General features: G+C 44.7%; 6 protein-coding genes and 1 non-coding gene across 7 annotated transcripts; 3 read left to right on the top strand and 4 right to left on the bottom strand.

Moving 5' to 3' along the window:
* The first annotated feature begins 73618 nt into the window (after positions 1–73618).
* LOC124687861 lies at positions 73619–75015 on the top strand. Its single transcript, XM_047221593.1, has 3 exons — positions 73619–73879; positions 74479–74662; positions 74783–75015. Exons 1-3 carry the CDS (start codon positions 73619–73621, stop codon positions 75013–75015), a joined length of 678 nt encoding a protein of 225 aa, XP_047077549.1.
* A 1362-nt stretch (positions 75016–76377) lies between these two features.
* On the bottom strand, positions 76378–92065 carry LOC124690402. Its single transcript, XM_047223790.1, has 18 exons — positions 91992–92065; positions 91812–91911; positions 91151–91207; positions 91008–91060; positions 90825–90858; positions 90562–90652; positions 89789–89880; positions 89512–89586; positions 88296–88390; positions 86827–86956; positions 86189–86278; positions 78471–78530; positions 77881–77972; positions 77718–77783; positions 77546–77603; positions 77236–77324; positions 76921–77041; positions 76378–76756 (listed from the first exon to the last, which is right to left on the bottom strand). Exons 1-18 carry the CDS (start codon positions 92063–92065, stop codon positions 76700–76702), a joined length of 1434 nt encoding a protein of 477 aa, XP_047079746.1. The 3' UTR covers positions 76378–76699.
* Positions 92066–93606: 1541 nt separating this feature from the next.
* LOC124692737 (60S ribosomal protein L6-like) lies at positions 93607–95341 on the bottom strand. The gene is made up of 4 exons (XM_047226165.1): positions 95114–95341; positions 94891–94997; positions 94019–94200; positions 93607–93915 (listed from the first exon to the last, which is right to left on the bottom strand). Exons 1-4 carry the CDS (start codon positions 95326–95328, stop codon positions 93760–93762), a joined length of 660 nt encoding a protein of 219 aa, XP_047082121.1. The 5' UTR covers positions 95329–95341; the 3' UTR covers positions 93607–93759.
* Positions 95342–95923: 582 nt separating this feature from the next.
* LOC124687860 (ribosome biogenesis protein BRX1 homolog 2-like) lies at positions 95924–98967 on the bottom strand. Its single transcript, XM_047221592.1, has 8 exons — positions 98689–98967; positions 98442–98583; positions 98024–98102; positions 97803–97927; positions 97212–97313; positions 97030–97098; positions 96847–96945; positions 95924–96413 (listed from the first exon to the last, which is right to left on the bottom strand). The coding sequence occupies exons 1-8, from the start codon at positions 98898–98900 to the stop codon at positions 96276–96278; spliced, it is 966 nt and encodes a 321-aa protein (XP_047077548.1). The 5' UTR covers positions 98901–98967; the 3' UTR covers positions 95924–96275.
* Positions 98968–101858: 2891 nt separating this feature from the next.
* On the bottom strand, positions 101859–104321 carry LOC124687859 (G-type lectin S-receptor-like serine/threonine-protein kinase LECRK3). Its single transcript, XM_047221591.1, has 2 exons — positions 103097–104321; positions 101859–102964 (listed from the first exon to the last, which is right to left on the bottom strand). The coding sequence occupies exons 1-2, from the start codon at positions 104319–104321 to the stop codon at positions 101937–101939; spliced, it is 2253 nt and encodes a 750-aa protein (XP_047077547.1). The 3' UTR covers positions 101859–101936.
* A 3197-nt stretch (positions 104322–107518) lies between these two features.
* LOC124693994 lies at positions 107519–107675 on the top strand. Its single transcript, XR_007000424.1, has one exon. It is a non-coding gene; the product is annotated as a U12 minor spliceosomal RNA (small nuclear RNA).
* Positions 107676–124455: 16780 nt separating this feature from the next.
* Positions 124456–129416, top strand: LOC124692736 (cyclin-G-associated kinase-like). The gene is made up of 8 exons (XM_047226164.1): positions 124456–124635; positions 125193–125686; positions 126116–126281; positions 126360–126410; positions 126736–126918; positions 127036–127132; positions 127991–128694; positions 128784–129416. The coding sequence occupies exons 2-8, from the start codon at positions 125223–125225 to the stop codon at positions 129123–129125; spliced, it is 2007 nt and encodes a 668-aa protein (XP_047082120.1). The 5' UTR covers positions 124456–124635; positions 125193–125222; the 3' UTR covers positions 129126–129416.
* The last annotated feature ends 14763 nt before the right edge of the window (positions 129417–144179 follow it).

Raw genomic sequence — 144179 nt, 5'->3', positions numbered from 1 at the left:
TTGTGCTATAAAGGCCGCTATAAGCTCCGCCGTAGACCCTAATGCCCCTCCGCTCAATCAATTGCTCGCTAGCCCTCCATATCTGTCGCCACCACCTCACAGATGTCGCCGGCGTCGAGCAAGACCTCGTCGGAGGAGGCCACCCCAGGGACACAGAGGTAGCCTAGGAGAAGCGCACCAGTGAGAGGATTATCCTGGTAGAAAGAATCGAGAAGGGGGCGGTCTCTATCGGGCGAATTTGAGTGTTCCCTTTCTCGGTACTCGCCGGAAATCATGTCCGTGAGGGCAACTCCGACCATCCCGGGCTTCGTCGAGCAGCCTATCAGCTTCAGGGTGAGTGTGCGCTCCCATAGACCCCTTATTTGTGCATTTTCATCAATCGTAGCCTAGGATTCGAGATCCCGCCGGAGTGCTTCGATACGTCTCCGACGTATCGATAATTTCTTATGTTCCATGCCATATTATTGATGATACCTACATGTTTTATGCACACTTTATGTCATATTCGTGCATTTTCTGGAACTAACCTATTAACAAGATGCCGAAGTGCCATTTGCTGTTTTCTGCTGTTTTTGGTTCTAGAAATCCTAGTAACGAAATATTCTCGGAATTTGACGAAATCAAGACCCAGGGGCCTATTTTGCCACGAACCTTCTAGAAGACCGAAGAGCATACGAAGTGGGGCCACGAGGTGGCGACACCACAAGGCGGCGCGGCCAAGGGGGCCCGCGCCGCCCTATGGTGTGGGCCCCTCGTCGGCCCTCCGACTCGCCCTTCCGCCTACTTAAAGCCTCCGTCGCGAAACCCCCGATGCGAAAAACCACGATACGGAAAACCCTACCGAGACGCCGCCGCCGCCAATCCCATCTCGGGGGATCCCGGAGATCGCCTCCGGCACCCTGCCGGAGAGGGGAATCATCTCCCGGAGGACTCTACACCGCCATGGTCGCCTCCGGAGTGATGAGTGAGTAGTCTACCCCTGGACTATGGGTCCATAGCAGTAGCTAGATGGTTGTCTTCTCCCCATTGTGCTATCATTGTCGGATCTTGTGAGCTGCCTATCATGATCAAGATCATCTATATGTAATTCTATATGTTGCGTTTGTTGGGATCCGATGAATAGAGAATACTTGTTATGTTGATTATCAAAGTTATGCTTATGTGTTGTTTATGATCTTGCATGCTCTCCGTTTCTAGTAGAGGCTCGGCCAAGTTTTTACTTTTAACTCCAAGAGGGAGTACTTATGCTCGATAGTGGGTTCATGCCCGCATTGACACCGGGACGAGTGACGAGAAAGTTCTAAGGTTGTGTTGTGCTCGTTGCCACTAGGGATAAAACATTGATGCTATGTCTAAGGATGTAGTTGTTGATTACATTACGCACCATACTTAATGCAATTGTCTCGTTGCTTTGCAACTTAATACCTGGAGGGGGTTCGGATGATAACCCGAAGGTGGACTTTTTAGGCATAGATGCAGTTGGATGGCGGTCTATGTACTTTGTCGTAATGCCCAATTAAATCTCACTATACTCATCATGATATGTATGTGCATTGTCATGCTCTCTTTATTTGTCAATTGCCCAACCGTAATTTGTTCATCCAACATGTTGTTCGTCTTATGGGAGAGACACCTCTAGTGAACTGTGGACCCCGGTCCAATTCTCTTTACTCGAAATACAATCTCATCGCAATACTTGTTTTTACCGTTTTCTCCGCAAACAATCATCTTCCACACAATACGGTTAATCCTTTGTTACAAGCAAGCTCGGTGAGATTGACAACCTCACTCGTTTCGTTGGGGCAAAGTACTTTGGTTGTGTTGTGCGAGTTCCACGTTGGCGCCGGAATCTCCGGTGTTGCGCCGCACTACATCCCGCCGCCATCAACCTTCAACGTGCTTCTTGGCTCCTCCCGGTTCGATAAACCTTGGTTTCTTCCAGAAAATAAACTTGCCGTCGTGCGCATCATACCTTCCTCTTGGGGTTCCCCAACGAACGTGTGAAATACACGCCATCATGCTCCGCCGCGGGTTGGTCTACCGGTGAAGCTCCGGTGGCCATTTGGAAAAACAAAAACCACCGCTGTACTCAGCGTGTCGAGGGGGACCAGTAGAGCCTAGCCGCGCGTCCTGGGGCGCCAAAAATTGGCGGCGCCGCCGCACGCGGACACGCCGGCGTTTAACCGCCGGTGGGTCAAACGCCCTGGTCAATTTTGACCGGTCGCTGCTCGCGTGGCAGTCCACGTGGACCACTGGCCCACCTGTCTGTGACTATGGGTAGCACTGCCCGGGTAGATTTAGCTTTTCTTGTGTTTTATTTCAAATTAATAATTACCGAAACTTCAAATAAATGTAGAAAATTCATAAAAGCTCGGAAAAATGCAAATAAGATATCAAAATTCTTATAAAAGAAAAATCTATCCAATAAAAATATAAAAAGAAATTTATATTTTTAACTAGAAATTCACTATTTAATACTTATTAAATAAGCCTTTTCTTTAATTCTAAATTGAATTAAAATTCAATAAATAGTAAAACCTTCTAAAACAAATAAAAACCAGTAAGAAAAATAAAGAAAACATTAAAGCTATTTTTCTTTATTTGTTATTTTGTTAAATCTTTATTAGTGGAAATTTAAACCCTAATTAATAATTACCTTAATTATAAATTCTTTAGAAATAATAAAATGCCAAATTCAATATTATTTTTATTCCAAAATTATTAATAACTTCAACTTTAATAATGAAGTTATTAATCCAATAATTATAGGGTAGTTAAGAAACCCTAGTTCCATTATAAATAAAGTGATAACCTCATCATTTCATGTGGTATTCTAAAACCCTAATTCATTAGGAACCCTAGCTCCACTAATCCAATTGAACCTTAATTTGTTTCTAACCTAATCCTAGGATAGAATATGAGATCATGTTACTCAATTATCATAGGGCCATGATTAGCAACTAAAGACATATATATATTCACATAAAATGTAGAACCCTATCACTACCAATTTAGCATTCCATGTATGCAAACCATTAAACCAAGTTGATCAAGTAGGATCAAACCTAATCCCTATCACCAAGGATATAATCCTTTATGAACCTTAATTAGCATCACACCCTTGTGATGAACCATAATAGCAACCATACCCAATATTGTGCATCATATACTATTCACACTAAACTCTACTAGTGTGAGATATTTACGAACCATCCTATTTAGGAGCCAATAATTCCTTACTTAGTGGATCCAGTAGCAAAACCTAGACAACCTCAACCCTAATTAATATACTTCCTATTATTTAAGAAGTATGTTCTTCAAAAGTTATTCTTTTGAAGAAAATAAGGAATCATCACCAACCCTGCTTATAAGGACCTATAAACCCTAGCCAGCTATCATTAGCAAGATAAATCAACCTTGACAACAACCTTGTATAATGAATTGCTTAGGATGCCTAGGCTTATCTTAACCTTACAAGTCCTAGGTGTTGATGATTCCAACTTTGTTGGGATCCATCTAATATTTACTCCAAAGAACTACTCCGAAACCATAGTCAACCATATAAACCCAACCTAATTATCATACTTGTTCTTTATCAAAGAACATGTTCTTCAAAAGTTATTCTTTTGAAGTAGGTGATAATTAATCATTAACCATGCCATATAGTGCTAAAACCAACCACTATTCATTACATGTTAAGATTATACAAATGTTATTGTTATGTGCTATTATTGTTATTATTATTTATTACAAAGACTCGTTGATGATAACAAGCAACCAATTCTGAATAAGAACCTTGTTTGTGAATCACCCTAAAAGTGCAACACATTCTAAACAAATCATTTCAATTCACTAATCCTAAATCATCGGGGTTAGGTCACGCTTAGAGCGATTGCATCTCATACTTATGCATTATTGCATCCTTGCCAATCTTTAAACATCGTCCTTATCGGACGATGATGCTATTTCAGAATTTGGAGTTATTGCGTATCAAGACCTTGCCCGCATAATCTTGCAGTCAAGAAAGGCAAGTTCATCACTTGCTCATGTCATTTGAGTATTTTTATCAAATTACTTGCAAAGTATTATGGTTATCACTATTGCACAAAAATCAAAACCACTACTTTCATAACTATGAATATGACTATGTGGTGGGCAATGGAACCATGGATTGTGTTGATATGGTGGAGGTTCCATTGCACGGGCTTATATCCATCTAGGATTAAACAACAAATGTCGCCAAGTGATTCTTGTGCCGTAATATCCGTGTTAATCATAAGATCCGGAGTGGGACGGAGTAGTCAAAAGTGTTTCCACCTCTCGTTCATCAACGGATGCGCTTTACCGTAGACACTTGTATCCGTCAGTGGCAAGCCGTAGGTCGGGGAAGCCTTAAGTCCCCACGGCATAGTCCGTAGACACTTGTCGCTCGAAGTGCAAGCGGTGGGCTGGGAAGCCTTAAGTCCCCACGGTATTGCGGTCTATGATGGGTTGCAGCCTACCGGCGAAGGAGTTTGGTTAACGAGTCCCAAACTCGTTGTCGTGGTCGGGGTCCATCCTTAAGTGGTATAAGAGGACCGACGGGGACCCAGGGACGGGGCATGCAACAAAGGGTGGGTGTTCGAGGTAGCGGAGGAACATGATTGGCTAGACCTTATACCGGGCCTCACACCGAAGGAAGTGTGGACGAGCTCGCGGCTCGGCTTGGCACCAAGGTTAAGATCTCTTATGGGTAAAGCAACACACCTCTCGCAGAGTGTAAAGAACCGTGACCTCGTCACTCCCCGTTCCGGATATGGAACCGCGAACGCGGCCGGAAAGGAGCTCCATGAAGTTCTAGTAAACCGGTGAAGGCCGACGGACATAGTTCTTCCGAATAAAAGCAACCTTTTAAAGAAATGGTTATGAAAACCTCGCATTGGTATTAGACTTTCCGGTCTAATGTCTGTAGCTAGTGCATTAAACACCTCTTTCCTATAATGAACTTGTTGAGTACGCTCGTACTCATTCCACTCTTAAATCCCCGCTTAGATATGGAGGCATCGAAGGAGGATCTACAAGTGCAACTCAAAGGCCGAGGAGTCAACTACTACTTCACGAGACAGACCCCGTCAGAGGAGCCAAATACCACATCCAACAAGGAGAAAACCTAGTTTAGTCATAGAAGGGAACTAGCTTCCTAAACCTAGCTCCTATTTAGCTAGAGTCTATTCTTAGCCTCTATAGTTAGTGAAGTACTCTACAAATAGAGTTCGTGATAAGACTAGACTACGAGTCGTTCTTCTGGAGTTATCCGTAGCTTTACCTCATTGTAAAGTAGGAGGCTGTGCTGATCTTATGTAATAGAGTCAATGTTGTAATTCTATAGACATACCCTGGACCCGCATATGTTTCTGTTGTACCACTCTGAGCGATATAATACTAGTGGAACGGTGTTTCATTGGTGTTATATCAGACTTGCATACTACACCATGCAGTGGTATGCCGGGTCACCACAGGTGTTTTCTTGTTCTCCGCTCGGGTTCTCCGGGGGAAACCCTAGATCCCTCGCGGGTTCGGGCGTGGGCGGCGCTGTTGCGTCGCTTTGCCTCTTGGGGCCTCGCTTTGGATGTCCACCGGACAAAGGGACTCGTGGTGCGTTTTGGTGGTTTTTCGGCGGAGGCGGGTTCGTCTTCGGCCAGGCGGGGCGCGGCCTCGGGGCCGGCGTGGTAGTGGGAGCGGTGGCTCCGGTCTTTCGCCTCCGCCTGTTGCGTTGAGGTGTGGTGTCGACCTGGCTGGTCGTCGACCCGTGTGGAGCGCAGCCTCGGGGCTGGCGTGTGGTGTCGTGTTGTAACGGTTTTTCGGCCAGTTTTCCTCATAAATGGGCCAACTCTTTTCTCCTATATCAATGAAAGGCAAAGCTTTTGCCTCGTTTCAAAAAAAAAAAAAAAAGAAGCTCAACCACATCTGCAAAGGTATAAAAATATCCACACCTGAATTTCTAGAGGAAATCGACTTCTACCTTGAATTGTTAAAGTGATGAACATGGATGTATTTAGAAGAATCACTTTTTTATGATTAAGATCCTTCCCAGGTATATTACTCCGTAGAATTGATTTTGTCTGACATCAAAAGCGTGCATATGAATTCTTACTGATGCATTTGGTATGTACCTTTTGTGCGTGCACGAGCATTGTTCTGAACTGATGGATTTGTATTCGCAAAAAAGAAAACTGACGAATTTGTGGAACATGCGTGATAACCAAATGTTGGATACCATGGGACCGTGTACACCATCGAGTTATTGATTTCACCTTCACCTTCACCTTCGTCCATGGAATGAGGAGCTGCAATTTTGCAGCGCATCTTTGTGTTGACCAAGTCTGTAGTCCCTCATGTATATTGATTGTGTATGGATGGATAATCTAATGCCCTGTTGATCCCTGGCAGGAGCCGTGTGCGGGAAACACCTCAAGGCTCTCCATGGGCCTCGGCTGCTGATGTTCGATGGCATGCACGCCAATGGAGCCGGACCGGCATGGCTGCATCATCCTGTATTCTTGTTAGACCAGGCAAGGTAATTTGCAGGTGGCTTGGCAATCCCATCCTTGTTCAAAGAATGCGTATTGTTATTCAGTTTGTGAAGTCATTAAAGAGGAAATCATCAAATGGATGAAATATTAACCGACTGTTGTATCAGGTCTACATCTCATGAATTTTTTGGCAAAGAGAAAACTACTGATTATTGGGATTATCTTCAGATATTTGTTGAAGCATGCGTAAAAGTAATCTGATATTGATCTTATGATCTTTGAATTCTCGTTGTGCATGGCCCTCCTCCTCTCCAAATTAACAAGGGAAGACTTGTGTCCCTTCCAAAACTGGCTGGTGGAGGAGATTAGCTTCGTTTGATGCTTTGCCTGTGCCACTTCATTTATTAATAATGATAAGAGGCAGTACTGTTTCAGTATATTGTTGCTTAGTTAGGGTGACCTTAAAGTTTAAACATGCAAAGTGGGGAATACATTAAGGAGGGGAGGAGGGGCATATACTTTATTTGCGTGTACAGTGATGTTCTGAATTTCATGCCAGGTAAGTGTACTTATAAATTATACTGGATTGACGATGACAACATGCAAGGGTTTGATCGCTTGAGTTTATATTATAATTTATAATGTACTAGTGGATGAGATTGAATTACTTAAGTTGACAACTGATTAGTTTCTAGCAAATTGGGATGAACTGTGAGAATATCTTTAAATTTTCATACACTAGATTTTCATATTCATGTGTTGATTTTTAAATGCATGACTTCAAATGATTCGAGCCCGCCTTTTATCGCAAAAATGTTTTGCAAATGGTTGCAGAAGGCTCGTCTAGGATAATTTGTTCACCACCTTGAGATGTTGATGGCCAACATTAAATAGGTACAGTAGAAGGGGATCCCCAGTAGAAGACTGTTCCGACTTTAAAGAACCCATTGGACACAATGTCTTCATGCGGGTGAGATTGGGAAGGACATAGAACAAGAGAGTGTTGTAAGCAGAAGCGGTAAAATAAAGATTGTGATGCATTACGCACTTGAAAAGTCCCAGAATTTTATAAATACATAGCATAGATGTACCAATTGATAATGCGGAGAGGATTGATAAGTAGAAATGAACTCTCATTTATTTGGTGTATAGATCATACTGTCTCTCTAGACGCACCAAAGGGTGTAACTGTGATGACATAAGGCACAACCGAACTGAGGGCATGAGAATACAGACAATTGAATTGATGCTCTAATCAGTTGCAAAGATCTTTAACATCACTTTGAAAGCTATTATGTGAAGCCGCCGTCTTGAGAATGGAGAGCGAGGGAAAACTTAGTCGGCGAAAGATAATTGTTGGGTTGTTCTCTGTGTATATGATGCTGAATTATATGGAATTATATTTTAAGAATAGTAAAAGCATATGATGGCAAATTCTATGGAATTATATTTTAAGAAAAGTGAAATATATTTGTTTCTAGAACATTATGTGACTATTTGGATGTGAATTTTCATGTATACATTATTTATAAGTTCGGATAAAAAAATTTAAGCAGACCGTAGCAACGCACGTGCATTCAACTAGTATCACTAGTAAAAACCAAAATGCGAATATACCACTTAATTTCGGGTTTCCATGCCAAAATATCACAGTGACTAACTGAGACTAAGATTGTCAAAGAAAGACACAAATGCCTTTAGTTTGGCTGTTGTGAACACGTAACTGAAGATGTTGTCTCGCTGTTGCATCTTCAGAGAAATAGACTCGGGTCTTGACACCCCGTGCTTGACATGTCGATGGAGGCAGAGCCGGAGCACCGGAGCAGAGGGAGGGCGCAGGCTTCGTTTTCCTTTCCTTGCAGCGGGGGCAGGCGAGGTTGAGGAATCAGAGGGGGCGAGAGCGAAGACGCTGCGCGGTGCGACGAAGGGGCGGCGCGTGTGGAGCGAGCAGTGAGAGGCGGCCGGTCGGGGCTAGGCATGGCGGAGCGGTGGTAGGGGGGGTGACAGCGATGCGGAGGAGCTAGCCGGCGGGGCACGGTGGAACGGCAGAGAGGGCGGGACATAGCCGGCGCCGCCATGGTTCCTCTGTAGAAGAGGATGAAAGGCTACCGGAGAAAAAAATCCTATAAAGAGTATTGCCTCAACAGTACGGAAGATATAGGTTAGATTTTTTTTTTTGCCCTTTTTCATTTCCTTTACATGAAAACAAGAGCAGTTTTGGCAGTCGTCCGATCAATATTATTTGAATACTCATAGTCTCATAGAAAAATTGACTTCAAATGAAATACTCCTTCCGTCCAGGAAAATTGTATTAGATTTGTCTATATTTATTTATTTTTTTGCGAGAAATCCACCGATCTATTAATAATCATCAACAGTAGTACAAATAATCCAAAACGTAAAGAAAATTACAAATTGGTACTCGAACCACCTAGCGACGATTACAAACACTAGCACGAGCCGAAGGCGCGCCGCTGTCCTCGCCCCTCCATCGCCGGAGTCAGGCAAAGCTTGTCGTAGTAGAGCTTGTTGTAGTAGACAGACGGAAAGTCATGAAAAGCTTATCTATATTTATATGTATCTACTACATACTATAATGTATAGATACATCTAAATTTTGATAAATCCAAGACATAACTTTCATGAGACGAAGGTAGTAGTATGGTTTGGAACAATCCTTTGTATTTTTTTCGCTTGGCCCGTCCATAAAAAATTTCCAACCTCCGCCACTGATTTGATGCTAAAATAAATATATCTACAACTAACCGGAGGGAGTAATAAAAAGTGAATGTTTGACTAAGAAAACTATAGTAGTTTTATTAGTTCTCATTAGTACCAATTTGATACTTTTGGTTTGACAAGTGGTGTTTTGGCTAAGTTAAAAACACCACGATCTCATTAGATTGGTGGTTCTTATGTACTACCTCCCTTCAATAATATAAGCCGTTTTAGCAACATATTTTAGTTTGCTAAAACGGCTTACTTTACTAAACAGATTGGTATCAAGCAATTTGTTTTGTGAGTTCACATTGAAACTCCTTAGCTGCAAAAGTTGGAAGATAACATCTAGAACTGTGAGTGTTGCGGGTGAAATGTTAGAGCGTGCATTATTAGTATGGTGATATATCTACTAGATGGACAGCGCGTTTCGCCGCGCCGCCTGCCTCACGTTCTCAGACGGCTTGCATATGTGATGAAAGATCGATACAGAACAGGACAATGGGGTGACGTGTGTGTTTTTTCTGCTATCGCGGTGGTATATTAGGTTTGGATTGTAGAAGAATATACCACACACTTAGTCCCATATGTTATGGCGCTTCACCACACCCCTGAATGAAATTTTAGCTGTTCAAATAGCATTTTGTCATGTTCAATACCAGACTAAGAGCTGCTACAAATATCTCTTTTTTCAATAAAGAGCTTTATTACATAAAAGGTTTAAGACTATACCCGGCCTACAGTATCTCATGTGTTGCTTGACGAAATTAACACCAAACTAATATTTGTGGTAAAATTAAAGGTCAATATGTTTCACGGACAGATAAGCAGTAATATCTTACACATACAATCTTGCCATCGTTAACAGATATCTCTCAAAAAACTGCAACATGGGAACAACGTACTGAACACTATCCGCATCTATCCCTAAGTAACACCCCGTGCAGCACTCTGCTAGAATGTTACCTGTCATTTTCTGCGGAAAATCGTGGTTATCCTAAAAAATTATAGATGAAACAAGATAAACTGCAAAACGAATACCAACAAAACGTTGGAAAATGGAGAACACAAACACATGACAGGGATATATCAAACCAAGGATGCCGTACATGGGTATAAACAGCTGCTCCAGAGACAATGGTTGGGTTACACCTGTTTCAGATCTGACCAGTGAGAAACTCACATGCAAATAGACACAAAATATTAGTTCACCACTCAATTGTACAGTATTGAGCAAAAAAAGAATTACTTAATTTGTGTAATGGGAGCTGATAATACATAGTATATCGCTTGCACAGGAGGGAATCATACATGATATGAATGCCATTATACTTGCCTGTGAAGAAATATAGGGTTAAACTGATGGTTTCCTTGGCTAGGATCTTGCTAGGTAGTGTTTGGTAGCTTCTAGTACAGATCCTCTACTGGTGCTATCTGTTCATCTATGCTTGTCTATTTGAACTGGAATAGTATCTAGATGGTTTTGGGCTCTAGCTGCTCCATTTCTGCCAGTGATCCTTGGTCAACACCAAGTGATGACAACCCCATGAGCATTTGCTCATCTCATGCCTTGTATCATGCAATAATATGGATTGGATCCACTGGATCCTCTCCAGGTACTTGTTATACCTTGTTCCAGCTCCTAGATGGCTATGCTCAGCTGTTGTTGAGGTGTTGCTTGATGTTTCTGGTTACTTGCACTGCTCCTCCTAGCTCCTGGTGATCTTGCTTAAGTTCTCATCTTCCTAACTGGTTTTGGTTGGTGGATTTTGGATGGATGGATGGTTTCAGTGGTTGGTTTTGCTGTTATTGAGCAAGAACAGGGATGAACTATGCACTATTCATGCTGGTTGCTTGATGAATGTTTATCTGGTCGACTTGTGAATTTGTTTCTATGGTTTCTACCCTTTTATACTGACTGCTGGTTCACCATGGCTGTGACACACAAGCCTGACATGGCTTGGTGACTAAGCCATAGTCTTGGCTTGTTGTTGGATGCACAACAGCTCTGTGAGTTGTGTGTGTCTTTGGTGAAACTTGAGCCCATCATTGGCTCAGGTTTGGTCTGCTAGTGCCTATCTTGATTCTGGCCAAGTTTTGGACATTGCCAAGTGTCCTTGACACTTGGTTTTAACCCCTGCCTAGTTTCTTTCTATTTTGCAGGTTGCAATGTTCAAGATGATCCAAGGACAATTCCTTCCAAGACACTTACTTTAGGTTTTAGCATAGACTCAAATTCTTGTAATCTTCTTTTATTTTGTTTTATTATTCATCCAATTCTTGTAATTATGTTTCATTTATTATTCCATCCATTCATGTATGACAAATATTGTAAAGACAATGTATTATGTGTGTATGATCAATAAACCTTAAGTTTTGCTTATGAGCTTATTTGTAAATGTATCATTTACTTATGAGTTATTTGTGTATGTATAATATGATTTGAAATATAAAGTGATTTAGCATTATGAATTCATAATTCATTTCTATATTGTTTATCTATTATTTCTTTTGTTTGAATTCAAATATGAATTGCCAATTCAAATCATCTCCCAAAATTAACAAGTTACAAAAGAGAGCATGTCAAAATTCTTAACCTCACATTCCCTAACCCTAATTGCAATGAGAGAGAACCTCGATCCCTCTTAGGTTTTTATGCAATAAGGCGCGAAAATTTCCCTCGTTTTGCGATGAAATGCACATCCCATTTCTAAATCTACTATTCGATGTTCCTATGTTCTGGGATATTACATAAGTCAGCAAGAATAGAGTCTCACATGACAAACTGACAATAAACAGATAGGGTACACGCATACCCGCGGGTATGAGGCTATACATGTGCCCTACACATAACATAACTTAACGGGTAGAGTATAGATATTATCCATGGATATAAAAGTGTACACGTATCCTGCCCATGCGGGTATCCGTACCCGCTGGTAAAAAAATTCACCAGCAATTTTTTCTTTCCTTGTTTAAAATTTACTCCACTTTGGTATGCTCTCTAGATGGGGAGTGGTGTTTTGGAACATGGGTGCATATGCTCCCTATATTTTGAAATGCATGTTATGTATATTTTAAATTTTAAAAAAATTGCAATAAAAATTTTGTACGTACATCTTCACATGCTACACGCTCACAAAGTCGTTTCATAAAAAATGGACTTATCATGTGACGTGTGTAAAAAAGACAAAATTCAGTGCTAAAAATAATGTTTTTCACAAGATAAAGTTTCTCCTTTTTACATAGACCACAAAAAATATTTATTTTTCTTGAAACTTAGCGAATGCACATACATTATGGAGATGTACATGTAGAATTTTTTATCCAAATTTTTTAACATTTCGAAATATGTTTTTTTGGTAGAGGGAGCATACGCACCCGGGAGCCGAATTGAATTTCCGCTCTAGATGTCGCTAATGTATTTGTTCAATGCTTCTTAGCATATGTTATTGAATTCATTTATATTTTGACCTGTCGTGGTATTTGACTTCAACCCCTACTTTCCATGCATTTATATTTTGACTATTTAACTTCAACTCCTCCTTGTCAGCCCAAAGAGAGGGATGTTTTATTGCATCCTCTATGTACACCCCGGTACGTACGATCTCCCGCCCTTAACCATGATCTGCCGGAAGGCAAGCATGATGCGCGCAACACATCAAGTGTTCTTGCCGAAGTGTACACAAAAACAAAGCCCCATAAATGTGTTGAATCGCATTTTTTTTAATGAAAACCTCCTATAAATCCAAACATTGAGTGTTCCTGCAAAAAAAATGCAATGTGTTAAAATAAAGAACCCAGTCTACTATTTTTCACGGAGAAAATTGCATCTCTGGTTTGTAGGCGAGTGTATTTGTGAGCCCGGCGTACACTGCAACATACACACATGGCGCCTGGGTGCTGTTCGGAAAAATAAAAAGAGTTGGTTTGGTTGGTTAGTGAGCGAGCCCAAGCTACACGAACTGGCTCCCGTATCGAGACGAAGCCATGAGCATCCACCCTGCACAACACTTGTGCTTGATGCCACGGCGCTCGGCCGTATCCGTGTAAGCCCCAGCGCATCGTATCCGGGCGTTCGGCTGAGGTATTTTACTCCCCAAGCACAGCTACCCCCGGCCAGCTCTCGCAGGCAGCCTGGGGCCAGGGGAACTGCATACGCCGACCTGGTCGGCGCGTGCGGGGTGCCGCACACCCCCAGCGACCAGGTCGGGTAGTTTGGGCCGCGGCCCATTAGCTCAGGTACGTTTTTTTTTTCTTTTTCTCTTTCTTCTGTTTTTTTTCTGTTATTAATATTTTTCTTTTTCAAAATCTAACATTTTTTATGAAATTATTTTTCAAGATTTTTTTCAAAATATGAACATTTTTAAATTCAACAGTTTTAAAATTTGAACGATTTTATATTTTGAATATTTTTCAAAAAATTATATTTTTCAAAATTTGAACATTTTTCACGTTTGAACGGTTTTTTAATTTGAACGGTTTTTTAATTTGAACATTTTTCATGTTTGAACGATTTTTAAATTTGAACGGTTTTTAAATTTGAACATTTTTCATGTTTGAACAATTTTCAAGTTTGAACGATATTTAAATTTGAACGGTTTTTAAATTTGAACATTTTTCATGTTTGAACAATTTTCATGTTTGAACGATTTTTAAATTTGAACGGTTTCAGATTTTGAACGGTTTTTTATATTTGAACATTTTTTAATTTAATTTTTAAAAATATTTCTATTTTTTGAATCTGAAAAATAAAAGTAAAAAAAGGAAACAGAAAAAACGAAAGAAAAACGAAAAAAGAAAACAGAAAAAAGAAAACAGGAAAAAAAAGAAACAGAAAATAAGAAACAAAAAAGAAAAGTAAATTCGAAAAAGGAGGCAGCCCGCACCTAACTGGGCCGGCCCGTACCGCGCGCGGGGGTGTGCGGCGCGCGGTACGCGCCGACCTGGTCGGTGTATAGGGTTTGCCCTGGGGCCAGGCCAGATCCCGCTCTACATCTCATTTCACGTCCTCATCCTGCGCGCGCGCACTCCTCAGCGCCCAAACCGGTGGGCCTGCCACTCCTCGAAGCACCCGCGCACGCAGATTCTCTCTGGGCCGGGCCTTCCTCCTGGGCAGTTTCCGCCAAACCGTGGGCCGCCTGCGCTGCGCTGACGGAAAGAGGGAGACGGGCCATTTCATCTGGCTGACATGGGCTGCAGAGCTCACCACCGCACCAAACCAACTCTTTAGCCCTCCCATAGCTGGAGTCACGAGCGCGCGCTGCCACGCTCGGCTGGTGCGGGGGTCGGGACCTGCGTATTTAAGCTGGTGTAAATGTTGTTCGGTTAGCGAGGTGGGACTAATAATCTCGGTCGAGTCTTCTGCGCGGCTGCGCTGCGCGGGGAGAGAGCGAGGGAATTGGTTGGCTGGGCGTTTTTTCTCCTATGGTGTTGGATTGGATGGGCCTCCGTTACGTGCTCTGCTTACTCGGTTCCAATCAAAACGGCCACATCCTGTTTAAGCCTGGAACTGAATTAGGGTGACTTCTTTTGGGCTTGTGATTCTGCATAAGCCTGCTTCTAGATTTTGGTGGGGGGAAACTGCTGTGGACAGAAACTATTAGGAGACTTCTTTTGGGCTTGTGCTATTTAGCTTATTTGCTGCCCTAAATTGTTAAATGTCTGGTTATGCCCTTAGATCCGGGGCAGGGCGGAGGAGCTCGAGGACGAGCCGGAGGATGCGCGGTGCGGGGTGGCGGCGGTGGGGGACTCGCGGCGCGAGGTTCGGCGTTGGCGGCAGGGGGCTCGGCCACGGGCGGCGGCGGCGAGCTCGAGGGCGAGCTGGAGCACGAGCTCGAGCACGAGCCGGGGACAGCACGAGCAGTAGGTGAGCAGCGGCGGGGAGGGCGGGATCCGGCAGTCCCCGCCAGGATCTGGCGTCGGCGGCGGCGGGAGGAGGGGCTCGGCCGCGGGCGGCGGCGAGCTCGAGGGCGAGCTGGAGCGCCAGCTCGAGCACGAGCCGGGGACAGAGCAGAGCAGTAGGTGAGCAGCGGTGGGGAGGGCGGGATCCGGCCGTCCCCACCGGGATCCGAGCGTCGACGGCGGTGGGAGGGGGCTCAGCCACGGCGGCGGCGAGCTCGAGGGCGGTGGGAGGGGCTCGGCCACGGGAGAGTTCGTTTTGTTTTCTCTCCCGGCTCGCCTCGGCGGTGGCATTTTCGTGTAAACACCGCAAACAACATGACCATTTGAAGGAAACGACTTGGGCCGTAGCGAGAAGCTCGGGAAACTGGTCGATACCAGTTTCTCTCCACTGAATGTAACTGGGCTTCCGGGGGAGATTCTCGGTGGGGAGAAGCTTGAGACTTCTTTTGGGCTTCTGCTGTGGGGAACCTATAAGCCTGTCCAGAAGCCCAAAAGAAGTCACCCTTACATGAGGCTTTGCTTAATAGGAATGTCCATGTAAAAAATATATGAGTTGGAGTTTGACATAGACCATCTTAGCATCCGATGCGATCTAAATTCCCAAGTGATTTAGTTGAAACATATGAAAATGTGTCTCAAACACATCTATTTTCTGTTAACAACATCCTACTGGTTATTTTTTATAAACACACACGGTCATTTCGAAACACGGGGAGCTACACAATATTTCATGAGCCTTGCTCCAGTACAACCCCTCCCCAAAGCTCAACCAAGCCCAACTGGCTGTCCATGCTCATATCCAAACCAAATCCAAAACCTAGTAGGCATATGTATAAGCATACCATCGCGCCGCAAGGCAGTCCGGCGCAGGCACGGCGAGGCAGTCCGGCGACGCAAAACCGTTCGACGCGAGCAACGCAAGGCAATCTAGCGAGGGTGCGGCAAGGCAGTTCGGAGCCGCAAGATAGCCCGACACGAGCACCGAAAGGCAGTTCCGTGCCGCAAGACAATCTGGTGCATGCACCGCAGGACCTTCTGTCTAGTATATATTGTTCCCAATGCACCGAACAGTCCATCCGAATTGCCCTGGACTACCTGGCTGTTCATCACCCGTCGTCTAGCCTACACGCCGCCCCAACCCCTGCCGGTATGCACCTACGAGGCATTACCGAGGCTCGTGTTGGCCAGCGCCGCTAATTAATGATATTAATTTTATATTTTGCATGTTAATAATTTTTGGTTAAATTTAGTCAAACTTGACGTAGTTTGACTTTCTAAAAATAATATAAGCCTTAATCTTTAGGATGGAGGTTGTATTCAATAAAAAAATTAGGGCATTTTATTTTATTATTTTTCAAAATATCACATAAATTCTATGTGAGCATGTAAATCTTTTGGCCCAGCTGATCCTTCCGCCAAGATCAGTGTGGTGACCCGGCATACCACTGCATGGTGTAGTATGCAAGTCTGATATAACACCAATGAAACACCGTTCCACTAGTATTATATCGCTCAGAGTGGTACAACAGAAATATATGCGGGTCCAAGGCATGTCTATAGAATTACAACACTGACTCTTTACAAAAGATCCACACAGCCTCCTACTTTACAATGAGGTAAAACTGCAACTAAACTCCAGAAGAACGACTCGTAGTCTAATCCTCACGAACTCTATTTGTAGAGTATTTAACTAGCTATAAAGGCTAAGAATAGATTCTAGCTAAATAGGCGCTAGGTTTAGGAAGTTAGTTCCCTTCTATGGCTAATCTAGGTTTTCTCCTTGTTGGATGTGGTATTTGACTCTTCTGACAGGGTCCTATCCCTTGAAGTAGTTGTTGACTCCTCGGCCTTCGAGTTGTATTGTAGATCCTCCTTCGATGCCTCCGTATCTAAGCAGGGGATTTAAGAGTGGGATGAGTACGAGCGAGCGTACTCAACAAGTTCATTATAGGAAAGAGGTGTTTAATGCACTAGCTACAGCATTAGACCAGAAAGTCTAATACCAATGCAGGTTTTCATAACCATTTCTTCAAAAAGTTGCTTTTATTTAGAAGAACTATGTCCGTCAGCCTTCACCGGTTTACTAGAACTTCATGGAGCTCCTTTCCGAGCAGCGTGTCGCTAGCTCCATATCCCGAACAGGGAGTGACAGAGTCACGACTATTACACTCTGCAGAGGTGTGTTGCTTTACCCATAAGAGATCTTATCCTTGGTGCCAACCAGGTGTACATTCCTGTCCACACTTCCTATGGTGTGAGGACCGGTATAAGGTCTAGCCAATCATGTTCCTCCGCTACCTCGAACACCCACCCTTTGTTGCAAACTCCGACCCTGGGTCCACGCCGGTCCCATTATTCCCATAGATTTCAGGGTGGACCCCGATGATACGTCTCCAACGTATCGATAATTTCTTGTGTTCCATGCCACATTATTGATGTTATCTACATGTTATATGCACACTTTATGTCATATTCGTGCATTTTCTGGAACTAACCTATTAACAAGATGCCGAAGTGCCGCTCTCGTTTTCTGCTGTTTTTGGTTTCGAAATCCTAGTAACGAAATATTCTCGAATCGGACGAAATCAACGCCCAGAGTTCCTATTTTACCCGAAGCCTCCGTAACACACGAGAACCGCCAGAGAAGAGGCACATGGCCACCACACCATACCTCGGCGCGGCCTAGGGGGCCCGCGCCCCCTAGGGTTTGGCCAGCCCTTCGACCCCTCGGCGCCGCCTCTTCGCCTATATAAAGCCCCCGGATCGAAAACCCGATACCAATTGACGAAACTCGAGAAAGACTCCGAGGCGCCGCCACCGTCGCGAAACTCCAATCCGGGGACAGAACTCCGTTCCGGCACCCCGCCGGAGCGGGGAAGTGCCCCCGAAGGCTTCTCCATCGACACCGCTGCCATCTCCATCGACACCGCTGCCATCTCCACCGCCATCTTCATCACCGCCGCTGCTCCCATGAGGAGGGAGTAGTTCCCCATCGAGGCTCTGGGCTGTACCGGTAGCTATGTGGTTAATCTCTCTTCCATGTACTTAAATACAATGATCTCATGAGCTGCTTTACATGATTGAGATCCATATGAGTTTTGTATCACAATTCATCTATGTGCTACTCTAGTGATGTTATTAAAGTAGTTCTATTCCTCCTGCACGTGTGTAAAGGTGACAGTGCGTGCACCGTGTTAGTACTTGGTTTATGCTATGATTATGATCTCTTGTAGATTATGAAGTTAACTATTGCTATGATATATTGATGTGATCTATTCCTCCTACATATGCATGAAGGTGACAGTGTGCATGCTATGCTAGTACTTGGTTTAGTAGCGTTGATCTATCTTACACTAAAGGTTACTTAAACATGAGCATTATTGTGGAGCTTGTTAACTCCGGCATTGAGGGTTCGTGTAATCCTACGCAATATGTTCATCATCCAACAAAAGTGTAGAGTATGCATTTATCTATTCTGTTATGTGATCAATGTTGAGAGTGTCCACTAGTGAAAGTGTAATCCCTAGGCCTTGTTCCTAAATACCGCTGAGTTACTATCGCTTGTTTATCGTTTTATCGCGTTACTACTGCCGCAATACCACCACCATCAACTACACGCCAAACACTTTTCTCGGCACCATTGCTACTCGCTCATACTTATTTATACCACCTGTATTTCACTATCTCTTCGCCGAACTAGTGCACCTATTTGGTGTGTTGGGGACACAAGAGACTTCTTGCTTTGTGGTTGCAGTGTTGCATGAGAGGGATATCTTTGACCTCTTCCTCCCTGAGTTCGATAAACCTTGGGTATCCACTTAAGGGAAACTTGCCGCTGTTCTACAAACCTCTCGCTCTTGGAGGCCCAACACCGTCTACAGGAAAGGAGGGGGAACGTAGACATCAAGCACTTTTCCGGCGCCGTTGCCGGGGAGGAAAGGTAAAAGGCTCTCATACTACGGTCCCGTGTAAAGTATTTTTCTGGCGCCGTTGTGTGTGTGCTCGAAGCTATTTCCTTTAGATCCCGCAATTGCATCTTGTTGTTTCTTGTTTACACTAGTTTGGCATAATGTACAAGAGTGAGCTTCTTATTCTATTTCCTGATTTAAAACATGGATTGTTTGATGCGAAAATTAAAAAACCTATGAAATCTTCTTTGCATGCGGGTAGTAATATTAGTATGAACGCTTTGAACACCATTGTTGACAATGATATAGAAAGTTCTAAGCTTGGGGAAGCTGGTTTTCATGATATTTTTAGTCCCCCAAGCATTGAGGAGAAAATTTTCTTTGATGATACTTTGCCTCCTATTTCGGATGATGATAATGATAATGGTCTTTTGGTGCCACTTACTGCTGAGAGTAAATTTTGTTGTGATTATACTATACCTCCTACACTTGATGAGAATAATAATGATAGCTACTTTGTTGAATTTGCTCCCACTACAACTAATAAAATTGATTATGCTTATGTGGAGAGTAATAATTTTATGCATGAGACTCATGGTAAGAATGCTTTATGTGATGGTTATATTGTTGAGTTTGCTCATGATGCTACTGAAAGTTATTATGAGAGAGGAAAATATGGTTGTAGAAATTTTCATGTTACTAAAATGCCTCTCTATGTGCTGAAATTTTTGAAGCTACACTTGTTTTATCTTCCTATGCTTGTTACTTTGCTCTTCATGAACTTGTTTATTTACAAGATTCCTATGCATAGGAAGCATGTTAGACTTAAATGTGTTTTGAATTTGCCTCTTGATGCTCTCTTTTGCTTCACATACTATCTCTTGCGAGTGCATCATTAAAACTCGCTGAGCCCATCTTAATGGCTAAAAAGAAAGAACTTCTTGGGAGATAACCCATGTGTTATTTTGCTACAGTACTTTGTTTTATATTTGTGTATTGGAAGTTGTTTACTACTGTAGCAACCTCTCCTTATCTTAGTTTTAAGTTTTGTTGTGCCAAGTTAAGCCGTTGATAGAAAAGTAAGTACTAGATTTGGATTACTGCGCAGTTCCAGATTTCTTTGCTGTCACGACTCTGAGCCCACTGCCCTGCAGGAAGCTCAGAAAATTATGCAAATTTACGTGCATGATCCTCAGATATGTACGCAACTTTCATTCAATTTGAGCATTTTCATTTGAGCAAGTCTGGTGGCCTAATAAAATCCATCTTTACGGACTGTTCTGTTTTGACAGATTCTGCCTTTTATTTCGCATTGCCTCTTTTGCTATGTTGGATGAATTTCTTTGATCCATTAATGTCCAGTAGCTTTATGCAATGTCCAGAAGTGTTAAGAATGATTGTGTCACCTCTGAACATGTTAATTTTTATTGTCCACTAACCCTCTAATGAGTTGTTTCGAGTTTGGTGTGGAGGAAGTTTTCAAGGGTCAAGAGAGGAGGATGATATACTATGATCAAGGAGAGTGAAAGCTCTAAGCTTGGGGATGCACCCGGTGGTTCACCCCTGCATATATCAAGAAGACTCAAGCGTTTAAGCTTGGGGATGCCCAAGGCATCCCCTTCTTCATCGACAACATTATCAGGTTCCTCCCCGAAACTATATTTTTATTCCATCACATCTTATGTGCTTTTTCTTGGAGCGTCTGTTTGTTTGCTTTTGTTTTTGTTTGTGTTTGAATAAATTGGATTACATCATGCTTGTGTTGGGGAGAGACACGCTCCGCTGGTTCAAATGAACACATGTGTTCTTAGCTCATAATATTCATGGCGAAGTTTCCTCTTCGTTAAATTGTTATATGGTTGGAATTGGAAAATGATACATGTAGTAATTGCTATAATGTCTTGGGTAATGTGATACTTGGCAATTGTTGTGCTCATGTTTAAGCTCTTGCATCATATACTTTGCACCTATTAGTGAAGAATACATAGAGCATGCTAAAATTTGGTTTGCATATTTGGTTTCTCTAAGGTCTAGATAATTTCTAGTATTGAGTTTGAACAACAAGGAAGACGGTGTAGAGTCTTATAATGTTTTCAATATGTCTTTTATGTGAGTTTTGCTGCACCGGTTCATCCTTGTGTTTGTTTCAAATAAGCCTTGCTAGCCTAAACCTTGTATCGAGAGGGAATACTTCTCATGCATCCAAATACTTGAGCCAACACTATGCCATTTGTGTCCACCATACCTACCTACTACATGGTATTTCTCCGCCATTCCAAAGTAAATTGCTTGAGTGCTACCTTTAAACAATTCAAAATTTATTACCTCTTATTTGTGTCAATGTTTTATAGCTCATGAGGAAGTATGTGGTGTTTATCTTTCAATCTTGTTGGGCAACTTTCACCAATGGACTAGTGGCTTCATCCGCTTATCCAATAATTTTGCAAAAAGAGCTGGCAATGGGATTCCCAGTCCCAAATTAATTAACCAAAAATAGACACTCCTCCATGGTATGTGATTGTTGGACGGCACCCGAAGGATTCGGTTAGCCATGGCTTGTGTAAGCAAAGGTTGGGAGGAGTGTCATCATAATAAAACTAAAATAAAAGGGCACTCCTTCATGGTATGAGATTGTTGGCAGTGCACCCGAGGATTCGGTTAGCCATGGTTTGTGAAAGAAAGGTTGGAAGGAGTGCCATCCAAAAATAAAATAAAATGGGAGCCGCTCTTTGAAGGTTTGTCTGGCAAGGGGGTTAGAGTACCCGCTACCATTCGTTGACAACAACATACACCTCTCAAAACTTTACTTTTATGCTCTCTTTATGTTTTCAAAATAAAAGCTCTAGCACAAATATAGCAATCGATGCTTCTCCTCTATGGAGGACCATTCTTTTACTTTCATTGTTGAGTCAGTTCACCTATTTCTCTCCATCTCAAGAAGCAAACACTTGTGTGAACTGTGCATTGACTCTTACATATTTGCATATTGCATTTGTTATATTGCTTTGCATTGACAATTATCCATGAGATATACATGTTATAAGTTGAAAGCAACCGCTGAAACTTCATCTTCTTTTGTGTTGCTTCAATACCTTTACTTTGAATTATTGCTTTATGAGTTAACTCTTATGCAAGACTTATTGATGCTTGTCTTGAAGTGCTATTCATGAAAAGTCTTTGCTTTATGATTCACTTGTTTACTCATGTCATACACATTGTTTTGATCGCTGCATTCTCTACATATGCTTTACAAATAGTATGATCAAGTTTATGATGGCATGTCACTCCGTAAATTATCTTTGTTATCGTTTTACCCGCTCGGGACGAGCGTAACTAAGCTTAGGGATGCCGATACGTCTCCAACGTATCGATAATTTCTTGTGTTCCATGCCACATTATTGATGTTATCTACATGTTATATGCACACTTTATGTCATATTCGTGCATTTTCCGGAACTAACCTATTAACAAGATGCCGAAGTGCCAGCTCTCGTTTTCTCGCTGTTTTTGGTTTCGTAAATCCTAGTAACGAAATATTCTCGGAATCGGACGAAATCAACGCCCAGGTTCCTATTTTACCCGGAAGCCTCCAGAACACACGAGAACCGCCAGAGAAGAGGCACAGGGCCACCACACCATACCCTGGCGCGGCCTAGGGGGGGCCCGCGCCCCCCTAGGGTTTGGCCAGCCCTTCGACCCCCTGGCGCCGCCTCTTCGCCTATATAAAGCCCCTGGATCAGAAAACCCGATACCAATTGACGAAACTCGAGAAAGACTCCGGGGCGCCGCCACCGTCGCGAAACTCCAATCCGGGGGACAGAACTCGTTCCGGCACCCCGCCGGAGCGGGGAAGTGCCCCCGAAGGCTTCTCCATCGACACCGCTGCCATCTCCATCGACACCGCTGCCATCTCCACCGCCATCTTCATCACCGCTGCTGCTCCCATGAGGAGGGAGTAGTTCCCCATCGAGGCTCGGGGCTGTACCGGTAGCTATGTGGTTAATCTCTCTTCCATGTACTTAAATACAATGATCTCATGAGCTGCTTTACATGATTGAGATCCATATGAGTTTTGTATCACAATTCATCTATGTGCTACTCTAGTGATGTTATTAAAGTAGTTCTATTCCTCCCCGCACGTGTGTAAAGGTGACAAGTGCGTGCACCGTGTTAGTACTTGGTTTATGCTATGATTATGATCTCTTGTAGATTATGAAGTTAACTATTGCTATGATATATTGATGTGATCTATTCCTCCTACATATGCATGAAGGTGACAAGTGTGCATGCTATGCTAGTACTTGGTTTAGTAGCGTTGATCTATCTTACACTAAAGGTTACTTAAACATGAGCATTATTGTGGAGCTTGTTAACTCCGGCATTGAGGGTTCGTGTAATCCTACGCAATATGTTCATCATCCAACAAAAGTGTAGAGTATGCATTTATCTATTCTGTTATGTGATCAATGTTGAGAGTGTCCACTAGTGAAAGTGTAATCCCTAGGCCTTGTTCCTAAATACCGCTGAGTTACTACTGCTTGTTTACTCGTTTCTATCGCGTTACTATCGCCGCAATACCACCACCATCAACTACACGCCAAACACTTTTCCGGCACCATTGCTACTGCTCATACTTATTTATACCACCTCGTATTTCACTATCTCTTCGCCGAACTAGTGCACCTATTTGGTGTGTTGGGGACACAAGAGACTTCTTGCTTTGTGGTTGCAGTGGTTGCATGAGAGGGATATCTTTGACCTCTTCCTCCCTGAGTTCGATAAACCTTGGGTATCCACTTAAGGGAAACTTGCTGCTGTTCTACAAACCTCTGCTCTTGGAGGCCCAACACTGTCTACAGGAAAGGAGGGGGAACGTAGACATCACCCGACCACGACGTCAATGCAGGGCTCTACCATACATTCCTACGCCGGCAGCTGCAACCCATCATAGACCGCAATACCGTGGGGACTTAGGACTCCCCAGCCTCACCGCTTGCTCCTCGGGCGACAAGTGTACTACGGTCTCTACCGTGGGGACTTAGGGCTCCCCAGCCTCACCGCTTGCCCCCTTGGATTACAAGTGTACTACAGTAAAGCGCATCCGTTGATGAACGAGAGGTGGAAACACTTTTGACTACTCCGTCCCACTCCGGATCTTATGGTTAACACGGGTATTACGGCACAAGAATCACTGGACGACATTTGTTGTTTAATCCTAGATGGATATAAACCCTTGCAATGGAACCTCCACCATATCAACACAATCCATGGTTCCATTGCGCACCACATAGTCATATTCATAGTTATGAAAATAGTGGTTTTGGTTTTTATGCAATAGTGATATTCATAGTACTTTGCAAGTAATTTGATAAAGATACTCAAATGACATGAGCAAGCGATGAACCTGCCTTTCTTGACTGCAAGATTATGCAGGCAAGGTCTTCGATACGCAGTAACTCCAAATTCTGAAATAGCATCATCGTCTGGTAAGGACGATGTTTAAATGAACTGGCAAAGATGCTATAATGCATAGTATGAGATGCAATCGTCCCGAGCGTAACCTAATCCCGATGATTTAGGATTGATGAGTTGTAAAGATTTCTTTAGGGTGTGTTGCACTTTTAGAATGGTTCTCAAACAAGGTTATTATTAGGGTTGGGTTATATTAGTATCATAAGCAAGTGATATAATGCATCATAACAATCATACATACAAAGAATTGTAGTGGAATAATATGTAAAGAACAGTGGTAGATTTTAAGTTCTACAAGACATGATTGATGATTACTTATATTATACTTCAAAAGAATAACTTTTGAAGAACATGTTAATTAAGAAATAATAAGTGTTTCAAGTAAGAACTATTGGCTTCTATGGTTTGCTTGATATTAACTTCAAAAGAGTAACTTTTGAAGAACATAAAGAAGAAGATCTACAACATATAGGAGCTATGTGCTTCTAGGGTTTATTATTGGATTCATTTTGTTCACTAATAGGGACTAGTTGGTTCTTTAAGTTGAATGGGTCTATATGCAGCAAGTATTGACATGTTTATTACTATGGTTGATTATAGGTGATCATATTAAAGGATGGTTATCAAAGTGGTTCCATGAGTTAACCATTAGGGTTTACTATACCTTTCCATTTGTTTCACTAGATAAACAATAATGGGTTTCTAAGCTAGGTGGTTCATTACCCCAAGTAGAGTTTAGTTGAGTAGGAGCATGTAAAGTGAATTACTATACAATGTTAGTATGGTGGTTGATCACTATGGTTCTTGACGGGGTTAAGGTTGAGGATATGCAACTAACAAGTTAATTAGAGTTCACTAACAGGTTCAATTGAGTCTTCTAAGTAGTATTAGAGGAATCTTACATAGTTGAGTTCATAAACATCTAAGGCTTGCAAGATTTGGTTAAGCATTAGCACCATGAGGTGATACTAGTTGGTCATATAAAGTTTATTCAAAAATGAAGACATGAAATGATGACCTTATTGGCAAAAGGAACTTGTATAATTCTAATAAGGCATGGACATGTATTTCATTTATATTGTAGAGTTTATGAGTAGCATACAAGCATGATTTTTATTGGTTTTTATTAAAGATTCTAAAATTAGTTGTTTAGGATAAGACAATTACTATCAATGTCCTGTTAGAGTTTAGGGTTTTTAAATAATAATTGCAATAAGGGTATATCTTTTAATTCTTTTCTAGGTTTTGGAATTATATGTTGAAGTAATGATTAATTAGGGTTTTCATGACTTTAGATATGATTTTAATCTCCTAACATTATTGATTTTAGAAAATAAGGGTACATCACTTTATATCATATTTAGGTTTAAGGAATTTATTTTTAATGTTCTAACTACTCTAAAATATTCAAAAATATATAACCAGGTATTATAAATAAATTATAATGCATTTATGCTAACTCTATTTTTTTATGTTTTTTTAATTTAAAATCAAATAGTAAGTTTTATTTATTAACCCATGTTTGAACCATAATAGAAATATTTTTTTTTCGAGATCATAATCAAATAATTGTACACTTTATATATGCAAAATTAGATTAGTGGATAATTTTATATAAAGTGTGAACATTAACTCTACACAAGTGTACTCCAATAAAACTAGATATGTGTATGCACTACTTTTATACACACGTCAAGATATTAATGGGCTAGTTAATTTGAGTATAGCTAATGGGTCAAGAGCACACACGTATTTTCAACAAACTGATCGGTTTGGCCCAGACCAAGAGTGTATTCACGAAGACGACACCACACACGCGACCCAGCCCTTCACGCTCACGGACCTCTCCCTATCGATCCCCATCTCACGCCTGCACGCGACCCTCTCCTGGCTCGCTCGATGCTCCTCCGGTGTCGCTCCGGCCAGCCGCCGGCCGATTACGGTGCCAGCGCTCAGCAACGGGGCCTCGCCGTCCTCTCCTCTTTCTCCTGCACTAATTCCCCTTCACCGCAACGCCCCGGCTCACCATGCTCGCCCCCAAGGCTCCGCCGTGTCGCCTCTCTCTCCCGGCCGCGCCGGCCGTCTCCGGCGCCTCGCGAGGTATGGATTGGCTCCGCCTTGACATGATCTACGGTATCCCCCTGCTCGATTTGATTATCGTGGCCTCTCTTGTCCGCCCCTAACCTGGAACCCTAGCGGTCGCTGATCGGTTTTGCCGTCGCCGGCTAACCCCAGCGCCACCGCTGATCGCCGTTGCTATCCGGTGAGGCTTCACCTTCACCCGCCACCTCGACGCCTTCCTGCGCTCACTCCACTTTACCTCCTCCACAGAACCCCTCATAGGTGCCATCCTCTCCACACCCCCGCTTGCACCCCTGGGGCAAGACCTAGCTGCAGTTGGCATGGTCGCCTCCGGCCGCTACCGTCTCCGGCGCCTCTGGCTATCTCTCCTTGATGAACTGGACCTCCTCTCTGAGCGCCACGAGCTCCAGCTCGACTCTGCTATGCCCGGCTGCTCTGCTTCCTCAAGTGGTGGTGTCCTGGTGGTGTGTGTTGGGGATGAGGTGCTCATGGTGATGCTGTAATGTGGCTGTGAGCTGTGGTGCTCGACACCGATGGACGGCGCTGCAAACGCAACCTCGGCATCGACTACCACTTTTCCGCTACGGCACTGTGAGCTAAACCTCTCATCTCTGTTCATGGTTATAGTGTTTGGCTGCATCCTTACTACTGCTCCATTTGTGCTACTGGTGGTATATATGCGTATATAGTGGGGCTAAATAAATTATGTCCATGTAGTGGAGGCAAGGATTATTATTTCCTGTGAGGTGTGGCTTGATCTGGCAATTCTTTGATCCATATATACACTGCCTTGTGCTATGGTTGATGCCTCCATTTGGATAATTTGCTTATCCATGACATGATGGTTTGTTGACTGGCTGAACCTGGAAAGTTCAGTCACTGAAATACTCTAGTCAGTTATCTATACTTTATCTTAATGGACTTAGACCTGCAAGATGTAACTACCCTTTCTTGCAGTTACATGGTTTACTTGATGCGTTAAATACTACTACTACTTTGTTTCTACTTGGTTGGTCTGGAATCTATTTTCTGGACCCCAAGTAATTTCCTGGAGTGGTTATGTATTACTAGTTGCTTATAGAACTGGAGAGTAAGTGTACTGGACACTGGACAGTAACTCCTAGACCCTAAGTAACTTCATAAATTAAATTGATTAGTAACTGGATGCTCTACCAGTTGATATCTATCTGTGATGCCCCTGTTTGGATGAGTGATTCATCCAGGCATATGCACTGATGGTGTCGCTTTTACTGAAAGGATGCATTATTTACTTGATGCTTGACTTGGCAATTTACTTGATGGCTTAATTGGATGCTTCACATGCTTAAATTATACTTATGTTCCTCTGGTTGTAACATGAGTCTTGGGGCCTTGCTGCTGGATCCAAAGGATCTAAGGATCCACTGATCATTTATAAGTTTGGGAATATCAATTAGTTGCATGTGGTTGTGCAAAGTAAGTGTGCTACCAGATTCGTCGACTTTATTACTTGGTGGCTTTTACTCAGGGATCTTGTTGCCCTCACAGATGGTCTCTCTCTTAATGGCTATTACTTGATAAGAACAAATCTTATGTTTGATATCTTGGCTTAGCCTGTGATGCAAAGGCCGAGGCAAAAATATTGTATAAGAACAGATACTAAGAGATGGCTTCCAAATTCTCTATGACGATTCAGCATAGCACTTCTATGCCATCTGAGAGAAATAATTCCTCCTGATCCTCCTAGACCAGATCTAGTTGCAGGGTGGTTGGATTTATTTACTTTGCATGTTACCCTTTTATTTTCCCTGAGATGCAAAGGCTAAGAACACATGCTTTTATTAAGTCAATGGATCAACCTGCTGTTTGTAGAGATCTTGGCCTTCTGGACTGTTGATTGATCTTCTTCTTGTGGAATTCCTGCTCCTCCTAGCTTCTCCATGTGCTTCCTCATATTCTGGTTCATGAGATCTTGCAGCTTTGGCTTGATCTTGGTGATGACCCACTTCTTCCTTGTTTGTTTCTTGTTGATTATCTGATATTTTGGATGGATGAAGAACAGAGGATGTTCTTGGTAGTTCTTGGGTTGGTTGATGGGTTGGATAGAAGTGTGGTGCTTACGGCAGCTACCACAAGCATGCTTTTATACTCTGCTCCCCTTGCTACTTGTGATCGACAGCACATACATGCAAACATGTGTGTGTGCTGCTTGCTTGTATGGTACAAGTCCCAACCAGGTGCATCCCCTCTTGTGGATATGCATGGTTGAGAAAAGATCTTCCTTTTCCATTTCTCTTTATTTTTTTATATAGCCACTTGGCATTACTTCTATCTTGTGTTTTCTTTGTTTGTTTTGCAGGTGCTCAAGCTAAACAAGAAATGAAGATCTCCAACATTTAGTTTAGGATCTGTTTTACTTTTCTTATTCATGTAATTGTATTTTCTATTATTTACTTAGTTAGTATTGTAATACATGTTGAATATTGTAAGGATAATGTAAATGTTTGTTTTTATTAATAAAGCTCAAGTTTCCTTATTGAGCTCTATTGTAATAATGTTTTAAGTTATCTATCTATTTTGAATTATCAATGTGTTAACTTTTACATATTATATTTCAAATTTTAGTTTGGAATTCAAATTCAATTCATTTACTATTTGAATTCATATCATCTATATTTGATTTGAATTCAAATTTGTTCTCCCCAAAACACATGCATTCGTAGAGGTCATGTCAAAATTTGTCGCACTCGCATCGATGACTAACTCAATTCCACTGATGCAAAAGAAACCTCGATCCCTTTGACAGTTTTAAATAAACGCGCGAAAATTCTCCGGATTTTCTATGCATGAATGCAATGCACACTCCGGTGTTCTCTTTTTTTTTAGCCTCTAAACCTGGGATATTACAATCAGCCTCCATTTAAGTGAAGAAATCTGGGTGTTCCATCCATGCAATGAAAAATATCCTCACACGACCCATTTTGTTCCATATGCATCTACCATCTCTCGCAAACAAATTTTCCCGTGTTGCATTAAAATCGTGAAAAAGTATTGTAACATTTTGAACATACCCATGTATCCCTAAAAAATTAGGCTGCAACAAAGTGTAGAAAGACATAATCGGCTGGAACAAAAAAGAAAACAACAAATGAATCCAACATATGTGGTCATATAAGCGAACCTGCACGTAGGATTGATAATCTGCGACTATATTAAATTACCCGATAATTTTAAAAAATTCGACGGCCTGCAAGATCCAGAGGACTGGCTAGTCGATTATCTCGAGACGGTGAAGCTGATAGGAGGAACCAGAGCAACAGCCATGCAGAGCATCCAAGTACATCTGAGTGGAGCCGCAAGATCGTGGATAAAGAAGCTTCCCCCAGGTTCCATCGACAGCTGGGACAGTTTTGAGGATGTGTTCGTCAAGAACTTCCGATCTACCTGCAAAAAACCTGCGTCGTTAGAAGAGTTGAGATCGTGTCGACAAAAGCATGATGAGTCAATGAGAAAGTATATCCAAAGGTGGAATATCATTAAAAACTCGGCAGAGAACATATCTGACGAGAGAGCGATAGATGCGTTCGTAGCAGGAATTCGACGAGGAGACTTTGTCGAGGATTTGGGGAGAACTAACCCAAAAACAGTATCAGCATTGATGGAGATAGCAAACAGGTGGGCAGATGGAGAGGATGTTGTTCACAATAAACGGCACAGGTCGCCTGAAGAGGACCGCAATCGAAATTTCCAAAATAGGCGACGATTTTCTCGACAGTACTCGAGTTACGACGCTCCTGGTCAAATCTCGGCTGGTTTTCGAGCAAGCGCTGGAGGAAGCAATAGAGATGACTATCAAAGGAGTAGCGAGCAGCGAGGCAACAACAGAGATGATTCTCGAAATAATAAGCCAAATAATGGGCCAATGTTCCAGAGACCTTTCGTGTCCCCTGAGGACATGATGAACGGGCCGTGTCAGCTGCACTTTTATCTCGACAGCAATGGGAAGACAGTTAGGACACCTGCAGAAGGACTGTCAAAATTTTCAGGCAATGCTAAGGTCCACCGAGAGGCTGGCATCGACTCTGAATTACAAAAAACCACTTGTTTTCTGCTTGAACTAAATCATTTTTTATACTTAATTAGCTGAAGCTGGAGTATTGATGTTGCAGAACCGTTTTGCACCGGAGATCAAGGAACACTTCTTTTATGCTTCTAAAGCTGCTTCTAGGTGCCAAAGTGGAGAAACCAAATTTTCAAAACAACTGTCTGGCTTAACTTGGGCTTATTTTCATCGCGAAGTCAACTCCTAGTGCAATTCTAGAAACTGGTGGAGAGTAGTTTCCCGAGCTTCTGCCTAAGAGAACCGGAGCGGTACCTTAACTTGAACTTCAATTTACTACATTTTACAGCAGATTGCCCCTCCACATTAGAAAACAGTTGAAAAGAAGAAGAAAAAAAGGATCGAAGCGGTCTGCCTCATCGAACCACCCCTTCATCGGAAAAATAGGAATGTCCATGTAAAAACTATATGAGTTGGAGTTTGACATAGACCATCTTAGCATCCGATGCGATCTATTATTCCCAAGTGATTTAGTTGGAATATAGGGAGATGTGTCTCAATCACATCTTTGTTCTGTTAACAACATCCTACTGGTTATTTCTTATAAACACACCCAGTCATTTCGAAACATGAGAAACTACACAATATTCTCATGAGGCTTGCTCCACTACAACTCCCTCCCCAAAATTCGACCCCTCCCCAAAACTCAACCAAACCCAACCGAGCTGTCCAGGCTCATATCCAAACCAAATCCAAAACCTAGTAGGCATATGTATAAGCATACCATCGCACCGCAAGGCAGTCCGGCGCAGGCACGTCGAGGCAGTCCGGCAACGCAAAACTGTTCGACGCGAGCAACGCAAGGCAGTCCGGCGCGGGTGCGGCAAGGCAGTCCGGAGCCGCAAGATAGCCCGGCACGAGCACCACAATGCAGTTCCGTGCCGCAAGACAATCTGGTGCATGCACCGCAAGACATTCTATCTAGTATATATTGTTCCCAATGCACCGAACAGTCCATGCGAATTGCCCTGGACTACCTGGTTGTTCATCGCGCCGCCGTCTAGCCTGCACGCCGCCCCAACTCCTGCCGGCATGCATCTACGAGGCATTGCCGAGGCTCGTGTTGGCCAAAGAGTCGCCGTCGATGAGCCGCATGCGTACTTACTCGTATTCATACATATGCCACATATTCGTACAATTTAGTTGCGCCATAAGAGTTTTATACATGCTATATATATGTATTAATAGCGAAGGGTATCAAGCAGTCTCAGTCATCCTTTTTATTTAAGTTTGCTTTGAGTTTGAAAGAAGAGGTTGTACCGGAGCAAACTCCATTTCTCAATTCTTAGCCACGAAGCAGTGTATGATCATTGTATCTCTATATGATGTTTTATATAAAAAAAAGTATAGTCGTCGTATCATATTTTAGTAGTGTTAATTAACATTGTGCCAAATTCACGTATTTCAATCAACAAAGCTGGTGAAGCGTTTCAACCACTAGTAGAAAAAATAGGCCTTTCGTCGGGCCCCTTTAGTCCCGGCCGTGTCTGGCCGGGACTAAAGGCCTGGCCACGTCGCCTCGAATCCACCCAAGCGTACGACACCCATTGATTCCGGTTCGTTAGGAACCATTTATCCCGGTTTGTATCCCAAACCGGGATTAAAGGGTTTTGCGGCCCGTTACGTCTGCGGTACCCCTTTAGTCTCGGCTGGTGACGCGAGTCGGGACTTAAAGTCAAACGGTTCATTCCCACGGAAGCCGAGCGTTGCGTCGCCATTACTAGCGTCGAAATCGAGCGTCACGCGCTGCACGGCCACGGAAATCTGGGTCGCCGGCGCCGGTGGCCAGCCACGGGAATTGATCACCCGGTGGCTGGCCTGTTCATATTCATCTTCCTTACCTTTATATGTTCATCTCCTCCACACCATTGCCACACACATTCTTCACATCTCCATCATTCTCTACCAAAAACCTCTCTCTCCATCGATGTTCTGGTCCCAATGGAGCACCTCGCGCACGACCCGGCTCCTCGATCTCGGATACACCACTTCATGGCCGAAGGGATGTCTTTCAAGATCACGGTTATTCTCCGCGCATCAAGGGTGGAGAAGTGGATCCGTGCCGTCAAGAGGGACTATCTCGACGCCGCACCAATCAATTACGTCGGCTTGGATTGCGAGTTCACCAACCCTCGCTAGGGTGATCAGGCGCGCCGCCATCCTTCAACTCTCGGTGGCGACCGAGAATTTGGTATTCCAGATTTGTTGGGCTGATGAAGTGCCACAAGTTCTCAAGGAGTTCTTGGAGGGCGAGACCATCAGATTCTACGGTGCGGCTATCGGCAAGGATGTGGAAATGCTGAGTCCCTACAGTATTGATATTACTTCTGCGTTCGACCTCTTGAAGATACTCCAGAACCCCACCAAAAATCCCATTCCGAGTCTATATGATCTGGCAAATTCTATCATTGTTACAATCTTGAGAAGAAGAAGAGGAAGAAGTACAAGAAGAAGGACGCCACGGAAGAAAATGTAGATGGACTGATTTTTAGGTGGGTCAATGTTCCATTGAGCTACGAGCAAGTGCGCTATGCCGCTCTAGACGCTCACCTGAGTTTCGAGATGTCTAGGAGTTATTGGGAGCTAGTTGGCTACAATAGCCATGTTGATCTTCTGAATATTTAAAGAACTATGTGTATGATTTTTTCTTCAATCTATATCGAACTATGTCTATGAACTGTGTGTCTTTCTATAAATCGTCTTATATATTTGTATGAACTATGTGTTTTTCTATAAATTGACTTCTATATTTGTATGGACTGTGTGTGTTTCTATATTAGTATGAACTATGAATCTTTCAATATATCGAACCTTGCGCACCCCAATAAGGTGGGAAGCTAGTGAAAGGGAATTTCTCTCCCTAAGTGAGTTTTTGTATTTGATAACAAAATTATGAGTTTTTAACCGTTGTATTAGTGTTTTTGGTGAAATTCATATCAAACACAAGACGGTCAGAATGCTCGTTGACAAAGTAAGGCCAATGACTCCATTATTTGTCCAATTGCGGTATACAGATTTAAAGATATTAATTATTTGGACATATTATATGAATAATGCAATTATTATTTGATACTAATAATAAAATTAAGAAAAATATAATTATTTCATATTCAAATTCCTCATATTTTTCTAATAATAAAGCATATATTATTTGTCCAATTGCGGTTTACAGATTTAAAGATATTAATTATTTGGACATATTATATGAATAATGAAATTATTATTTGAAAATAATAATAATAATGAATAAAAACATAATTATTTCATATTCAAATTCCTCACATTTTTATAATAATAATGCGTATATTATTTCTCCAATTGCGGTTTACATATTTAAAGATATTAATTATTTGGCATATTATATGAATAATGCAATTATTATTTGATAATAATAATAATAAATGAATAAAAACATAATTATTTAATATTCAAATTCCTCACATTTTTCAAATAATAATGCATATATTATTTGTCCAATTGCAGTTTAAAGATTTGAAGATATTAATTATTTGGCCATTTTATATGAATAATGCAATTATTAATTGATAATAATAATAAAATAAATAAAAACATAATTATTTCATATTCAAATTCCTCACATTTTTCTGATAATAATGCATATATTATTCGTCCAATTGCGGTTTACAGATTTAAAGATATTTATTATTTGTCCATATTATATGAATAATACAATTATTATTTGATAATAAATTTTTTATTTCATATTCAAATTCCTCACATTTTCTAATAATAATGCATATATTATTTATCTAATTGCGGTTTACAGATTTAAATATATTAATTATTTGACCATATTATATGAATAATGCATATATTATTTGATAATAATAATAAAAAATGAATAAAAACATAATTATTTCATATTCATATTCCTCACATTTTTCTAGTAATAATGATGGGGTCTAAGGTCACGTGGGTTGCCCGATCTCACGAATTGACCGAGGGAAAGGCGAGGGAGAGGAAGAACAGGAAGAACACGACGAAGAACGCGATGAACACACGCAAACGCACACCAACCCGATACAATTCCGGTTTACTCCCGATAGCCCGAACCACTATCCCGATAGAATCTTGAGAGAGAAAGGCACGAGGTAGAATCCCCGAGAGAAAGACTGGTATACGATTGGTAGAATCACACGAGTGAGAGACCGGTGGTAGAATCACAAGTGTGAGAAACTAATCACAAGTTCCAGTTCCTTGGTTGATGTTTCCCTCTCCTCGACGTTGCGGCGGTGCCCCCCGCCTCCCGTGTGGATGGCTGGGCGGCGGCGGCCAGAACTGATCTGCGCTGCGCCCCCTCCCCCCGCCTCCCGTCGGCGGCACACCGGTGGTGGCTGGTGGTGGGTGGCGTCCAGGTCCTTGATCTGCGCCATCCCCCCCCCCCCCCCACTTCTCGCCGGTGCGTGGTGATCTTGGGTTTCTCCCGCGGCACGAGGTCGCCCGGGGCAGCAGCCTTGGGTTCGATGGTGGAGGCGGCCTTCTTCTTCGCCGGAGATGGTCGGCCTGCAGATGGTGGTGGTGGGTCTTTCGATCTGTCACCGCGTTTCGGCGGCAAGGTGGAGAGGCATGGAAGCCGGTGTCGGCTGATGTCGCCGGTGGGGGTTGGCGTTAGGTTGCAGCGGTGCCTAGGGCGTGTGCGGTGTCTCCGGACAACGCAACTCGCAAAGGTCGTCGACACCATGGAGTTTGCTGCAGGGGTGGCGGCGGGCTACAGGGGTGGGCGTTGCTGGGAGCGGCGGAAGGGATTGCAACAAGCGGCGGGGCGGGAGTTGCTACGAGTACTGGAAGAGTTGCTGCGAGCGGAGGTCGGTCGTGCTACAAGGCACGGCCGGCGTTGGTCACTTGGGTGGTTGGACTTGCTACATGGGGCACAGTGGCTGGGCGGCGTTGCTACAAATGGCGACCTGCGCTGCTACAATGTCATGGTGGCATTGCTGCAAGCCGCCGCCGGACTTGCTACATGGGACATGGCGGCCAGGCGGCGTTGCTACAAAGGGCAGCCTGCGTTGCTACAATGTCATGGCGGCGGCGTTGCTGCAAGCCGCCGCCGGAGTTGCTACAAAGGACAGCATGCGCTGCTGCTATGGCGCGAGGGCGTCGCTGCCAGCGAAAACTGGCATTGCTACAAAGGCTCATCGGGGCTACTGCAAAGGCGCATCGAGGCTGCTACACTGGCGCATCGAGGCTGCTACAATGGCGCATCGGGGATGCTACAATCACCCACCATGTTGGCGGAGGAGCGATACCGCCGTGCACGGATGGGGGAGGCAGAGCGGTGACGAGGGTTGCTGCATCGGTGGGGCCATGATGGGTTCTCCGGCGACGCCGCGATGGCTTCTTCGGTGAATCTGACGGCGCCACAGAGGATGTACCATTGGCATCCGTGTTGTGCGGGAGGCAGGGGTCATGGGACGAAGACACTGTCAAATCCACTTCGTGGGTGTGTTTTTTCTTTCTATTTTGCTTTGCGGGAAATGTTGACCCTAGAGGTGAGAGGTGGATGGTTATGATTGCCTCCATCGTACGGCTGCCCACCCGGGGATCGAACAATTTGATCCCTAGGGGACACTCAACACGCCCCTTTATTTATTCCCCCGAGGCCTCTCCGATCTAGGATTTCGGTGTTTCCGATCGGAATTTTTCCTCAGCAGCGCCATCCCGGTGATTTCTTCCCCAGTATTCAACTTCCTGGTGCAGCGAACATGGATGCGGTTGCTGAGGGAAGGAGCCCCATGATCGCTAGGCGCTAGGGGTACCTACGACATCCCACTCGCCTGATTCATGCGCGCATAGGACAGGGCCGTGGACCCAGCTCAGGCCTCCCAGGAAGAATGCCACAGACAGGGCTTGGTTGAGGAGTTTTGCTATCAATCGATGCTTGTCCGCCCAACGTTGGAGAACGAGAATAGATGGCCTCGGGTGTTTCGGACAGGCGACGAGCAATAGCCAGTAGGCACAACATGCAGCTTGAAAGCCAATCTACGGCGTGTTTGGTTACCTGGCCTCACCTTGGCTCGAATCAGGCTAGAAATTTTCGGCCCGTATGGTTGCCTGGAAGGCCTTCGCATTGTGACCAAACCGCTTCTCAAAGCACCCTCGGGTTAGGCCTAGAACAACGCCTAAATCGGCAGTTTCTAGCCGGCCTGCCCTATTGCCGTGACTCCTTTGCTGGACAGATGCAACAATTGCACGTGCTTGATAACCCACAAGTATAGGGGATCGCAGCAGTCTTCGCGGGTAGTAAAACCCAATTTATTGATTCGACACAAGGGGAGACAAAGAATACTTGAAAGCCTTAACAGCGGAGTTGTCAATTCAGCTGCACTCGAAAACAGACTTGCTCGCAAGAGTTTATCGATAGTAATGCAGCTTTATAGCGATAGCAGTAGTGAAATAATAGCGAGCAGAGTAACAAAGACAGCAGTAGTGATTATAGTAAACGAGCAGGATTAAAATACTGTAGGCACGGGGACGGATAACGGGCGTTGCATGGATGAGAGAAACTCATGTAACAATCAAGCGGGGCATTTGCGAGATAATAATAAAACGATGTCTAAGTACAAAGCAATCAATAGGCATGTGTTCCAATTATAGTCGTACGTGCTCGCAATGAGAAACTTGCACAACATCTTTTGTCCTACCAGCACGGTGGCAACCGGGCCTCAAGGGAATCTATTGGATATTAAGGTACTCCTTTTAATAGAGTACCGGAGCAAAGCATTAACACTCCGTGAACACATGTGAACCTCACATCACTACCAGCCCCTCCGGTTGTCCCGATTTCTGTCACTTCGGGGCCATTGGTTCCGGACAGCGACATGTGTATACAACTTGCAGGTAAGACCATAAACAATGAATATCATGATGAAATAATAACATGTTCAGATCTGAGATCATGGCACTCGGGCCCTAGTGACAAGCATTAAGCATAACAAGTTGCAACAATATCATCAAAGTACCAATTACGGACACTAGGTGACATAGGCATCCCCAATGGGCCTGCCGAAGATAGTACCCGGGGTTTACTGAAGGCCCACTACTCGAAGAATAAGAAGATTCGGAAGCCCAAGATATTGTTAAGAAAAGCTAGAGTTGTAATAGGAAGTAATATTTGTAATCTTGCGGGAGGAGTTAGAAACCTACCCGGACTCGTAACCTCGTACAATACGAATCCCTCGGCACCACCTCCTATATAAGGGGGGGTCGAGGGACAAAGAGATCATCGAATCATTGTTTCTCAAACCCTAGTTTCATAATCGTCGAGAACTTTTCGGCTGAAACCTTCGAGATCTACTTGCCCTCTACTTCCAACTAAACCCTAGTCTACAACTCGTAGGCATTGATAAGTTAATACCTTGTCAATTGGCGCCGTCTGTGGGAATTAGAGGCGTCAAGGATCCGATCTCGATGGCACGTTCAAGATCGTCGACTTCATCAACCGCAAACAACGCAATGGATCGAGGTAAACAGATCGCAACCGGTCTTGTCGATTTTGTTCCTCACCCACCCTCCCGTTTGGATGCATATGCACATCTGGAGGAGCCTATGGAGGTGACGTTCGGAAGGTTTCACTTTCGCGTCGAAAAAGAAGGATCGTATCGTGTCGAAATTCCGATTTCATCGGGATCGTCGGCGGTCGATTCCGATTTTTCAAGTTATACATCGTCAACCGAATCAGGAGAGGAAGAAACTTCGTCGTCACGCTTCATCAGCACTAGGGCAAGAGAAAAACTCGCCAAGATCTTCGCCGACATGTCGTTTGAGTCATCTCGCGGACTCCTATATAAGCGATGGCTCAAGCAAGTGTCGACAGCTACAGCCTTCATCGACAAATCTACTACAATGGGCAAGGTCTTCACCAGTCTAAATGATGGTGTCACCAAACCCAACATAGATCTGAATACAAAGCATCATCAGATTTATGTTATCGGAGAGCCAAGCCGTGACCAGGAGGAAACATCTGAGGCTTTCGACGATTTGGGAAATCCATACGTTGATCCCTCTAATCTGCGACAAGGTCTAGGCAAGAAATACGTCGGCCCCGAGCCTCGCGATAGAGTTCAGCTTCCGCAGCAGCATGGGATAGAGCCGCAAGAGCTATGGATGGCTCGTAACCAATGGCTACAACAGCCACGCCAGCAGAGTTGCAAGCATATCAATATAGGCTCGCACGAGCTGCAAGGGAATTGCAAAAACAGACATAAGCTTTAAATAGAAGAAAGGAGGCAGCCTCCGCGTCAAGCAGGCGAAGGGCAGAGTTAAGTCGACAATCTGGAACCTCGGGAGATAGCCACAGAGAAGCTCGGAACAGAGCAAGGTCAAGATTGCAACACATACCCGAAGGAGAAAGAGAGTACCTGGTTCAAAATCTCGACATGTCTTTTATGTCGATAGACACAAGAGGGAATATTATCCCCAAGACACCAGAAGCTGGGTATATGGCGACACAAGCCTTTATCCTTGCATCTAGGCCACCTCCAGGAGATCCAAGGGAGGCATTGTACAACATGGCAAGGGCGGGAGCCGAAGCCATGGGAACGGCGTTTGCATCAACACCGCCGTAAGGAGCAAGCAAGGCAAAATAGTCCACGACCTGCGGCAGCAGCAGCAAGCAAATGTCGAAGGAACAAGTGGAGCAAGAGACACGGCAGCACAAGCAAGGGTAGACAGAGCACGGCAAAGCGTAAGGGAACATCGGTATTCCCCGAATTAAACGACGAGGATATGTGCGGTTTGCCGTGCTTCACAAGGAGAGTACGAAAACTCGAGTCCCTTCGGGATTTAAGTTGCCCGATAATTTCAAGAAATTCGACGGCCTGCAAGATCCGGAGGATTGGCTAGTTGATTACCTCGAGACGGTGAAGTTAACTCGGAGGGACCAGGGCAACAGCCATGCAAAGCATCCAAGTGCATTTAAGTGGAGCCGCACGATCTTGGATCAAAAGCTTCCTCCAGTGGTCTATCGACAGCTGGGATAGCTTTGAGGACATATTCGTCAAGAATTTCCGGTCCACCCGCAAGAAACCCGCGTCTCTAGAGGAGTTACGGCGTGTCGACGAAGCCGGACGAGCCAATGAGAAAATATATCCAAAGGTGGAACATCATCAAAAACTCGGTAGAAAATATATCTGACGAGAGGGCAATAGATGCATTCGTCGCAGGGATCAGGCGTGGAGATTTTGTCGAAGATTTGGGAAGAACCAATCCAAAGACAGTATCTGCATTAATGGAAATAGCAAACAGATGGGCAGATGGAGAAGATGTTGTCCACAACAAACGGCATAGGTCGCCAGAGGAGGACCGCGGTCGAAATTATCAACCAAGGCGACGATTTCCTCGGCAGTACTCGAGTTATGATGCTCCAGGACAAATCTCGGCTGGTTTCCGAGCAAGTGCAGGAGGAAACAACAGAGATGATTACCAGAGAAGTAATGAGCAACGAGGCGACAATAGAGATGAATCTCGACACAATAGGCAAAATAGCGGGCCAAGGTTCCGGAGGCCTTTTATGTCCCCCGAAGAAATGATGAACGGGCCGTGTCAGATGCATTTTTTCCTCGACAAAGAACGGAAAAAGACAGTCGGGACATCTCGCGAAGGATTGTCGAAATTTCCAGTGCAATGCCGAGATATGCAGGGCATGCTAACGCTCGAGCAGCCGCAAAGAAATCCTCGAGAACCCGAAGTGAGGTTCACCTGCCACCTCCTCCCGCGATAACATATGACAATCGACATCGCCTAAGAATAGCGGCGGCGCCCGCACCACCACCTTACGTTGATCCCAACTCTAATGGAGCGGTCTCGATGATTCGAAGGGAAGGCCATCCAATAGAACTCGTAAAGTAATCTCGCGACAGGTGTTCATGGCAGAGAAAATGCCTCCACCAACAAGCTTGAGTACCTTAATTGGTCGTGGCAAGACATTGGCTTCACTATAGCAGCATCATCCGCAGCAAGTTCCTCGACCAGTGGCGGTCCAGCACTCATACTACCAGCGGTCATCGCAGGATTTGACGTGTCTCGCGTGTTTATAGATGGTGGCAGCAGCCTAAACCTTATGTACGCAGATACATTAAGGAAGATGAACATATCCCTAGCAAACTTGAAACCAACAGACACGAGATTCCACGGCATCACACCAGAGAAGCCAAGCTATCCGTTGGGGAAGATTAATCTCGACGTTCAGTTTGGGACCCGAGAAAATTACGTAATCGAGAAATTGGAGTTTGAAGTCGTAGATTTCCCGTCACAATACCACGCTCCGTTGGGACGACCAGCATATGCTAGATTTATGGCGGTACCACATTACACGTACCTATTGTGGAGGATGCCCGGACCTAAGGGACCAATCACAATCAAAGGAAGCTTCGCCCTAGCCGATAAATGTGACAAGGATTTTCATCGACCGTCGAAACTTTCGGGATGCAAGCTGAGTATTTGGCATCAAGGCTCATGACCGACTACGACGTGCTGCCGTACGTTGGAAGGCCAAATAAAGAATCAACTTTCAACACTGAGAAAAATTCTAAGGAGGTGCAGATTCACCCGACGGATCCAAAAAAGACGACATCCATCGCAAATGACATGGACCTCGCATAGGAAAGCGCGCTCGTCGAGTTCCTCCGTGAGAACTGGAAAATCTTCGCATGGTGTCCAGCCGACATGCCAGGAGTACCCGAGGAACTTGCCGAGCACCACCTAAACTTGGATCCACTAGCGAGACCAATCAAACAACCTTTGCGACGTTTTTCGGAACCAAACCGCAAAGCTATGCTCGTCGAAATCGATCGACTAAGAGAAGCTGGTTTTATCAAAGAGCTGCATACAGAGGCCACATGGGTAGCAAATCCAAGTGTTGGTGCCGAAGAAAAACACTAAAGTCCTTCGCATGTGCGTCGATTTTACGTGTCTCAATAAACATTGTCCAAAGGATCACTTTCCCTCCCGAGGATCGACCAAATTATCGACTCCACGGCAGGATGCGAACGTCTTTCCTTCCTCGGACGCATATTCTGGTTATAACCAGATTAGATTAAAAGAAGAAGATGAAGTAAAAACAGCGTTCATCACACCTTACGGAGTGTTTTGCTACAAAACAATGCCTTTTGGTTTGAAAAACGCGGGAGCAACGTATCGAGGATGATGCGTAGTGTTTGGCAACACAGATTGGAAAAAATGTGCAAGTTTACATTGATGATGTAGTCATAACGTCAAAAAAGGGGACGACGCTGATCGAAGATCTCAAGGAAACTTTTGATAACCTCGACAGATTCTGCCTCAAGCTGAACCCGACGAAGTGCTCTTTTGGCGTCCCAGCAGGAGAACTTCTTGGGTTCCTAGTTTCAGCAAGAGGGATTGAAGCAAATCCCGACAAAATACAAGCCATCGTAACGATGAGGAAGCCAACCAAGTTAAAAGAAATACAGCAATTAACTGGGCGAGTCGCAGCTTTGAGCAGATTCGTCGCCAGGCTGGGAGAAAAAGCACTACCGTTCTACGCCTTGATAAAGCAAGGGGAGAAATTCCAGTGGAACGAAGAAGCTGATAGAGCTTTCGACGATCTGAAACGCACAATTTCGACACCACCAGTCCTGGTGGCGCCGAAGGAAAAGGAACCTCTCCTGTTGTACATCGCAGCCACACCCCAGGTGGTTAGCACGGTGCTAGTTGTCGAAAGAGAAGAAGAAGGAAAACTCCATGGAGTGCAAAGGCCGGTATATTTCATTAGTGAAGTTTTATCGCCTTCCAAACAGCGGTACCCGCAAGTACTAGAAACTAGCATATGGAGTGATTACAACAAGCAAGAAAGTTGCGCCACTATTTTTCGGCACACCCGATAATAGTAGTCAATGAAGCACCTCTCTCAAATATACTGAACAATCCAGAAGCTACAGGGCGTGTCTCCCTTTGGGGAATAGAACTTCCCCTCGGGACATCACGTATGAAAAAAGAAAGGCAATCAAGTCGCAAGTTTTGCCAGACTTCATCGCAGAATGGATGGAGCTGCAAAACACGGGACCCCCGTATTTGTCGAGAACTTGGACCATGAACTTCGACGGATCCAAGAGAGTAGAAGGAGCTGGCGCAGGAGTGATACTTATATCACCTGAAGGCGACAAGTTAAAATATGTCCTACGGATGACGTTCCCAAACGCATCCAACAATGAAGCAGAATACGAAGCCCTTATACACGGGATGAAGATGGCGAAAGCTTGCGGTGCAACTCGACTAAAAATCTTTGGCGACTCACAATTGGTGGCTCAGCAAGTTATGAACCAATGTGATGCAGTCAATGATAGCATGATAGCATACAAGGAGGTGTACAATGAGCTTGAGAAGCTGTTTGATGGATGCGAGGTAAATCATATCAGTAGACTGAGCAATGATGAAGCCGACGTCCTCGCAAACATCGGGTCACAGTGCCTTCCAATCCCGCCAGGCGTATTTTGGGAAGAAATAGCGGAGAGATCAACGAAGCCGAAGAAGATGCAGAAAAAAGCAAAAGAAGAAAAAACTTCGGCGTCTTTCAAAGAAACCGTGGAGGACGAAGAGGACCAAGAACTTGTGATGATGATAGAAGTCCCTTGGATGCAAGCGTACATATCGTATATCCTCGGGAAGGAAATACCCGACGATCCAGCTTGCAGCAAGGCGAGTTATTCGACGATCCAAAGCTTTCACAAGTGGTCAAAGGGGAGTTATATAAGCGAAGTATTTCAGGCGTCTTGCAAAGGTGTGTCACACCCGAAGAAGGAAGAATAATCCTAAAGGATGTGCATGAAGGAATATGTGGTCACCACGCAAGCAGTCGAGCTATTGCAGCCAAGGTTTTTCGGGCAGGATTCTACTGGTTGACAAGCAATCGAGGACGCAAAAGAGATAGTACGAACTTGCGACGCGTGCCGGAGATTTGCCGCAAAACCGCACTCTCCGGCGGCAGAACTAATGCCAATACCATTGTCGTGGCCCTTTGCCCAATGGGGACTCGACATGGTAGGCAAGTTGCACAAAGCTTCGCCAGGAGGATACGAGTACCTGTTGGTTGTTGTCGACAAATTCACCAAGTGGGTAGAAGCGAAGCCAATAAATTCACCAGATGCAGCATCAACAATAAAGTTCGTGAAGGGCATCGTTTTTCGATTTGGAGTACCTCACAACATCGTCACATATAATGGCAGCAACTTTACGTCGAAGGAGTTCAAGGCGTACTGTGCAGAAGTAGGCATCAAATTGCACTTCGCGTCGGTTGCACATCCCCAAACTAATGGTCAAGTTGAGAAAGCCAATGGTATCATCTCGCAATGGCATTAAAAAACGTCCGCTAGGACCGCTTGAAAAGGCTCGACACACCCGGCCGAAGAATTGCCAAGTGTTTTGTGGAGCATCCGGACAACACCAAACACGGCGACACAAGAAACCCCGTTCTTCCTCGTCCACGGAGCCGAAGCCGTACTACCAATTGAAATAGAGCACGATTCTCCAAGAGTAACAGAGTATGACGAAGAAACATCACGAAAAGTTCGGGAGGATGATATGGATGCACTCGATGAAGCTCGAGATGAAGTACTATCACGAGTTACCAAGTACCAGCAAGACCTGAAGAACTACCACAGTCGACGATTGCGGCCGAGATCTTTCCAGGTCGGCGATTTGGTCCTACGGCTCAACCAGCAAAGTACAGAGAAGCTCGAGTCACCATGGTTGGGACCTTACGTCGTCACGGAAGTCATCGACGGAGGAGCGTACAGGATCAAGGACAAGAAGACAGGGGTTCCCGAGAAAAATCCCTGGAACGTGGCGCAGCTCAGGCGGTTCTACGCTTAGAGTCAAAATATAGTCCTCCTTTGTAAAAATACAATGTACCGAAACGCCCGCGAGTTTTCGTACGCACTCTTTTCCTTTTCGGGGCACCGAGTGGGGCCGGAAAGGTTTTTAATGAGGCGGGCTCGCGGTGCTGCAATATAATAAAGATAGTGGAGATATACTTCTCATTTTTCGACACGCTCGGGGGCTCAATGCCTTCAAGTTACTAAATATATACAATATAGATAAACTAGACTTACCGAAATATTTCGCTTTGGTACAAGAATACCTCGCCAAATAGAACATCGGAAGCTAACAACTATAAATATAGTGCACTCGTCAAAATGTTATTGCTTTGGTCTGACAACCTCGCAACAAAAATATAGAACGTCACCACCAAGACACTCGGGGGCCGTGCCCATTGATAGCAAAATATATACACCTTCTCGCGATAAGAGAAAAATCTTCGGGATAACAAAACAAGTATACGCTCCAGCCAAAGGCTCTGGGGCTCGACGATCAAAAATAGAAACAATACATACTTACGTAATTGACAGCTTTACAAGATAGATCATGTTTACAAGGACGTATCAATGGCGAAACTACAGCAAGAAAAAGGAAATAACCCTCAATGGATACCTAGCACATGGTCGATGGTTATTCGTTCATTGGAAGGACGAGTACTATGCTCGGCATAGCTACCCTTCACGAAGAATTCAGCGTCCATCCGAAGAAGTTCATCCATCATATCTTCGGCTACGGGAGTCACCGGATCATCAATCTTGCCCACGTTTCTCTTTTTCTTCGACATTTTAGCCGTGCACGTGGGAACAATTTGATCCAAGGGCAATTTTGGGTGGCAAATTTTTATCATCATCATAGCAAATCTTGCGCCAGCAGAAAGTTGAGCCCGCACAAAGCCATGGATTCGAGGAGCATCTCGAAACTTTTCCATTAATGCAGGAAGAGTTTCTGGCATTTTGTTGCGAGGGAACATGGTTCCATAAACTAAAAACAAAGTCTTCGTACAGAAGTCAAGGAAATCACGGACCTGACCCGCGCGATCTTGGAATCTGACAATTTGGCGGGTACGCTCAGGAGTGACCCAAAAGTTAGAACCATGTTGTGCAGCCAGTCTGAGCAAAACATTGGTTCGAGTTTCAACACGTTGATCCTCGGCAGCAGTATCCAAAAATGAGCCTAGTACAGCAAACAAACTGTCAAGGAAGGAAGAATAGCAGCAATAATATACAGCATGGTTATAAATAGGAAATATACCTGTCATGTCCAGGCTGGCGTCAGCCATTAGCTGAAGCATATAATTTTCTCGAGAGGAAGCTTCGGTAGCCTCAGCAACAGCAACATCCTTTGCAGCAATGGCTTCTTTTGCCTGTTGAAGAGCAATGTTCTCTCTCTCGATGCCCGTCGAGATTGTTCCATCATCACAAGAGTTTGTTTTTTCATAGATTGGAGTTGTTGGCGCAATTCTTGCAAATCTTGCGACAAATGTTGTCCCAACGAATCGTCGACAAAGTTATCATTGACTAGTGTTTTCTTCGAGAAGGAAGAAGCGGGAGAAGTATCGGCAGAATGGGGATCAGCAGAGTAGTTATCAAATATCAACTGGAAAAGAAAATTCAAATATCAAAGGATTGCACAAGATAGAATTCCATTGCTCTTCAAGAAATTTACATGGATATTACAGAAGGAGTTCTTCAAAAGTACTAAGGTAATTGTCGCCAAAACTCATATGGCGACAACAGCTAAAGAAACAGGAAAAATAAAAAGAAGGGGCATTCAACTAGACCTCCGGCTTTGATGAGCTAGGAGTCGAAGATGGCTTGATCCCGAGATAGGACAGGATTTTCTTCGTGTTGGGTTTTGCCGCCTTGATCAATGATCGCCACTTTGTCCGTTCTATCTCGCTCCGTGTCGCCTACTTTTGCCCAGCCGACAGTTTGTTGGCTATCGCCGACCAAGGCAACAAGTGCTTTCAACAAGCAACCTTCATGTTCTCCTGGCGCATCTTCAGTCCAAGATCTTCTCGGTGGATTAAAACACTTGGCAAGAGCAAGGAAAGTCGCGGGTTCCTCTTTCTTCGGGAAGAAATAGGGGAAGAGTCGCGACAACCCGGATTTAGCTTGATCAATGCCCTCGCGTGCTTCCGTTCCATGAAACTCAAGGAATGAAATGGCATCAAGAAGAGGATCGTTGTCGGGGTCTTCAAGTTCAAATTCTTGAGATGTTTTACCTGTCAAGATAAAAACTTCTTGGTCAACAAACGAGTGAAAGAAAGAAAGTCGAAAGGATGTGAAGTGGTTCAGATACTTACTGACAAAGCGACGGTTTTGCGACCTTACGCGCTTAATGATCGCTTCCTCGCGAGCAGATTGTGCGGTTATATGCTCGCTCAGCGAAGTTTCGGCATCGTGAAGTCTCTTCCTAAGATCTTCGACACCAAGCAAGATCGGCCTTGGCCTTGTCGGCCTCTCGTTTTAGCTTGGATAGCATCTCGATTCGGCCTTCTTACGAGCCTCTTCACTTTGCTTTAATTTTTGAGCAAGTATATTGGCACGTTCGTTGACCTCTCGTCGCTTTTTCTCGCCAAGAAAGTTAATTTTAGTTAAAAAACATCGACAACAAAGGAATAAGAAGGCAAGGGCAAAAAGAAGCAAGCAAGGCATTACCTTCGACCTTACTCGCATATTCACGATACCCAATGAATTGGGCACCGATACGAATGAGCTCTTTGATCATAGGCTATCAAACAAGGATAAAGAAAGAAAATGTCGGTATGGGAAAAATATGATGGCATAAGGAAGCAAACAGAGGAAATATAGACAGTGACAAGAAAATTAAGAACTCACATCGTCCGAGAGAGGGTTAGCGGAGTTACTCAATTGGAGAGTAGGCTCCGGGATTGTTTCAACCCTTGCCCTTTTCGGTGAAGGGACAAGGGGGCTCGAAGGAGGAGTAGAAGCGCCGACGTTTTGTTGAGGAGGCGAGGATTCTTCTCCTTCAACCGGCGTCTCCGAAACAACTAGAGTATGTGACGTACTCGTTCGAGCAGCCACATCAAAAGCTGGTACTTCTTCCTCATCATCATCGCGATTAAATGCCGGCAAGCATAAAAAGCAAGATAGAGAAAAATCTTCGAGTAAAAAATAAAAATAAAAAAGAGGTGACTTACGAACTGATGAGGGCCTCAAGGTATGGATCATAAGCTGCTTTCTGATGTGAAGGAACAGCTTCTTCGGCTTTCGAGGTGCCGGAGTCTTCGACATCATTCCTTTTCCTTTTGTTCTTTGGAGAAACAGCAGGAGGAGGAGATTGTGCCGACGCAGTACCTTCAGAGGCAGCTTCCTTTTCAACGCATCCCGCATATTTTCGAGAATCCGTGGGTTCATTCACAAAAGAGGGGGCATCTTGGTTGTCGTCGTTGACAACGGCCCTTTCCTCGACTTCTCCACCCTCAGGAAGGGGAGGAAGCGAGATAAGATTTGGATGGTTCTATATAAAAACAGGGGAAGATGTCAAAAAAAGGAGTTATAAAAAAAATAGCAAGGCAATAACAAGTCAATCGACAAAGTTTACCTTGGGAAGCGCATTGCTAGCGCTGTACGGTTTTACACGACAAGAAGAAGGGACAGAATCTTTTTTGCTGAGAGAAGAGATTTTTCGGACAAGCTTTTCTAAATCCTTGACCTCCAAATCCACTGACAACCGATCCACGTCTTCGTCGCCAGCATACTTCCAGAGAGGGTTTTTGCGAGCCTGAAGAGGCCGCACTCGGTCCTAAGAAAATACGCTCGTAATTTGGATACCCGACAACTCTTTGCCGCGAGTATTTTGCAACTCATGGATGCGAGTCATCGTGGCCTCTCGTCGAAGTTTTTTCTTCCTCGGTAGCCTCTCGCATCCCAGAACGGCGGCGAAGGATTTTCTCGGCACCATCGAAAGGAGGGATGTTGTCTTCAAGCACATCCATGGTTCTCCTCCCGAATATACAACCACTTCTTGCGCCACCCTTGAACTGAGTCGTGGAGTTTGACGTCGAAGTAATCGACCGTGGGGCGAACGAAATAACAACGCCGCCTATATTATAGGCGATGTTGGGAGAGCCATTGCGGCGACAAAAGAAAATGCGCTTCCATAGCGCCCAGCTAGGCCGAACGCCAAGGAAGGCCTCGCAGAGGGTGATGAAAATGGAGATATGGAGGATAGAGTTGGGCGTGAGATGGTGAAGTTGAAGACCATAAACAAAAAGCAATCCACGGAGGAAAGGATGAATAGGGGCGGAAAGACCACGAATGAGATGGTCGACGAAGCTTACCCGATACCCCATTGGAGGAGTTGGGTAGCTTTCTTCACTAGGGAAGCACAGGGCCTTGGGTTTCTTGTTAATCCCCAGCTTCTTCAAGAGATTGATGTCCTGGGTGGAAATTTTGGACCTTTCCCACTCCGCGCTTCCCAGATCCGCGGCGGCCATTGATGATTCAGGCGTGCTGTGCCTGGTCAACCGACGCGGTGGCATTAACAATGGCGTAGGAATGCAGCTTGGAGAAGATAATCTTAAGGAATTGAGGGGCGCAGGAGGAGGTTTTGCAGAGGAGAGCAGGAGAACGGCGCGAGCGGAAGTGCTCGAGGAAGAAGAAGGAGATCTTATATAGAGGTGCGGTGAAGCGGCGGACCGTTGGATGGAAAAAGTGTGCGGCAGATGATAACCACGTGGAAACAAGGGTAAAAAAGTATTTTAACACTGGAGAAGTTACGGTACGTGCGCCAGGAAAAGCGGAGGACGTGTGTCCCCCACCTATACGACGTGTCAAGATAATGGATAAATTGGGCCCGCAAGGCAGCGGGAGAAAACTTCTCGCGGTTTTTGGACTTACAATCGTGGCTATCGTCAGCAATAACGTCACCTTGGCAGAGAGAAAAATTCGACTCAACAGCTGCATCAAAAGGCGACATGCAAAAATATTGGAGAGCCTTTGATCAAATACAAGTTTTTGGTCAAGTGCTCAGGGGCTACTTTGGAAAAATGAAAAGATCAAGAAAGAAAAAATAGAAATGGCGTGAGCCTATGATCAAATACAAATATTTGTTCATAGCCTCGGGGGCTACTCCCATCGGGAGCGCTGTTCGCGCACCCGAGAAATTATAAAACTTCGGGAGAGAAAGAAAATATAGCGGCATAAAGCGTGGAGCCTACAACCAAGCACAAGTCCTTGGCTGTAGCCTCGGGGCTACTCCCATCGGGAACGCTGTTCGCGTGCCCGATAAAATTATAAAAAAGAAAGACAGTAATGAAAAGAAGAAAGATAGAAGAGCAAAAGAGTATATTTCGAGTTATAAATAACTCGCATATACTCCCATCGGGAGAGCAATATAAGTCATCTTTGACTCGATAAAATGTGCCATTCCATCAGCCGAATAAGCACTCGACAATATATTCTCATAACGCCGAAGTTGCGATCAATTTCTGAATGCCGCAAAACTTTGCGAAGGTAAGACCCCAGATCCATTCTGTGAGGCGTGGCGCCGTCTCTCGACGTCGATTTTCTACTTTTATCCGTATCAACGGATACGAAGAAAAATCCTAACGGACGCGTTAGGTACCCGATAAATATGATCGGGACTCGACGGAATGGTAAGACCTTAAGCGGCACTCCGTCGAAGTTTACACCAGTATCCCGAAATCATGTCCAGGGACGTGATTTTGAAGTAGGTTTTTGCGGATTGCCACTAGAGCAGCTTAACTAGTACCCGATCCGTCGGATGAACTAGCCCCAACTACCATTATCCCTGTACAATATAGAAATTTATATGAAGAAATATAGAAAAGTTTAAGTTGTCGAGTAAAAATAAACAATGGAGATTTTCCCCGACTCTACGATTCAAGCAAAATCTCGGGGCTACCGACATAGGCATCCCCAATGGGCCCGCCGAAGATAGTACCCGAGGTTTATCGAAGGCCCACTACTCGAAGAATAAGAAGATTCGGAAGCCCAAGATATTGTTAAGGAAAGCTAGAGTTGTAATAGGAAGTAATATTTGTAATCTTGCGGGAGGAGTTAGAAACCTACCCGGACTCCGTAACTCCGTACAATACGAATCCCTCGGCACCACCTCCTATATAAGGGGGGTCGAGGGACAAAGAGATCATCGAATCATTGTTTCTCAAACCCTAGTTTCATAATCGTCGAGTACTTTTCGGCTGAAACCTTCGAGATCTACTTGCCCTCTACTTCCAACTAAACCCTAGTCTACAACTCGTAGGCATTGATAAGTTAATACCTTGTAACTAGGCACTATGCCCTAACAATATTACACTATTACATGACCAATCTCATCCAATCCCTACCATCCCCTTCAGCCTACAGCGGGGGAATTACTCACACATGGATGGGGGAAACATGGCTGGTCGATGGAGAGGCGTCGGTGGTGATGATGGCGATGATCTCCTCCAATTCCCCGTCCCGGCGGAGTGCCGAACGCGAGACTTCTGGCTCCCGAGACGGAGTTTCGCGATGTGGAGGCGTTCTGGAGGGTTTCTGGCGACTTCGACTTCTCCCCGTGCGTTTTTAGGTCGAAGGCGATAAGTAGTCCGAAGGAGGGCGCCGGAGGCCGGCCGAGGGGGCCACACGCTAGGGCCGCGCGCCCCCCTCCTGGGCCGCGCCGCCCTAGGGTGTGGGGCCCTCGGGCCTCCACCTGACTTGCCCTTCTGGCTCCGTGAGTTTTCCGGGAAAATAGGGCCTTCTCGCATAAATTCCGAGGTTTTTCCCGAAAGTTGGATTTCTGCACAAAAACGAGACACTAGAACAGCTTCCGCTCGAAAACAGCGTTAGTCCGTGTTAGTTGCATCCAAAATACACAAATTAGAGGCAAAACAATAGCAAAAGTGTTCGGGAAAGTAGATACGTTTTGGACGTATCAACTCCCCCAAGCTTAGCTTATTGCTTGTCCTCAAGCAATTCAGTTAACAACTGAGCGATAAAAGAACTTTCACGAACACATTTGTTCATATGATGTAAATATTCTCATGCTATGGCTAACACTTAGGCAGTTCATAATAGGATATATGCAAATAAAATCATCCAATAGCTATGTCAATCATGGAAAGGTACCAACAATCAATAATAAGCATCATGAATCATGTATATAAGCAGGATTGCAATGTTCATAAAAGAGTATGATAGAGCGGTATCTCGCTTGCCCATATTTGATCAGCAAAACATAAATGCTCAGGCACCTCTGAAGTTCATAGAAAGACTAGAAATAGTGATTGTCAAAGATAAAAGCATCAAAGTTACACTACAATCAATTATATCTTGAGACAAGCATATTATACTAAGAATGATAGTTGTGCTCTCAAGAAAGTGCTCAAAGAAAGGATGGAGACACAACATAAAAGTAAAAGATTGACCCTTCGCAGAGGGAAGCAGGGATTAACATGCGCTAGAGCTTTTCATTTTTAAAACGGGAGTAAAATTGTTTTGAGAGGTGTTTGTTGTTGTCAACGAATGGTAATGGGTACACCAACTACCTCGCCAACCGGACTTCCAAGAGCGGCTCCCATGAAGGACGTTATCTCTACCAACGAAGGTAGATCATCCCTCTTCTCTTTTGTTTACACACGTATTTTAGTTTTATTATGGGTGACACTCCCCCCAACCTTTGCTTACACAAGCCATGGCTAACCGAATCCTCGGGTGCCTTCCATCAATCACATACCATGGAGGAGTGTCTATTTGCAAAATTAAGTTGCTTACCGATGAATCGGAGCAAAACATGTGAAGAGAATTATTAGTGAAAGTTGATTAATTGGGGCCGGGAACCCCATTGCCAGCTCTTTTTGCAAAATTATTGGATAAGCGGATGTGCCACTAGTCCATATGAAAGTCCGTCAAGAGTAAATGACAAGGTTGAAAGTTAAACACCACATACTTCCTCATGAGCTATGAAACATTAACACAAATTGAGAAGCATTTTGAAGGTTTAAAGGTAGCGCATGAGAATTTACTTGGAATGGTTTGAAATGCCATGCATAGGTATTTATGGTGGACACTCGGAATAACTTGGTTTTCATGTGTTTGGAAGCACGAGCAGCGTTCCCGCTCAGCACAAGTGAAGGCTAGCAAAAGACTAGGGAGCAACAAATCAAGAGAGCAAGAATCGTCATAATCATGCTTGCGGCAAAATAAATTAACCGAGGCATAAAAGTGATACCGAACTCCGAAGCAATATAAATCATCGAGGCTTAATTGACTTTTGTTCAGCCATATGCATGCGTGAGCATGTGCCAAGTTAATTCAAACGAATTATTCGGAGGAGGATACCACAATATCATACCTATCTATGAATAAAACAATGCAAGCAAACATCCATGACATGCTACTCATATTAATAAATTGGAGCTAAACATGAGAGATCATGAACTACTAGACTTTCTTAAATGACATATACCTCACATGAACCAACTAAGCATGCTCACATGGATGAGTATATGTACAAAAATGAAAACAAATAGAGTTCATACCAGACCTCTCACCACAATCAGATCGTCGTATATCGTCATTATTGCCTTTTCACTTGTGTAGCTTGGATAATATGAAATGAAAACCACGCTCCAGCCACCGAAGACCATTGAACTCATAAAGAAATTTACAAAACCAAAGAAGAACAGCAAATATTTTTGGTGTTTTCGAATTTGGAAACAAGAATAAAAAGAAGCAAGCAAACAAACAAAGCACAATCTTTTTGGGTTTTCTTATAGCAAACTAGCAATAGCAAATAAAGCAAGACAAATGCAAGAAACCAAAGTAAACAAGTGGTGAAGAGAAACAACAGAAATATTTTTGGTCTTTTTGTGTTTTAGGAAAGAAACAAAACAAGAATAAGAAAGTGAAAACTAAAAGAAACACAGAAAAGCAAGATGGCAGAAATCTGCCAAAACTTGACAGCAGTACAGTAATCGATTTTAAAGAAATTCTTAAACTGCTCAGATCGAAAAGTGTTCAACTAATGAAAGTTAGATAACAACCTGGGGAACATGCACAAAAATTGGCAGCTCAAAATAAGGTTCTGGATGTGCGCACGAATTTTTTTAGTAACAGTCCAGAATCTGTTTTCAGGCAGCACTTCCCCAAATATCATCTCCCTCTCATTAGAAAGCCACTCAAAGAAACTAAACAAGTATATACAAGTATACAGCAACCATAATATGCAAAGAATGAGTGATGCCGGTATACCCCCCAAGCTTAGGCTTTTGGCCTAAGTGGAGATCAACCCCAGCGAGGGTCTGGGTTCCACGCCGGTGGATCATACATGGCGTAGTCATAATAAGGTACCGATGCAGAAGAAAAGCGTGGAGGCTCCTCATGCCCAACTTGTTGATGCGAAGAACTTGCTGCATATGATGACGAGTCGAGGTGTTCCTCGACCTTATCCGTGTTGTCCCTTACACGATGGCCATCTCCCTTTATGTATGCATTCAGTTCACCTTCCGTGACTGACCAATCCTCCCTGGAATCAAGGTTAAACAGAGCAGGTGCAGGCAATCCTACTAATTTTTCAGTTTTCTTAGTTAATCTCCAAGCTTTCTTGTAAAATGTTATTATGTAAGACAAGGTTGCTCAAATTAGACGAATCGAAACAAATTCATGCTTAATCATGGAGACTATGTCAAGTTTCTCTATGGGGAGCTGAATATCAAGATGGTGAGGTTCTACACCATGCATAGCTAATAAGCGAGAGGCGATGAGACCTCCACAAATTCCTCCCTTCTCACGGTTAGTAGCAAGTCTCGTTGGCTATCAAAGCACCCAAGTTATAAGTCCCATTACCTTGTAATGCAAGCAGCTAGAAAGGCTAGATCCCGGATAGATATTTTACTTCCATTCCTTCTTGCTAGAACGCACTTGGTGATGAAATAAGCAAAGTAACGAATAGCCGGGAGATGAATGCTACCGATTTTACCACCATCCTCTGAGAAGCTTCTTCCATGACAAATCATCTTGAAGAGGTCCAAGAACTCTTGCGGCGATCCCCTTATCTTCTCGCATGATCCCCATTGCGGTACTTTGATTGTTGCACAAAAATCATTGAATGGCAAGTTGACAGTTTTATTATAAATTTTGTATTGGACCATGGGGTTAGATCGTGACCAACTGAATTTAAAATCCTGTACTACTGACATAGTCAGTTTTGCATATTGGCATGGTTCACCATCAACAAAATCATCCAACCCTGCACGAGAAATCAGACTTCGAACATCTTGCAAGATTCCTGCACTACTCATAAAATCCACGCACGGGTAGTAAGCGGGGTATACTCCTTCTTCGCGGCGAACTCTCATGACCTGTTGCACCTCCAATTCTTGTTGGTTGAGTTGGTGCCTACTCCCTTCCATTTTCTGAAATTTTTCAACAAACAATATAAAATTTGATTTGGTGACATATAATCGAGGGAAACTACCATAGGAACTTGCTAGAGTACTAATCATGCATCAAAACTAGTTTCTACCGCTTAGAACAAGCATGCAAGCTCACTAAACATGTTACCTACAGCAGGAAAATATTCAAGATATACTCAACCAAACAAAATTCTACTTGGATGGTTGGAGGAGTCACATACCGAAGAGCAAATGTGCCAAATTTCAGACAGAAATCTGGGCTGAGCAAAGAGATCGAGAAATCTGGAGTTCTTGAGCAAAAACACGAGTGAGAGGAAGCCGGTGTCGATTTTTTCGGGAGAGAGAAGAGTGTGGGAGGAAGAGATGCTGAAGTGGGGCAAAGGGGGGCCCACACACCAGGGTGGCGCGCCCGTCTTGCTGGCCGCGCCAGCCTGTGGGGTGCCACCCTGGGGTGCCCCACTGGTCATCCCCAGGTGCTCCCAGGTGCATTTTCGAAAAATAGGACCAACGGTATAATTTTTGTGAATTTTTGAAAACTTTGAAAAATGCACATTTCTGGGTATTAAATTTATTATTACTGGCCAGGAATTTTTTTGAAATATCTAATTAACTAAGGAACTTTGCAAAATAAAAGTGCTACAGCAAGTAGGATAAGTGGAGGAAGAAAGAAATGTTGTTTACTTCCTCTATGCATATAAAAAGTATTTGTTAACAAGGTTGATCAAGTCTTGTCACCAAATAAATTTTACATAGCATATGAAGAAATAAACCTCAAATCAATCATGTTACCTTGTATTGTATTGATATGGATCCAATCACAAGAGTTTGATATTCTTCTTTAGGCTCATATATAGGACAATCAATAGTTCCAACTTTGATAGTTCTCACATTAGAAATAGTATTAACTCCACATGCTTTTTCAATCCTCTTGGGGAAATAGACGGTGTGCTCCCTATCATCAACATTGAAAGTAACCTTTCCTTTATTGCAATCAATAACAGCCCCTGCGGTGTTAAGAAAAGGTCTCCCAAGAATAATAGACATATTATCATCTTCGTGCATTTCCAACACAACAAAATCAGTTAATATCAAGCAGCTTATTAGTAACTTGAACAGGAACATCCTCACATATACCAACAGGAATAGCAGTAGATTTATCAGCCATTTGCAAAGATATATCAAGTAGGTATCAAATTATCTAAGTAAAGTCTCTTATAAAGAGAAAAAGGCATAACACTAACACCGGCTCCCAAGTCACATAGAGCAGCTTTTAACATAATTATTCTTAATAGAACAAGGAATAGTAGGTATACCGGGTCGCCCAACTTCATTGGAACTTTGCCATTGAAAGAGTAATTAGCAAGCATAGTGGAAATTTCCTCATTGGGGATTTTCCTTTTGTTAGTAACAATATCTTTCATATACTTTGAATGAGGAGGCAATTTAATAGCATCGATCAAAGGGATTTGCAAGAATAAAGGTTTCATCCAATCACAAAATTTATTATAGTGTTCTTCTTCCTTTGATTTTAGTTTCTTAGCAGGAAAAGGCATTTGCTTTTGCACCCAAGGTTCCCTTTCATTACCATGTTTCTTAGCAATAAAATCTTCTTTAGTATACTTTTTATTTTTATCTTGCTTTTCAGGTTCATCTTCAACCTCTTCTTTATCAGAAGCATCATTCTTATCATTATCTTTATTATTATCATGTTCATTACCACTTTCAGTTTCAACATCAGAAATAGAAATACTATTAGGATAATTAACAGGTTCAGAGGATTCTACAACATTTTTATGTTTCTTTTTCTTTTTCTTAGAAGGAGCTCTAGATTCAATGCGTTGAGAATCTTGTTCAATTATTTTGGGATGCCCTTCAGGATATAGAGGATCCTGGGTTGAGACACCACCTCTAGTTGTTACTTCATAAGCATGTTTCTCTTTAGAATTATTTTGTAATAAGTCATTTTGCACTTTAGTGAGTTGATCAATTTGAGTTTGAACCATTTGAAAATGTTTAACAAGCATCTTAACATCATTGGAGGTTCTCTCCACAATATCATGCAAATTGCTAATAGCTTGAGAATTTTCCATTTGATGATTCTCTACTCTCATATTAAAATTTTCTTGCTTAACAATATAATTATCAAACTCATCTAAGCATTGCGCAGGAGGTTTTGAATACGGAATATCTTCCCTAGTAAAGCGCTGAAGGGAGTTTACCTCAATCATGGATGAAGGGGGAATTATCTCACATATATCTTCTATGGGAGGTAGATTCTTCACATCTTCGCATTTAATACCTTTCTCCTTGAGAGACTTCTTGGCTTCCCTCATATCTTCATCATTCAATTTAATTAAACCCCTCTTCTTCAATATTGGCGTTGGAATTGGTTCAGGCGTAGTCCAATCATCATGATTCCGGCCTATTTTAGCCAATAATTCTTTAGCTTCGTCTGGAGTTCTTTTCCTGAAAACACAACCAGCACAACTATCCAGGTATGCCCTAGACTCAATGGTTAGTCCACTATAAAATATATCAAGTAGATCATTCTTTTCTAAATCATGTCCAGGTCGAGCTCGATAAGAGAACAAAATCTTGCCCAAGCCTCGGGCAATTTCTCTTCATCTCCCCGGTCAAATCTATAAATTTTCTCGTAAAGCAACATGTTGAGCACTAGCAGGAAAGTATTTTCGAAAGAAAACATCACGCAAATCAGTTGGACTTTTAATAGAACCAGGAGGCAAATTATTATACCAAGTTTTAGCATCATCCTTTAATGAGAAAGGAAAAAATTTAGCGACAAAATAAGTACGCATCTTGACATCATCGGAAAACAAGCTACTCATAGAAGAAAGTTCAATCATGTGTTCTACAGACACTTTCTTTTTCAAGTACCACAAAAGGGTGCTTTCTCTACAATAGCTATATGAGATAGATCAAGAGAAAAATCATAATCTTTATCCTTAATGCATATAGGAGATGTGGCAAATTTAGGATCGGGAGATAACTTATGTCTAACAAGATATTGTGTGAGAAACTTTTTAATTTTTCTTGCATCAGCAGTAGCATTGCATCTATTAATAAAATCATCATTAAGCTCCACATAATCTTCATCAGGATCATCACTAGAATAATCAAGTTCAGGTGAATTAACAGGTGTAGTAACATCAGGAGTTTCAGTATTTTCAATTTGTCTAGACCTAGCAATTGTAGCATCTAGAAAAGATCCCAATGAACCACTATCATCAAGCACAACAGAAGCATCATCAATATTATAAGAATTTTCAGATTCAGCAGAAGTACCAGCAAGTGAAGCATGTGGTGGTGAAACAAGTTTATCAATCACAGATGGTGAATCAAGAGCAGCAGAGGTACTCAGAGTTGTACCTTTTCTTGTAGTGGATGGTAATATATCGACTTTAGGATCGCGAGTTTTACCCATGATGGAGAATTTGCAGCGAACAATATCAATCCAAGTGAACTTCCAAATAAAGCTATGCTCCCCGGCAACGGCGCCAGAAAACGGTCTTGATAACCCACAAGTATAGGGGATCGCAGCAGTCTTCGCGGGTAGTAAAACCCCCAATTTATTGATTCGACACAAGGGGAGACAAAGAATACTTGAAAGCCTTAACAGCGGAGTTGTCAATTCAGCTGCACCTGGAAACAGACTTGCTCGCAAGAGTTTATCGATAGTAACAGCTTTATAGCAAGTAGCGTAGTGAAATAACAAAGACAGAAGTAACAAAGACAAGCAGAAGTGATTATAGTAAACAAGCAGGATTAAAATACCGTAGGCACGGGGACGGATAACGGGCGTTGCATGGATGAGAGAAACTCATGTAACAATCAAGCAGGGAATTTGCGGATAATAATAAAACGGTGTCTAAGTACAAAGCAATCAATAGGCATGTGTTCCAATTATAGTCGTACGTGCTCGCAATGAGAAACTTGCACAACATCTTTTGTCCTACCAGACCGGTGGCAGCCGGGCCTCAAGGGAATCTATCGGATATTAAGGTACTCCTTTTAATAGAGTACCGGAGCAAAGCATTAACACTCCGTGAACACATGTGATCCTCACATCACTACCATCCCCTCCGGTTGTCCCGATTTCGTCACTTCGGGGCCATTGGTTCCGGACAGCGACATGTGTATACAACTTGCGAGTAAGACCATAAACAATGAATATCATGATGAAATAATAACATGTTCAGATCTGAGATCATGGCACTCGGGCCCTAGTTACAAGCATTAAGCATAACAAGTTGCAACAATATCATCAAAGTACCAATTACGGACACTAGACACTATGCCCTAACAATCTTACACTATTACATGACCAATCTCATCCAATCCCTACCATCCCCTTCAGCCTACATCGGGGGAATTACTCACACATGGATGGGGGAAACATGGTTGGTCGATGGAGAGGCGTCGGTGATGATGATGGCGATGATCTCCTCCAATTCCCCATCCCGGCGGAGTGCCAGAACGGAGACTTCTGGCTCCCGAGACGGAGTTTCGCGATGTGGCGGCGTTCTGGAGGGTTTCTGGCGACTTCGACTTCTCCCCGTGCGTTTTTAGGTCGAAGGCGATAAGTAGTCCGAAGGAGGGCGTCGGAGGCTGGCCGAGGGGGCCACACGCTAGGGCCGTGCGCCCCCCTCCTGGGCCGCGCCGCCCTAGGGTGTGGGGCCCTCGGGCCTCCACCCGACTTGCCCTTCGGCTCCGTGAGTTTTCCGGGAAAATAGGGCCTTCGCATAAATTCCGAGGTTTTTCCCGAAAGTTGGATTTCGCACAAAAACGAGACACCGTAATCAGCTTCGCTGAAAACAGCGTTAGTCCGTGTTAGTTGCATCCAAAATACACAAATTAGAGGCAAAACAATAGCAAAAGTGTTCGGGAAAGTAGATACGTTTTGGACGTATCAGTGCTCTTGCTAAGCTCACTTTTCCTTACACTACTCCACACACCCTCTCTTCAAATCAACACAAACATAGTTGGAATCAAAATAATTTGTAATGAAAAAGATGTGTGTCGAAGATATGAATCAATTCTGATAATCGGTTTCGAGTTTCGTCAGTCGTAACTCATTAATTTCGTGTATGAAGTTTTAAGCAAATTTTGTCAAATTCGTCGCACACGCTCAACCGTTTGAAACTTCCTTTGAGGAGTGGGTTCACCTCACCATTCCGTATGACTTTCATGTTGACAGGTTTTTGTTTCGGTGTACATACACGGATAGATAAATGACTCGCTAGTATAGTGTAATGTGTAAGTATGTGTGAATATAGTTTGGAGTATTCTTGCTCAACTTCTCGCTTGCCATTTTCATGGATGGCGACGTGGTGATGATATGTGAGAAGTGAGAGATTATAATCCATGGTGGTGGCGGCATGGTGATGTTCGTTTTGGTGGTCGGCGACGCGGTGATGCTTGTGACCGGCGTGACCGGCGGTGTCATGGTGGTATTCAGCTTCGTCATCGGTGACATGATGATGCTTGTGACGGGCATCAACGGCGGTGTCATGGTGGTCTTCGTCTTCGTGGTCGGCGAAGTGACCGGCAGTGCCATGGGGTTCTTCGTCTTTGTGGTCGACGACATGGTGATGCTTGTGACAGGTGTGAACAATGGTGTCATGGTGGTATTCGTCTTCGTGGTCGGCGACGTAGTGATGCTTGTGACCGGCTTGACTAATGGTGTCATGTTGGTGTTCGTCTTCGTGGTTGGCGACGTGGTGATGCTTGTGACCGGTGTGAACGACGGTGCCATGGTGGTGTCTAGCTTCATGATCGCCGACGTGCCGAAGCTTGTGAACGGCGTGACCGGTGGTGTCATGGTGGTGTTCAGCTTCGTGGTTGGCGACGTGGTGATGCTTGTAACTGGCGTGAACGGCGGTGCCATGGTGGTGGTTGGCTTCGTGGTCCTGATCTTGTGATGGGTGAGGTAAGGTTACCATGTTGCCATATAGGTGAGGCTAGAAAAAGCATGCAACCGACCAAACAATGAGACCTATCTTCTCTTTCCAATGTAGAAAATGGCTTCGGAAGCAACCAAACAACGTGTAGTTTTTGGCCCAATGAGCCTTTTCAAACAGGCCTTCTCCATAGAGCCTGTCCGCATGGCAAAGCGAAAATAAGCCTAGTAAACCAAACTCCCCTGATGTCTACGCACACTCCTATTCCTTTAGACAGTGTTGGTCCTCCAAGAGCAGAGGTTTATAGAACATCAGCAAGTTTTCCTTAAGTGAATCACCCAAGGTTTATCGAACTCAGGGAGGTAGAGGTCAAAGATATCCCTCTCAAGCAACCCTGCAATTAAGATGCAAAAGTATCTTGTGTCCCCAACACACCCGATACATTTGTCAAATGTATAGGTGCATAATACGTCTCAAACGTATCTATAATTTCTTATGTTCCATGCTACTTTTATGATGATACTCACATGTTTTATACACACTTTATGTCATTATTATGCATTTTCCGGCACTAACCTATTGACGAGATGCCAAAGAGCCAGTTGCTGTTTTCTGTTGTTTTTGGTTTCAGAAATCCTACAAAGGAAATATTCTCGGAATTGGACGAAATCAACGCCCAGGGTCTTATTTTTCCACGAAGCTTCCAGAAGACCGAAAGGGTTACGAAGTGGGGCGACGAGGCGCCGCCACCATAGGGCCGCGCGGCCCCCGCCGCCCTATGGTGTGGGCCCCTCGTCAGCCCTCCGACTCTGCCCTTCCGCCTACTTATAGCCTTCGTCGCGAAAACCCCAGTACCGAGAGCCACGATACGGAAAACCTTCCAGAGACGCCGCCGCCGCCAATCCCATCTCGAGGGATTCAGGAGATCGCCTCCGGCACCCTGCCGAGAGGGGAATCATCTCCCGGAGGACTCTTCATCGCCATGATCGCCTCCGGATTGATGTGTGAGTAGTTCACCCCTGGACTATGGGTCCATAGCAGTAGCTAGATGGTTGTCTTCTCCTCTTGTGCTATCATGTTAGATCTTGTGAGCTGCCTATCATGATCAAGATCGTCTATTTGTAATGCTACATGTTGTGTTTGTTTGGATCCGATGAATATGGAATACTATGTCAAGTTGATTATCAATCTATCATATATGTTGTTTATGTTCTTGCATGCTCTCCGTTGCTAGTAGAGGCTCTGGCCAAGTTGATACTTGTGACTCCAAGAGGGAGTATTTATGCTCGATAGTGGGTTCATGCCTCCATTGAATCTGGGACAGTGACAGAAAGTTCTAAGGTTGTGGATGTGTTGTTGTCACTAGGGATAAAACATCAATGCTTTGTCTAAGGATATTTGTGTTGATTACATTACGCACCATACTTAATGCAATTGTCTATTGTTTTCAACTTAATACTGGAAGGGGTTCAGACGATAACCTGAAGGTGGACTTTTTAGGCATAGATGCATGCTGGATAGCGGTCTATGTACTTTGTCGTAATGCCCTGATTAAATCTCATAGTAGTCATCGTGATATGTATGTGCATTGTTATGCCCTCTCTATTTGTCCATTGCCCAACTGTAATTTGTTCACCCAACATGCTATTTATCTTATGGGAGAGACACCACTAGTGAACTGTGGACCCCGGTCCATTCTTTACATCTGAAATACAATCTATCGCAAACTCTGTTCTTTATCGTTCTTCGCAAACAAACATCATCTTCCACACTATACATTTAATCCTTTGTTTATAGCAAGCCGGTGAGATTGACAACCTCACCGTTACGTTGGGGCAAAGTACTTTGATTGTGTTGTGCAGGTTCCACGTTGGCGCCGGAATCCCTGGTGTTGCGCCGCACTACACTCCGCCACCAACAACCTTCACGTGTTCCTTAACTCCTACTGGTTCGATAACCTTGGTTTCTTACTGAGGGAAAACTTGCTACTGTACGCATCACACCTTCCTCTTGGGGTTCCCAACGGACGTGTGTCTTACACGCCATCAAGCACTTTTTCTGGCGCCGTTGCCGGGGAGATCAAGACACGCTGCAAGGGGAGTCTCCCACATCCAATCTCTTTACTTTGTTTTTGTCTTGCTTTACTTTATTTTATTTACTGCTTTGTTTGCTTTCTATATCAAAAACACACAAAAAATAGTTACTAGCTTTACTTTATTTACTGTCTTGATCTCTATATTAAAAACACAAAAAATTAGTTACTTGCATTTACTTTATTTAGTTTGCTTTATTTACTACTGTTAAAATGAATACTGCTGAGAATACTAAGTTGTGTGACTTCACTAGTACAAATAATAATGATTTCCTATGCACACCTATTGCTCCACTCGCTACTACGACGAGAATTTTATGAAATTAAACCTGCTTTACTAAATCTTGTTATGAGAGAGCAATTTTCCGGTGTTAGTTCGATGATGATGCTGCCCATCTTAATAATTTTGTTGAACTTTGTGAAATGCAAAAGTATAAGGATGTAGATGGTGACATTATAAAATTGAAATTGTTTCCTTTCTCCTTAAGAGGAAGAGCTAAAGATTGGTTGCTATCTTTGCCTAAGAATGGTATTGATTCATGGACTAAATGTAAGGATGCTTTCATTGGTAGATATTATCCTCCCGCTAAAATTATATCTTTGAGAAGTAGCATAATGAATTTTAAGCAATTGGATAATGAGCATGTTGCCCAAGCATGGGAAAGAATGAAATCTTTGGTAAAGAATTGCCTTACCCATGGACTGACTACTTGGATGAGCATCCAAACCTTCTATGCAGGATTGAATTTTTCTTCGCGGAACCTATTGGATTCAGCTGCTGGAGGTACTTTTATGTCCATCACCTTAGGCGCGGCAACAAAGCTCCTTGATGATATGATGATAAATTACTCTGAATGGCACACGGAAAGAGCTCCACAAGGTAAGAAGGTAAATTCTGTTGAAGAAACCTCCTCCTTGAGTGATAAGATTGATGCTATTATGTCTATGCTTGTGAATGGTAGATCTAATGTTGATCCTAATAATGTTCCTTTAGCTTCATTGGTTGCTCAAGAAGAGCATTGATACGCGTAAAGCACACGCCCGTTGGGAACCCCAAGTGGAAGGTGTGATGCGTACAGCAACAAGTTTCCCTCAGTAAGAAACCAAGGTTTATCGAACCAGTAGGAGTCAAGGATCACGTGAAGGTCGTTGGTGACGGAGTGTAGTGCGGCGAAACACCAGGGATTCCGGCGCCAACGTGGAACCTGCACAACACAATCAAAGTACTTTGCCCCAACGTAACAGTGAGGTTGTCAATCTCACCGGCTTGCTGTAAACAAATGATTGGATGTATAGTGTGGAAGATGATGTTTGTTTGCGAAGAACAGTAAAGAACAGAGTTTGCAGTAGATTGTATTTCAGATGTAAAGAATGGACCGGGGTCCACAGTTCACTAGTGGTGTCTCTCCCATAAGATAAATGACATGTTGGGTGAATAAATTACAGTTGGGCAATTGACAAATAAAGAAGGCATAACAATGCACATACATATATCACGATGACTACTATGAGATTTAATCAGGGCATTACGACAAAGTACATAGACCGCTATCCAGCATGCATCTATGCCTAAAAAGTCCACCTTCAGGTTATCATCCGAACCCCTTCCAGTATTAAGTTGCAAACAACGAGACAATTGCATTAAGTATGGTGCGTAGTGTAATCAACACAAATATCCTTAGACAAAGCATTGATGTTTTATCCCTAGTGGCAACAGACACATCCACAACCTTAGAACTTTTCATCACTGTCCCAGCATTCAATGGAGTCATGAACCCACTATCGAGCATAAATACTCCCTCTTGGAGTCACAAGTATCAACTTGGCCGAGCCTCTACTAGCAACGGAGAGCATGCAAGAACATAAACAACACATATATGATAGATTGATAATCAACTTGACATAGTATTCAATATTCATCGGATCCCAACAAACACAACATGTAGCATTACAAATAGATGATCTTGATCATGATAGGCAGCTCACAAGATCTAACATGATAGCACAATGAGGAGAAGACAACTATCTAGCTACTGCTATGGACCCATAGTCCAGGGTTGAACTACTCACACATCAATCCGGAGGCGATCATGGTGATGAAGAGTCCTCCGGAGATGATTCCCCTCTCCGGCAGGGTGCCGGAGGCGATCTCCTGAATCCCCCGAGATGGGATTGGTGGCGGCGGCGTCTCTGGAAGGTTTTCCGTATCGTGGCTCTCGGTACTGGGGTTTTCACGACGAAGGCTTTAAGTAGGCGGAAGGGTAGCGTCGGTGGAGGCACGAAGCCCCACACCATAGGGCGGCGCGGGCCCACTGTTGGCCACGCGACCCTGTGGTCTGGGCGCCTCGTCGCCCCACTTCGTATCCCTTTCGGTCTTCTGGAAGCTTCGTGGAAAAATAAGACCCTGGGCATTGATTTCGTCCAATTCCGAGAATATTTCCTTTGTAGGATTTCGAAACAAAAACAGCAGAAAACAACAACTGGCTCTTCGGCATCTCGTCAATAGGTTAGTGCCGTAAAATGCATAATAATGACATAAAGTGTGTATAAAACATGTGAGTATCATCATAAAATTAGCATGGAACATAAGAAATTATTGAGACGTTTGAGACGTATCAAGCATGTTGATGTGAACTTCATTAAAAGTAATAATTTCAACAACAATGCTTATAGGAATAATTCTGGTAACAACTATATGCCATATCCTTCTAATAATGGTAATGGTTATGGTAATTCTTACAACAATAATAGGAGTGTACCCCCTGGTCTTGAAGCCATGCTTAAAGAATTAATTAGTACACAAACTGCTTTTAACAAATCTGTTGAAGAAAAGCTTGATAAAATTGATATTCTTGCTTCTAAGGTTGATAGTCTTGCCTCTGATGTTGATCTTTTAAAACTGAAAGTTATGCCTAATGAAGATAAAGATATTAAGTCATTTGCTACAGCAAACGCCATCCAAGTTCGAATTAATAAAAATATTAGATTGATGGCTGAATTGCATGCTAGGTGGGAAAGAGAAGAAAAACTAACTAAAGAGAATAATGTAGCTAAAGTTTGGACTATTACCACCACTAGTAATGATGATGCTTCACATGTTGCTACACCCCCTACTATCAATGGTAAAATAATTGGTGTTGGCAATGTTTCTACTCCTAGTGCAAAGCGTGCAAAATTGCCTGAAACTACTGAAACTGCTAAAACTCGTTGAAACCGTTTGTGATAAAACTGCTGAAATTTTTCAAAATATTGGGGACAATGATCCCATTGCTATAGATCATAATGGTTTAGATTTTGATGATTGTCACATCTCTGAAGTTATAAAGTTCTTACAAAAACTTGCTAGAAGTCCCAATGCTAGTGCTATAAATTTGGCCTTTACAAAACATATTACAAATGCTCTCATAAAAGCTAGAGAAGATAAATTAAAACTTGAAACTTCTATTCCTAGGAAGTTGGAAGATGGTTGGGAGCCCATCATTAAGATGAAGGTCAATGATTTTGATTGTAATGCTTTATGTGATCTTGGTGCAAGTATTTCTGTTATGCCTAAGAAAATCTATGATACGCTTGACTTGCCAACATTGAAAAATTGTTATTTGGATGTTAATCTTGCTGATAATGCTATAAAGAAACCTTTGGGGAGGATCGATAATTTTCGCATTATGGTTAACAATAACCTTGTCCCCGTTGATTTTGTTGTCTTGGATATTGAATGCAATGCATTTTGTCCCATTATATTGGGAAGACCTTTTCTTCGAACTGTTGGTGCTATTATTGATATGAAGGAAGGTAATATTAAGTATCAATTTCCTCTCAAGAAAGGTATGGAACACTTCCCTAGAAAGAGAATGAATTTACCTTATGATTCTATTATTAGAACAAATTATGATGTTAATGCTTCATCTCTCGATAATACTTGATTCACACTTTCTGCGCCTAGCTGAAAGGCGTTAAAGAAAAGCGCTTATGGGAGACAACCCATTATTTTACTTCTACACTTTTGTTTTATATTTGAGTCCTGGAAGTTGTTACTACTGTAGCAACCTCTCCTTATATTTATTTTATTGCATTGTTGTGCCAAGTAAAGTCTTTGATAGTAAAGTCAATACTGGATTTGGATTACTGCGCAGAAACAGATTTCTTACTGTCACGAAATTGAGCAGCCCCTTCTGTAGGTAACTCAGAAAAATCTGCCAATTTACGTGCGTGATCCTCAGATATGTACGCAACTTTCATTAAATTTGAGCTTTTCCATCTGAGCAAGTTAAGTGCCCCAGAAAAATTCGTCTTTACGGACTGTTCTGTTTTGACAGATTCTGCCTTTTATTTCGCATTGCCTGTTTTGCTATGTTTGATGGATTTCTTTGTTCCATTAACTTTCAGTGGCTTTGTGCAATGTCCAGAAGTGTTAGGAATGATTATGTCACCTCTGAATATATGAATTTTCAATTATGCACTAACCCTCTAATGAGTTTGTTTTGAGTTTGGTGTGGAGGAAGTTTTCAAGGGTCAAGAGAGGAGGATGATACAATATGATCAAGAAGAGTGAAAAGTCTAAGCTTGGGGATGCCCCCGTGGTTCATCCCTGCATATTTTAAGAAGACTCAAGCATCTAAGCTTGGGGATGCCCAAGGCATCCCTTCTTCATCGACAACTTATCAGGTCATCTCTAGTGAAACTATATTTTTATTCCGTCACATCTTATGTGCTTTACTTGGAGCGTCTGTTTGTTTTTGTTTTTGTTTGAATAAAATCGGATCCTAGCATTCCTTGTTTGGGAGAGAGACACGCTCCGCTGTTGCATATGAACACATGTGTTCTTAGCTTTACTTTTAATGTTCATGGCGAAGGTTGAAACTACATCGTTCATTGTTATATGGTTGGAAACAGAAAATGCTTCATGTGGTAATTGGTATAATGTCTTGAATAATTTGATACTTGGCAATTGTTGTGCTCATACAGATCATGTTTAAACTCTTGCATCATGTACTTTGTACCCATTAATGAAGAACTACATAGAGCTTGTTAAAATTTGGTTTGCATGATTGGTCTCTCTAGAGTCTAGATATTTTCTGGTTAAGGTGTTTGAACAACAAGGAAAACAGTGTAGAGTCTTATAATGCTTGCAATATGTTCTTATGTAAGTTTTGTTGTACCGGTTTATACTTGAGTTTGCTTCAAACAACCTTGCTAGCCTAAGCCTTGTATTGAGAGGAATTCTTCTCGTGCATCCAAATCCTTGAGCCAAAAACTATGCCATTTGTGTCCACCATACCTACCTACTACATGGTATTTCTCTGCCATTCCAAAGTAAATTACTTGAGTGCTACCTTTAAAATTCTATTCTTTGTCTTTGCAATATATAGCTCATGGGAAATAGCCTTAAAAACTATTGTGGTAAAGAATATGTAGCTTATGTGTCTTATTTCTTATAAGTTGCTTGTTGAGCGGTAACCATGTTTCTGGGGACGCCACCAACTATTACACCTTTGTTGAATATCATGTGAGATGTTATGCATGTTCGTCTTGTCTGAAGCAAGGGTGATTTATCATGATCAAATGGTTTGAGTATGCATATTGTTAGAGAAGAACATTGGGCCGCTAACTAAAGCCATGATCCATGGTGAAAGTTTCAGTTTGGACAACAATCCTCAATCTCTTATGAGAATATTATCCGTTGTTGAATGCTTATGCATTAAAGAGGAGTCCATTATCTGTTGTCTATGTTGTCCCGGTATGGATGTCCTAAGTTGAGATCTATCAAAAACGAGAAATCAAATGCGATCTATCTCCTTGGACCTTTGTACAGGCGGCATAGAGGTACCCCTTTGTGACACTTGGTTGAAACATATGTTATGCAATTATAATCCATGTAAATCCAAGCTAATTAGGACAAGGTGCGAGCACTATTGGTAATCTATGCATGAGACTTGCAACTTATAGGATGTCTTATACATAACACATATGATTTATTACTACCGATGACAAAATTGTTTCTATGTTTTCAAAATGAAAAGCTCTAGCACAAAAATAGTAATCCATGCTTCCCTCTGCGAAGGGCCTTTCTTCTACTTTATTGTTGAGTCAGTTTACCTATTCTTTCTATCTTAGAAGCAAACACTTCTGTGAACTGTGTGCATTGATTCTTACATGTTTACCTATTGCACTTGTTATATTACTTTGTGTTGACAATTATCCATGAGATAAACATGTTGAAGTTGAAAGCAACTCCTGAAACTTATATCTTCCTTTGTGTTGCTTCAAAGATTTTTAGTTTGAATTTATTGCTTTATGAGTAAACTCTTATGCAAGTCTTATTGATGCTTGTCTTGAAAGTATTATTCATGAAAAGTCTTTGCTATATGATTCAGCTTGTTTATTCATTGTCTTTACCATTGCTTCGAATCGCTGCATTCATCTCATATGCTTTACAATAGTATTGATCAAGATTATGATAGCATGTCACTTCAGAAATTATCCTTGTTATCGTTTACCTACTCGAGGGCGAGTAGGAACTAAGCTTAGGGATGCTTGATACGTCTCAAACGTATCTATAATTTCTTATGTTCCATGCTACTTTTATGATGATACTCACATGTTTTATACACACTTTATGTCATTATTATGCATTTTCCGGCACTAACCTATTGACGAGATGCCGAAGAGCCAGTTGATGTTTTTTGCTGTTTTTGGTTTCAGAAATCCTACAAAAGAAATATTCTCGGAATTGGACGAAATCAACGCCCAGGGTCTTATTTTTCCACGAAGCTTCCAGAAGACCGAAAGGGTTACGAAGTGGGGCGACGAGGCGCCGCCACCATAGGGCCGGGTGGGGCCCGCGCCCCCCTATGGTGTGGGCCCCTCGTCAGCCCTCCGACTCTGCCCTTCCGCCTACTTATAGCCTTCGTCGCGAAAACCCCAGTACCGAGAGCCACGATACGGAAAACCTTCCAGAGACGCCGTCGCCGCCAATCCCATCTCGGGGATTCAGGAGATCGCCTCCGGCACCCTGCCGGAGAGGGGAATCATCTCCCGGAGGACTCTTCATCGCCATGATCGCCTCCGGATTGATGTGTGAGTAGTTCACCCCTGGACTATGGGTCCATAGCAGTAGCTAGATGGTTGTCTTCTCCTCTTGTGCTATCATGTTAGATCTTGTGAGCTGCCTATCATGATCAAGATCGTCTATTTGTAATGCTACATGTTGTGTTTGTTGGGATCCGATGAATATGGAATACTATGTCAAGTTGATTATCAATCTATCATATATGTTGTTTATGTTCTTGCATGCTCTCCGTTGCTAGTAGAGGCTCGGCCAAGTTGATACTTGTGACTCCAAGAGGGAGTATTTATGCTCGATAGTGGGTTCATGCCTCCATTGAATCTGGGACAGTGACAGAAAGTTCTAAGGTTGTGGATGTGCTGTTGCCACTAGGGATAAAACATCAATGCTTTGTCTAAGGATATTTGTGTTGATTACATTACGCACCATACTTAATGCAATTGTCTGTTGTTTGCAACTTAATACTGGAAGGGGTCGGATGATAACCTGAAGGTGGACTTTTTAGGCATAGATGCATGCTGGATAGCGGTCTATGTACTTTGTCGTAATGCCCCGATTAAATCTCATAGTAGTCATCGTGATATGTATGTGCATTGTTATGCCCTCTCTATTTGTCAATTGCCCAACCGTAATTTGTTCACCCAACATGCTATTTATCTTATGGGAGAGACACCACTAGTGAACTGTGGACCCCGGTCCATTCTTTACATCTGAAATACAATCTCATCGCAAACTCGTTCTTTACCTGTTCTTCGCAAACAAACATCATCTTCCACACTATACATTTAATCCTTTGTTTACAGCAAGCCGGTGAGATTGACAACCTCACTCGTTACGTTGGGGCAAAGTACTTTGATTGTGTTGTGCAGGTTCCACGTTGGCGCCGGAATCCCCGGTGTTGCGCCGCACTACACTCCGTCACCAACAACCTTCACGTGTTCCTTGACTCCTACTGGTTCGATAACCTTGGTTTCTTACTGAGGGAAAACTTGCTGCTGTACGCATCACACCTTCCTCTTGGGGTTCCTAACGGACGTGTGTCTTACACGCCATCAGTGCACTAGTTCGGCGAAGAGATAGTAAAACACAGGTGGTATGGATGAATATGAGCGATAATATAAATATGCAACAAGTAAACATGCAGTAAAACAGTAAACGAATGGTGCCAGAAAAGATCTTCGTTGGCACTAAGGAGTGTGATGTAATATTTGGAAACAAGGCCCAGGGATCATACTTTCACCAGTGGCACTCTCAACAATGCAATCATAATTAGATATAAATATAAGCACTTCATCATGCTACTACGAAACACTTTCTTGTTGGATAAAGAACACAAACTCATCGTGCATGGGCTATAAAAGCACACCTCAAGATGCAGCCCCAAATACCATGAACACGCCACGCTGTCACTTTGAGTATTCATAGGAGGAACTAACATTACACAATTCATAAGGGATCCACACACGGTACATACCGCGATCACGCTGACCCCAAAGTTCATATGATAAAACACTAGAGTAGCGCAACAACATCTAGATTACAAAGCCCACGATCACATAAAAGATCATATCACGAGAGAGAGAGAGAGAGAAACCACATAGCTACCGGTACGATCCCTCAGCCCCGGGGGTGAACTACTCCCTCCTCATCATAGGAGGCAGTGATGGCGATGAAGATGGCGGTGGAGTCGATGGAGAAGGTACCGGGGGCAATTCCCCGTGCCGGCAGGGTGCCGAAACAGAGACTTCTGTCCCCCGGATTAGGGTTTCGGACGGCGACGGAGCTTCGGGACTTTTCGTGTGCGGAGACTGATATTCCCGTAACTTTTAGGTCAGAGGGGATCTTATAGGCAAAGAGGCGACGCGAGGCGGTGCTCGAGGGGGAATACATGGGGCACGCGCGGCCAGGGTCCAGGTCGCGCCTGGCCCATGCATAGACACCCTGTGGCTCTCCCGGCACTCCCCTTCTGGCTCCCGGAGTCTTCTGGTGAATAAGAATTTTGGTGAATTTCCCAGATTTTTCTGAGCACTTTCATTTTTAGACTATTTCTGCAATAAACAGACATAATAAACAGAAACTGGCACTGTGGCACTTGTTAATAGGTTAGTCCAAATAATGACATAATATGATACAAAGTGCCTATAAAACATGTTGGAATTGGTGCAAAACAAGCATGGAGCATCAAAAATTATAGATACGTTTGCAACATATCATCCCCTATATGGAGATAGGAATTGTGCAGCATGCGATTACATCATTGCTAACGTCACCACTGAGCAAATTGATCTATCTTTGTGTTTGCTTTGTCCGAACCAAGAATTGGTAAGCGCTTTTCTTTATGTCATACACAGCTACTTACCAGATTTTAGGTACTCGATAGAAAAATCAATTAAACAAACCCTATAGTTTAAATACATTTCACATGTGGCAGTCAAAAACTCTATTTTTTATCAAGCGGGTGCCTCACCCCGCACCAACATGTATCCTTCTTCATGGTGGCGTCTAGGCAATGGGGTGACCGGTGTCGGTATGCTACAACAACATGGTACTCACCAAGTTGCTAGAGTACGCCACTGATTGTAGACAACGACGAAAGGGTGAAGTAAAGGTAGGGTTATGTCGGTCGATCGATTTTGGTGTGAAATATTCTACGCGGTAACTACCACAAGAAACAAGGGATGATAAAATAAATATTAACCCATAGTAATGCACGGCATATTTCCTAGTCAATTCAATAAAAAAAAAAGACCAGAACAATCAACGGTCGAATTTTATGAACCGTACACTAGGTCCATTGACAACTCTCCCCGTTTTGGGCACGGCATTTGAAAACACAATCAGATCGCGCTCCTCATCCCCCTCCCCCCCCGTTAGATAGATAGCCAGTAGCCACCTTCAATACTCCCGAAAACCAGAGCCACCTTCAAGCCCAAACCCTAGGAATCAATCAGGGCTCGGTTAGGGCTGTACCTTAGGGAAGTGGCCATCGCGAGGTTCGAATCGGCAGGAATCGAGGAACAGCCGATCAAATCGTGAGCAGTTTTGCAGTTTCTTGGGGGTTGTGTTCTTATCGTTTCCCGAGCGATTTCTTGATGCGTTTATGTTGTCTCCGTCCTCGCAGATCTGCGGAAGGGTGAGAATTGGCGTGAGATTCGGAGCGGCAGGAATCTGAGGTGAGCAGTTTTGGTTGCCTCCCGCCCGCCCCAGATGGCATTCTTGCTTTTTCCGGATCCGTTTCTTGGGCCCTTTTGGTTGCGAATCTTTGGGAGTTAAGAGGATTTCAGTTGGATACAGCCTAGAATGGGCGGGGGAATAGCCGCGTCTTTGTGTTTCGAGTCCATTTCTTGATGTTACGGCTGATTTTCTTGGGTTCTCATCCCGTTGAGGCGTTTTTGCAGGTATCTTGGGGCCGTAGCAGGGAGTACAAGAATCGCAACTAGAGACGAGTGTACTAGGATTTTGCTGCAGGACTCGTCACAAGAAAGAAGAACAGGAGAGCGCAGAACAACTGCAAGGTAAAAAAAAAAAAAGTGATTTCTAGGACTACGTATCCATCTTCGATGAAGTTCTTGGGTTATGCTGACCTGCCATAACTTTATCGCAGCCAAGATGGCCGAAGTGAGGATGGCCAGCAGGACGACTGTAGCAGATCGCTCTAGTGGTGGATTCTTTATCAGGAGGCTGGTCTCTCCCGGAGCTGTGGTGGAGAACGGCGGCGTCAAGCCGCTGGCTCGACGGGATCCATTGCCGTCTAGCAACAAGGAGAACGTGCCGCCAGCATGGGCAGCGTGGACTGCCCCGAAGAGGAGGAGCGCTCTGCCCGAGTGGTACCCGAGGACTCCACTCCGCGACATCACATCAGTCATCAAGGTGATAACCATTTCCTCATTTGGGTCTGTTCCTTCATGAACCATGACAGTTTTGCATTACATGATCTATGTGAATTTTACCTGTACCTTGTTGTCTGTACAGATAACCTTACTAGCAGCAATTTTAGAAGAACCTTGATGCTCACTGTCGGCAATGTGTTTGTGTGTCAAGTTTTACTCCCATGTTCAGTCATCTACCTATAACCCTATTTTTGAGATCTCAATGGTTAATTGTGTGCAACAGAAAATCTAGAATTTACAACAAATATTGCTTCAGTACTTCCCTTGTATGCTACAGAAAAGGCATGCAACATTTCTCTGAAATAGGTAATTGTGTGCAGTTAGCTGTTCATGCCTTTTATTCCTGCTCATAGTACTGTTTAAGTGTTGAACATGAGCTTGTTCCACTATAGGTGAAAAACTGAAAATGCAGTTTCTCCCTTGTTTTTTCGTGTCTAATCTCATTCCTCTAGATATGCTTCCATTGCCATATTTTGCTATACTGACAAGAACTAGATTTTTGTGCGTAATTTACTAATTTCATGCATCTAGTTATGTTTTCATGGCAATCTGGTGCAATACTAACTGAACGTTCTGCAGGCTGTTGAGTGGAAAAATCGCCTGCGAGATGCTGCGGCTCGGCAGCTCCAGTGGGATGAAGACTCCACCTCGCAGTCTGGTGATGCAGCACAAACAGACCAGGGTTTTCAGCAAAGCGCACCACCAACAGATGAGACTCTGGCTGTCGTCGCCTCTGGCCCTGCTGCACAAACAGCGCAGTCTGGTGATGCAGCACAAACAGACCAGGATTTTCAGCAAAGCGCACCACCAACAGATGAGACTCTGGCTGTCGTCGCCTCTGGCCCTACTGCCTCGGCTGAAGCTGTTGCAACGACATCGTCAGCAGCCTGCTTGGCCGAGGGCACGCTTGGGGTATCTGATGGCTGCTCCTTGCAGACTCCATCCAGACCGTGTGACCCCCCGGCTCCCGCTTGTGTCGTGGAGCAGCAGCTGGCCAACTCCATAGAACAGATTGAGAAGATGGTGCGCCGGAACCTGAAGCGAGTTGAGCCCAAGGCTGCTCGGCCTTCCAAGACCCCGGCTGTGCAGAGGCGCACCCTGATGTCTATGCGCTGAGCTGCAGGTTCCCTCTTGTCTGCTGCTTTCTTAGCGGCCAGTCCTAACCAGAGGCTGCGCATCTCTCGTCGGTAGTACTCGGTTTTCGCTTTGGTGTTGTGTTCATGGTTCTCTGCTTGAGGACCTGGGGGTATGGGTTCATGGTTCTCTGCTTGAGGGCCTGGGATTATTGGGAGGTTACTGGCTCTCTGCTTGAGGGCGTATGTAGGATTAGCTGTTAGCTACTGCTTTAAGATTTGGCTGTGTGTGTTTTCTCATTCAGTTGAACTTGTTCTTGCGTGTAATTCGATGTTCAATACTGTATTTGGCACATGAACCACTGTTGCAGTGCCTCCTTGTTTGTGAAATTAGCTATTCCTCTGTACTACAAAATGTTTTGGATATTTCAATGTAGACTACGTATGAATTGAAATGAGTGACAGACACACTGAAAGTAGACTGAAATGTATCTAGATACATACAATTCAGAAAAAACAAGAACATCTTATAATTCGGAATGGAGAGAGTAATAAATAGGAGTAAGACTGGTCTAAAAATAGTTTGTAGCTGCATTGTGGGGTAACATAACATCTTGTTGGTTCTAGACATGCCTGCCTTCTTAGATTTCTTCTAGTTGTGTAACTTGTGGATCGAGGTTATTGGCTTTATTCTAGATTCTGAGCAGATATCAGCATTAGTTTATGGTTGTCATGTTGGAGATTTACGGCTTTACATGAATTCTATAGATTGAGTGGTTTGTCCCAGTTTTGCATGCTATGGACGTTCTGTTCTTCAGAATGTGTTGCAGGGCAACAGCGATTTGCTGTTTGGGAGTTGTAGTCAACTGCAGAACTTATATTGCTGCAAATAGTCTTGATGGAATTGTCAATGCACTTGAACAACATGATCTTGCAGCACTCTACAACAGGCATGTTTGAAGCATCAAACAATGTCTGGTGATCTCACATTTGTTGGAGATTCTACTTCCATCAACCACCCTCCATTTCAAGCCGTCTTCTAACTTCTCAAATTTCCTTTGTTTTTCTTTTGGGCCAAAGTACCTTACCAGGGAACAGTGCTTGCAGTGTCCAGTGTCCCTTCAGAACAAGACCAGGAACAGAAACCCCGCTGGATGATGATGCCTGCGCAACTCAGCATGCTGAAATCTCGATACCATCTTAAAGCATTGTAATAAACAAGGTTCATGCACAGAACACAAATTACCAATATCAAACAGCTCATGTACAGGACACCAATTACTGATAGCAAACAGCTCACGTACAGAACACTATATACCATAAACCCCAAACACGGACAACACTTTCTGATTACTACCAGGTCAAGAATAACAAAGGAAAAAATGATAATTACAATGAACCCATTCCCTGGAAGCATGCCTTGCACAGGTCTACACTTTGAAAATCAAGTACAACAACGTCATTGCACTCGTATGGATGTCAGCAATGACGATGTCCGTCTGTATAAGAAGGGTATTGGCCGCATGGTGAATCTTTTCATGGGCTGAAGAACTTCCCAGATAGACCGACCTGCCAGCCAAAGTCAAAGCTTGTATGGCCCCATCAAAGGTCCTCATGCTGCAGATCTTTCTTACGTGCAGGACGGCCATGAGCTAATAAGCAGCATATGAATGCTGCAATCGGGGGTATTGCTTGTGCTTGGAGGAAGCTCCTGATGCGCCTTGGCACTACTCTGGATCTCTGATGATCTCATGCTTTTGTGATACCATAAGCAATGACGAGAACTGCAGACAATAGTGACTAGTTATATCTTTTTGCCACCTGACTCGAATTTGATTTGTAAATCTGACGATTTTCAGTTCTACACGCAAGGTAAGAACCAAAGCCATTCGGCATATACATAAGTATCGAGTATGGCTCGTCACTTGGATCAGATAAGCAAACGGACCTCAGTACCAGCAATTATGTTATGACTGAGTGGATGGGCTGCACATGAAAGCACGCCTTCAGATAAAGGAATAAACTTGTTTTCTGCAGGTTGGTTTTCTTCGAAGCCTTTTGTTTCCTCACTGAAACATAGAATAGCAAGAGTTTATTTCCAAGGGACCTTTTAAGAAAACGATGCGACAGAAAATGTTAATCAATGAATTGCTGAAACTGTGGAACTTCTCCACATATGTTCCCAGAAACAACTAAGAAGATCAGAATGTCATGTTAGTTGGTTGTGAGAAAACCAGGAGAAAAGAGAGGAAAGACAGCTCACTTGTAGTCCACATGGCATGCAGAGCTTGTATGTGGATGAAAATCAAGTACATACATTCCATTATTGGAGGAAGATCCAACTGCATAAATCTGTACAATTTAACCATATGACATGCATCAAATTCCTTGCTGTTATTCACTATATTTTATGACAAGAATTATAAAAATAGAAAGTATGGCAAACATGGTATGCAGGACCATCTTATAGCATTCGTGAACATTTATTCACCTCAACCTGATTTCTTAAGGGTACAATTTTAAGAAAATCCTTCATGTGCTAAGATCAAAGGTGCCCTAAAATATTTTCTTACTGAAGATGTTGACAGCCAGGTCGCTTTCCGCTTATGCAACACAGAGTCCACACCCTCCCTAATATAGGAAATAGCAGAGAACCACAAAACAATTTGGTCATATTTGCAATGTTTAATAAGATTTTTTTGTAATGTGATCCAAGTTTGAAGAAATCCGTAGATCAACACTTACAACCAAGAAGGAGGAGGGCAGTGCAGATGGCTCACACTGAGGGTGTTAACATTGAGGACTCCAGACCTAACAATGGATGCAGATGGAAGAGTATTGAGATCTGGCACAAGTAACCCCTTACTTCTTATTATTAGATAATGGCAGTGAAATCTGAGATATTTACCAGCCATCATCAAGATGGAAGGCCAACTGGTATGAGCAACTAGGGTTAAAATCTATAGACAGAATTTCACTTGAAACAATGTTTGATTGTTCCTGAAAATAGTAGACAAGGTGAAAAAAATGTTAAAATAAGTTATGTGAACATAATAGTGCCTTCACCACAGATGATATCCTCTGGAGCTGATTCCTAGTTTTACTTTATGTGCCTTATATCAGAACAAGAAAAGAAACTCCCATTTATTTTTATATATCGTTTAATCAAACATGTAATTATGCATTTCAAACATAAAAGGATGCATATAATACTGTTTGGTGTCTAAAAAATAGATATGTTGGTTCAGTGGACTAGACTAATTTTTTTAATATGAGTCACCATATGCCGATATTCGTATAATAATTCTAACAATTTGGATGCTTCCACTGTTCCCCAGTCGAACAAGTTGATAGTTCATGTGGACGGCTTTGACCTAGAATCATGTCATTAATACTGTGTGTATGTGAGGCGTCAATATGGGTCACAAGAATGGGAAGAGATACATGAGCTTTCTTTAGCATAAATGCCAATTATATAAGTATTTATCTTTCCCATACCTTCAGCGATGCAATTTTGCCCAACAACGTTGATATCTTCACTGATGATAATGGTTGAACCTGGAAAAAAGTTTTATCAACCTAGGACCAAGGCAACAAAAAAACTACTACTAGTGTTGCCAAGACAGCTATGACATTGCTGAGTAAGAAGTGTCTACTACTTTCTCTGTCATATAAAAGGCACTAGCATTGTCAGGGTGTTATCACCAGAATTTGACCGAGTCAGAGGTGGGCCGTGATCAAGATGGGCTTGAAGAATATATATAGAAGAAATACGTGAATCGGCCTTACATGCAAAGTTTGGGCTAGTTTGCCCTTGTGTCTGTAACATATTAGATTACGTGTCGGTTAGGAGTTGGAGTTTTACCCGTGCACGGTTAGGTGCACGCCTGAATTAGAAAGTCCCTTGGACTATAAATATGTATCTAGGGTTTATGAAATAAACAACAACCAACGTTCAACACAATCAATCTCGGCGCATCGCCAACTCCTTCGTCTCGAGGGTTTCTCCTGGTAAGCACCATGCTGCCTAGATCGCATCTTGCGATCTAGGCAGCATAAGCTTATTACGTTGTTCATGCGTTGCTCGTGCTGAAGCCTTTTTGATGGCGAGCAACGTAGTTATCTTAGATGTGTTAGGGTTTGCATTGTTCTTCGTATCATATGCTGTCGTAGTGCAACCCTTATACATCTAGCCGCCCTTACACCTATCTTAGGTGTAGGGGCGGCACCCCGCTTGATCATTGTTTAGTAGATCCGATCCGTTACGGTTGCTCCTTGTTCTTCAAGGATTAGTTTAATATCCGCAATAGTTAGGCCTTACAAAGGGTTGGAGGATCCAGCGGCGTGTAGGGTGTAGTTTGCTAGCCCTAGACAGGATGTTCCGGGATCAACCTCGTGTTGGTTTTTAGGCCCTGTCTAGGATCGGCTTACGATCACCGTACGCGAGCACGAGGCCCAATCGTGAGTAGGATGATCCGATTATGCGGTGAAAACCCTAAATCGTCGTAGATCGCTTTAGCTTTATCTTGATCAAGCAGGACCACCATATATTCGTACACCTCGTATGAATCATGGGTTCACAGGACAACCTGAGAGCCGATCGAGGCTCGTATTTAACGTTTACGTGTATGCCATGCAGGAAACTAAGCGATGCATCATCCAACACCTTCCTGACCAGGTATAGGTCAGGTGGCACGCCCTTGCGACAGCATCGGACGTGTGACCGGAAGGCTTTGCGGGCCGTCGCTCCGAGGGACCGGGGCCAGCCGCAGCCCTAGTTGTTCCCGGCTCTACGGTGTTGCCGCCGCTGCCCGCCGGTGGGTTTCTGACCGCAACACATTCTGGCACACCCGGTGGGACAATCTTCGACATCCACCGCATCGCCATCTACATCCGAGATGGCGGAAAGCACTCCGGTCAAGTACGAGGATCTGCCTGACGAGCTCAAGAAGAAGCATGACGAGATTAAGGCGGTCCTCGAAGCCGACCTCATCGGCTCTTTCCACCGAACCCGCTCCCACGGCGTCAGGTGGAAGGGGTTCTCACCTGAAGGCGCGCTCGATGGAGTGGACCTGTCCGCCCCGTCAGAAGAACGCACCGAGTCGCTGCGTCGAGAGATCAACTTCATGGTGGCTCATTCGCCGCACCGCCACTCGAGAGCCTCGGTGAACACTTTGGAGCGTGTCGCTCGCGCGTGATCCAGGAAATCATGAGCCATCAATTTTCTCCGTCGGGACCAGCTCGGGGACTTACAAAGGAGAAATACCATTCCGAGTCCCGTCCACCGCTGCCGTTCGCGTTGGCAGCACCGGAAGTGCCGAACTCATCGGCATACGTCGTCTACAAGATTGGTGGTGACCCTAGTGACTACCAATTCCTACCCGAGGCGCCCAAGGAGATCCCGCACGGATACACGTGCGCATACGTACTGGCATCGCAGCACTCGGGCACTCTCGAACCAGGCCGCAACGAGCAGGGCCTCCGGAACAGCGAGGAGGGACGTCGGGAGCAGATCTTGAGAAGCAAACGTGGTTAGCTAAGTACGCCACTCCGACAAACCTCCGCAGCCCAGCTCCCGCAGCTTGGCTCGGAACCGGAAAAGCAAGCATGGCCGGCTAAGTATGCCACCCCGGCGAATCTTCGTGGTTCGACACCTTCAGCCATCACCGCGGATCAGATTTGTACAATTCTGAAAGATCAGTTCGGCATGATGTCGAAAAGGAAGACGTTCGGCTATACCAAGCCGTACCCCAACGAGTACGACTTGATCCCGCTACCACCCAAATATCGGCTCCCGGACTTCACAAAGTTTAGTGGATCAGATGGTTCCAGCTCCATCGAGCATGTGAGCCGATATTTGGCACAGCTGGGCACGATCTCAGCATCAGACGAGCTGCGTGTGAGGTTCTTCGCACGATCCCTCACAGGATCGGCTTTCGGGTGGTACACATCGCCGCCACCGAACTCAATCCGGACTTGGAAGCGGTTGGAAGAGCAGTTCCATGAGCAGTATCACTCGGAGGCTTCCGAGGCTGGCATTGCCGATCTAGCACAAGTACGACGAAGCGCGGGAAACAGTGTCGAATACATCCAGCGCTTCAGGACCATTAGGAACCGATGCTATTCGGTTCACGTAAGTGAAAAAGAAGCGATCGAGTTGGCGGTGGTGGGTCTCTCATCATCGATCAAGGACGTGGCCTCCCAAGCGGACTACCCTTCATTGGCGCACATGGTGCGAAGTTGTCGGCATATGAACAGCCGCCACCCGGATGTTTACCAGGACAAATTCAAGCGTGCGGTGGTCCCGGTTGAGGCGTACGAGGATGAAGGTGCTGCGGGAGATCAAGAGGTAGCGGTGGCTGAATGGACTCGGCGGCGGGCCCCGTGTCCCGCAAGTGGGTTAAGCCACAAGGCCCTCCAAAAGGGTTCGACTTCGACGTGACCAAAACCGAGCAGATTTTCGATCTCTTACTCACGGAGAAGCATATAAAGGTACCCGAAGGCCACAAGATCCCTACGGTCCAGGAGCTGAACGGAAAGCCATACCGCAAGTGGCATAACACGTTCACCCACACCACTAACGACCGCAGGGTGTGGCGTCGGCAGATCCAAATGGCGATAGAAAAAGGACGGCTAATTTTCAACCGATACGCCATGAAGGTCGACACACACCCTTCCCCGCCGTTAATATGGTGGAGTGTGCTTACCATGGAGGGTGCCAGCCAGATTTCTCGTGCAATATCAACATGGTGGGACCTGGGCACCACTCTGGTAAGGACGGAGATGAGGGCAGCTGCTCTCATAGCAAAGACACAGAGGAAGCCGCTCCACGCGATCGGCTCCGCCACGACGGCAAGCGCTACGTCACGAGGGGAGAAGTGAAGAACATAAGATATCGGCGACCTCTCTCTGATCACCTCCTCAACAAGTATGTGAGTCAGTATGACCAACGCCGACGATACAACGACGATGATGAAAAAGATCGTCGGGCTAGGGACGACAGGAGACGTCGTCGGCATGATCACGACGAGGAACGATACGAGCGCCACGCCAAGGAAAAGTCGAGGGAGCAAGACGACGAGGATAGGCACTGGGACTGCCCCTTCTTCAGACACTGCTGAGATTCAGGAATGAGCCGATTGCCAACAATCGGCAACTGCCCAGAATGCAAACAAAAGAAGAAGGATGCAGCTAACGTGTCCGTGTTCAAGCGTCTAGGGCCTCTCCCGCCTCGGAACAAGCATGCTGAGTCCGCTCGGGTGGAAGATCTCGAGGAACTAGAGGACGATGATGAAGAAGACAAGTATCATCGGCCCGTGTGGTGCCCCGATGGGCTCAGCCGTTCCCGAAGCGAAGGGTTCAGCGTCTACGTGGGTTGGAAGAAGCCGAAAGATTATACCTGCACACGTTGAGGAAGGCACGGCCCGATCCGGCCGCCAAAATTCAGCGAACCCTCGGACGAAGAAGGTCGGCCACAAAGAAAGGAGTGGCGCCCAGACAAAAGAAAGCCGATGATGAGACATCGGCTGGCACAAACATGGTCTCCATCCTTCCAACGGAGTTTAGTGCTCCAGGATTGGGCGACTGCGAGCGCATCGACGTGACAAAGAACGGGGTTAGGTTGGTTTCATCCACCGGCCTGACCGTGTAATAAAAACAGCGTCTATGGACAAACATGGCGATGCCGATCCAGGAGATCGGCCCCAAGGATTTATGGAGGAACATTGCAAAACCTTCATCGAGCAAGCAACGTGGAGGCCGATTCCAGCAATCGGCCAAAATTATCCTCACCATCCATTCTGCCTGGGTTCAACATTTGATCCAGCAGGGAATGCCTAAAGAGCCGATACCATCAATTCTCTTGACAGAATCGGCTCGGGGGGCACCTAGGTGGATAAACACGAGGATATGAAGCAGGAGTATCTTGCAAACACCCAGCAGCCCAAGATATTCTTTGATGATGGGTATTGAAGTATGGGGGTCGATACATAAATCGGCCGTAAAAAATTCAAAAAATTTTAAGCACAGCCGATGCGCAGACATCGAGTTAAGGATATCGTGTCGGTTAGGAGCAGCCTGGACGTGCAGATCAGGTTAAGGATGGGTGACCCGATCTGACCTGCAAGGCGCGAGAAGTGGACTGAAGAAGCTTGGGGGGCAGCTCACCCTGAAGGTTCTCTCGTTCGGGGAGCCGATTTTGTTGAAATCGGCCGGCTCGCGTTATGACTTGAGGCCAATGGCGGCACATTGGGCTGACTCACTACCTTTCCCGCCTTGACTGAGGCTCGGGGGGCAGCTTGCCCTGAAGGACCCTTTGCTATAAGGAGCCGATTTTGTTGAAATCGGTTAGCTCTACATCTCAGCTTTTGAGGAATAGTTGCTGCGGAAAAAACGGAGCAGGATCCTGTCCTGCAGAAGTATCATCTCCAGCCTCTGGGTTGAGTTAGCAATGGTCTCAGGGAGCCCCTGAAAGCAAAGGGGGTTTGGAAGAGAAGGGTCTGGCAGGGTTCGCAGGTTACCGATGCGTTGCCATCGGCTTATCGAGCGGTGATCAAATTAGCAATCGGCCAAATCAGTACGAAAAAAAATCGGCGAAATCAAGTTAAGGGAAATTCTTCATTAATATTGGGATTTCTTACAATGAAGAGCCGACTGCTCAAAGAAGAAAGGAAGAACAAAAGAAGAGCCGATTGCTCGGGGGTTACTAATCCTACGTTGCTAATCCTCGCTAGCGTCATCGTCGGCATCGGAGTTGCCGCCGGCGCTACCTCCGGAGGCTTCCTCGTCGCTGCTGCCCCAACCTTCGGCCGGAGCCTCCTCTTCCTCGTCATCATCATCATCCTCGCTGTCCGCCCAAGTGCGGAAGCGCTTCGTCGGCGGGTACCCAGCGGAAGAGGAGGAATCATCCTCCTCCTCCTCCTCTTCTCCCCGCCTCGTCGTCATCTTCGTCCTCGCTGTCCGCCCACATGCGGGAGCGCTTCTTCGGCGGGAGTTTGGCGAGGGGGGAGGCCTTGGCCTTCGTTACTTCTCCTTCTTTCTTCTCCTTGTCGGAGGAGATGGGGTTCGCCCCGGAGTGGAGGTCGTCCTCATTCTTGTTCTTCGGCGACGGTTGGAGGGGGAGGCCTGAGGCGGAGGAGGAAGAGGAAGACATGGCTGCAGGGGAAAAGGGTTTTTTGGCGCTGGTGGACAGAACAGAGCAAGAGGATGGAGTGGTGAACCGTTTGGCACAGATAAATAAAGGGAGTGTAGTGGAGATTTAATGCCATGACGGTTCTCGAGGACGTTATGCCGAAATTGTCAATTCGTGCAGAGAAGCCCAGGAGGCGAGGCGAAATGATGGAAGATTCCGCGGCAGTTCCGCTCCGCCACGACATGACCCGACGAAAGAAAGCGTAATGATTTTGGAAATGTCATTTCCAAAACCAGAGGGGCATGTGTTATCACCGAATTTGACCGAGTCGAGGTGGGCCGTGATCAAGATGGGCTTGAAGAATATATATAGAAGAAATACGTGAATCGGCCTTACATGCAAAGTTTGGGCTAGTTTGCCCTTGTGTCCGTAACATATTAGATTACGTGTCGGTTAGGAGTTGGAGTTTTACCCGTGCACGGTTAGGTGCACGCTCGAATTAGAAAGTCCCTTGGACTATAAATATGTATCTAGGGTTTATGAAATAAACAACAACCAACGTTCAACACAATCAATCTCGGCGCATCGCCAACTCCTTCGTCTCGAGGGTTTCTCCCGGTAAGCACCATGCTGCCTAGATCGCATCTTGCGATCTAGGCAGCATAAGCTTATTACGTTGTTCATGCGTTGCTCGTGTCGAAGCCTTTTTGATGGCGAGCAACGTAGTTATCTTAGATGTGTTAGGGTTTGCATTGTTCTTCGTATCATATGCTCGTCGTAGTGCAACCCTTATACATCTAGCCGCCCTTACACCTATCTTAGGTGTAGGGCGGCACCCCGCTTGATCATTGTTTAGTAGATCCGATCCGTTACGGTTGCTCCTTGTTCTTCAAGGATTAGTTTAATATCCGCAATAGTTAGGCCTTACAAAGGGTTGGAGGATCCAGCGGCGTGTAGGGTGTAGTTTGCTAGCCCTAGACAGGATGTTCCGGGATCAACCTCGTGTTGGTTTTTAGGCCCTGTCTAGGATCGGCTTACGATCACCGTACGCGAGCGCGAGGCCCAATCGTGAGTAGGATGATCCGATTATGCGGTGAAAACCCTAAATCGTCGTAGATCGCTTTAGCTTTATCTTGATCAAGCAGGACCACCATATATTCGTACACCTCGTATGAATCATGGGTGGATCGGCTCTTTGAGCCGATTCACAGGACAACCTGAGAGCCGATCGAGACTCGTATTTAACGTTTACATGTATGCCATGCAGGAAACTAAGCGAGGCATCATCCAACACCTTCCCGACCGGGTATAGGTCAGGTGGCACGCCCTTGCGACAAGCATCGGACGTGTGACCAGAAGGCTTTGCGGGCCGTCGCTCTGAGGGACTGGGGCCAGCCGCAGCCCTAGTTGTTCCCGGCTCTACGGTGTTGCCAGTCGCTGCCCGCCGGTGGGTTTCTGACCGCAACACAGGGGTCATGGCATGAAATACAAAATTAATATCAAATCAGATAGAGTATCCCTCTCAAGTGCACTTCATAGCTGTACACTACCTATTTCCAACTTCCTCATCTATTTAACATGATATCTTGACAAAAGTGGTTTCAGCAATTTTGGGTTCTTTAGCATATTTTAAGTATTAATAAGTTCCAGATTAAGTCCCACAGTTATGATTTATCACTAAGATTCCATACTTCCCTGGATGAGGCTCATGTATCCTTACTCTGAGAATTTGTTCATTTTTTATTTTCTTGCCACCTGGAAACCAGTTATCCCAGTTTACAAGTATATAAAGATGGAAGGATAAAAGCAACTTATGGGATATCATTTGAAAATATTTTAGTAAAAAGTGTGTATTTAGTCAGAGAGAACTATCTTGCACTACTTGTAAACTAGCTGACTAGCTCTACCAGACAGTGCATGTGAAAAACTGTAGAAATTCGTTGGTACAGCATATATAAAGTTCAGAAACAGAGGTTTTTTTTAATTATTCTCGAAACACTGAAATCGTCATGTGGAATCAAGTTGCTTGACCTTGGATCAAATGAAAAGAAGCAGAACTAGCAAGATATTTATCTGCTGAATATACCTCATTATGGCTTTGAAAAGCAGTGGAAGCTCTCCCTCCACGGGTATCCCAAGCATGAATAGTGCCATTTCTAGTTGCACCAAACACTGTCTGAAAAGATAAACAATAAGTCCCTATAGGTGAGTGGTGCAATGTTTATGGCTAGAATAAACCAATCGCTGAAGTTAAGATAAAGTGTAAATCAGATGAATTATTAAAGTTAACAGAAAATGTAAGCTGCATCAATAGAAAAAATTACTAGATTGTCCTCTTATGTAACATTAAGTTCGGATGAGCACAAGACCATGTTTTTATTGATCATACAGTAGTTGCACCTAGACAGGATATTACAGTTAAGTAATACAAACAACAAATCATCAGACTAAGTACAGTACAACATAATCGATGGTATTTAAAAAGCAAGACAGTCTGAAATATAGGTTGGTGACTTGGTGTATAAGAGGATAGCATCAACAATGCTAAAGAACTATTGTTCTAGAACATCATGTTCTTACCCTGACAATTAGGAGAGATACATATAGCATCAACAATGCTAAAGAACTATTGTTCTAGAACATCATGTTCTTACCCTGACAATTAGGAGAGATACATACTGGTTTTTATAGAACAACAAATACATAACATGAGAATCAGCATACCCGATTATCCATATTTAGCTTGACACTGGTAAACTGAGATTCAGGGAGTGCTGTAAGCTCAATACAGTGTGTCTTACTTAGCCGCCTATCCCACATGTAGACTGCACCATCAAGCCCAGATGCAAATAGCCTAGATATGGAGAACTGATAAGTGCAAAGTTTATGCATAATTACCAGAAATATAAGTCTCATTAAGAATATCAGTATCTGGTGCATGTATACATAGCTTATGCCTCCTAAAATACCAATATTGGTAAGGTGGTAGAAATGCTATCAGCGCGCTTTGTAATTAACACTGATAACCTGCCTTCACCTGGTGAATCAACATCCACCATGAACTTCACAGTTATACCAAACGTACTACGTACTCTGTTCTAGAAACACATCTCACCTCATCCTGACAAGTAAGATGTCTATCATCGGGTAGTACCTACAGCTGGAGCACCTAGCGCCCTTGCACTATGGCAGTATGTACAGCTATGGGGCAGGCTAAGGGAGTTCCAGCTTTCGGCGGAACAAGACAGGATGACCTGGATATGGACGACGGATGGCCAGTACACCTCACATTCTTGCTATGAGGCCCATTTCCAGGGGGCGATCACCTCAGCATCTTGGGAGCTAAACTGGAGATCATGGGCGCCTCCGAGGGTGAAATTCTTTATCTGGCTGGCCTGCCTTGACAGGTGTTGGACGGGTGAGAGGCTGGCGCGTCGTGGCCTACCACATGCGCCCAGATCTCTGTGATCAGTCTGAGGAGACCATGATGCATCTACTCACCGGATGCCCATTCTCCAGGACGGTCTGGTACGAGGTCCTCTCGTGGATCCGATCCACCTCGGGGCCTCCTTCGGAGGGCGACTTCACGGAGTGGTGGTCGCTGGTGGTGCGGACGGCCCCCCGCCAGCTGCGCAAAGGTACTTCGTTGATAATCATGCTCACGGCGTGGTGGATCTGGAAACATCGGAATGCTGCGATCTTCGACAACGCACAGCCTTCGGTGCCTTCCTTGTTCAACGACATCAGGACCGAGGCGCGGCAATGGGCAGACGCGGGAGCCCGGGGTGTCCGCCAACTCCTCCCCTAGACTAGGGTCTCTCTTTTCTTGGGTCGAGTTGTAGCGCGGGGTGTTTGTCCCTCTTTTGGGCATGTACATGTAACCTTCTTTATCTATCAATGCATCGAAATGCAAGTCTTTTGCGTTTTCGCGAAAAAGATGTCTATCATCGGGTTAATAACAAATATTAGCACGGCTCCATTTCTTTAGCTTCACAACTTTATTATTTATTAAGTCTTTCTTTAAGACAATACATAGGGTCCAACAATACTTTCCACAAAAGAAGACAAAAGAACATGCTATACAGTCAGTTGTCTATATTAAGCTTCACATCAATTACAAAATAGAAATGTTTTATGATAGGCGTTCTCTCAAATGACATGATGGTGTGAATAAGTACAAAACTGTCACATACCGTGACTTATCATCTGACGTGAAAGCTAGATCAGTCAAACCCTTCCGGGATTCAGAGCAGAGAGCGTGAAATTTGGTCTTCCCTTTCTGTAGAACCTAAAATACAGTAACAAAAAAATCAGAAGGGTCGTGAGGGGTTGTGTAACAATAATAGGAGCGACGTAATAATGGACCTCGAGCTACTATAATAATTTTCCTTTCTGGTGATATCGATGAGGATGTTTGCCACAGAATCAAGGCAGGATGGATGAAGTGGCAACAAGCATCTGGCATTCTATGTGACAACAAGGTCCCACAAAAGCTAAAAGGTAAGTTCTATAGGATAGCAATCAGACCAGCGATGCTATATGGAGCAGAATGTTGGCCCACTAAAAGACAGCACATCCAACAAATGAGTGGCGGAGATGCGCATGATGTGTGGCCATACAAGAAAGGGTCGGATTAGAAATTTGGTAATACGTGATAGGCTACAAGTGGCACTGACCAACGAGAAGCTAGTCCAACACCGACTAAGGTGGTTTGGTCATAACCAACAGGGGCCTCCAGAAACACCAGTGGAATTCTAAATAGTATGGAAAATAGGAGGGGCATAGGATGACCAAAGTTGACATGGGCGGAGGCGGTAAAAAGAGACTTGAGGGATTGTAATGTCCCTAGAGATTTGACTTTTAATAGGACTGCATGGAAATATGTGATCCATGTGTGAATCTTAGTTTACATGTTCTTTTTTTCTCTCCTTGTTTTTGTTTCCATAGGATTTCATAGCCAGCCTACCCCAACTTGCTTGGGAAAAAGGCTTTGATGTTGATGTTGTTGTTGTTGAATGGACTAAGGTGCATCTGGAAGTACATTTTTCTTCAAATATCATCTGGAAACCTTTTCTTTAGCATTGCGTAACTTCGCTTTCTAAACATAGGTGTAGCTGTTAGCGGTTATGATATTTGAACTGTACCTAGCAAACTGGGGGGAAAACGTGCATACTGTGCTACGCAACATAAGCTCATCCCATGGCCATATGTTGTGCCGTTTGGCAGAAACAAAACAGGGAAAGTAACACCAGATATGTATTTTAATGGCATGATTATTTAGGAATTGAAGAAGGAAAGAATATGATCTTTGGAATTCAGATGTAATTCAACATGGAGAAAATATATTTAAAGTATCCGTGAGTAAAATGTGAAGCATTTGTAAGGAACAGTGAAAAAAATGGTACTTACTTCAGTAGGAACAGAAGAGACATAACCGATATCAAATAGTGAAACTTTGTCACTTTGGCTAGATGAGCAAACAATCTGCATCAGGAATGCTTAAAGCTCAATAATAAAGTTAGATACAAAACATATGAAGTCAAAAGCACTTCATTCAATTCATAAAATAAACCAAATTCTAGTCCCTAACTGCCAGGTACACTTAGGAGTTAGCATTCCTCGTCAATGTGCCAAATTCACTGACCTAAAATAAAGTGAAAATGTAAAATTCAATGCTGATACCGACCTCATCTTGATTTCCTGGATTCCATCTGACAGCACACAGGGGCAATTGGTTTGATATATGGAGCACATAGTTTGATGAGTCATCTGGCAAACCTATCAATGAAACAGTAAAATGCAGCAGGATTATGACAATGACCTGAGATAGTAAATGATGAATAGATCGTTTGGTGTCCACTTCTCCTTATCTCGGAGTATGTCGAATATTTTGAAAGGTAGTTTTCAAAGTTATCTGGTTTAGAAATTACAAATATACCAGTATGTTTCATTTCAACCTTTTTGGTTCGCTAATATGGATATAAAAATTCTAACTGGATATTAGAATGGCTAACACGGCCATTTTAATCCAAAGAAGACACAGAGGTACATCCACAATATTGGAATCCTTAATCTGGCATCAAAATCACATGCACATGGCCCTATTTCTCTACAAAAACATCAGGGTTTCAAAACTATACCATCATTCTTAGGGAAGTTATTGATGCATATTTAATAGCGAGAACTTCCAAATGCCTGATATATCTTAAAGCAAAGTTCCCCAAGATCGCAATTGGTACAGTGTAGGACCATATATTCCTGTTGGACTCCAAATCCTGATCCTATGCAGAACCCAGATCTTATGATCCACTAACAAAGATCTTAAGGTGTTATCCAACAATTATTCTATGATCCACATCCTACCAACACAGGGATCGAACATAATCCTGAGAATATTTTTTCAGATGCATCTGCTTTCAGCATTTTTCTAGAAAAGTGAGTCGGGTAAGCTTAACTTACTACATGATGGGCCATACAAGGAGCAGTATAGAGTCTCAAAGTCATGTACTGTTAAACACCCTGAGAGTGTCACTGATGCAAGATATACTCCCTGCGCAATAAAAACACAAGGAAGATCCTTAAATATTTTATGTATCACAGTCTGACTAAAAATCAGCAAGGAATCAATAGACTTTGGTTATATTTATTAATTCCGTTGATACACCTCTGGTAGCGATACTAAACTTACAAATAATGAGTGTTCTCATACATTTCAATACTACCTTTTTATCAAATTCCATTGCTGAAACTCCCTCCCTGCCCAAATACAATAAACAAGTTTATTATTAGCTTGTCTAATAAGGACATGTTACTACAATGTGTGCAATGGAACTGTAGATAAAAGTAGTGATTCTGCATTGAAAATTTGAAATACTCCAACAAAAACATAAAAGATAAATACTTACCTCGCTGGATGGTAACACCCAGCAAAATTTGAAGCATTAATCATACGATTCACCTAAAAGGAGCAGCAGCGTAAACAGATTAGCCACATAATACACATGGCCCAGCACTACAAAATATAAATCAGCGTACTTATCAGCATTACATATGTCTGACACCGTTGCTCGCCATGCGTGTAGTACTTGTGTTCGAAGGTCCTAGTCTTCTCAGGATTAAAAAAATAACAGTTTGCAAAATTATTTCAAATATATAAATAGAATAAAATTGCTTCACTTGAATAAAAATACTTTGTAAGTAACATAGGCAGTTAGGCACTGCTAAAATTCCTCCATTTTTCTGGTATAGAGTTCCAAATTTAATACTCCCTCCGTCCCAAAATAAGTTGCTCAAGTTTTTCTAGATACGGTTGTATCTAGACATGTTTTTAGTGTGTAGAACTGTAGATACATCCGTAAATAGCATAAACTACAAAACATAAATAGGATTGTGCAAATTTTTTGGCACAAAAGAGATGATCTATCTGACCTAGCCCTCAACAATAATTCCCCCATTTCCAGTGAGATGATCTGAACTGTTTAAGTTTCTTCCCATTGAGCTACTCTAATATTGCCTTACCACTGGATTCCCTGAGAATGTGATAAATTAGCCATTCTACGGTTCTGAAGATTTCATAGCCTATTCTCGGACACCTACTTAGTCAGCCTATTCTCGGACACCTACTTAGTCATAAGTCATTCCAGTCGGGAACAGAGCAACCCAGCAAAAACCGGAAAAAAAAGCATCAAATGTTTCGAAAATTCTACAACCTCAGAGTAGGAATCAAGGAGACGGCGCAATTCCCTGTGCCGGAACCTGGCGTCGATGCGCCCGTCCAGCTCAACTGCGATGCGGCTCCACCGGTGCCACCTACGGACCAGAAGGCAGGTGAGAACAGAGAGGAGGTGGAACAGTGGGGGAGGGGGGAGATGTAGTCCGAGGCGTAGCACCTCCGAGGCGGCGGTGGTGGCGCTTCAGGGTCCTCGCCGGCACAAGGTGGCGCCGCCACGAGGAACTTGTCCATGGCCGCCTGGTTAGGGTTCGAGTTCGACGGAATTTTCCCGCCAAAATGAAAGAGGGGGGGCGTGAAAAGAAGAGTCCTCGAAACCGCGGGCTTTCTCGCGTCGTCGTCTCCGGTCTCTTGCCTCAGATTGCATCCTTCCGTTTCAATCCATACTATTCCTTCGGTCTCCCTCTAAAAATTTGTTTAAATTTAGATGTATCAAAATAATTCAAATTTTGATAAACCTTTGATATGTTTCATGGGACGGAGAGTATTTAAAGTTCTAACTTCACCAAAATTCTATATTTTACATATCTATCTATTAAAACTTTAGTGTATTAGCATGTGTTTGTTACACACATTCCCCTTTAGTGAAAATTCTACAGGAATATTTTCTCTAATTAGTTTCGAACACGGTTTTACCTCATTCGAACATTTTTCATGTCATGTTAGATAGGACAACAGGTTGGATCAACGTGCTGATACAACGATAATATGTGAATACTATAGGAGGACACCATCGACGATCATCTATCATATCCAACCTTCTCTTCTCCATCCATTCCATTCACCACCATCCTCTTCATATCCTCCATTTAGGAGAATGTCACATATCTATTGACACGGGTTTGACTCCTTGTCTGGCTAACATGCTTGTTTTGTATCCTTCGAACACATGTGTAAAAAAATATATCATCCCCAATGAAACTTCGCTTTCTCCATAGGTGGGTTCAATCTTCTCAAGTGTTTTTGTGTTTGTCGAATTGGGTGGGAAACCTGATCTATACCTAGAGTTCTTAATAAAAGCTATGTTTTTAATAATTATGTTAGGGCAAAGTTATCTTGTTTTTGAACTCTGTATTAATGAAGATGTCATCAATAAATGATTTTCGACCCTTCAACGATTAGATCCCCTTCCTGACCTAAACGGCGGTCTTAGAAAAATTAAAATTCTGTAGGTATGAGCCTTAGAATCTTCTTCAATAGATAGATTTTGGATATATTATTTTCTCATAGCTATCGCGACTGCTACGTATTCCATAATGGTGGGGTAATGTGGTAGCCATTTCTCATCTTCGTTATTATATTTTCAGCTGATTTCAGAAAAGTAGATTATTATATCATAGAAATATAAAAGGTTTGAAGATCTCGAGATTTGACTTTACTTTAATTGTTGGTATTGGTTGTCAAAAAAAGAAAATCTGTTCAGAAGTATACAAGAACTGAATAAAAGAAAATGTGTAAAGGTTGTATTTATCGTCAAAACATCATCTGTTCGAAAGTATACAAAAACTGAATAAAAGAAAGTGTGTACTGACGTCGTGGTTGGCCTTGTATTCATCCCACTCTGATCGGTGAATTTGCAAGACTGGAGAGTAAGTTACTACTTGGGACTCGGGGAGAACCCCTACAGCTCATTTTTGTTTTATGTTAACCTATGTTTGGCAAGCTGTCCTCAACAAAATCTTGCGTACTCACCTTCAGAACCATCAGCATATGATGAGATGAATCGACTATGAAAACAAATTACAGCACAATAATGACTTTACGCATTGAGCAAATGTCACAACGAAGCACCAAGGCTGGAATTGATTCTCTTAAATCTTCTCATAATATTTGACAGTCACTTCAACAGATATAGGAAGTTAACTAAGAGGGTACAAAGTTCAGAAACAAGCTAGGCAAAACACTTCCCAAACTCAGGAACTTGTAGCTTAGAAGGACATCTCATGGGGCTTGTCACCGTCCCTGAGGGAGAACCGGGCACTAAGATAGTTCTTAAGCTCTGGGACAGCCTCGATAGCCTTGATCAGCTCGGCATCGATGGCCTTCTGGTCATCCTTCTTGAAGTCAGGCAGGTTCTTTGTTGCCTGTAGGTTTAACAGATAAAAGATAGAATTAGGTATTAGAATAAGTAAAGTATCATAGCAAAGACTGAAACCAGAATCAAATGGAGATTGTTCATGGATGTACCTCCTTCTCTGTCTCAAACAGCTCCCCCTCGGTCTTCTTGGCCCGGGTCTTCTTCTCCCTCGCAAAGTATTTGTCATCAAACTTATCAACCTTAACACCAGAGATGTCAACCTTTGTGGATGTGGCAATGACATAGGTCTGGTTGACACGGCGAACTGGCACGCCGTTGATCTTGAAAGGACCTGAAGAAATCAACATAGTTGGTTATTAGACATGCTACATTGTAGGATCATGAAACAGAGAAGTAACTCAAGCGCACAACTAGTTGCAGTCTGAATTGGCCATATAAAATCCAGTTCCCCATATCAATGCCTACTAGGCAATCATGCAATTAGATAATTTTCTCGTTATCAATTCCCAGACAGCAGGTCAGTTCATATATAACCTAACTCAAATAGAAGAGGGCCCCTGAATTTACATCAAAACTTGTCCAGTACAAAAAGTCAATGGCAGCACAATATTACGTAAGATTGCCTGATGTCCACGAATAACATATATGCCAACGGATGCTGATACAAGTACCGCAATCCCAAAAGAAATAATGCAAAAAACTACATAAGGTATTTCATTTGCATTTCATTGTAGTTCCTAAGTCAGCTTTCTAAGCACACTTGCCAGTACAGCGCCAATGCAAGGGAAGAAGCAAACAAACAAAACCAAACGTTAGTAACAGGGTCGATCTAACAACAAGCTAGACTGATGTGGGTAACCAAAACAAGCGAGATCGTCTACCATGCAAATAATTACTTTACTTTGGATAGCTAACCTAGAACGTAGTCCAGTAATCAGAAACGCATACAGCTACCGTACTGGGCTAAAATACAAGGTTATCAAGGAAAGGAACTGTGGTGCAGAAGGCAGCAGCGACTTACCAGTGATGAGGAGCAGGCCGGACTTGAGCTGCTTGAGGAACACCACGCGCTTCCCCATGTACCTCCCAGCGAGCAGGATGAGCACCGTCCCGGGCGTGATGGTAGACCTGCGACAAACCAAATCGATCTCAGCGTAAAGGTTCCGCACAACGGGATCGAGAGAGAGAGAGAGAGAGAGAGAGAGAGAGAGAGAGAGAGACGGGCGGCGGGCAGGGCGACGCACCTGAGCTTGGTGGGCTTCGGCTTGCGGGTGCTGACGGTGCGCGGCTTGACGTCGTCGGCGGGGTAGAACTTGGGCTCGGCGGCGGCGGCGGGCTTGTCGGCCTTGGGGAAGGCTCCGCCGTTCTTGGCCTTGATGGCCCAGAGGCCGCGGCGGTGGTAGGTGTTGGACCGCGACGCGCGCTTGATGCCCAGCGCCATCTTCGACGACGGAGCCATTGGGGGATCCCTTGGGTGGAGGCGGCGGCGGCGGCGGCGGCGGCGCTGCGGCTCGGGGAGGGAGGGTGGAGGAAGAAGAATGGACGGGCGTGCGTGGTCGCAGGTTTATATGTGTGCGGCTGCGCGGAGGTGGAAACCCTAGTTGGTTTCTGGACTGTGTTGCTGGGCTTGCTGTAGAGGCCTAAACGGCCCGTTTGTGTCATAGTGCCTTGCGTAGTTTCTGGCCCATTATAAGAGCAAAAACGACATGGTGCTTCTCAGACTTCGTGCGTTTGTTCGTCACTTGCTCTCTATAAAAGCAGATTCAAGTTCGATTGTTTTTATGCTTCGTTTACGCAAAATTATTAGTTCAACTCAGATCAATTAGCATTCCTGGTAATAGCTGTTCCGCTCCACCTCTCGTATTGACTTAACATTGTCTCCCTCCCAATTCATCAATCCTACCCGTGTTCCTATTGTAAATTTAACCAAGATACATATTGCAAAACATACATCATTAGGATGTTCATATGCTCTTTCAATGATATAACTTTACTGTTCTACAATTTATGTTGTTTTGGTCAAACTAATAATCTAGGGATACACACAGATCCTATAAACCGGTACTTAAGTAACAACCTGTGACACCTGCAATCATTTTGTATCAAAGCTTTCACAATTGCTTTGCGATTACAATATCAGAGAAGAAAAGACACGTGAACAAACAGGCGAAAAACACAGACAGCTAGCGGAATGGAGTCAAACACACTTGAGGACACAAAAAAAAAGGCGATGCAGGTACTCGTAACATCAAATTCTGGTTGTTTATGTAAATAATAGCAAGCACATGCTTTGTCATACAAGAACTACATCAGAACGGTACCCAAAATTCACTGCTTGATGATAGCCAGCGCGAGTAGTACAATCCTTTGTTCGACGAGTCCATCGGCTCAATCGTTGCGTCTGCACTAGTCTTCCCCTTTCCAAATATCAGCAAACTCATCGGGTTCCAGGTGGTGCACCTTCTCATGCTCCCTCCGCCTCACCTTGGCCTTCACCTTGTGGGCATACTTCCCTGCCTTCTTCCGCTTCTCTAGTGCCCGGATCTGGTGAAATAAATAATCGTTAAAATAGGACCTATGAGTGTAGATGGAAGACATATAGATTGAACATGTCAGGAACTGCCTTGTGACAACTGAATCAAATACAGAATAGCACTGGAATCCTGGTGAGCATACTATAAAACTAAACTGTATTTGTAAGCATGCAGATCAAACATTATGAGTTAGCCAAAACAAGGAGAACGGAGTGGTGGAATAATGTGCAAGGAGTGTTTTATTCGAACACTACAAGGAATATCTGAAAGAGTGATAATTGTCAGCATGCCTTGCCATTGTAGAACACTTCATAAATTCCCCCCAAAAGAATACTAGCATACTCCAAATATTGAATATCCAGTTGACTTTCTAAGAGTTGACTGTTTCTAATCACGCAAAATTCACCATACTATAAACATTCATCAACAGGTGAAAGCAATACCTGATTGGGAGACACGTAGAACGGGTTCTCGTACAATGTGGGGCCACCAAAACTACCGCCAAATATTTTGATCGGATTCAAACAGAACCTGGGGCCAACCTACACAGAGCAATTCAATTAAAATTTTGGTTAGCAACCACGAGGTATGTACACTGTCCAGATATAAGCTCACTGAACTTTTACCTCAACAAGTGTCATTTTATCCAGGCCTCCTTTATCAACTTTGTCAATCTCATTGTGGGGAACAGAAATCTGCAAGTATTATCATTTGCTAAAATTCAGATGATGGCATGATGCTAATAACTTAATTGGTTCAGAAAGTGAAAGCTAATGAGAACCAAAATCCAAACAGAGCAATACATCACCTGGTAATTTCTGAACCAAATGTGGTCATCCACAATGGAGAAGACAAACACATGATCATGAAAAGGTTTTGCCTTTCGATGATCTTTTGGAGTAGCGAAAATCTGCAAGTGCAGCAATGTGCAACGAGTTAGCTCTGAAGTTCTTTGAATAAAAGAAGAGCATGTCTGAATATAATTAATTTGAGCATATAGAACTAATTTCAAACACAATAGTACCACATCACTGTTAATGATCTGAAGACATCATAAACACAGCTCTATTTTCGCAGCCACAGGACGCAATTGAAATACAAATATACTTTTACCGTACTTGTTTGTCCACAACTTGCATGCAAATATACACATCAGAGCAAATAAGCACATGCTAATCTAATACTACAGTAGCACACTTCAGTGTTATAAATATGACTTTATGATAAACACTAGTCATAAAATCAAGTGTGATCTCTTTTGACACCAAGTTAGAACAAAGGGTAAATAAGAAAAAAAATGATTTTTTGCAAAAAATAAGAACACAGGTCAATATCAGATTATGCAAATGGTTGATAACACATGCACGGAATAATGTAACATGTCAAACTATCCACGTACTTGAGTTATCATTTCCTTCAAGAGCTTCCAGTGAGGCTGCTGGTCAAAATTTGAAGAAAACGTAAGCAGAGGGCGTGACCCTTTCAGATGGTTGCCAGTGAGCTTCAGTTCCTCCATAGTGTGAACTGCACGTAAATGTTATGGGACGGTTGGGGATTAGTAGACGATGAAGCATCATGTAAAGCAACTGGATAGCTCCTACTATTGGTTTGAGAGTATACCAGCGTTGACTAGAAACTTGACTGATGGCCCTGCGGGAGACTTGACCATCCACAGGTAAAGATCTTTCTGCTTTCTGCACTGCAATACACATGTAGAAGATGCCTCAGTATAGGAATTTGGAACTCTGCTTAATTCTGGAGCGTTGTCACAACACGTTTTTAAGATGCTGAAACATACTGTGTGGTTTACAAAGCTCAGTAAAGGTTCATGCCATAGTAGCAATACTAACTAATGCAAAGTTAAAGCTAAAGTTTAAAGGTCATTTAGCACCAGACAAGACTAACTTATTCAATTTAAACGCAGTATGACCATTCGTATTATGTCGTTCGCCTATCACCTTAGTCAACCTTCAACATAAATCATACTTATTCATCAAGCAAGCCACGCACCAAACGGAGTATACATGTGTAATAATACCTCGAAGAAGAGGCAGCTGGAGCAGCTCCTGAGCTCGACGAGCTCGTTGAGCTGGCCGCCCTTGCTCTGCTTGGACTCGACCTTGCTGTCCTTCTTGGCGTGCGGCAGCAGCGACACCACGTTCTGCATCAGATGCCGGTACCTAGGCGCGCACCAAGTCCAGAACCCAACATCAGATGCCCGTACATACAAACATCGGTCCAACCAAAGCCGAAGGAGCTCGGAGCGGAGAGGGCGGCGCGCTCACCTGTAGATGATGCGGCGGGAGCAGGTAACGAGCACCTTCTCCTTGTTCCGGAACGGCGCACCGTCCTTGGAAGCAGGCTCGGCGGCGGCGGAGTCCGGCTTGTCCTTGAACCCGAAGAGCGTGCGCGCCGGCCGCTCCGGCGCAGAGTCGTCGGGCTTCTCTACGGCGGCGGCGGCGGGAGCATCGGAGCTGCGCTTCCTCTTCTTCGCCATGGCCGGACGGAGCTGTTGCGGTGGCGGCGGCGGTGGGTGGACGCTTGTGGGTCTTTGCGGAGGAAGGGAAGAAGGAGAGGGTTTAACCGTCTAGGGTCTTGTTGTGTCCGGTCCAGTGCTTATTAGGGCTCGTGTTTTCACGTCGAAATGGGCCGACGTACCGGCCCAGGTGATGCTAATGGGCTTAAACAAGTTGGGAGGAAAGTAGGAAGGGTGCGCCTCTGGGCTCTCTGACGGCAACGGTGGTGCGCTCCGGCAGTCGGGCCGCGGCGGCGCAGAGTCAGGCCGCAGCGGCAGTGCTGCCCTCCACAGCCGCCGTTGTCCGGCGCATTCCCTCCCTCACCGTCCCCTCCCTCCGCTGCTCCGGTCGCAGATCGATGAAGGTGCGGAGAGCGCTGGAGGCGGCACTTCGAGGAGAAGGCCCAAGGGGTCGGTAACTCCAGGAGGTTTGAGTAATTACTGGAGTAGTATAGATCGCTTCTGCGATGATTTGTGTTCGTTGTATTTTGCATGAGTTGCGAGCATTCCTGGTTGGTTGGAGTCCTCTCTTGTCCGGCATATCCACTTCAATACTTACTGTATCAACACTAATTAGCCGGCCCTGTAGTATGGAGTCCATACTTTATGTATCAATCAGTGTCACAATTACAACTCTGCATCGAAATCCTAATGGTTGCTAACCTAATGAAAAATGCGACCAACCCAGACACTAGCACCCGTTGGCATTTTTATAGAAGAAAACTCCTGAGCACCCGCCGAACCCAAGGTTCGAACCTGGGTGGGCAGAGTGCGCTCCCGCACGCCTAGCCACCAGACCGACGGTCTGTTCTCGTTGCTAACCTAATGACTAACACACATTGTGACTTGAGCATAACCTGGCCAAAAATTACCCCCCATGAAATGGTATATTGGTATTTTCTAAATAAGTTGACACCTCTACTCCTCTAGCTTTTCAGCCATAAATGCGTAAAAAAAATATAAATCTTGCCCACTGGTTGCCACACACTACTTTTCAGTGTTTTCTTGCAGCCTCCAGTTTCATCCTTCAATGCTAGGCAATATACCAAAAATTCTCACCGATTCACAAATCACAATGTAATACATCCATGTCTTAACTCTGGTACTGGACCTAAAATGATGGTACATGAAGATTGCAAAAAAAAAACTACCGTTATTTTCGGAACTTATAACATATGCATACATTTCTCTTATGTAGTAGTACTTTCCTACTTCCACTCACGACATTTGGAGGAATCGTCACTGATATTTACTATTTTCTGTAGCAATATATGTCCAGCATACTCTTATTTTAAACCGCAACTTGCATATAAAAACGCGCTCTTCTACTGGAGTGAACTGATGTAGGAAGATGGGTCAGGGGGTGTGGGGATCGTGACGGATCCATCAAGCATCTGTGTCACTTTCAGCATGGTAGGCCGCATTGTCGGCTCCTCCTGGAGACACCACAGTGCCACGGCGACGAAGCGTTCCACCTTGCTTATGTTGAAGATTGCCTCGTCATCGCCCTTCACTAACAAGTCAAGCCGCCCACTTCTGTAGCAGTCGTTTGCCCAGTATGTCAGTATTGCTTGTTCCTCATCTGCTATCTCTAGCTCCACATTCCGCCTGCAACTCACAATCTCCAGCAAGATCACCCCAAAACTGTAAATGTCCACCTTGGATGTGATCCCTATGTTTTTGAACCACTCGGGTGCGACGTACCCTCGAGTGCCTCTGATGCCCGTGTTCGTCTGTGTCTGATTTTTCCTGAGCAACTTTGCTAGGCCAAAGTCTGAGATCTTTGCCACGAGATTCTCATCAAGAAGGATGTTTTGGGGCTTTATGTCACAATGGATTATTTGACTGTTGCATTCCTCATGCAAGTAGAGCAGGCCTCTTGCCACCCCAAGTGCGACTTGAACGCGGAGATTCCAGGTTGGCCTTGTACCACAGAAAAGGAATCCATTAAGTGAGCCATTGGTCATCAACTCATACACTAGAAGCCTCTCTCTTCCTGCAACGCAGAAACCGAGCAACCGCACCAAGTTTCTGTGGAAGGTCCTTCCGATTGTTTGGACCTCAATGGCAAACTCCTTCTCAGTCTCTGCGAGCATCTTATCAATCCTCTTGACTGCAATGCCAGTCCCAAACTCATCTTGCAACTGGCCCTTGTATACGATACCGGATGCACCACTGCCCAGCTCTTCACGAAATCCATCTGTCGCCTGCTCAATCTCCTTGTATGTGAATGCTCTAAGAGGCAATGCCTCATAATTTATTGATTGTACCTGAGTTGACTTCTTTCGGCTAATAACGCGGTAAGATCCAAAACACATAACGGAGATGAGGAAAACAATAACCAGGACAGATCCTCCAAGGAGTAGTGAACTTCCCAGTATCCAATACCTGCTCTCTTTCTTCCATGTATTCGAGTTACTGCTCAACTGGGACCCAGGAGTACTAGTCCTGGGAACTTTGAGAAAAACTGATCCCACTATGGCACCGGACATTCCGTTGGAAATCCTAATGGTTGCTAACCTAATGACTAACACACATTGTGACTTGAGCATAACCTGGCCAAAAATTACCCTCCATGAAATGGTATATTGGTATTTTCTAAATAAAGTTGACACCTCTAGCTTTTCAGCCATAAATGCGTAAAAAATATATAAATCTTGCCCACTGGTTGCCACACACTACTTTTCAGTGTTTTCTTGCAGCCTCCAGTTTCATCCTTTAATTCTAGGAAATATACCAAAAATTCACACTGATTCACAAATCACAATGTAATAGTACATTCGTGCCTTAACTCTGGTACTGGACCTAAAATGATGGTACATGAAGATTGCAGAAAACCTACCGCTAATTTCGGAACTTGTAACATAGGCATACATTTCTCTTATTATGTAGTAGTACTTTCCTACTTCCACTCACGACATTTGAAGGATCATCACTGATATTTACTATTTTCCGTAGCAATATATGTCCAGTATACTCTTATTTTAAACCGCAACTTGCATATAAAAACAGGCTCTTCTACTGGAGTGAGCTGATGAACGAAGATGGGTCAGGGGGAGTGGGGATTGTGACGGATCCATCGAGCATCTGTGTCACTTTCAGCATGGTAGGCCGCATTGTCGGCTCCTCCTGGAGACACCACAATGCCACGGCGACGAAGCGTTCCACCTTGTTTATGTTGAAGATTGCCTCGTCGTCGCCCTTCACTAACAAGTCAAGCCGCCCACTTCTGTAGCAGTCGTTTGCCCAATATGTCAGTACTGCTTGTTCCTCATCTGCTATCTCTAGCTCCACATTCCGTCTGCAACTCACAATCTCCAGCAAGATCACCCCAAAACTGTAAATGTCCACCTTGGATGTGATCCCTATGTTTTTGAACCACTCGGGTGCGACGTACCCTCGAGTTCCTCTGATGCCCGTGTTCGTCTGTGTCTGATTTTTCCTGAGCAACTTTGCTAGGCCAAAGTCTGAGATCTTTGCCACGAGATTCTCATCAAGAAGGATGTTTTGGGGCTTTATGTCACAATGGATTATTTGACTGTTGCATTCCTCATGCAAGTAGAGCAGGCCTCTTGCCACCCCAAGTGCGACTTGAACGCGGAGATTCCAGGTTGGCCTTGTACCACAGAAAAGGAATCCATTAAGTGAGCCATTGGTCATCAACTCATACACTAGAAGCCTCTCTCTTCCTGCAACGCAGAAACCGAGCAACCGCACCAAGTTTCTGTGGAAGGTCCTTCCGATTGTTTGGACCTCAATGGCAAACTCCTTCTCAGTCTCTGCGAGCATCTTATCAATCCTCTTGACTGCAATGCCAGTCCCAAACTCATCTTGCAACTGGCCCTTGTATACGATACCAGATGCACCACTGCCCAGCTCTTCACGAAATCCATCTGTCGCCTGCTCAATCTCCTTGTATGTGAATGCTCTAAGAGGCAACGCCTCATAATTTATTGATTGTACCTGAGTTGACTTCTTTCGGCTAATAACGCGGTAAGATCCAAAACACATAACGGAGATGAGGAAAACAATAACCAGGACAGATCCTCCAAGGAGTAGTGAACTTCCCAGTATCCAATACCTTCTCTCTTTCTTCCATGTATTCGAGTTACTGCTCAACTGGGACCCAGGAGTACTAGTCCTGGGAACTTTGAGAAAAACTGATCCCACTATGGCACCGGACATTCCATTGGACAAGGGGCTCCTCTTTTTCCAACAAGTACTGTTATAGTGCACCGCAGCGACACAAAAGCAATCAGTTAAGCAAAGTTTTTGGCAATAATCCTCACCAATGGGGTTGTACCGCTCATAGTCGCCAAAAGGCCAATTGATATTGATCATTGGAAGTAGGCTGAATTGTTGCATAGATTCAGTATCATCCAAGTCACAGCTATGTGGAGCGAATTCTGGCTTGCAACCTTTGTACTTCCTCTCATTATCGATGAATGAGTAGTTCGGTGGGCACTCACATTCCACACTCTTGTTTGGGTTGAAGCTGCAGTAGCTGTTGAACCCACAGACACCACTTCCAATCTCTGCCGAGATAACCTTGCAGAAATTCTGTGGGAGATAGTCCATAACTCTCCACTCCGTGTTCAATACACTGGTCTGTGCTGCCTTCCTGGGGTACACATATTGCCGGAACACGCCATCTGCGTCAAGTGTGGCACGTTTGTAGTAGTCTGCCGGTGAGTCCAGATTTTCTGACGTAATTTTGATTGGTTGGCCAGAATTTAAAGTGTAGTAGACGGTGCCAGTTGTGTTGAACACAAGGCTTGAACCATTTCCACCTGTGTGAGAATCCCAATATGGAGGATCATAGTGGGAACTGGAGGAAACAGCCAAGGTGTAAAACCTTAGGTTGCCATCAAGCTCTACGCTAAGAACAAACCTTCCATCCGAGTAGTCGTTGTCCATCAGCCGACTGTGTAGAACTGCCCCTTTAGGCAGCACCTGGGAGGGGAGGATGGTGTCAGTTGGGGATGCAAAGCTCTCCCATTTGATGGAGCCATCTTTGCCAAACAGCACGAAATTGCCGGTGTCGAGCATGCTGGCATGGTCGACGTTGGTCACCCTGGGATTCCATATCAATTCACCGGCAGGGTCCTGGAGCGAAAGCACGCCACCAGGTGTGAGCTGCAGCTGGGAGCCAGCTGGTACTGTTGTGTTGGTGTGCTCGTACCAAACAACAGTTTTGGTGGCGATCTTGTTAAACCAGATGGCGAGGAGGTAGACAGCGGGGTTGCTCTCGAGGGAGCGGAAGCCAAACGCGAATTCACCGGAGGATGAAATCCACGAGGTGTTTAGGCCTTGAGGTGTCAGCGTGGACCCTAATGTGATGTTTTCGGATGCTTGAGCATGGAAGGGAGCTTGGATCAAGAGGAAGAGGAGTAGCAGCGCCATTGTTGTTCGCTGAGTTCTTTGCTTCTGCTAATGGTTTTATGTGCATCCACTGACCTTACAAGTCTCTTTAGGGTGATGTCCCAGGAAATTAAACCTGGTGTTGAACAGTTCAGGCCGGCAGTTTTATGTTAAACGTTGCTTGCACATGACATCAACGGGTTCATCAGGAAGGTTCTGCTTGAGCCCGGAGGGCCACCATGCCAGGTTTCGATTCGTTACCGCTGCTCGACGTGGGTCCTTTGAAGACGAAGGTCATTTACTTCTGTGATGCACATGGATGACCTTGACCAGCATGATGGACTTTCTTAACACTGACGTTTGCCGGCGGTAAGACTCGGTAACACTAGTTTATGCCGTGCTTGGTCTTTTCTCCGCCTTGCTGGTGTTTTCAGTAGTCAGTCTACCTGCTCGTGTGGTTTCCTCGTACATGCTTGTTCTATTCGATTCAATTAAAGTAAAGCACTAGGCTTGAATTTTGTGCTCAATGACAGTCACATTTTTCATTCTTTTTTGTTTGTGTGCAGTTTACCGGAATCTTGGTGGAAGATCTCTCCCTGTGTCAGATTGTGCTTCTTTGTCGTGGCGGGATTTGTGGTCTCCTGTGAAGATTTCATACGCTTACTAGCTTTCTTCAGGACTAACCGGCCAAATCAAAACGTTAATCTTATTCTGGGCAGGGACGGTTGTTCAATACGAGGATATGAGATGTGAAAAGAATGGAACCACACGTTTTACTATGTCGTGGTGGGACGTGTGCTCTCCTTTGAAAATGATGGTTGCTTACTCGCTTTTTTTCAAGGGCCAACCGGCCAAGTCAAGACGTCAATCTTGTTCTGGACCGAGCAGTAGTTTAATACTACCTCTGACCATAAATAGATGTCGAAAGTTTGTTTAAATTTAAATGTATCTAGACACTCTTTAGTGTTTAGTGCGGAGATACATCCGAATTTAGACAAATTTTTAACATCTTTTTATAAACGGGGGAGTATGAGAATACTAGGTTGAAAAGATGGATGCGACTATGTGAGTGATTCATTCGATGAAAGGAATTAGCCCGCCTTGAATCCTGTTTGGAAAATATGGATTTTTGTCCAGTCTATGTCGGATAAAACTGGATGATACTTCGAACATATTGAGCTTGTGTCGAGTTTTGTGTTGAAGCTAGGTCATTTCTGAACTTTTTTTTTTTTTGCGAAAAGGCCTAGGGCTATTATCTGAAACCAACCCTTCTACTATGACAAGTTTTGCCTGACTCCGATGGAGTGGCGAGGACGGCGGCGAGTCTTCGGCTCGCGCTAGTGTCTGTAGTCGTCGCTAGTCCAATGACCTATCCGTAATTTTATTACTTTTTATTCTCTATGTACCGTTGTTGATGATTATTATTAATAGATCGGTGGAATTTTCGCAAAAAAAAAAAACCCTTAGAAGAACAACATCCGTACAAGAAAATGAAATTTGAGGCAAATATTTTATAGATCGGTATTGTCTTCCTTCTGCATCCTCAATGCCATGTCGTAGGCAAAGCTCGTTGCCTCCTATGGACTTCCGGCGTACCGGAGGAACACGAGCATGTAGAAGCAGTGATTAGAGAAGTAGGCGATGTAGACCAGAAGATGCCAGCAAAGCGATCTGGAAATATCGCATGCCAAGAGAATCCCAACCTCGGCAAGTGCCCCGACGAAATCTGGTTGAGCTCCATTAGAGGGATAGAAACTTGAGAACAAATATATGTTGTGACATCATCCCCTTTGCAAGACACCGTCGCCGCAAACAAATGCTAATCATGCTAGACTTAATTCCTGACGATTGACACCGTCCACCAACTCATCGGCGCCAATCCGAGGAAGGACATATACATTGTACAGTCGAGGGGCCATTATTCTCATCACCCCCAATGCCCCAACTTCAGTGGCGAGTCCAGACCATTTTATTAGGGTGGGCAGACCTTACTTGGGATGGGCTTTTTCCTTTTTTTCGCTATTTTCTATATAAGATATATGGTATGAGCCAAATCTTAGAGAGGGTCAGCCCGCCCCACCCTTCCACCTTGCTAGCTCCGCCACTGCCCAACTTCACCGGTGACAAAGAACTCGGTTACCAGGGACGGAGATGGGGCCATGGCCATCCCCATGCTGATTTTTGTTTGTGTGAAAATACCCCACATACTATATGTGCAGTTGATCTCCAAATTAACCCAAATTAGTTGTATGGCCCCTTCCATTTATATAAAGTTCATATGGCCCTCCTTGTACGAAATTCCTGGCTCCTCCGTGCCTCTTGGAGTGTCGGTAACCCTACGGAACATGGAACGGACACATAGATCCCCACCCCTCCCGTTGCGTAGTGGCTAGGGGAACCCGCGGCGACACCGGCTGGTCGAGGGGAAGATGGGTCGCCTCCCGTTCGCCTGAGCATAGAAAACACTTCTTGTATGCCTGAGATTGCTCGAGACTGCCATCGTCAAGTAGGGGTGTTAGGGCACGTACAATGGGGTGATGTCAGCCTTCCCTTACGCTTGCCACGTCAGATTTTTGCTTAGTTGGAGGAGAGAGAATGAAGGGAGAGAAGGTTGTCTTCCCTTAGCTAAGGGATGATCTCTTATGAAATAAGAGAAGGCTATTTTCCCCATTGTACGACTTGTCTTCCCTTAGTCACATAATTTCCTACTAAAAATAATTAATTATAATTTATTGCAAGGGATGACAATAAGAGATAATGCATTGTACCGATTATATTTATCATCCTCTCGTGATGACATGAACTGCTAAGAGAAGACGTGCCTTCCTTACCATTGTACATGCCCTTAAACCCGTCCAAAACCATCATGCAGGAGCTAGTTCATTTTCTTATGGAATCTCAGCCAAAGTACAGGTTACACACACGAGCCACGCGTGGTTTTTGTTATTGAGCGGAATTCATTGCTCTTCTATGTTAGGGATCAAAAGCGGCCTAATGAATATGGCGGCCCAGGTAATTGCCGGATCGTAGCATTCAGCACAAGTGCACAGCCCAGCAGCAAAGCAGCGATCGCATGGACCTTTTGGCCCACATGGAGGACGAGCACTTGAGCCGGAAGAAGAACGAAACGACGGGAATGGGTGTGTGACCAGGGATGGAATAATCCCACCTCGCGGAGCGGATGGGAAGCGCGAAGCACTGGGCACTACATATACGTGGGCAGGGGCTAGCTTTGAAACTTGCCTTAAACTAATGAGTAAGGAAAACAAAGCGGTTCGGTGAGAGCCGATCGCGGTGCGGGGGCAAAACCCGCACGGCTATTTTTGCAGGGGGAAGAGGCTGGCGCGGGTACTGACACTGCTTACTTTGCAGGACTTGCCTGTGCGGGCCTCCCTACCCACCAAAACAATAACAAAAAATATTTTAGCTGTTTGGACATGTTTCTCGGTTATTATATACTGACGTATCTTGATGTATTTTAGTGTGTGTCTGTTCACTTATTTTGGTTAGTATATTAAAATTATAAATTCGTTTATAATTCGAAGCAAAGGGAGTGTGATTCTTCATTATGGACCATCTAAAGGGAGTATGATTCTTGTCAATATGGACCTAGCACCAACATTTACATTTACATCCCTATTTCACTTAACATATCTCCAAAGACCCTACACGGTTTTCTGATTGTGTCGGTGTGAATGACTTAACGGGAAAGTATTGTCACTCCCTCTATCTTAAAAGAAGACAAAACTAACATGGTAACGGCCTCTCTAAGCGAGGACTATGGTGCTACCCCACTATTCAAAGTAGATCTCATGAGCATATGCCAAAAAAAACATACATAAATGTAAAAAAATTGAAAATTGTGTAACCAATTTAAATGTTTGGTGGTCCTAAGAGTCTTCGTAGTAGCAAATATTTTCCATAGGGTTTCTATTGGACTTTCGCTCTATTCTTAGGGATTATATTAGACAGGTGGGTTGGCCGGTAAGAGTAATCGGTTATATCAAGAGTTGGGTTGTCTTGTGTTTCAAATCCAAAGGCATCATCATTGGGTGTTTTTTGTTGGATTCAATACACGTAGTCTTTGCTATTGATCTCCACTATTTTGCACTTTGTGTGTGTGTTAACCGTGTTTTCTCATGCATGCCTCTCCTCTTGTTTGTCAACTCGTGGCCGTGAAGATGGGAACATAAATCGTATCACCGTGATGTTCGCCCTTTTTTGCATCATCACTGACTCCTTTTCTTGCACCGTATATGATAGTTTTCATGTTGTCATTTCTCTCATATATGCCCACAACCCCTCTTTATAAAACGCCCTCGCCATGGTCTTAGAGCCTATCGGTGGCATGGTTGGATTAATGAATAGCGATGTTTAGATTTTTTTTTTGTCAAGTATAGATGTGTGTTCTTTTTGTGGATCAATGGTTGCATTACCATGTTCCCTTGTCGGCAGAGACATCGACAATCTCCAATTCTCACCACGTGTCATGCATAGATTGTCAAGATGCTACTTTGCGTCATCGGTGTTGTTGTAAACACACATCAAGAGAACAGAGGGTGCCTTGAACAAAGCGATTGTTAAGTAGTATTGATGAGTAGGGAATGTGTATGCCAACATTATGATTTTTTTAATAGTTTCAAACGCCTCGTTCGAAGATGCCCTACTCCTACGCTTAGAAACTTGAAGCATGGTGGCCAGGGCATGGAACTTGGGTCGTTGGAGACTTTCCAAGGATGAAGCCAAGCTCCTTACTCGATGTAGGTATGAGTCACACAAAACTTAAACTAGAGCCGAGTCTTGGGGCTCTAACTCTCCCCCTTCTTAAATTAAGTTGGACATGAATGATCCTCCACCAAACAAGGGGTTCTTGACAAATGACCAAGTCTACCTTCAATGGTGGTAGATGGAAAGGGTACACAGGTAAAACTTGGTCCATAATCCTAGAGGGATCTTCGTCTTTGACTTCCTCGTTTATCCTTATTGTCTTATTTGACCTGTTGACCAAACCGATTTGCTCTTCTAGTCGAGGAAATATAAGATTTGTTCGTTAGTTGAGGATGTGGTATTTCTTTCAAGGGAGGAAGAATGTGAAATTATCTCGCCTTATGTAAGAGTGGAATAAAAAAAGGGTGAATTATGAATTTATCTAGTAGGAGATGATAGCCTTCTCCCTTTGGCCATTGAATTCTGTCACCTAGATTTTTTGCTTTAATTTTCTTGATATTTTTCCATGTGGACTCCATGTAGGCTTTGATGGTACTCCATATAAACATTATTCACTCCGAGAACGACATGTGGTGGTGTTAGTGGCCATGGCACAACAAGGTGATATGTGTCGGTGCGGCACTCATGGTCGGCATGCTACAATCCATGTAGAGCATAAATGACACTCCGTGGCATGCTTTATCACTCCCAAAACACACTTGCATCATCCATGATTGCATTCATAATATAATCGGGAGGTTCTTCTTGCCACATAGTGAATTGTGGTCCCTCCCTAGGGAAATGACTTATTGTCTTTCCTAGAGCAATGACTAAATAAGACATGAGCAAAACTATGAGACTGAAAAGAGCATTCCTTATAAATTGCCGCCGCCTGGCCAACAAAGTTTTCACCGTTCTTCAACACCTCGATGACTACCATGCAATCCACTTGCACCATGATACGATTCCAACTAGTAGAGTTCCCGCCATTCTTCATCCCTCGGCGCATGACCTCCATAGAAGCAACATCCTCAACATAGAGGAGAGTGGAGTTGTTGCTTGCAATAAGCATACCATTGACATCAATTGTCTGCTAATGCTCATATGTCTCGAAAGGGTTTATGTGCAGTTTTTATTTTGGTATGTGTGTCCTCTTTTATGTAGTAAGGAATGATTTTAATTAAGCTTGTTATTTTGTTTCGAACCAGGTGTCTTCCATAATTCCTTCTCCCGTGTTCGATTAGAGGATTTAGTTTATTCGCCTCCTATTGTTAGCGGCCTTAGGAAAAAGCATGTGTTACCGTCTCCCTTCTTAAGCGGCCATATGGTTGAGTGTACATGTGTTGACTGCCAAAACCCACCGGCGGGCAGCGGCCTTGTCAACACTGTAGAGCCGGGGGGAGCCTAGAGCTGCGGCTGGCTGAGACCCCTCCGAGCGACGGCCCGCAATGCTCTTCTGGTCACACGCGGCGTTGCGAAGTGCAAGGGCGTGCCACCTGACCTATACCTGGTCGGGAAGGTGATGAGATTGCCTCGCTTAGTTTCTGCAGGGGCATACATGTAAACGTTAAATACGAGCCTCGATCGGCTCTCGGGTTATCCTGTGAATCGGCTCAAAGAGCCGATCCACCCATGATCCGTACGGGGTGTACGAATACTTGGTGGTCCTGCTTGATCAAGATGAAGCTAATGAGATCTACGACGATTTAGGGTTTTCACCACATAATCGGATCATCCTACTCCGAGTTGGGCCGGATGGCCACGCACGGTGCTCGTAAGCCGATCCTAAACAAGGCCAAAAAACCAACATGATGTTGATCCTAGGAACATCCCGTTTAGGACTTGCGAACGCCACCCTACGTGCCACAGGATCCTCCCCCTTTGTAAGGCCAAACTATTGCGGATATTAAACTAATCCTTGTAGAACAAGGAGCAATCGTAACGGATCAGATCTACTAAATAATGATCAAGCGGGGTGCCGCCCCCACACCTGAGATAGGCGTGAGGACGGCTAGATATGCAAGGGTTGCACTACGTAAGCATGCTTAAACGAAGAACAATGCTAACCCTAACACATCTAATGATAACTACGTTGCTCGCCATCAAAAGCGCTTCGGTACGAGCAACGCATGAACAACGTGGGGCTTGTGCTGCCTAGATCGCAAGATGCGATCTAGGCAGCATGTCGCTTACCTGATAGAAACCCTCGAGACGAAGGAGTTGGCGATGCGCCGAGATTGGTTTGTTTTTGGGGTTGAACGTGAGTTGTTGTTTATTCCATAAACCCTAGGTACATATTTATAGTCCAGGGGACTCTCTAATGTGGGCGTGCACTAAACCGTGCACGAGTAAGATTCTATCCCTAAACTAAGATGCGATCTAATATATTACAGATATCCGGGCAATTAAGCCCAACTTGGTATAAAAGGCCGATCCACGCACTCCTTCTATATATATATTTCTTCAAACCATCTTGATCGCGGCCCACCTCTGACTTGGTCAAATTCTGGTGATAACACATGCCCCCCTGGTTTTGGAAATGACATTTCCAAAATCATTACGCTTTCTTTCGTCGGGTCATGTCATGGCAGAGCAGAGCTGCCGCAGAATCCGCATCATGATGCCTTGCCCCTTCCACTTCTCCACGTGGCCGTAAAATTTTCCTGTTGGGCAACACCTCCTCGGAAGCTGCCGTGGCATTGAATCTCTCCCATATCCCCTTTATTTAACCGTTCTAAACAATTTGCGTCCCCTTCGTCCTTCTCGCATCGGCACCAAAAACCCTCGGTGCCGCCATGTCTTCTTCCTCTTCCTCCAGAGTTTTCCTACGGGTCCAACTCCTCCCGCGAGACGCCGCCGAGAATTCGTGCCCCGGAAGAGCGGGACGAGGAGAGCCATGCCTCCTCCATTTGGTCCGAGGACGACAAGTCCTTGACCAGCGGGGACGAAGATCTCCAATTCCTTGCCGATGGGGAGCCGGAGCCCAAAAGCGAGGACGACCAGTTCTCCCGGGACGGCTGCCCCACCTCCGAAGAAGAGGGAGAAGAAGACGACGACGACGACGACTCCCTCGAGGGCTACCCGCCGGCCGAAGCGCCTCCGCATGTGGTGGGACGACGACGGCAGTGACGACGAAGACGGGGATGAAGCCCCGTGGAGGGCTACGGGAGTAGCGACGAGGAGCCCATCGGCAGCAGTGCCGATGAGAGCTCGGAGGATGACGATGAGGGCAATGACGGCCCGTAGATAGGACCTCTGTCATAGGGTCAGTAGTGGTAGATGGGGCAATGTATCCCCTCGTATTTCCTTTTGAGAACAATTCAGTTCTTTATGTAAGAAATCCCGCTTATCAATGAAGAATTGTTCCCCACTTTGATTTTGCCGATTTCTTCTGAGTTTGATTGAGCCGATTTGCCTCTTCTACTGACCTTGCCGATTTGCCCACTTTGCCAATGTGTGATGAGCCGATAACAACGCACCGGCCCTTCAACAGAGCGATCTACCAGGCCTGTTGCCCCCCGAGTCTCAGCCGATGTAAAACGAGACGAGGAATACGCGCATGAGCTGTGTAGACCTGGGCCCGATTGTGTGCGGGAAATTCCTTATGTAGCGTCAGCCGATTTGAACACAAATCGGCCTCTCCGAGCGGAAAGCCTTCAAGGTGAGCTGCCCCCGAGTTCTTACTCGAGGCGAGAATGTGCTCTTTCTTCCTCCGACAGCCGATAATCTTCCATTCCAGTTGTACTAACCCCACGTGATTGGATAATCCTCGCACAACCAGAGTCGATGGCTACGCATCGGCTGTTTCTTGATTCTTGACATGCTGCTCCTGACATTGTCCTTGAAGAAATTTCCCTTGAGTCGATGGCCCTGCATCGGCTGTGTTCGAAAACTTTCGAATTTTCATTTTTTCTTTTTTTTTTTCTTTTGTTTTTACGGCCGACCTGTGCATCGGCCCCCATATTCCAATAACCATCAACAAAAGATGAGATGCTTCTGTTGTATACCCTCATATTTCCATATACTCGGGTGCCCCCCGAGCCGATTCCGTCAAGACAATTGATGGTATCGGCTCCGTATGGATAACATGTTGAACCCGAGGCAGAGAGGTAGGTGAGGATAATTTTGGCCGATTGCTCGGAATCGGCCTCCACGTTGCTTGTTCGTTGAAGGTTTTGTAAGTTCCCTTCGTAAATTTTTTGGGGCCGATCACAAGGATCGGCCTCTCCTGGTTTGCCCATTGGTTTGATCTTGCTACTTGGTCAGGCTGGATGAAACCAACCCAACCTCTGACTTGATGCGCCTGCTGTCGTCCACCTTGTGTGCTCCGTAGAGTCGTGGAGCGCTACATCCTGTCGGCAAGACGAGTACCATGTTTGTGCCAGCCGATGTTTCATCATCGGCTTTCCTCTGTTTAGGGCGCCACTCCATTTTCCGTGGACGACCCTCTTCACCCAGGGTTCGCTGAACCTTTGCAGCCAGATCGGGCCGTGCCTTTCTTAGCGTATGCAGGTACAACCTTTCGGCTTCCTCCAGGCCGCGCAATCGCTGAACCCTGCGCTTCTGGGAACGGCTGAGTCCGTCAGGACACCACCTTGGCCGGTGGTACCTGTCTTCTTCCACTTCTCCCTCGTCTCCTGAATCTTCAAGATCTGCCCAACGAGGTGACTCAGCGCATTTGCTTTGTGGTGGGAGAGGCCCTAAGCGCTCGAACACAGACACGTTGGCTGCCTCCTTCTTTTTCGATTGCATTCGGGCAATTGCCGATTGTGGGCAATCGGCTCATTCCTGAATCCCAGCGAGTAGTACGAAGAAGGGGCAGTCCCAATGCTCGGCGTTGTCGTCTTGCTCCCTTGATGCTTCCGTGGCATAGCGCTCATGCTCCTCCTCATCGTGATCCCGCCGACGATATCTTCCGGCTTCTCTAGCCAAACGATCTTCTCTATCACTCGTAATAGGGTCGCCGGCGTTGACCATGCTGATTAACATATTTGTTGAGGAGGTGATCAGAGAGGGGTCGCTGATATCTTATATTCTTCACCTCTCCCTCTGTGACATAGCGCTTGCCATCATGACGGAGCCGATCGCATGGAACGGCCTCATCTATATCCTTGCTGTGAGAGCAGCTGCCCTCATCTCCATCTTTGCCAGAGTGGTTTCTAGGCCCTACCATGTTGATGCTGAACGAGGGGCCTGGCTGGCAACCTTCAGGGTAGGTGATTCCTACCATGTTAACGGCGGGGAAGGGTTGGGTGTCGACCTTCATGGCGTACTGGTTGAAAATTAGCCGCCCCTTCTCTATCGCCGCTTGGATGTGCTGACGCCACACCCGGCAGTCGTTGGTGGCATGGGAAAGCGAGTTGTGGAATTTGCGGTACGGCTTTCCGTTTAGCTCTTTCGCCGTGGGGAACTTGAGACCTTCGGGAACCGTCAAGCTGTTTCTCCTTGAGCGAGGAGGTCGAAGATTTGTTCGATCTTGGTCACGTCAAAATCAAATCCCCCGGGCGGCCCCGGTGGCTTTACCCATTTGCGAGGCCACGGGGTTCCTCCTCGAGTCCACTCAGCCACTTGCTATCTCTTGGCCTCCCGCGGGCACTTCATCCTCCTCCGTATCGACCATGACTACTGCACGCTTGAACTTGTCTTGGTACAGGTCGGGGTGGCGCTCGTTCATATGCCGATAGTTTCCGAACCATGTGCGCCGGTGAGGGATAATCTGCTTGGGAGGCCATGTCCTTGAGCTGTGTTGCAAGGCCTGCTATTGCCAACTCGACTGCTTCCTTTTCAGTTATACGAACCGAATAACATCGGTTCCTAAGATTCCTGAAGCGCTGGATGTATTCTGTCACCGTTTCCCCGCGCTTCTGACGTAATTGTGCTAGATCGGCAATGCCAGACTCGGAAGCTTCGAATGGTATTGCATATGGAACTCGTTCTTCCAATTGCTTCCAAGACCGGATGGAGTTCGCTGGTAGAGAGGTGTACCATCCAAAAGCCGATCCCGTGAGGGATCGTGAAAAGAGCCTCACGCGTAGCTGATCCGACACCGAAGCCGGTCCTAGTTGAGCCAAATATCGGCCGACGTGCTCGATGGAGCTGGAGCCATCCGATCCACCGAATTTGGAGAAGTCGGGGAGCCGATATTTTGGTGGCAGCGGGATCATCTCGTAATCGTCGTGGTACGGCTTGGAATAGCCGACCGCCCTTCTTTTCGGCATCATGCCGAACTGGTCTCTCGGTATGGTACCGATCTGATCCGCCGTGCTGGCCGTAGGAGTTGCACTGCGAAGATTCGCCGGGGTGGCGTACTTGGCCTGCCACGTTTGCTTTTCCGGCTCCGAGCCAGCTGCGGGAGCTGGGCTCGGGAGTTTCGTCGGTGTGGCGTATTTAGTTAGCCACGTCTCGCTCGCCGCCGACGTTCCTCCTGTCTTCGCCGGAGCCCCCGATGTTGTGGCCTGGTTTGTGAGTGCCCAGTCACCACAATCCGGCACATACATGCATGCGTACCCATGAGGGATCTCCTTAGGCGCCTCCATTAAGAACTGGTAGTCACCGGGGTCGCCACCAATTCCGTAAACGAGGAATGCCGGTGTAGTCGGCACTTCAGCGAGTGCTGCCAACGCAAATGGCAGCGGTGGACGGGACCTGGAATGGCAATTCTCCTTGATGCGTCCCGAGAGCTGGTCCCGACGGCGAGTGCCGGTGGCTCATGATCTCTCGGATCACGCGCGGAGCGACACGCTCCAGCACGTTAACCAAGTTCTCGAGTGGCGGTGTAGCGAGTGAGCCACCGGGTAGTTGATCTCCTCGCCGCGGACCCCCGGTGCGCTCCTCCGACGGGGAAGAAAGGTCTACCCCATCGAGTGCACCTTCGGCGAGAACCCCTTCCATCCGATGCCACCGAACGGGTTCTCCGAAAAGAGCCGATGAGGTCGGCTTCGAGGGTAGCCTTGATCTCGTTGTATTGCTTCTTGAGGTCGTCGGGCGGATCCTCGTAGGTGACCGGCGTGCCGTCCGCCATCTCGGATGTAGATGGCGATGTGGTTGGTGCAGACGATTGTCGCACGGGGCGTGGCAGAATGTGTTGACTGCCAAAACGCACCGGCGGGCAGCGGCCTTGTCAACACCTGTAGAGCCGGGGAGCCTAGAGCTGCGGCTGGCTGAGACCCCTCCGAGCGACGGCCCGCAATGCTCTTCCGGTCACACGCGGCGTTGCGAAGTGCAAGGGCGTGCCACCTGACCTATACACGGTCGGGAAGGTGATGAGATTGCCTCGCTTAGTTTCCTGCGGGGCATACATGTAAACGTTAAATACGAGCCTCGATCGGCTCTCGGGTTATCCTGTGAATCGGCTCAAAGAGCCGATCCACCCATGATCCGTACGGGGTGTACGAATACTTGGTGGTCCTGCTTGATCAAGATGAAGCTAATGAGATCTACGACGATTTAGGGTTTTCACCACATAATCGGATCATCCTACTCCGGGTTGGGCCGGATGGCCACGCACGGTGCTCGTAAGCCGATCCTAAACAAGGCCAAAAAACCAACATGATGTTGATCCTAGGAACATCCCGTTTAGGACTTGCGAACGCCACCCTACGTGCCACAGGATCCTCCCCCTTTGTAAGGCCAAACTATTGCGAGATATTAAACTAATCCTTGTAGAACAAGGAGCAATCGTAACGGATCAGATCTACTAAATAATGATCAAGCGGGGTGCCGCCCCCACACCTGAGATAGGCGTGAGGACGGCTAGATATGCAAGGGTTGCACTACGTAAGCATGCTTAAACGAAGAACAATGCTAACCCTAACACATCTAATGATAACTACGTTGCTCGCCATCAAAAGCGCTTCGATACGAGCAACGCATGAACAACGTGGGGCTTGTGCTGCCTAGATCGCAAGATGCGATCTAGGCAGCATGTCGCTACCCGATAGAAACCCTCGAGACGAAGGAGTTGGCGATGCGCCGAGATTGGTTTGTTTTTGGGGTTGAACGTGAGTTGTTGTTTATTCCATAAACCCTAGGTACATATTTATAGTCCAGGGGACTCTCTAATGTGGGCGTGCACTAAACCGTGCACGAGTAAGATTCTATCCCTAAACTAAGATGCGATCTAATATATTACAGATATCCGGGCAATTAAGCCCAACTTGGTATAAAAGGCCGATCCACGCACTCCTTCTATATATATATTTCTTCAAACCATCTTGATCGCGGCCCACCTCTGACTTGGTCAAATTCTGGTGATAACAACATGCGCAAAGCCAGATGTACCCCTTATATCTAACAAAACGTGGTGGCGTGCTCTCCTCCCTCCTGTTGCGGGACCTCAGTCCTAGCGTGGCGTTTGGCCCTAGATGTTGTCGCGCTGAGCGGAGCTCGGAAACCGGGGTGGCGGCTCGGAACCTTTTGTTGGTGTTGTGGCAGCTGAAAAAAATCTAACAAAAACCAATAATAAGACATAGTAGGAAAAAAAACAGAAAAAAATAGCCATTCCTCCTCCAATCCAAGATAAAAATCCAAATCTGTTTTGGAACCACGCTCGCACAGGCGGAGAGCCCACCTCTCCTCCATCACCACCACCGCAACACGTCGCGGCTTTCTTTCCTTCCTCCCTCTCTCTCCACCAGCCACCAGCCATCAGCCATCACAGGAACGCAGAGATACCTTCCTCCCCCCAAGAAAGGTCGAGATCGTGCTCTGAACCTGACGCCGACGGCGAACCTCACCTCACCTCACCTCACGGACGCCGCATCCGATCTGAGAGCCGCGCCTCCCCCTCCCCCTCGCCGGAATCTGATCCCGCACCTTTCCTCACCTATCCTGTGTTGAAATATTGGGCCCACTTTAGTGGCCCAAATTAGATTTCAGTTTTTCCTATAAATCTCAAAGCCCACATAGTGGCAGCCTTGTGAGTTTGAGCCCAAGTTGGTGGCAGCTCACTAGGGAGTGGCAAGAGGTGGGAAGTTTAGTCCCACATGGAAAGTTGGGAGGAAGTTAGACCACCTTATAAGGTGGGTTGTTCCACCACTAGTAAGTGAGTGAGAATAGGAGTGCTACACGCGCGCTCCTCCTCCTCCTCGCTCGCTCGTCTCGTCTCGACTCGACACGACACGTCACGACGCGCGCCGCGCTCGTGGTGAGTGGATTGAGCCTCGAGCCGAGACTTTCCTTACTTTTTGCAGCTCGGGAAAACGAACGGAGTCCTAGACGGACGCGTCGCGGTTAGTCGGTTCGGGTCGCTCCCGGATCGTGGGCTATCCGTAACCGACTCAAAACGTTCGTGCGACGTGGGCGTGGCCCACGTTGCCTAGGGTTTCCCGAGCCTATATAATCTTCTGCCCGGCTACCGCGTAAACACATCCAATACACGAGTTAGGGTTTCCACCTCTCTGCGCTTGCGCCGCCATCGTAGCCTACTCCATCCCGCGCGCCGACGTGCATCGGCGAACGGGAGAGCAGGTCTCCGGAACCGCTCGTCCTTGCGATCCTGTACGGGAGAGGGCGAATTAGGTTTTGGGAAGCGCTTTGCGCGACTCGCTCAAGCTCTTCATCACGGGTCGCCTTCCGTCCAAGTCGGGCGGTGCTGCCTACCGTCGTCTTCAACGCCGTCTACTTCGACCCGTCGTCCTCGTCGTCAACAACGTTGTCATCAACAACGTTACTCGCTGCGACATCGTCCGCTACACCTCCACCGCCACCTCCACCGGATCGGTACGTGCGACATATCTCGATCTGTTTAGCGATGGATGCTTTACTCGTTTGCTTGCTGCTGCTGCTCATGTTGATTAATGCATCTAGTATGTTCGAGTTTCACATGTTAGTAGTTGCTGTCGTCATGCTTAATATTCTGGGATTAATCATGGAAATTGTGCCTAATTATCCAACAATCCAAAAACCTAATTGTAGGCAATTTCCGAGTTAACAATGGCTGGTTTTTCCGATGCACTGAGGCCGGATAAGTTTACCGGTGTGCACTTTAAGAGATGGCAGTATAAGGCCATGCTCTGGCTTACTCATCTGAAAGTGTTCGAGGTTACTGATGGTTTACCTGAAGGAACTATATCTGACCAAGATCAGAACAAGTTCAAGGAAAACAATACTCTCTTCGTCGGATGCGTTCTAAGTATTCTTGCTTGATCGTCCGTGTGATGTGTACATGCACTTAACAGACGGTAAAGAGCTCCGGGATGCATTGAATGCTAAGTTCGGTGCAACCGATGCGAGCGATGAACTGTACATCATGGAGAGCTTCCATGACATCGGGATGGTTAACAACCGTTACGTAGTCGAACAAGCTCATGAGATACGGTGCATTGCGAAAGAGCTTGAACTCCTTAAGTGTGCCTTACCCGACAAGTTTGTGGCTGGATGCATCATCGCTAAGTTGCCCCCTTCATGGAGGAACTTTGCCACAACTCTCAAACACAAGAGACAGGGAGATATCGGTTGAAAATCGATAGCGTCTCTTGATGTTGAGGAGAAAGCTCGGAGCTAAGGATAATGCTGAGAAAGGAGAGGGTCGGTCTAGCGCCAACATGGTGCGGAAGAAACCCTACGAGCAAGAACAAAGGGAATAACAAGCCCTCCTTCAATAAGCCTATGAAGACTACAACCTTCAAGAAGAAGAAGATGATAAACAAAGCAGATCTGAGCTGCTTTACCTGTGGAGAGGCTGGCCACTTTTCTAAGGACTGTCCAGAGAGGGCGGACCGCAAGAAAAAGGGGAGGCAAGTCAACACGGTGACCGCTAGCAATGCTGATGGGTACGGTAATCTCTTTACTGTTCTTTTGGTATTTCAATCTCCATGTCGGTGGATTGATACGGGTGCTAATGTTCATGCGTGTGCTGACATATCCATGTTCACTTCTTACCAGGTCGCCCAGGATTCTTCCGTCTTGATGGGGAATGGGTCACATGCTTATGTTCGTAGTGTTGGCACGGTAGATCTGAAGTTCACTTCGGGAAGATCGTGCGGTCGAGGAACGTGCAGCATGTCCCTACTATGAACAAGAATCTCGTTAGCGGCTCCCTTCTATGCGAGAGATGGGTTTAAGGTTGTTCTAGAGTCGAATAAAGTAGTTGTTTCCAAGTTTGGACAATTTATTGGTAAAGGCTATGAGTGCGGAGGCTTGTTCCGCTTTTCGCTTTCGATTTCGAGTAATAAGTCCGTGAACCATATTTGTGGCAATGTTAGTGATGATACCGGTGTTTGGCATTCTCGTTTATGTCACATTAATTTTGGTTTAATGTCTCGGCTATCCAGTTTAAGTTTAATTCCGAAATTCACCATTGCCAAAGGTTCTAAGTGCCATAGTTGTGTGCAATCAAAGCAACCTCGGAAGCCCCATAAGGCGGCCGAGGAGAGAAACTTGGCACCTCTAGAACTCATACATTCTGATCTATGCGAGATGAATGGTGTGTTGACAAAAGGTGGAAAGAGATATTTCATGACATTGATTGATGATGCGACTAGATTTTGCTATGTTTATTTGTTGCGAACTAAAGATGAAGCTTTAGACTACTTTAAAATTTATAAAGCCGAAGTTGAAAATCAACTAGAGAGAAAGATCAAGCGTCTTAGGTCGGATCGTGGTGGCGAATATTTTCCTAAAATCTTTGATGAATTACTGTGAGGAACATGGCATTATTCATGAGAGGACGCCTCCCTATTCACCCCAATCAAACGGGGTTGCCGAGAGGAAAAACCGCACGCTGACCGACTTGGTGAACTCCATGTTAGCCATCGCTGGCTTATCTAAGGCATGGTGGGGGAGGCTTTATTGACTTCATGTCATGTCCTGAATAGAGTTCCTAACAAGAATAAAGATAAAACCCCTTACGAGGAGTGGGCTGGGAGAAAACCATCACTTTCGTATTTGCGCACATGGGGATGTTTGGCGAAAGTCAATATTCCAATCACTAAGAAGCGCAAACTCGGACCAAAGACAGATGGATTGTATCTTTCTAGGTTATGCTCCGCGGAGTGTAGGATATAGATTTTTAGTAGTTCAATCCGAGGTACTTGATATGCATGTTGATACTATTATGGAATCTCGTGATGCAACATTTTTTGAGAATATGTTTCCTATGAAAGATATGCATAGCATTGCTAGAATTTCTACTGAGATAATTCCCGAGTCTAGTACATCTAATGAGTATTTTGAACAATCACATGAGAATGTTACTGAGAAGGATGACAATGAAGCTCCTAAACGGAGCAAGAGACGAAGGATTGAAAAATCCTTTGGTGATGATTTCATTGTGTACCTTGTGGATGATACTCCCACGTCCATTGCAGAGGCATATGCATCTCCGGATGCGAGATGAGTCGGAAAGAAGCTGTCCATAATGAGATGGACTCGATTCTTTCTAATGGAACTTGGGAGCTATCGGAACGACCCCATGGATGCAAGCTCTGTGGGCTGCAAATGGGTGTTCAAGAAGAAGCTAAGACCTGATGGTACTATTGAGAAGTACAAGGCGCGGCTTGTAGCTAAAGGCTACACACGAGAGAAGGCGAAGATTACTTCGACACCTATTCACTCGTCGCTAGACTTACCACCATTCGAGTACTACTCGTCCATGGCTGCCTCCTATGGTCTTATCGTTCATCAAATGGACGTAAAGACAGCTTTTCTTAATGGAGAGTTGGAAGAGGAAATCTATATGGATCAGCCTGATGGGTTCATAGTAAAAGGTGAAGAAAGAAAGGTGTGCAAGTTGCTGAAATCTTTATATGGCCTGAAACAAGCACCTAAGCAATGGCATGAGAAGTTTGACAGAACTTTAACTTCGTAGGCTTTGTTGTCAATGAGGCCGACAAGTGCGTTTACTATCGCCATGGTGGGGGCGAAGGTGTTATACTATGTTTGTATGTGGATGATATTCTGATCTTTGGTACAAACATGAAAGTAATACACGAGGTCAAGTCTTTCTTGTCAAAGAGCTTTGATATGAAAGATGCGGGAGAAGCTGATGTGATTCCGAACATCAAGCTGATTAAGAACGAGAGTGGGATTACTCTAACGCAATCCCATTATGTTGAGAAGATCTTGAGCCGGTTCGGCTATATTGATAGCAAGCCTTCTTCAACACCTTATGATCCCGAGTGTGACACTACGCAAGAACCGGAGGATTGCCATAGATCAATTGAGATATTCTCGGATCGTTGGCTCACTCATGTACTTAGCGAGCGCGACTAGACCCGACATCTCTTTTGCTTGTTAGCAAGTTGAGTAGGTTCATGTCAAACCCGGTACTGATCATTGGTATGCACTTGATAGGGTCATGCGCTACCTATGTGGTACAATGAGTTATGGGATTCACTATTCAGGGCACCCAGCTGTGCTTGAAGGATATAGTGATTCGAATTGGATCTCAGATGTAGCTGATCTGTACGCCACAAGTGGGTATGTATTTACCTTTGGAGGTGGCGCAGTGTCATGGAGATCTTGTAAGCAAACCATATTGACGAGGTCAACTATGGAAGCAGAACTTACTGCTTTAGACACAACCACTCGTTGAATCGGAATGGTTGCGTGAGCTCTTGATGGACTTGCCTCGTGGTTGAAAAACCTGTTCCGGCAATCCTTTTGAATTGTGACAATCAAACTGTAATTGTCAAAGTGAACAATTCTAAGGATAACGCGAAGTCATCAAGACACGTCAAGAGACGTTTGAAGTCTGTCAGGAAATTGCGAAACTCCGGAGTAATAAGCTGTTACATATATTCAAACAGACAAAAATCGGCAGATCCCTTTACAAAGGGACTATCACGTAATGTGATAGAAAGTGCATCGAGGAGATGGGTTTGAGACCCGTTGATGTTACGCCATAGTGGTAACCCAACCTTTGTGATCGGAGATCCAGTGAATTAGGACCCGGGAAGAACAAACTAGTGGTTTAATTGAGGAGAGTATTATGTAACCCTCTCTATGTGAAGATGCACAACTCTCGATTGCTTGTAAGGCAGGTTGGCAACAAGCCTTAATGTGTTTATGTTGGCTATTTTAGCAAAGATGCTGTCCTACAGAGCATTCTTGAAATAACACACCTATATGAGTCCGATTGTTAAACGTCGCAATCTATGAGATTTGGGTGATCTCTAGTAAACTCATGAAGAGACCATGAAGTATGACGCATATGCTTCACCCGCGGGGTAGGCTACCGGCAGCCATGTACTGGTCATGACTTTGAGTGAAACCCTGTTCACGCAAAACTTGCAATTCAAGGCTTAGTCCATTGTTCAAGTGTGAGTGGATGTAGCTTAAGGTTCTAGGCGGAAGTTCAACTTAACGAGTCTCCACTTGAAACACTGGTATATAAACAAGCAGCGAGTATTGGTAAATCTCTAAATGGGGATTTGAGATCTGGTGGGGGATTGTTGAAATATTGGGCCCACTTTAGTGGCCCAAATTAGATTTCAGTTTTTCCTATAAATCTCAAAGCCCACATAGTGGCAGCCTTGTGAGTTTGAGCCCAAGTTGGTGGCAGCTCACTAGGGAGTGGCAAGAGGTGGGAAGTTTAGTCCCACATGGAAAGTTGGGAGGAAGTTAGACCACCTTATAAGGTGGGTTGTTCCACCACTAGTAAGTGAGTGAGAATAGGAGTGCTACACGCGCGCTCCTCCTCCTCCTCGCTCGCTCGTCTCGTCTCGACTCGACACGACACGTCACGACGCGCGCCGCGCTCGTGGTGAGTGGATTGAGCCTCGAGCCGAGACTTTCCTTACTTTTGCAGCTCGGGAAAACGAACGAGTCCTAGACGGACGCGTCGCAGTTAGTCGGTTCGGGTCGCTCCCGGATCGTGGGCTATCTGTAACCGACTCAAAACGTTCGTGCGACGTGGGCGTGGCCCACGTTGCCTAGGGTTTCCCGAGCCTATATAATCTTCTGCCCGGCTACCGCAGAAACACATCCAATACACGAGTTAGGGTTTCCACCTCTCTCTGCTTGCGCCGCCATCGTAGCCTACTCCATCCCGCGCGCCGACGTGCATCGGCGAACGGGAGAGCAGGTCTCCGGAACCGCTCGTCCTTGCGATCCTGTACGGGAGAGGGCGAATTAGGTTTTTGGGAAGCGCTTTGCGCGACTGCTCAAGCTCTTCATCACGGGTCGCCTTCCGTCCAAGTCGGGCGGTGCTGCCTACCGTCGTCTTCAACGCCGTCTACTTCGACCCGTCGTCCCTGTCGTCAACAACGTTGTCATCAACAACGTTACTGCTGCGACATCGTCTGCTACACCTCCACCGCCACCTCCACCAGATCGGTACGTGCGACATATCTCGATCTGTTTAGCGATGGATGCTTTACTGTTTGCGCTGCTGCTGCTCATGTTGATTAATGCATCTAGTATGTTCGAGTTTCACATGTTAGTAGTTGCTGTCGTCATGCTTAATATTCTGGGATTAATCATGGAAATTGTGCCTAATTATCCAACATCCTGTACCCAAGCTCCGATCCGTCCCACCCAATGCGGCTATGAAATCTCCCCCGCAGTCTACCGCAGCCGCAGCCGCGCCGCAGTGCTGCCTCCGCGCCGTAGCTTAGCGCCACCGCCGACGCCCCCTCCGCCTCCCGCGCGCGTCGCCGCTCCCGTTCCAACCTCACCGGCATCGCGATCTTGGATATTCGTTTCTGAGGTACGTATGAGCTTTTAGTAGTAATACATGCACAAGTGAACCCAAACTAACCCTCCACAATTTTGGAGTGCACGCCCGGGACACACCGTGTAGATCCGCCCTTGGTTGTCTCTGTATTTGGTTCCTACTCGAGCTAGATCATGCCAAGACGCGCTGCAAGTGGTTACCCGTAAGACTTCTGCAGTTAGGATTGGGTGCCAATCATTAATCTTCTAACTGGGGAGATGGTTAGGGCTTCCTATGAACACATTATCATGAAACAGGCAGGATCGTAACTGGATCGCACACCTTGTTCTCACAAGGTTTCAGTGGTTATGCTTGTGGCTGAGCACTTGCCTCATGCAAGGAAAACAAAATGCAAAACATCAGCTTACGAGCGATAACTCTAGAATGTTCATCAGTTAACGTAGATGTCAGTGCTTATGAACTGTTAATTGCTCAAGCTATAATGCTGGGCATCTCACTTATGGGTTTCTAAGGCAACTAGAGTAAATATTTGGCTTTATGTCAATTGTGCATGCCGGAACTTTTAGTCTTTTCCTTTTTTTTTAATGCAGGAACATTAGAAGAAGCATTAAACCCCAAGGATGCGGAGGTTCAATCCCTTTGGGGGGAAAGCGCAGGCTGGATTGGATGGCCGCACCATCGATGTAAAAAACGTGAAGATCACGGTGCGCAATGCCATCGCGCAGGGAGGGTTCTCCTGCGTGTATCTTGCATGCGATGCGCTGCACTCGTCAAAGCAGTATGCGCTGAAGCACATCATTTGCAATGATTCCGAATCGCTTGATCTTGTCATGAAGGAGATCCAGGTGATGAATCTCCTCAAAGGGCATGCCAATGTTGTCACACTGGTTGCCCATGATGTTTTTGACATGGGCCGCACAAAGGAGGCGCTGCTTCTGATGGAGTTCTGCGAAAAGTCCCTGGTGAGTGCAATGGAGAGCAGAGGTACTGGTTACTATGAGGAGAAGAAGGCGCTTTTGATATTCCGAGATGTTTGCAATGCGGTTTTCGCTATGCATGGGCAGTCACCACCAATTGCGCATAGGTACAATGGAACGAGTCATTTACAGATACCAAAGCCATATTTTATTCTCATTCTGTAAGAATGCCTTGTGATAGCCATGTTTATCAAGTATCACTAGCTAGGTTTCTGCACAGTTATGCTGTTATTATGTTTCACTATTTAATTAGTTGACTTAAGTTCACTTAGCAACTACTGGAGTGCTGATACATTAGTAAACTGAGTTGACTATTGCTATTTGTTTGCCCGTATTACATTTGTATATTCTGGCCTATAGTATATCCCTATACCTTGTAATTTGGCTATCTGTGTGTGGAAAAATATCATATGCAAGCAGTTCTTACCTGCATGACTGTGGTGTGAGCGAGGGACTTACTTTCTAGTTGTTGCAAACCATTTTTTACATTTTATCTTGTATTCACCAAGATCTTACGTTCTGCCTCCTTTCTGTAGGGATCTGAAAGCTGAAAATGTTCTTCTTGGACTAGATGGTGCATGGAAACTATGTGATTTTGGAAGCACATCAACAAATCATAAATGCTTTGACAAGCCAGAAGATAGGGGGATTGAAGAAGATATCATTAGGAAACATACAACGCCTGCATATAGAGCCCCTGAGGTTAATAAGCTGTCTGCATGGTCGATAACTTTTTGTACAGCCTCCAGTGATCTTATCTGTGTGTTCATGGTTTTTCAGATGTGGGATCTCTACAGAAGGGAAGTCATTAGTGAGAAAGTCGACATTTGGGTAAGTCTATAACATATGAATATGTGGTTTTCATGGTTCATATACCTGAATAGTAAGCAAGTAAACTAATGCCACAGCATGTGCTATATTTTCTGATTTAGTCAGCGTTACTAGGTCCATCTCCAAAGTTATAACATAACGGGGAAGTGATTTATATCTGAATAGTACTAAGCAAAGTAATGTCAGAACAGAATGGTTATATTACAAGATCACAACTATAATCGTCAGCTGCAAAGTACCTGGGTCAGCTGCGAAGTACCTCAGCAGTAAGCAAGTAAACTAATGGCAGGACTGATTTTAACACTTTCTATTCCACAATTCTCAGGCCCTGGGATGCCTTCTCTATAGAATATGCTACTTCAAATCTGCATTTGATGGAGAGTCGAAGTTGCAGGTCCTTAATGGCAACTATCGCATTCCAGAGCAACCGAAGTACAGCACTAGTGTCACAGGGCTGATCAAAGATATGCTGGAAGCCTCTCCAAATGCCAGACCAGATATCACGCAGGTGATTGGACATTCATCTCCATGGTACTAGGTTAGTCATAGAATGCTGCATGTAGTCTTAGGAGCCAAATAAGCATCGTTTATTATTGGCTGATGTTCTGTTTTGTCCAATTAACAGGTCTGGTTTCGTGTTAATGAACTACTGCCTCCCGAGTTACAGAAAAGTTTACCTGATGGGGCCTCAGCAGCCATTTCTATGGGCTTGCAAGATGAAGGTGTGTTTTTCTTTAAATGCTATCTATAGGGTATACACTTTGTGGATCATGTGGGGTACCTCTTAATTTATAGTAATGGTTAGAATATGACAATCTGTAAAGTGTAAACTTAGACATGACTGTTTCTTCTGCTGGTAAAAAACTGTAGTGGCGCTTCACCTATTTTTCTGAATATATTCAATACTTCAATTAGTGGTGTTTTCTGCAGAGTTTGGACTTTGGAGTCTTTTGTAGAGTATGCGATCATATTTAATCAATGTGATTTCTTTTTGTATATTTATAACTATATTGATTGTATTTGAAGGAACATAGAGAAACAAGGACCCTTCGAAAATAGGAAAAGGCAGTGTTTTGCATTAGTCTGCATTTTGTTATGTATTCTGTCATATCAGTATGCATTTGTTTTGGGTTAAAATTAGGAAGTGTCATTATGAAATTTGGCTCTAGGAAACTTATTTTGGATGAAGCTGAATTTTACATGTCTTCTAATGAAGTAAAAGTCCTCATCTATTCATAAGTCTGATATCACCTAATTATATGATTGTTTGATGAGCATTCCATTTGAGAGGGTGTTAATGGTAATGTTTGTATTGATTGTCTTATGATCTCATTTTATTATTTCTGTGGCATCTGACTGGGTCAATCACTACATTGTCATGTTCTAGATAGTGCATTGCCATGTTTGATAAGCTTATGTTCACTTAACCTTTCTATCATCACCTTGCAGCGCACAATGTGGTAGATTAAAATATTCTAGTCTGATTGCTTATTATAAATATTCACATAAGCGATAGCACAACTGGTGAATGACCAAGGTTACTGTCTCACTTTTACTATCATCTTGTTTCGCCTCTGTAGGTGCTTATAAAAGAACACATGTGGCGCCTAAAAGGAGCCCCCCTCCGCCTCCAAGAGGACAAACTGATAGTTCATCATCTCATGGAAGTGCAAATGCAGCAGATGCACCTCTAGGTGCATTCTGGGCGACACAACATGCACAGGGCTCTCAAGTTGCTGATAATAAGAAGCATATGTTCAACGAGGAACCAATTAAACCATCGCCTTCATCAAAGTATAACCAAAGCAGGGTGGATATCAGCAGCAGTACCCCTGGAGATAGGCATGGTCATTCTGGCCAGGCTTTGCGAAATACAACAAGTAACATTGTTTCCAGTAATGGACTTATGGGTGGTTCGGACACAAATCTTTTCATGGAACCACAAAGTTCTGTAAAAAATAAAGCATCACAATCACAAAGCAAGACAATATCTGGGAAAGATCCCTTCAACAGTTTTGTCGCAGACTTTGATGCAAACAATCTGCATTTGGGGACCGCTGCTACTGGTAAGACGTCTGAGCTTGAAGCTGAAGTGTCCAATCTGAAGGAGCAGTTGAAGAAAACCACACTGGAGAAGGCTGAGATGACGGCCAAGTATGAAAAGCTGTCAGCAATCTGCCGCTCTCAGCGTCAGGAAATCCAAGAGCTGAAGCGCACTGTTGCTGAGACAACACCGCCACCTTCAAGTAAAGTCAGCTCAAGGATACCAGAATTTGGATCTCAGGTGCTTACTATAAATCTATATCTAGTACAACACGTTTGCTTATCTGTGAACATTTCTAGCATCTTACGTGAGACTTACAATCCATGTAGCGAAAGGAGAAGATCGAAGGGACGGTGTGGGAGCTTGAGCAAGGGATGCTTGCAGGCAACTCGTCGTTACCCAGCTCCGAGGCAAAGACATGGCAGGCATTCCCAGAGGCAAAGGCTCAGGCCAGGCCAAAGGTCGACCATGCAACCAATGGGAGGCAAAACTTGACGAGGACCACAAATGCAGGGCCTTCCCCTGATGCCTGGGGTTTCAGCACATCATCGGGGAGTACTGCTGCTGCAGCACAGATCAACAGAACAAGTGCTCAGGGGAGTTCCTCCCAGAGATTCAGCACCGGGGTAGCGAAGAAAGTAGATCAGCCATCAGGATGGGCTGGATTCTAGCTTCTCATCATTGTGCGGTAATCTCGATTCTCCGGGTTCTGTTTGCACACTGTCCTGTGCTGGTGCTACTGCCAATTGCGAAGGATGAGATGGGTCGTGATTCTTGCCTGCTGAAAATTGGTTTATTTTAACTCTGTCCATAGTTGGCTGAGCCGACCTGGACATCGGTTTTCTGGGGTCGTTTGTCATTAACTTGTTAATAAATCTATATGTTTATAGGTGTATATTTACGTGTACCTTGTATGACCATGTGGAATTATGGAAACATCCCCTTTAACTTCTTTGTGTTGATATTGAATGTTTACAGCTGATTACTCGCGGGCTAAATAGGCCCATATATAGAGCTGTTTCATGGCATTAAGTTATTTATTTCCTTCGGTCTAGGCCGCGTAGGCAGCTATATCAGTGTTTTAAGGTTAGAGAGCCAGGAAGTAGCAAAGATCTGAAGATCTTCGGCCTAAGAGCATCTTCACCGGTAACCCAAAAGTATGTCCTACACCTCCCAAACGGAGGTCGTTTTAGAGGCGCCCGGATCTAAACTATCCTAACCCTAATATTTGTTGGAGAGCGTGCTCTGCTGACTGCTGTAGACCACCTGCATTAACCACCACCGCCTTTGCTGATAGTGATGTACTGGAGTGGCGGATGTTGGCCGATGGAGCAGTTGTGCACAACCTTGTGCTCGTCATGGAAGAGTCCAACCCACAACTGTTGTCACTACGTGGGAAGCCTTGTATCCCTAAGAGCACCTCCAGCCGTTTGCGCTCTCCACGGCTAAATCCGGCGCTAAATAGCGCTCCAGGTAGACGTCCGGAGATCGGTTTTTTTTGTCTAGTTTCACAAATAAATTCACAGTTCAGCGAATTTGACACAAATTTTTGCCAATATTTGGCTTATTTTTACAAATAAACGTTACAGTTCAACAAAACAAGCAAATAATTTGACAAATTTTCGAACAAATCAAATGGAAACTAGTTGGTGTTGCCTCGAAGCCTCCATATGTGCTCCACCAGATCATCCTGCAGCTGTTGATGCATTGCGGAGTCTCGAATCTCCTGACGCATAGCGATGAACGCAGCTCACGATACCGACACCTGGTGATTAGGCTGTGCAAGAAGACCCTCTCTGTCATATGGTGCAGCTTGTTCGCTCAAAGGAACCAGATACTTTCGCTCATTCTCGATAATCATGTAGTGTAAGCACACACAACAATTCATCACCTCGCACATCTGATCTTTGGACCAAATTAAAGCGGGGAACCGGACTACATCAAATATATGCTGGAGGATACCAAATGCACGCTCGACGTCCTTTCGGCAACCTTCTTGTTCCTTGACAAACTCCACCTCCTTCGGGAGGATGGGGCTTGAGATAGTCTTCATAAATGTTGTCCACTTTGGATAGATACCATCTGCAAGATAGTATCCCTTGTTGTAGTGTCGACAATTGATCACAAAGTCAACCGGGGGAGCATGACCCTCAACAATCTTGGAGAAGATCGGCGAGCACTGCAAGACGTTGATGTCGTTGTTGGATCCCGACATACCAAAGAAGGAGTGCCATATCCAGAGATCATGGGTAGCCACTGGCTCAAGTATCACAGTGCAGCAGGCAAACAAACACTTCTTCCATTTTCAATGCATGCAGTCAATGCTTCCAAGCATCCCCGGAAATCCTCGAGCTTCATTGAAAGCGAGGATCTGAGCAGTGTCTTCGATAGTGGGTGATCTCAAGTAGATGTCCCCGAACACTCGCTATCACCGTCCTGCAGAACCGGTAGAAGCAATCAAGGACGGTGGACTCCGCCATCCAAAGATAGTCATCGACAGAATCACCGGCAGCTCCATATGCCAGCATTCGAATAGCCACCGTGCAATTTTGGAGGGCGGAAAACCCTTCCATGACGGTGCAATCCAACTTGCATCAGAAATATGAGTCGTATTGTCGAAGGGCATACACAATTCTCAGGACGATCTTTCGACTCATCCTAAAACGACGCCTAAAAATAGCCTCACCGTGCAATGAACTGTCGGCGAAGTAGTCGGCGTAGAGCATGTAGTAGCCCTCCATTCGCTGCCTCGGCTTGCACTTCCGGCGACCTGGTGCCGACCCACCACGGCGACCAATGGCCTTCCCCGTGTACAAGCCGGACAGGCAAGCTGGGATCAACATGTGCTCCTCGTCTTGGGCGGCTGCTGCCATATCTTCTTCAAAAAGCGCGGCGAACATCTGCTCCTCCTCGTTGTCGGAGTCCATGTCTGGCCAGGCAAATGGACGAACACCTGCCGGGCGTGTCGACGAGGCGCGGCGCGAGGGAGTTGCCCGACGACGGAATATAGGCAGATGACACGACGGACGGCGGAATATAGGCTGCTGGGTGGAGGGACTGTGGAGTTCAGGCAACCGGACGACGGATTGGTAAGGGGTGGTGCCGGCGGCGACATAGCAACGAGAGGGGAGGGGGGATTTGCGACGAGAAAGTGGTGGGGTTTGTGTGTTCTCTCGCCGACAGAGCGGGCCCATCCCCGCTTTTCTCTCGTCCGGAGTCCCCGAGCAAACCCCGAGGGGGGGGGGATGGCCTGGGCTCTCCGGATGGATTAAGGGCCTATTCCGGGGAAAACAAGGAACCGGAGACGCAGCTGGACCGAATAACACCGTCTGGATGAAAAAAAGGCCTACCGGAGGCCTAGTCGGGGGGACGGCTTGAGATGCTCTAACGCGTGAGGAACCAAAAAGGTGGATGAAGCGCTGTTAAGAAAAGCTGACCAGCCTTTGAGTCGATGACAGGCTGGTTCCACATGTACATCAGATTAACCGGCGCGCCTGAAGAATCATGTAGTTTCAAAATCCCGACCTGTTTAGGCGCCTTTACATTGACTAACACATTTGATTAGGGCGTAATCTCCTCCGCTCCTAATTCTCCTCTTCCTTTCCTAACCGTGTTGCATGCAGTGTGAACAAGAGCCGACGAGGAGAACAACTGCATGCAGATTGAATAATGCACGGTTGAGATCCAATGCATGCAAGTTAAAGGCGCTGTTATTGCGAAATTTCGTTTGGATACTGTTGCATGCAAATTTAGCCTTTTTGAGAAAGGATGGGCCTAAACACTTTTGTCTTCCAACCAACTTTCACCTTGGTTCCAGCAATTTTACATGCACACCGGTTAATCTGTACTGAAGGTAGTAGATCGTTTCCGAACTCCTCTAACCGGCCTCGAAGTTTGGGTGCAGGCAAAGATGTGCCCAGTTGCGGAGCCAGGATCTGACGACGCCCCAGGCCATCTTCTTGCTACAGTGTGATACTGTGTAACTTTTGCTACAGTTAAGTCTGCGTTTTTCGCCAACGCCCGTGCAGCCTGGGGCCTGTCTCCGCCACTGGGTGTGCCAGACACTTTTTGGGGTCGTCTGGAGGGATGGGGGCACCGCATTCCCAATGTCTCTCAAGCCCACATAGAGGAACGAGTGTCTTAAACAAAGTCTCTACACGGAGCAATGGTACTGGAGACCTGATTGTTATGTGATCTCTGATGCCTGATTTTTCAGAGTTTTACAAGTGCATTTTCTTTTCCCGAGGGTGGGTAACTGGATTTGGGAATTGGGAGGAGGTGAGATGGGGTGGAGCTGAGGTGAGGAGCTAGGTATTTATTTCAGTGGTGGATCCAAAGAGAACATGAAGGATGTTGAATGTATGACATAGATATGTAGTAGGTGGTGGAGTAGAGATACATCACATGGGGCACGGGCCTGACCCTAGCTTTCACGACTTGCAGGACGGGAAACTTGGAGAATCAGAGCGTGCTTTTCCAATCGGGCAACGGTTGTAGAATCTCTGTACAATCGGCAGTTTCCTAGCCACCTAATGTTGCCAGATATATGCTACATACCTAAGAAACAAAGAGCTGAAGATCTTCGGCCTAGAGCATCTCCATTTTAGAGGCGTTCGGATTTAAACTATCCTAACCCTAATCTTCTTCTTTGTCCGAGATGACAATGATGTCGTGCTCCTGCCGACAGCCGCATACCACTGGCATTGACCACCACCGCCTTTGCTCGTAGCGATATATCGGAACGGCGGATGTTGGCCGATAAAGTGGTTGCACGCAAGTCTCGTGCTCGTCGTGGAAGAGTCTGAGACAAATTCGGCGTGGAGCTGCGGGGTATCGAAGACGGACGAGGGTTGCTGGACCCGAACAGGATGGTGGAGCTGTTTGGTGTTATGGTGACATCGACGGTAGGCCTGACACGGTCAATACATTGATCTCGCTTGGAGATGGGTTCGAGATAGATGACGGTTGCAAACTCTGCGACGTGTGTAATGGCACACCCTCAGGGTTTTGCTTTTTGGATGATGTGTTAGCGAGTTGTCGCTAGGAAGGAGGCTTCGAGATTGATCTTTGTATTCCTCTTGTAAGACATTGTGAATAATTTAATAAAAAAGAAAGCTGTGTGCATCCTTTGGATGCAGAGGCTGGGGCTATGCTCCTTGATCGAAAAAAAAGTCGTAGCTCTAGCACGTGGGGAACCAACAAGGTGGGTGGGCACCTTTAAAAGAAGCTGGTTAGCCTTTGAGTTGATGACGGGCTAGGCCAACATGTAGGAATATAGTTCACAATGCGAGCGGAAGTGGGCCATCCATGACGCCGTAAAACGGAGCCCATTAACGACTTATGAGCCCACGAAATTTGAAGGAAAAAAAGTGGAACATGTGGGCCGACCGACAGTTGCCGCATAATCCCGCATACATCAACTACCGAAAATTGGAGCGCCTGACATAGGGCTCTCGGGCGGGCGGTAAACGGCAACCGATTTGAGGCGGGGATGGCGGGATCTGCGGGGGAGCAGCTAACCATCACCCGTTAGCGATGGTCTAAGGGGAACCGTTAATGGGCTTGGCTCATATGGTTCCGTTTGACGTTTTTCTAGTCGCTTTTCATTAGCTTTCCTTGGAAAAACCCACAGAAAGTTTAAATTTGAAATTTTCCTGAATTTGAATTTGCTCGTATTCGAAAATTGCTTAATTTGAAAATTTGCTCAAAATTTGAATATTAACAAATTTTTTTAACAATTTCAAATCTGAGCAAAAAATAATTTTAGTTTTTTTTTTAATTTGAGCAAAAAAATAATTTTAAACAAATTTAGAATCTAAGCAAAGTTTGCTCGAATTTAAAATTTGCCCAAATTCGAAAAAGTGGAGCAGGCAAGTCGAGTAACTGGGCCAGACCCATAACTACCTACCGTGCGTGCGATGGCTACTAACCATCGCTAACGGGTGATGAATAGCAAATCCCAATCTGCGGGAGGTGATGCCGCCGACCTGATCAACAAGGACAAAACACCGCACACCCAGGCACGCAATGTTGGGCCGACCCAGTTTCACATTTTTGTTTCCTTTCTTGTTTTTCTTTCCATTTCTCCGTTATTTCCCAAATCCGAATGATTACGAATTTGAACAATATTTATATCTGAATAATCCTTGAATTATAATATTCCATATTTGAACAATTTTTGAATTTGACATTTTTCAGATATGAATAATTTCAGATTTGAACATTTTTAATAGTTGAACATTTTTAAAATTTGAACATTTTTTGGATTTCAACATTTAATAATAATTAAATATTTTTAAAACTGAACATTTTTCAAACTTGAAATTTTTTCAAGATTTTTTTCGGATTTGTTTTTAAAAATTTTAAAAAAATTTATCTACATATTTTACAAAAATATGAACATTTTTTATTTTGAATTTTAAAAAATGTGCACATTGTCCAATTTTTGTAAATCATTAAAAAAGAAACAGAAAATAAAACGAAACCGAAAAAATTGAAAAAAGAAAACAGCCAGCACCTAACTAGGCCGACCCGTACCGCGCGGGGGTGTGCGGCGCGCGGTACGCGGCGACCTCGTCGGTGTATAGGATCCGCCGGGATCTGCACCAAAGGTGGACGATTCGAGGCCGAAAAGGCTAAATTGACACTAGCGTTGGCCGAATGGAGGCATGATCGATAGGATCCAGTCGGGGGTGCACGGGGAAGACCTCCACCATTGGTATTCATTCTTGGAGACTCGATCTCAACACCAACTTGCGAGCTAGAGTGGTTTAGAATGCTCGTTAGAGCATCTTCAGTCGCGTCCTCCAAAGTTCTTTTGGGGTGCGCCGGACATTTAACCGGCCTCAGTCCCACACTCCAAAAATCAATTCCGCCCGGCGCGGCCCAATTTGTTGTTCGGCGTCCCCGCTCCACAGGGGATGCTTCGGGTGCACCGGACAAAGCGAGAAAAGCGACTAGCGGATTCGACGCGTCAGTGAAACATTGAAATTTAACTAGTGTCCCGCCACATCGCGCCCTCCTGCCACTACCCGCCCTCCCGCCACTTCCCGCTGCCAGCCGCACGTTTCTATACCCTGCCAAAAGATTTCACCCCTCCCGCCGCCGATACTCTCTCCCTCCCGCTGCCGCTACTCTCTCTCAGCCATGGTGCCGACAGTCCTAAAAAAACTGGCAGAGAAATCGGCTACCAAGCCACCGGGCAAGGAGGCAGCGAAGAAGGGGCCGAAGGCACCCTTCACGAAGCCACAGAAGGCGCTGACGGAGAAAGTGAAGCCGGAGGAGTGGACCGAAGAATGGTGGCAGGAAGACTGCATGCGGCGCAAGTTGTCGACGAGGGAGCGGCGGGTGGTGGAGCAAGCGAGGAAGATGGCGGAGCGGAGGCAGCGGCGCGTGGTGGAGCAAGCAAGGAAGACGACGGCGTCGCTTGTGCATTAGAAGGCCGTGCTGGCCGCGTGTGCCACTGCGACCGTCGCGAGCCCGTGGAGTTGTCCGACGAGCGCGTACATTTCGGGAGTGGCATCCCCATTGAAACCCAGTTTCTTTAGCGACGCCGCACCGGCGATTCCCGAGTGCCTGACAACGCGCTTGTCGCTGCAGTACGAGGGTGCATGGCGCCTTCAACCCGGAAGACGTGTTCTCCCCGACATATGATGAGCACCAGCACCAGCACGGCCACGTGCAGACGATGTTGCCTTCACTGACCGCAGGTGTCCACTCCAATTTGTGGGCGCTGGTGCTCCGTTTGGGGAGGAGGAGGCAGCGCGCGAGTGATGTTGTGCAGAGTAATTCATTTGGGAACCCCAAGAGGAAGCTATGATGAGCACAACAACAAGTTTTCCCTCAAAAAGGAACCAATGTTTAACCGACCAGTAGGAGAAAGAATTCACTTCTGAAGGTTGTTCCTGGCTGACTTTGGCAGGGCGTACTACTGGTGTAAGCAACAACGTGGAACCTGCACACAACACAACCAAACTACTTTGCCCCAAATTACAGTGAGGTTGTCAATCTCACTAGTTTTACTGAAAACAAAGGATTAGACATATAGTGTGGAAAGAGATGTTTGTTTGCGGTGAAATAAAGAGAACACTGCTTGCATTAAAGAAACATAACATGTATTTGCAGTAGATGGTTTTATCAATGTAAAAGAAAGAACCGAGTGACAAGGGATTAACTTGCCAATGCCTACGGATTATAGACTAGGGTTTAGTTGGAAGTAGAGGGCAAGTAGATCTCGAGGGTTTCAGCCGGAAAAGTATTTGACTACTAGAAAACTAGGGTTGTGTTGACAATAAATCGATCCTCTCTTCGTCCCTCGACTCCCCCTTATATAGGAGGTGGAGCCGAGGGTTTCGTGATACACAAGTTACATAGTTCGGGAGACAATCCGAGTCCGCCCCATAATAGTTACAAGTCAAGATTCCTAATACAATCCTATCTTTCCAAACTCTCCTAACCGGGCTTCCAAACTTTATAATCTTCGGGTCGTGGGCCTTTAGTAAAATCTCGGGTACCATCTTTGGCAGGTCCATTGGGGATGCCTATGTCAGTAGCCCCCGAGATTTTGCTTGAATCGAAGAATCAGGGAAAATCTCCAACTTTATAATTACAATACAACTTCTTTGAGTTAACATATATTTTAATAAATCAATCATATATTGTGCAGGGATAATGGTAATTGGGGCTAGTTCATCTGACGGATCAGGTACTAGTTAACTGCTCTTGTGGCAATCCACCAAAACCTACTTCGAGATCACGTCCCTGGACATGATCTCGGGATACTGGTGTAATTCGACATGTGCCCCTTAAGATCTTACCAAATGTCGAATTCCAGTTATGTTTTATCGGGTACCTAACGCGTCCGTTAGGATTTTTCTTCGCACCTGCTGACACAGAAAAAAGTAGCAAATCGCCGTCAGAGGCGGTGCCATGCCGCACAGGACGGATCCCGGGGACTTACCTTCGCAAATTATTGCGGCATTCAGAGATTAATTTGCGACTGAGGCACTCTGAGAATATATTGTCAAGTACTTTTTCGGCTGTTGGAATAGTACATTTATTCGAGTCATCGGGTGACTTGTATATTTTATTTTGACCTCCCGATGGGAGTATATGAAGAGTTATTTGTGTAACTCGAAATATGCTCATCACACTCTTTATAATTTCATCGGGCACGCGAACAACGTTCCCGATAAGAGTAGCCCCCGAGGCTACAGCCAAGTGCTTGGACTTGGTTGTAGGCTTACCATTTTTAATCGCCTTTTGTCGCTATATTGTCATCTTTTTCGAGTTCTTCTATCTCTCTCTCGGGTGCGAGACCAGCGCTCCTGATGGGAGTAGCCCCCGAGCATATGAACAAATGCTCGCATTTGATCATAGGCTCTCGCCTTTTCTTTCTTGCCGTACTCAAGGTTTCCTTCTTTCTAAAGTAGCCCCCGAGTATTTGATCAAAAACTTGTATTTGATCAAAAGCTCTCGAAATAATCATCACTTCTTGTTTGTCACCTATCTTCACAACACCGTCGTCGAGATTTTCCTTCGTCAAAGTGACATCAACACTGACGATAGCCACGACCCATGTATCGGGAAAACGCGAGCTCTGTCCTGTCACTGGCTTGTGGACCCAAAATCGATAGCAGTTTGACACGTTATGCAAGTGGAGGACACACGTCTGCAGCGCCTGTCCAGTTCCTTCACAGTGAAAATACGTTTTTACCCCTTTGATCCACGTGTAAAGCATCAAGTCCATTACTGTTGCATCCAACGGTGCGTCGATTCGCAAGTTGTCTATAAAGGACCTTCTTCTTCCTCCGTTCTCCCCTACGCTGCGCCGCACCTCTGCTCTATCTCTTTCCAAAATCCCCATTGCCAAAAACGCTCATGCGCCCGTGCTTACTTCCCTACCACATTCAATCCCACTGAATGCCGCCGCGGTCAAGGCTTACCAAGCACACCTCCCCCATGGCGACGGAAGAGCTGCAGTTCTCCGAGTGGGAAAGATCTAGGATCTCCAATCAAGATGTGAACCTGCTCAAGAAGCTCGGGTTCATGAAGCAGGAGCAGACGCTGATCTTCCCCGGCGAGGAGAGCGACCCCACGCCGCGCATTGGATATCGGGTAACCTTTGTTGACCACCTCATCCGCGGCTTAGCTACTCCGATCCACGAATTTCTTCGTGGATTACTCTTTGTTCACGGTCTGCAACTCCATCATCTCACCCCCCAATTCCATTCTTCAACTCTCTATCTTCATCACCCTCTGCAAATGCTTTCTCGGGACCCCTCCCAACTGGGGCCTGTGGAAACGCATATTCCTTGTCCGCCGCAACAGCTCCCACATCACCACCTATAATGTAGGTGGTGTAGTTATATGCGTCCGCCCAGATGTCGAATATTTCGATGCCAAGTTCCCTGACTCTGTTCAAGGGTGGCGCAAAAGATGGCTTTACGTCCATGAAGAGCATAACGACTCGCAAGAGTACAATGTCGCTCCTTTTGATGGCGCCAAAAAAATCTTTCGTCGTCATTCGTGGGACGCTGAAGCTTCTGATGAAGAAAAAACGGCGACAGATGCTTGATGTCTACGCACGCTTCTTTTCCTGTAGACAGTGTTGGGCCTCCAAGAGCAGAGGTTTGTAGAACAGCAGCAAGTTTTCCTTAAGTGAATCACCCAAGGTTTATCGAACTCAGGGAGGTAGAGGTCAAAGATATCCCTCTCAAGCAACCCCGCAATTACGATACAAGAAGTCTCTTGTGTCCCCAACACACCTAATACACTTGTCGAATGTATAGGTGCACTAGTTCGGCGAAGAGATAGTGAAATACAAGTAATATGGATGAATATGAGTGGTAATAGCAATCTGAAATAAAGATGGCAGCAAGCGAACATGTAACAGAACTTGTTGGAAACGGAGTTTCAATGTTTAGAAACAAGGCCTAGGGATCATACTTTCGCTAGTGGACACTCTCAACATTGATCACATAACTGAATAAATAAATGCTACTTTCTACACTCTCTTTTTGGATAACAAACACCATTCATCGTGTAGGGCTACAAGAGCTCCCTCAAGCCGGAGTAAACAAGCTCCACAACATTCGGAGTTCATATTTAAGTAACCTCTAGAGTGCATAATAGACCATTGCAATTTAGACCGAGTACTAACATAGCATACACACTGTCAACAATAGCAATGAAAGGGGGAGTAGATCGCATCAATACTATCATAGTAATAGTTAACTTCATAATCCACAAGAGATTACAATCATAACCTACGCCAAGTACTACGTGATGCACACACTGTCAACATTACATCATGGAGGAGGAATAGAATACTTTAATAACATCACTAGAGTAGCACATAGATGATATTCAACTAGATCACAAAGCTCATGATCACATAAAGATCACATGAGAGAGAGAGAGATGAACCACATAGCTACGTTACAGCCCTTAGCCTCGGGGGAGAACTACTCCCTCCTCATCGTAGGAGACAGCAGCGGTGATGAAGATGGCGGTGGTGTCGATGGAGATGCCTTCCGGGGGCAATTCCCCGTCCCGGCGGCGTGCCGGAACAGAGACTTCGTCCCCCGAATCTTGGCTTCGCGATGGCGGCGGCTCCGGAACTTTTCTCGTATCGTGGCTTATTGTCTTAGGGTTTTCGAGGCGGAGAGAATATATAGGCGGAAGGGCAGCCTCGGAGGAGTCTCGGGGCGCACGGACCATAGGGGCGCCCCCTGGCCGCGCCGCCGGTGGGGTGGGGCCCCCAGGGCTCCCCTCTGGTCCCTCTCTGGAAGCTTCCGTGAAATATAAGACCCTGGGCGTTGATTTCGTCCAATTCCGAGAATATTTCCTTTGTAGGATTTCTGAAACCAAAACAGCAGAAAACAGGAACTGGCGCTTCGGCATCTTGTCAATAGGTTAGTGCCGGAAAATGCATCAAAACGATATAAAGTGTGAACAAAACATGTAGGTATTGTCATAAAACTAGCATGGAACATCAGAAATTATAGATACGTTGGAGACGTATCAAGCATCCCCAAGCTTAGTTCCTACTCGCCCTCGAGTAGGTAAACGATAACAAGAATAATTTCTGAAGTGACATGCTACTTACATAATCTTGATCATACTATTGCAAAGCATATGAGATGAATGAAGTGATTCAAAGCAATGGTAAAGATAATGACTAAACAACTGATCATATAGCAAAGACTTTTCATGAATAGTGCCTTCAAGACAAGCATCAATAAGACTTGCATAGGAGTTAACTCATAAAGCAATAAATTCTTAGTAGAGAGTTTTGAAACAACACAAAGGAAGATATAAGTTTCAGCAATTGCTTTCAACTTGTAACATGTATATCTCATGGATAGTTGTCATCATAAAGCAATATAACAAGTGCAATAGGTAAGCATGTAAGAATCAATGCACACAGTTGACACAAGTGTTTGCTTCTAAGATAGAAAGAAGTAGGTAAACTGACTCAACATAAAGTAAAAGAATGTCCCTTCGCAGAGGGAAGCATGGATTACTATTTTTGTGCTAGAGCTTTTCATTTTGAAAACATAGAAACAATTTTGTCAACGGTAGTAATAAATCATATGTAGTATGTATAAGACATCTTATAAGTTGCAAGCCTGATGCATAGATTACCAATAGTGCTCGCACCTTGTCCTAATTAGCTTGGATGTACATGGATTATCATTGCATAACATATGTTTCAACCAAGTGTCACAAAGGGGTACCTCTATGTCGCCTGTACAAAGGTCCAAAGAGATAGATCGCATTTGATTTCTCGTTTTTGATAGATCTCAACTTAGACATCCATACCGGGACAACATAGACAACAGGTAATGGACTCCTCTTTAATGCATAAGCATTCAACAACATATAATATTCTCATAAGAGATTGAGGATTGATGTCCAAACTGAAACTTCCACCATGATTCATGGCTTTAGTTAGCGGCCCAATGTTCTTCTCTAACAATATGCATACTCAAACCATTTGATCATGATAAATCACCCTTACTTCAGACAAGACGAACATGCATAGCAACTCACATGATATTCAACAAAGGTGTAATAGTTGGTGGCGTCCCCAGAAACATGGTTACCGCTCAACAAGCAACTTATAAGAAATAAGACACATAAGCTACATATTCTTTACCACAATAGTTTTTAAGGCTATTTTCCCATGAGCTATATATTGCAAAGACAAAGGATAGAATTTTAAAGGTAGCACTCAAGTAATTTACTTTGGAATGGCAGAGAAATACCATGTAGTAGGTAGGTATGATGGACACAAATGGCATAGTTTTTGGCTCAAGGATTTGGATGCACGAGAAGAATTCCTCTCAATACAAGGCTAGGATAACAAGGTTGTTTGAAGCAAACTCAAGTATAAACCGGTACAGAAAAACTTACATAAGAACATATTGCAAGCATTATAAGACTCTACGCTGTCTCCTTGTTGTTCAAACACCTTAACCAGAAAATATCTAGACTCTAGAGAGACCAATCATGCAAACCAAATTTTAACAAGCTCTATGTAGTTCTTCATTAATAGGTGCAAAGTACATGATGCAAGAGCTTAAACATGATCTATATGATCACAAAAATTGGCAAGTATCAAATTATTCAAGACCATATACCAATTGCCACATGAAGCATTTTCTGTTTCCAACCAAATAACAATGAACGAAGCAGTTTTCAACCTTCGCCATGAACATTAAAAGTAAAGCTAAGAACACCAGTGTTCATATGAACGAGCGGAGCGTGTCTCTCTCCCACACAAGCATGAATTTATTCAGAGAATGAAAATAACAAAACAAAAATAAAAGCACACAGACGCTCCAAGTAAAGTACATAAGATGTGACGGAATAAAAATATAGTTTCACTAGAGGTGACCTGATAAGTTGTCGATGAAGAAGGGGATGCCTTGGTCATCCCCAAGCTTAGATGCTTGAGTCTTCCTGAAATATGCAGGGGTGAACTACGGGGGCATCCCCAAGCTTAGACTTTTCACTCTTCTTGATCATATTATATCATCCTCCTTTCTTGATCCTTGAAAACTTCCTCCACACCAAACTCAAAATAAACTCATTAGAGGGTTAGTGCATAATCAAAAATTCACATATTCAGAGGTGACATAATCATTCTTAACACTTCTGGACATTGCACAAAGCTACTGAAAGTTAATGGAACAAATAAATCCATCAAACATAGCAAAACAGGCAATGCGAAATAAAAGGCAGAATCTGTCAAAACAGAACAGTCCGTAAAGACGAATTTTTCTGGGGCACTTAACTTGCTCAGATGGAAAAGCTCAAATTGAATGAAAGTTGCGTACATATCTGAGGATCACACACGTAAATTGGCAGATTTTTCTGAGTTACCTACAGACGGGGCTGCTCAATTTCGTGACAGTAAGAAATCTGTTTCTGCGCAGTAATCCAAATCTAGTATCAACCCTACTATCAAAGACTTTACTTGGCACAACAATGCAATAAAATAAAGATAAGGAGAGTTTGCTACAGTAGTAACAACTTCCAAGACACAACAAAACACTAGTAAAATAAAGACATGGGGTATCTCCCAAGAAGTGCTTTCTTTATAGCCATTAAGATGGGCTCAGCAATTTTAATGATGCTCACATAAGGATGAGAGTTGAAGCAAAGAGAGCATCAAAAAGCAAGTATGAAACAAATTTAAGCCTAACCCACTTCCTATGGGAAGGAATCTTGTAAATAAACAAGTCATGTAAGCATAACGCAACAAGCATAGATAGGCAACACAAACGCAACTTCAAGATTCTGAACATAAAGAGGGGAAACTTAATATTATTAAGATGCATATAACCATGTTTCTCTCTCTCATAATAACTTTCAGTAGCATCATGAACAAACTCAACAATATAACTATCACATGACACATTCTTGTCATGAGCTACATGCATAAAAGTATCATTACTCTCCACATAAGCATAATCAATTTTATTAGTAATAGTGGGAGTAAAACTATCACAACCATCATTGTAATTATCATAAATTGCAGGCATGGTATAATCATAATAAACTTTATCCTCCATAGTAGGTGGAACCAAAATACCACTATCATTATAATCATCATAAATAGGAGGCAAAGTATCATCAAAGAAAATTTTCTCCTCAAAACTTGGGGGACTAAAAATGTCACAACCAGCTTCCCCAAGCTTAAATTCTTCCATAGCATTAGCAATAATAGTGTTCAAAGAGTTCATGCTAATAACATTGCTACAACTATTTTGCAAACAAAGTTCCATGGGTTTTTTAAATCTCTCTTCAAACACATCATGTCCAAATTCAATATAAAGTTCATAAAGATCTCTAATTTTTTGGTGTTTTCCATTAAGCCTAACTAGTGAAAATAAAAACAAAAACAAAAAGACGCAATTGCAGGATCTAAAGGAAATAGCTTCAAGCACTCACACACCGGCAACAGTGCTAGGAAATATCTTAGTAGTCGGAGGATGTGAATACCTTTTACCTTACCTCCCCGGCAACGGCGCCAGAAAATAGCTTGATGTCTACGCACGCTTCTTTTCCTGTAGAAAGTGTTGGGCCTCCAAGAGCAGAGGTTTGTAGAACAGCAGCAAGTTTCCCTTAAGTGAATCACCCAAGGTTTATCGAACTCAGGGAGGTAGAGGTCAAAGATATCCCTCTCAAGCAACCCTCGCAATTACGATACAAGA

The sequence above is a fragment of the Lolium rigidum genome, chromosome 2 (genome assembly GCF_022539505.1).
Source record: "Lolium rigidum isolate FL_2022 chromosome 2, APGP_CSIRO_Lrig_0.1, whole genome shotgun sequence".
Classification (NCBI taxonomy): Eukaryota; Viridiplantae; Streptophyta; class Magnoliopsida; order Poales; family Poaceae; genus Lolium; species Lolium rigidum.
Note: the sequence above shows the minus strand (reverse complement) of the source record. Positions and strands in the feature narration are given on the sequence as shown.

Excerpts from the sequence above, each read along its gene's own strand:
- LOC124687861 (XM_047221593.1), top strand. The coding sequence starts at position 73,619 with ATGGCCGAAGTGAGGATGGCCAGCAGGACGACTGTAGCAGATCGCTCT. Across the intron at positions 73,880-74,478 it reads ACATCACATCAGTCATCAAG|GCTGTTGAGTGGAAAAATCG; the intron begins GTGATAACCATT and ends AACGTTCTGCAG. Across the intron at positions 74,663-74,782 it reads TGCACAAACAGCGCAGTCTG|CAGCCTGCTTGGCCGAGGGC; the intron begins GTGATGCAGCAC and ends CGACATCGTCAG.
- LOC124690402 (XM_047223790.1), bottom strand. The coding sequence starts at position 92,065 with ATGGACAAGTTCCTCGTGGCGGCGCCACCTTGTGCCGGCGAGGACCCT. Across the intron at positions 89,587-89,788 it reads ATCCAGGAAATCAAGATGAG|ATTGTTTGCTCATCTAGCCA; the intron begins GTCGGTATCAGC and ends TTCCTGATGCAG. Across the intron at positions 86,279-86,826 it reads AGCTAAATATGGATAATCGG|ACAGTGTTTGGTGCAACTAG; the intron begins GTATGCTGATTC and ends TTATCTTTTCAG.
- LOC124692737 (XM_047226165.1), bottom strand. The coding sequence starts at position 95,328 with ATGGCTCCGTCGTCGAAGATGGCGCTGGGCATCAAGCGCGCGTCGCGG. Across the intron at positions 94,201-94,890 it reads CGGCCTGCTCCTCATCACTG|GTCCTTTCAAGATCAACGGC; the intron begins GTAAGTCGCTGC and ends TGATTTCTTCAG. Across the intron at positions 93,916-94,018 it reads TGTTTGAGACAGAGAAGGAG|GCAACAAAGAACCTGCCTGA; the intron begins GTACATCCATGA and ends TTAAACCTACAG.
- LOC124687860 (XM_047221592.1), bottom strand. The coding sequence starts at position 98,900 with ATGGCGAAGAAGAGGAAGCGCAGCTCCGATGCTCCCGCCGCCGCCGCC. Across the intron at positions 97,314-97,802 it reads TGAAGGAAATGATAACTCAA|ATTTTCGCTACTCCAAAAGA; the intron begins GTACGTGGATAG and ends CTGCACTTGCAG. Across the intron at positions 97,099-97,211 it reads TTTGGTTCAGAAATTACCAG|ATTTCTGTTCCCCACAATGA; the intron begins GTGATGTATTGC and ends TAATACTTGCAG.
- LOC124687859 (XM_047221591.1), bottom strand. The coding sequence starts at position 104,321 with ATGGCGCTGCTACTCCTCTTCCTCTTGATCCAAGCTCCCTTCCATGCT. Across the intron at positions 102,965-103,096 it reads CTTGTCCAATGGAATGTCCG|GATCTGTCCTGGTTATTGTT; the intron begins GTGCCATAGTGG and ends TACTCCTTGGAG.
- LOC124692736 (XM_047226164.1), top strand. The coding sequence starts at position 125,223 with ATGCGGAGGTTCAATCCCTTTGGGGGGAAAGCGCAGGCTGGATTGGAT. Across the intron at positions 125,687-126,115 it reads TCACCACCAATTGCGCATAG|GGATCTGAAAGCTGAAAATG; the intron begins GTACAATGGAAC and ends TCCTTTCTGTAG. Across the intron at positions 126,919-127,035 it reads CCAGACCAGATATCACGCAG|GTCTGGTTTCGTGTTAATGA; the intron begins GTGATTGGACAT and ends TCCAATTAACAG.